At 46.6% G+C, this 144179-nt stretch overlaps 2 protein-coding genes across 6 annotated transcripts; both read left to right on the forward strand.

Annotated features, from left to right (window-relative positions):
• Positions 1–29201: 29201 nt before the first annotated feature.
• Positions 29202–106033, forward strand: LOC123377029 (exocyst complex component 1-like). 5 transcript variants are annotated; one of them, XM_045029401.1, is made up of 18 exons: positions 29202–29328; positions 44883–45012; positions 48733–48863; positions 55842–56001; positions 57902–58095; positions 63645–63872; positions 64949–65081; positions 66100–66209; positions 68092–68241; positions 70226–70319; positions 81551–81669; positions 89771–89881; positions 92257–92330; positions 95399–95639; positions 96816–96999; positions 98166–98365; positions 103573–103767; positions 104393–106033. In XM_045029401.1, exons 1-18 carry the CDS (start codon positions 29290–29292, stop codon positions 104546–104548), a joined length of 2649 nt encoding a protein of 882 aa, XP_044885336.1. In that variant the 5' UTR covers positions 29202–29289; the 3' UTR covers positions 104549–106033. The 5 variants fall into 5 exon arrangements, with proteins under 5 accessions (XP_044885336.1, XP_044885335.1, XP_044885338.1 ...); XM_045029400.1 differs by lacking the exon at positions 29202–29328 and adding an exon at positions 41932–42048; XM_045029402.1 differs by lacking the exon at positions 29202–29328 and adding an exon at positions 42053–42119.
• A 2043-nt stretch (positions 106034–108076) lies between these two features.
• Positions 108077–126926, forward strand: GLOD5 (glyoxalase domain containing 5). Its single transcript, XM_045031380.1, has 4 exons — positions 108077–108181; positions 119665–119829; positions 123975–124130; positions 126119–126926. The coding sequence occupies exons 2-4, from the start codon at positions 119686–119688 to the stop codon at positions 126266–126268; spliced, it is 450 nt and encodes a 149-aa protein (XP_044887315.1). The 5' UTR covers positions 108077–108181; positions 119665–119685; the 3' UTR covers positions 126269–126926.
• The last annotated feature ends 17253 nt before the right edge of the window (positions 126927–144179 follow it).

Below are 144179 nucleotides of genomic sequence, written 5' to 3' on the forward strand. Positions count from 1 at the left end.
ACCTTTTAGTTGAATTTTCAAGGTTTTTGTCAAAAGATGGGAAGGGGGGAGGGGAATCATGAGAAAGACATTAAAAATTTCCTGATTTAAAAAAAATCTTTTAAAATTTGAAAAATGCCAAACCAGCTCTCGTATTTGTGCTTCTCATTTTCCGTAAATACAGATCACATCAACCCAGCCACATAATAATAACTGGAGACAGAGCAGAGAGCCTAGCTTAGGCTTTTGGTTTGGCAAAGGCTTGTCCATCAGATTTTGAAACAGTTTGAAATCCAGTTTCTTCTTTCTCTAAAGCACCAGAGCTCTGAATTGGGCAGGTTAGTTCTCCAGTTCTGGTTTTGCCCATTTCCAGGCAGTAATTTTGGTCAGATGTGCAGTAAGTTTCTCCACCATATGCAATTTCCCCCTGGGAAGATACACTCCAGTGCCAGTAGCTGTGCTGTGTGCATGTGTCCAATGAATGAGCAATGCCATTAATGAGGTCTCTGGATGTTTCTAAGAAATCAGTCCATAGCAATATTAATAGTGTCAGCCTTGCCATCACAAACCAAAGGCTCTCAGAAGCAATGCATCTGGCCCTGAATAGCAAACACAATGTTGCTACGTGGGGAGAACCCACAGAACGAGACAGCATTAGCAGAAAATTGGCCGGCAGATTGGGGTTGCATTGGTCCATATCAGCATAGTTTGTTTCTTCACTTTTCATGGATTTTCAGGACCATGGGGATGTCCGTCAGCAGTGTTGTTTACAGCCCCAGATTAGTGGGAGCTGCCTGAATACACCAAGACTTGGCAGACTCAGTGTTCAAGTACAGTAATTTCTCAGCTTTACTGATCACATCTGCACAACATGGGTATTTACATAGCATGAACTAAACTCCCAAAGTTCTGCCCAGCATGGACTGGGCTTGATGTAAAGCCTGGGATGGATTCTTTGGAATATAGCTCAACATTTTCAAAAGCACCTTAGGCTCCTAAGTGCTTAAGCCACTTTTGAAAATAGGATTTCGGCTTGGTGCTGCTGTGACCCCTGCTGGAATCCTGTGTCCAGTGCAGGTGCTCATCATTTGAAGAGAATTTTGATAAAACTGGTTCAGAGAAGAACTACAAGAACCATTAGAGGATTAGAAAACATCCCTTATAGGGATAGACTCGAAGAGCTCGATCTGTTTAGTTTAACGAAGAGAAGGGTAAGGGATTACTGGATTACAGTCTATAAATATCTACTTGGGGAACATATTTAATAATGGGCTTTTCAATCCAGCAAAGGTCTAACATAATCCAATGGCTAGAAGTTGAAGCTAAACAAATTCAGACTGGAAATAGGGTGTAAATTTTTAAGTGTGAGAGTAATTAACCATTGGAACAATTTACTGAGGTTCATAGTAGAGTCTCCATCACAGACAATTTTTAAATCAAGACTGGGTATTTTTGTAAAAGATCTGCTCTGGGAATTATTTTGGGGAAGTTCTCTGGCCAGTGTTTTATAGGACATCAGAGTAGATTATCACAGTGGTTCCTTCTAGCCTCTATGAAAGACACTTAAGCCATTTTGAAAATTTTACCCATGATCTCTTTGACTGTTCCAAAGTGCTGGCCTCCCTAGTATCTCCTGCTTCATACTCATTCCCATTCGGATAACTGGATACTTCTCCTCACAACTGGTACATTTAAAACCACCCAGTTTCTGAATGTTCCCAACACATCCAACTCTCCTGTGATCCTTCTCATATCACTCCAGCCCCATGCTACACCTGACAGATGGCACAGGCCTGTATGACATCAACTGACTCCAATCCTCCTCACATCTAGGTCAAGGGTGCCGCTGCAAGGCATGTGGTAAGTCCTAGGACTTTGAAGGCAAAAGTGCTGGAGCATTAGAGTGCTGTCAAGAAATGGAATTCTCTCTTTCCTCAGATCCTAATGTAAACTGATTAGTATAAGTTGGCTATCAGACGGAGGCCAAATCCTGTTTGTATGGGACACAGCCTTCGGCACACAGCTGCCTAAAAGACAAAAGAGGGGAGCGGGGGGTGAGAAGCTGCTGGCTTCCTCAAGACCATGACTCTAAAGAGAACTACATTAAGCTCATTTTACTAAAGGGGAAGCTGAGCCATAGAGATGGGAAGTGACTTGTCTGAGGTCACACAAAGTTAATGCCCCGGGCTTCTAAATTCATAGACTGATAGATTTTTAAGTCCAGAAGGGACAACTGGGTGATCTAATGTGACCTCCTGCGTAACAGACCATAGAATTTCACCCAGTTACCCATCTATTAAGGCCAACAGTTCGCATTTGACTGACACAGATCTTCCAGAAAGTCCTCTGGCCTTGACTTGAAGATGCCAAGTGATAGAGAATCCACCTCTACTCCTGGCAGTTTGCTCCAGTAATTAATCACCCTCACTGTTAAAAATGTCTTATTTCTGATTTGACTTTGTCTGGCTTTAACTTCCAACCACTGGATCTTTTTCTGCCTTTCTCGGATAAATTAAAGAGGCCCTTACCACCTAGTATTTCCTCCCCATGAAGGTACTTGTACACTCATGATCTTCTTGTTGATAAACTAAACAAATCAAATGCCTTAAACATCTCACTGTAAGGCATTATCTACAGGTCCTGAATAGGTTTTGTGGCTTTTCTCTGCACCCTCTTCAATTTTGTTGGATCCAGGATCTTTTGAGCCAATAAACCAGGCTTCCCTTCTATAAATTATATTATGACAGAGCTGGTCAAAAAATAAGAAATTATACTTTTTGGTGAAAAAATCTGAGTTTTCAGAGAAGCAGGCCTGTATAGTTTTCCACAAATTATTCATTTAAATAAAAAAATAATAATCAAAGTTTGTATCGAAAACAGTATACAAGATATTATGGAAATGGCCATTGACTTTTTTTTAAATCCCCGAAAAGAGCACATTTTTCACACACACACATAAAAATCACGTTTTTGACAATTTTTTGCAAAATAATCCATTTTTTAAAAAGCCATTTTGCCTTGAAAGAGCTTTTCATTCAAAACTTTAAACCAGCTGTAGATTGGGACCTGGACTATATGCCGGTCCTAGGAGTAAGGGGTGGGACACCCCCCCCCCAGCCCCTGAGGGAGATACCAGGACTTTGGGAGTGGCTGCAGGTTCGTAACCACTACTGTACCTCGAAGAGTTGGGCAAGGGGGAGCAAAGACAGGGGAGAGCTTTGGCTCTGCTCCCGTGGCCAGCGTCACATTACAATCCCCTTGCCCAGCAAGGAGGAAGGATAGAGGGGATGTGCCTTGTGACTGAAGCACTATCTCTCCTAGAGCTACTCCTGGGGTGATGCTGCTTATGCATCTCCCCTTGCTCATGGCTTTGAGCTCAGCCAAGCTCCAGACCCAGACAGAAGTTAGGAGTCTAAGCACCTTTGAGGATCTGGGTCTAAGCTAGCAACTCAGCCCTTCCAATTGCCCTCCTTCCTGATTCATGTCTCCTCTGGCCTGGCATCAATACCTGCTCAGTCTCCCTCACCCTCCATCACACACCAGCAGAGATCTACTGAGCATATAGAGCAAGGCTCATTCATTAGGGATTCGTATATATGCCAAGGACATGGAGCTGTCAGTTCAAATCCCTCTGCTTCACATGGCCTGCATTCTCTCTCACCGCTCCCACCTCAGCAGCCACATATGGGGGGAACTTGTACAAGGAGTTGGGATTGCAGTGGGGCTCCATGCCAACCTGAGAGCAGTCTGAGGAGACTTATAGATAGTCAATTTCATGGTCATAGGATTTAAAAAATAGTAAATTTCATTATTTCAGCCATTTAAACCTGAAATGTCATAGTGTTCTAACTGTAGGGGTTCTGACCCAAAAAGGAGTTGGGGGGGGGTCACAAGGTTATTGTAGCGGGGCTTGCGGTACTGCTACCCTTACTTCTGTGCTGCTGCGGGCAGTGGTGCTGCCTTCAGAGCTGGGCAGCTGGAGAGTGGTGGCTGCTGGCCAGGAGCCCAGCTCTGAAGGCACAGCTGCCACCAGCAGTAGCATAGAAGTAAGGATGGCATGGTATGGTATTGCCCCCCTTCTGTGCTCCTGCCTGCAGAGTTGGGCCCTCAGTCAGCTGCCACCACTCTCCAGCCACCCAGCTCTGAAGGCAGCAGCGCAGAAGTAAGGGTGGCATGATATGGTATTGCCACCCTTACTTCTGCGCTGCTGCTGGTGGGGCGCTGCCTTCAGAGCTGGGCGCCCGGCCAACAGTCACCACTCTCTGGCCACTGAGTTCTGAAGGCAGCGCAAAAGTAAGGGTCTCAATACTGCGACCTCCCCTCTAAAAAACCTTGTGACCCCCTGCAACTCCCTTTTGGGCAGGACCCCCAATTTGAGAAACACTGATCTCTCCTGTGACATCTGTATAGTGTAGGATGAAAGCACACAAAAGACCAGATTTCACTGTCCATGACGTGTTTTTCATAGCCGCGAATTTGGTAGGGCCCTACTTATAGGGAGCCAGATAGCGGAGGTAGGATGAAGTTATGCTTTTGCATTAATGTCTCCATGATAAAATACAGACTGTGAATCTAGAAAGCTCCCTGGGTATAAAAATAAAGTTTACACCCATACGTAAAATGAATGCCATTAAAGAGGCCTGTTTCCTGTCACTGCCAGCTGGCAGGGGGTGCTCTTGGGCATCAGCCTCTACTGGTTCAATCTGATGGGAAGGACAGGCAAGTCTGCGGAGTGGGCTAGTTTGGAGTCTTGCAGATTCATCATCCACAAAACCACTAGTACTTCGATATAGGGGTGTGGATCAGAGGAACCTGGCTGCCATGGATTCCACTCCCATGGCTCACGGGACAAAACATGTATGCAAAAACCGGAAACTCAGGACTTGTTCCAGCTGCCCCTTGAGCCAACGGGAACTTTCCAGCAGGCATTGGGTGTGTGTGTGGGGGCAATATGTCCTTCCACACAGGCAGGGCCCATTCGAGGCACACCCAGGAATGTCTGCGTCTCTATAATGGAGAGTGAGCGTTGGGGAGAGTTTGGTAAGAGAGGGTGTGACGCTAGCAGACCAGGTGCCAGCTCTTGCCAAAGCTTTAGGCCTCAGCCGAGCACTGACAAATTCATTACTGGAAACCAGTCTGTGTCACCTGTGTGCTAGTGTCACTAAAATGGGTATTGGACTTATAACAACATGTTTAGCATTTAGACTTTATGAATTGCTTGTAAGATGCTGCCTGCATTAATCTCCCTTATCATTTCTTTACCCCCTGCTATAAGGTAATATTTAAGAGGCTACTTGCAAAAGTAGCTTGAATTCTCTAACAAGGAAATAGAAATAGCTGACGAGAAATGTTCTCATCTCTTTTGCTGTTTCGATTCTCACCGGGCCAGAGCTACGAAACAGAATCAGAGATCCCCAGAGTCAACCTGGCTTAGCCCTAAAGACATTCAGAGCTGGCAGATTACTACAACTCTGTCACTTTTTAAAACCATACATAGACTGTAACTCATTTGTGTATATATGTTTGCTTGCTTTAACCTTGTAATAACACTCTCATTTCTTTTTCCTAGTTAATAAATCCTTAGCTAGTTTACTGTAGGATTGACTACAAGTGTTTTCTTTGGTGTGAGATCTAAGGTACAAATTGATCTGGGGTAAGTGACTGGTCCCTTGGGACTGGGAGCAACCTGAATATTTTGTGATCTTTGGTATATAGCAACCAACTATCACTAAGTCCAGCTTGCCCGGATGGCAAAATAGACGGTCGTGTCCAAGGGGACGGTCTGGGAGTCCATGGTAAGGCTGTTATAGTGCTTTAGGAGTTCACATTGTTAGTGGGTTGGTAAAATCTAATTATAGAACATACAGGCATTTGGGGGTCTCTGCCCTGCTTTGTGACAGTCTGCCCTGAGGTTGGCACTCATGGGCGTGAGCTGCTCTAAGAGAGCATGACAAGGGTATTCTTCACTTCCCGTACAACATTTCTGTGCAGTGTTGCTGCGTTCCTCTCCTGAAGTGGCTGCATTTTAGAGATCGGCAAACTGATTCCTGTGTTCTGGGATCCTTCTGCTCAGAATGAATTTGGGGAAAGGCAGGATGCAGTCTGAGGAAAAAGAGCATCCCCTGCTGGCACAGGGGCATTTCCTCCTTAGGAAGGGGACTGTACTGCAGCTCTCTCTGCTGTGAAAAAAGTGCACAGCTGCTGGCATGGAGGAAGGGACTGAGTAAGTGGGGAAAAAATCCCATTTGACCATTTAAATCCACTGACAATCCATCACAGAAGTATCATCAGGCACAGCCCCACAATGTAATTATCCCATGCCAGTAGATAACCCCATGCAACCCTCATCCCACTCCCTCCCTAAATGCCTGAGGGGAAAAATAAAGTGAGCCTTGCCATGCATCTAGAAGGCTAACAAATCAGGGTTCTGGCAATCTAACAGGGAAAGTGCATTCCAGTGGCCAGGGGCCTTCCAGAGAGCAGCCTGTCAGCTGTGTGAAACCCACATCCTACACTGGAGATGCAGCATGGGGCACGGGGCACTTGCAGGTTTAAACTAGTGTAAAGGGTGTTTTCTTTGTAAATTGAAGTCTTTAAATCATTATTTGAGGACTTTGGTAACTCAGCCAGAGGTTATGGGCCTATTACAGGAGTGGGTGGGTGAGGTTCTGTGGCCTGCGATGCACAGGAGATCAGACTAGATGATCATGATGGTCCCTTCTGGTCTTAATGTCTGTGTGGTGCCTGAGCAGAGCTGTGAGGGAGGCTTAGGACTGGAAGAACAAGGGGTGCTGCCCATCAGAACTGGGATGCATTGGCAGAGCTGTGTGGGAAGCCCAGGAATAGCTGGGGTGCTGCAAGTGGGGATTGAGGTGCATCAGCAGAGCACTATGGGAGACCAAGACTGGAAGGGCAAGGGGTGCTATAGGACAGGACTGAGGTGCACTGGCAGAGTGGGTAGGGGTTGAGGACTGGAATAGCAGGGCAGTGAGGGAGGAAGGGGGCAGTCCTGCAGGTCAGGCCTGAGATGCATCAGCAGACCCGGGGGGAAGTTTTACTCTGCCCCAGCCTGCTCAAGCCAGTGTTATTCAAAAACTGACGCTCATTGTTGTTGCACCAAGCATGTCAACCTCTGTTGCCAGGCTGCTGTTGCATCTCTATCAGCTCATGAACGATAAAACCCAGCCCCCATCTCCCCGGACCAGGGCTAAAGATGAATAATAGAATTCACTTTCATTTCCCATCGGTTGTCAGCTGAATTAGCCTCATTCTGTCCCCAAGAGCCTGTCTGCCTTAATCTTACTGAAAGTTCTGCCCTTTAAAATTCTTAGGCCAAACTCTGCTCCCAACTACAGCGGTGTAAACACGGAGAAACTCTATTAGCTTTGGGTGCAAACGAGAGTACAATATGCCACTCTGACCCCAATCATAATCATCAGCATCGTTACTAAATCTTGAACTGGGGGAAATATGTCAATGACCCGCAGTGAAAACCTCCATCCCAGGACTGGGCTTTCTCCATGCAACAAAAATATAATCTCCTGGGAGGAGGAAAATGATGGCGACCTGTGAGAAAGGAAAAGGGATCTGGAGCCTCAGAAAAGGCAGCCCAGGAGATTTTACTAAGCGACTATAGAATAGCCCAAATAAGCCACTTCCAGAATTGTATGTACTAAGAACACAATTCCACCTGTGAGTTCTGATGACATCATCAGCCACAAACAGAGGGAGAGTCACCAGAGCCCCAAGAGAAGGACAGAATGGACCTAATTTGTGGGTGTTTTGGGGGCAATGGTTTAAAAACAAATCCACTCTGTTGTTCCATGAGAATGTGGTCTACTGGTTGGCTGCAAAGAATCAGCATAGCTTCTTGAATTCTATTTCCAACTCTGCCTTGGAACAAGTGTGACACTCTGAACCTCAGGGGAATACCCTGCACCCCCATGTTCATCCTTATAATATGAGTGTGTGGTATCCAATGCAAAGTTTGTCATGTTGGGTGTCTTCAGAAGGCTCATGATGCACTGAACATTGTTGTTTTAGTAATGTTATAGGTTGTAATTTCATGTATATAGGTATGAAGCTGAAAATGTGTCCTCATGGCTTAAAACAAGCCCAGGCAAAACTCTCCAGGAACAGAGGGGCAGTTCACACCTCATCAGGGCAGGTATGGGACAAACCCAACCCAGCCTCACATGAACAAAAGACACTGGCCTCGGCAACAACAAAGGATCTGTTGGACTCTTGAGTGAGTCACCCCACTTCCCTGGCCAGTCTGGGACTATGATGAGGCATTGTTCACCTGACCCTGAAGGGGGGGGACAAAGCCAAGAGGGAAGAAAGAACATGATAAAAGGGAGAGATGTTTGCCATGCTCCTCTCTCTTCCACCTCCACCTGCAGCATCACCACCAAGCGACTGAAGTGCTGATCAAAGGGGAGAGCCTGGCTGAAGGGCAACCAGCCAGCCTGTGGTGAGAAGCATCTAAGTTTGTAAGGGCACTGAAAGTGTTAAAATCAGCTTAGAAAGAGTTTTGCTTTTATTTCATTTGACCAAATCTGACTTCTTGTGCTTTGACTTATAATCACTTAAAATATATCTTTTGTGTTACTAAGTTTGTTTGTTTATTGTATCTGAAGCAGTGCATTTGGTTTGAAGCGTCTCAGAGACTCCCCTTGGGATAACAAGCCTGGTACATATAAATTTCTTTGTTAAATTGACAAACTCATATAAGCTTGCAGCATCCTGCAGGCATAACTGGACACTGCAAGACAGAGGTTCCTAGTGTTGTGTCTGGGACCGGAGATATTGGCTAGTGTCATTCGGTTGCACAATCCAAGAAGCTTAAATGCCAGAGGCTATGCATGAACAGCCCAGGAGTGGGGGTTCTCACAGCAGAGCAGGGTAAGGCTGGCTCCCAGAGTCAAGGATTGTAGTGATCTAGCAGATCACTGCTCCAGATAACACCAGGGGAACATCACAACAAGCCACTTAGCCTCTCTCTGCCTCCTTCTCCCCATCTGTAAAATGGGAATAACAATGCTGACCGGCCATGCGGAAGAAGAGATACTTAGCAGTAAATATGTATATTCTGGTAGCACACAATAGCCTCATGTATTCCTATTAGGATTTTCTGTAGTACCCATCACTGTGGTATCTGAGCACTGCAGATACCAGGCCCTTTGAGATCCTCAGGGAAGGTTAAAACTGTTCCACTCCTTTAAAAAAAATGGGGTTTTGAGTAAATGAAATATTTTCCACAGAAAGGGTCTATTTCCTCAAGTTTTCCTTAATTTCTCATTTGAAAACCTAAAACTATTTTTTCCCAGTTTTTCAGCTGATATATTTTTTTGGGGGGGTTGCTAAAAACTGGGAAAAAAATGTTTTTTGGCCAAAAAGTTTAAATTTTCAGTGGAATATTCTTTCCCAGCCTTTTCTATTAATGAAGCAATTCTAACTTGTATTTTGGTGCCCTACCCTCTCCTATGTAGTGGCATTCCTTGTATAGTAGATGATATGCTATGTCACCATGGCTCCCAACTGACAATACAATCCAGTCAGCTTGTTCAGGAACCTAATGCAAAGTGGTATTAAATCCTCCTTGATCAGTGGGTGATCATTACGACATTGTGACATATTGTGTTGCAATGACAGTCAAAGAGATAAATGTGACAACATTTTCTATCTGTAAGCTATCACAGAGGGTGAAGAGCCTGCTACAGCTGTGGCTAAAAGAATCGTATATTTTAACTCAGGCAGTCGAGCTGCATGCATTAAGATCCAGATGTTGAAAGTTCAAGCCCTGCTGCTGATTTCTGACCCTGGGGGCATTGACATTAAATAGACATAAGAAGTAGCAATGTGTTGTGTGGAATATTTATATAAGGAAGTAACTGATGGTCCAACCGTAGTCTAGACCAGAGTGTCAAACGCATTTCATGGTGAGGTTAAAATTCCATTTTTAATTATAATTCATGGGCTGGGTGTCAATATAGGACTCTACTCCCCCTTAATCTACAGTACAGTTGCAGTTGCTCACTGACAAGCTTTGGATGAAGATTGAAGATGGAATTTGGCCTTTACGTTGTAACCAAACATTTAGTTATTAGCATTATTTGTTGAGTATCTTATTGTATCCAGCATCACTCAAAGGGGAAATCTGCTCCCCTTTAGGACCTCTGTTTCTCTTCCTCCCTCTCCTCACTTCTGTTTCTCTCCCTCTTTTGTGTCTGCTTCTGTCCTCCTTTCTTGCCTTTGCATGTCTTTCCTTCCAGCATCTCCCAGTCAGCAGCTTTTCTCCCACTGTCCTCACTATGATTAGCAATGAAGTAGTTAATGTTGACATTTAAAGTCCCATCATTACATTTCAGAGTTAACGCTTCATTGAGATTACTGTGGGATGGGGGAGTTCTCACCTCTCAAAATTGCTGTTAGACAGCCTGCAGACTCTGGATGACGATACCATACTGAACGTATTGCACTTGGGGGTCAAAATCCATTGCTGTCAATGACAACGCCCTCCCCTCCCCACAACTGACTTCAATGAAGCCAGGCTTTCAATCTCATTCTTTGACGTTGCACCTCCCAATGTACCCAGATAGGTAATATCCTGTAGCCCCACCTGTTGCTGGGTAGTGTCACATGCACAGACATTGCAGATGTGGAGTTATATAAAAGAGAGAAGTGTGCGTATTCAATTTGTCTTTTGACCGGTAACATCTGCCTGCTCTTCTTCCATCCTTTTAAAGACCTACTGTGGTCAAATGAGCAGCGTGGAACATTCAGCTTTTGTAAAAATGTAATTAACCCCTGACAGCTTGGCTAGGAAGGTAGCTTTCCAGTCTACGGGAGCAGAAGGATGTTACCAGCCACATGCATTTGACCCAAGCCTGTGAGATCCCATTCTCTATCTTGCAAGCCTGGCACACTTTGTATAAATCTAGATGCTACCCAATGGCATGAAGCAATGGGTGTGCAGTTCAATTATTTATTTATATATTTAATTTTTCCCATTTTTAACACACCTGCCAGTTAGTCTGCCAGGTACTCAAACAGGTTAGAGCTATACAATCCTTACTACTACCCAAATATCCACTCTAGGGCCTGGGTGATTTTGGACATTGAATCAGAAAAGGCTGCATCTAGTATATCTTTTCCCAGCTTGTCACTCTGGGTACATCTTCACTACCCGCCATATCGGCGGGTAGCAATTGATTTCTCTGAGTTCGATATATCGCGTCTCATCTAGACGCAATATATCGAACTCCGAACACGCTCCCGTCGACTCCGGAACACCACCACCACGAACGGCGGTGGCGGAGTCGACGGGGGAGCCGCGGACGTCGATCCCACGCCGTGAGGACGGGTAAGTAATTCGAACTAAGGTACTTCGACTTCAGCTACGCTGTTCGCGTAGCTGAAGTTGCGTACCTTAGATCGAACCCCTCCCCCCCCCGCCTAGTGTAGACCAGGCCTCTGAAAGCTCAACTCTAACTCCAGCAAACTGTGTCTGGAAAACAGCAACAGGCCATAGCCACAAACTGAGATCCAGATTTCAAATTCCTCTCTTCTATGTGCCCAAAGTTGGGAGGTTCTCCAGGCTATAGATTTTGCGTCAGTATCATCGCTAGAGTATTCCTGAGAGTCTTGCTCATTTTGCATACATTCCAGCTTACTGAAACAGACATCATTAGTGACACCAGTGACTCTGGAAACCTTGCGTCAGAGACCGAACGTCAGTATCCATCGTGCTTCAATACTGGTTAACAGTAACAAGAACATATGCATCTGCTGATCTCATGTCACCAGATGGTGTCGGGAACTGGATGGCCACTTTCTAAGTATTCTTCCCCTCTGGCAACATTATTGTATGACTTGTCTCTGATGTTCTCTTGATGCTGTGTCATCCCACTAGAACCTTGTGATGTGGAAACACAATGCTACTGCACCATGACACCAAATGGCATCACAACACAACCTGAGGGTGCAGCCATGTGGTATCACACTTGGAGATATTTCAGGGTGTGTTTAGTGTTCTCAGTCTGGTACAGTGTTCAAGGGACAGCTGTGGCCTGGTCAAAATGGGAACAACTTGTGACAAACAACACAGTGGCAAGACAACACTAGCTTAAGCAGGTGGAATGCTACTGACGATTCATTCTCTTTCCTGTAGCAACTATGATCACCTTCGGTGAACAGCTGCACCTTACTGAAAACTCAAGCCCAAGTTTGGCCCATGGTAACACCTATGCAAAGCCCCAGACTTCAGAGCAAGTTGCATGGGTATAACTGTGGACAGACTTTAGTTCTCAGGTTGTAGCCATTGTCCCCTGCCTTACTGCAGTGTTCATCTCATGTTGGGAATCAATTGGCTCTGTAAAAACAAACATTCTGCCCAGGACATACTCCACAGTGAACTGGAAACAGACTGGGCCATAAAGTTACCTCTATTGCTTATATCTTCATACAGAGAGGATATATGTAGAAGATATAACACCACGCCCATAGTTACGGCACAGAACAGGAAGACAATATAAAAATCAAAGGCACTAAATATAAACACATGTCGAGAATAACCCTGGTTTTAATGAGAACCTCAATGAGCTGAAATCCAGATATACTCTGTCTCCTGGCACTGGGCCATCTGTTAAAGGCCATCTGGCTTGGCAAAACAGCCAGTTTGCAGAGTAACGGTTCCCATGCAAAGTGGGTTAGAATTGTCAAGCCCAATGCATGGCTTCTTTAAAGCTGACTGTTCTACAAAGCAGACTGGTACATTTTCCACCATGTTCCAGCTTTGGGGACTCTGGGTGGGGCATCTACACATGCCAGCCCCTCCATCATATGAGTCTTTACGAAAGGTTTGAGTGATCCCCCCCAAGGGACTATACAGTTCTTAATCTCTCTGACTTGAGATTCTCTACAGAAGCTCATGTGACATATCAAGAGAGTGAGGAGTGAGAAGGGTGGTGGAGTTCCCAGACAGAGACAGCTTCATACCGCAAGTAAAAGGCAACCAATCAAGGAGAGGAAATACCATGTGACTTAGGTGACCAATCACATGCCACAATAGCAAGACTTGATGCATCAATTAGGGAGAGGCATTCAGGGTTTCAACCAAAATTGGAGGGAAAAGTCCTAATCTCCGCCCGCCCCCCACCCCCCATCCCCCATGACAAAGAATCATTTCTCTGTTACAACCAACTCTACTAAACAGCAACGTTTATTCTCTGACAATTCACAAACAAACCAAGGAGCTGAATTCATGCAGGGCTTCAATTTCCAGTGCTCAACATCCACAAGCAAAGCCAGGTTTTCAAGAAACCTCAGTTCCATTTAGACACCTATACAAGAGCCTCATTTTCAAGACTTTCTAGTACAGAGCAGCTCCCATTGACTAATATCCAGAGGGGATGTCAGTATTCAGTGTGAACCCAACCTGCTGAACTCTAGGAGTTCTGACTACTTGTAGATAAGATGATCACAATGGTCCTTTCTAACATACTATGAGCCTAAGGGTTTGTCTGTACATAAGAGCTGTGTCAGTGTAGTTAAAGGTGTGCTGCCCGCTGCTGCAGATGCAATTGCACTGGGTATAGAGGAATGACTCACCAACCTGTACCCCTCATGGCTGGGCATGGCTTGCACTCTTCCCCTGGAGTCCCCTGCTGACAGATACTGTGATCCAGTGGTGGTCTCATGACCCATCCCCTCTGCTAACAGAGACTCTCACAGAACAATGGTCCAGTGACATTACAGCAGGTCTTCAGCCCAGCTCTGAGCTCAATGATCCTTACATTGCTCATCTCAGGGGATTTCACCCCACTTTCCTTCATGGCTTCAAGGGGAACCCAGACCTTCCCTCTTCTCTGGGTTCCAGCCCAGGGACCCTGAAGCCAACAGCTAAGATCTGCTCCCTCAGACTGTTAATTGCCTCCCTTGACTACCTCAGCCAGGCTCTAGGCCCTTTTCCCCTTTCCTGAGCTCACCTCTCTACAGGCTCTTCAACCCTTCCCAAGCCTTGCAGAGTTCTTTCCTGCTCTCATACCGATCAGTGCTTCCCAGAGCTTTCTCCCTAGAGGTCAAGCTCTTGTCTGTCTCTTCCAGACTCTGTCTCTGTGTCCATGTCTCTTTCCTACAGAAACCCAACCCCTGATCCTACCTCCCTGGGCCTTGCCCTTTCATGCTTCATCCTTCCTTTATTAGTCACCACCCGCTGCTCTTCACAGCTGGACTTATTCTTAATTCAGATACCCAGCTCCTCCCCAGCTGGGCCTCATCCTCGGTTGGAGCTGGGCCACCCCCCAGGTGCATTCAGGTGCACTAATTGCTCTCAGGCTCCAATTATCTCTGCATCTGCCTGTGTGAGGTACAGACCCCATCACGTTTAACAACAATAGCTAGCTCTCATACAGTACTTTTTATCCATAAAGCTAAAAGCACTTTACCAAGGGAGTCAGTATCATTACCTCTATTTGACATTTAGGGAAACTGAGGCACAGAGAAGTGAAGCAACTTGCCCATGGTCACCTGAGGCCAGTGTCATAGAACCCTGTTTCCCAGTCCAGTGCTCTAGCCACTAGGCAACACTGCTTTACAGCAATATATCTGAAGGGGAATAAACGATACCAGTATAAGGCACCATTGTCCCAGTTTGACTGCATCTACACTGGGGCTTGTACCACTATAACTATGTCAGTAAACAACAAATCACATCTCTAACAGGCATAGTTATAAGGGTAGAAAAACGGTGTGTGCTAAAAGCTCTGCTTCAGGTGCCACAGAAGGGATAGGGAATTACTGGATGGGGCTCTCTGGCCTGTGTTATGCAGGAAGTCAGACAAGATGAGCAAAATGGCCCCTTCTGACTGTGACCTCTATGACTTTAGGTGCCTAGGTAGGAACTGACCCCTTTGGAGAATCTGGCCCCCTTCTGAAAATTCCAGCCTTAATACATTGTTTGCCTCAACTCTAACCCAAGCACTCTGTCCATCTGTACCAGAGAGAGCAAAGTTCCACCCTCTAAACAATCTGATCACTGGGTATGAGTGCTCAGCAGCTTCCTACCCAGGGAATGTACCTTCAGAATCTTCTCCATGGGCCTGATCCTGCTACTCCTATTAAAGTCAATGGCAAAGCTCATTGACTTCAGTGGAGCAGGATCAAGTCCTGTGATTTGCTGCAGCTTACATTGTTAATTGCCAGCTGCAATGTATTACATTGCACTGTTTACATACACCTGGGCTCTGAAACCTTTGTGTGAATTCCAGCCCACCTCCTGGCATTAAGGAATCTCAGCCATGTAATTTATATAACTCGGGGGGAGGGGGAAGGGATATCTTACCTACTCAAAAATATTATCAAGTCCTTTCAGGTTCCTGTTGTTTTGTCAGATCTCACTCATGTGCAGGGAGACCCCTCACTGGGGATGCATATTAAGGGCTGTGTTTAAAGCCCTCCCCTTCTGATGAGGAAGGATTTCTGCAGTGTGTGCATTTCAGTCAGACATTTGCAATCTCCACCATACACATATTAATCTCACTTACTCCAGATGTCACAGGCAGAGCCCCTGTTGTGGTTTCCATGGGTCTCCCGGGCAATAGTTCACGATGGACTCATTCCGATTTCCATTCTGCCGCCATTGTCGCTTTACACCACGGCATGCAACGGTAGTGGGAATAGGTGAATATCCAGCACAACTCTCAAGTGAGGGACTCGCTCTCTTTCACTCTCACTCTAGTGATCTAATCTCTCTCAAATTAGTCCTCAAATCTGATTGTTTATCTATCTAGCTAACTGATAGATTGGAGGGATAGGACCGAATAACGAGCTGTATGTATTAGATTGATAGATGATGATTATGATTCATTATTTAGATTACAATAGTGTCTACAGGTCCAAGTCCCACCATTCTAGGCACTGTACAAAATACAGCAAAAAGACAATTCTTGCCTCAAAGAGTTTTCAGGCAAGATTAGAGCTATTTGTCTTTCTACCGGACAGGGCTCCAATCACCGTAAACTGTCGGTGTGAAACCCAAAATGAAACTAAACGTGCAATTATTTGAAGTGGAGTCTATTCTCCCTACCTAGGGGTTGGTCACTGTAGGATATAGGAATAGAGTAAAACCTGGTGAGCCTCTGCTAGTGCCCACTGTATTCTGTATCTACGGTCTGGCCTGCACCTAAAACTTCAGTCGATCTATGTTGTTCAGGGGTGTGAAAAATGTAGACATAGTTAAGCCAACCTAAGCCCTAGTTTAGACGCCACTAGATTGATGGAAGAATTCTCGGAGGGGGGGGGAGGGAGGGAGATGTGGATTCACTGCAGCAATGAAAAAACTCCTGTCACAGTAGCAAGCGTCTACACTATAGTAGCATAGCTGTAGCCCTTGCAGTGTAGATATAGCCTTAGAAGCAGGCAGAAACCATTCTGAGCAGCAGTGTGCATGTAGGTTGGCCTCACACATTTAATATGCAAAGCTATGACTCTTTGGGGATAAGTCTGTGTCAAGTTAGGAATTTCACATCGTTTTCTGAAAACCCCATTTATGATGTGACCTTTATTGTGGATTAGAGTAGCCATTCTAAGGCAGGGATGTTACACCTAATGTAAAGATTATGTCCAGGAAGCTGTGATAGAGCAATCGATGGCCATCAACATTGAATGCTTCTACTCTAGTGGAACAAGAGGTTTGCTGCTGGTAGGGGCCATTGATTTGAACAATTTTCTACTCAGAACCCTGGGGAGGGGCTGGCGCCTGGCAATTCCCCAGTGAAAGCACATAGGCAAGAAAGAGGACAAGAGACTTTTTTAAAAGGAGGCTGCCTCTCTAAGCAAGGGGCCAGCCCATCACTAGCAGCAAGATGGCCAGGCCAAGAAGGCCAGAAGGGCTGTCTGGCCGAAGGACTCAGGCCAAACTCAGAACTCATTGGGGTGGTGAGATCAGACCAGGGGATGCATTCAGGACTGTTCATTGTTTTCCATAGATCTCTATGTCTCTTGTGCTGTTTAAGAAATCCCTTTGCTCAGTCTGTGTTTCCTTGCTTTACTGTTGTGTTGTCCTGGAAAGGTATAACTAGAACCCAGAGCTCCCACAGCCAGGTGGTCTCAGGGAGGAATGTGTCTAAGGAGGGCTAAGGCATTGATTTCAGGATCTTGGTGGCAGGACTACAGGGTCCCACTGCCCAAGCGCGAAGTGAAACACAGGTCTGGAAGTGCACTTGAGAGACCCAACATTAGGAACAGTGACCAGGACCCACAGGGCTTAACAGCATATGGGATTCAGCAGCTGGATCCTATCACAACAGACATTGTAAAAGAGCTTGTAGCATTGAACCTGAAGTGCTGAAATCAAGCTTTGGAATTAAAAAAAAATCTATTGGACACAGATTTTAAACTGAATAAACATTGCCAACCCCAAACCCTGCAATTGTTTGGGCAGAAAATGAGATTTTCAACCTTATTTGAAATACATTTTTTTATTATTTTTTTGCCACCCCAAATTGAAAATGTTCAGCCCAAAACATCCAAAACCTACACTTTTATTGTTGTTTTTGTTATTGTTTGGTTTTGTTTTGTTTTCAGACAAAAACATTTTGGTTTAGGGGGTTTCTTTTCTCTGATAAAAAAACAAAACTCTTCAAGGAATGCAGGCACTTTCCACAAAAATGTTCATTTGGTCAAAAAACCTAATTTTTCATTGAAAAAGAAATTTTGATAGAAAATATTTGATCAGCCCTAGTGAGCCAGGGTTGGAAAGTGAAATTGATTAGAAAATGGCTAGCCTATTTCCTTTATGCAAGCTGAGAGAAATACAAGGAGCATGAAAGGCCAATAGTAAAATTAGGATTCATATTTTTATTACTGTGGAGTTTGCAGAGATGAGGGTATTTGTTAGTCACAAATATGATGATGAGACACATCCTCAGCCAGCGTAAATCAGCACGACTCCATCTGAAGTCAATTTATAGCAGCTGACAATCTGGATCCATATTTTTAATATACTTAACATTGTCTTTTTATGTGGCTCTCCCACGTCACAGAGCAAGTTAGAGTCAGGGCAGAAACAGGATCCCCAACTCCCACCTCCCACATTTTAGTTACTAGACGGTGTGCACTCGGGCAGTCTATTGTGTTCAGTTTCAGCATGGAAGATATAATCACACTTGTAGCACAGTAACAAATTCCTGTCACCCCCATAGCCTGCCACCATGGTAACCTATTTATAGAACATCATTAAGGTCAACCCAAAGGATAAACTTAATCCTACATTTAAAACATAAATCCATCATAGTACAATTATGCTAGTGCTGTGTGTATGAGGAGATAATGATATCAAGACCATGGCCAACCTCCAACAAGACTTGTTCCCAAAAGTGGTCTCAGATATGATCAGCTTTGCTCTGCTCACCTATGTGAGCCCAATCCCGTGAGGCACTATGTGGTCCAGGGGAACTGCTAAGAGCCCACCCACTGGGGTTCAGTGTGTGTATGGGAAAAGCGCTAGGCTGTCTTTGAGGCATTTTATTCATGCTTCTGTTTCTACCCTGTGAGGTGTGTTCCATTAAGAGACAAAGGCTATAGTCACTAATGTGCCCTTCCATCCTGGAAGCAAGCAGGGAAGAAAGCAAGGCTCCCAACCCCTTCCCGAGACTTCTCTTTGTATGGCACAACTGCGCACTGCCTCTTAACTAGGGCTAGGAGTTAAGTCTCCATTTAATCTTATGGTATGAATCCAGGATTCTCTTTTTCTACAAAACAAACCGTCTTGCAGCATTGCACAAAGGAGCCAATTTTTTCTGGCCGGGTCGTTGTTTTCATGCTTTCCCATCTAAATATTAACGAAAACAAGCAAACCCCAAATCTGTTTCTCAAAATGCCATTTTATAAGGCTTTCAAAGTTATAATGTTTTAATTAGGATTTAGAGAAAACAAAACAATCCTTTCCAAATGAGTATGAAAACATTTCTTCCCATGTTCCTAACAGCTAGTTCCTTGTGACTCTGTGTTACCATAGAGAGTGTAAAGTGGTGGTAATGCTACTGCCGAAATGGGTGACTCAGACTTTGCTCTCATATTACCCGCTTGAAATGTTCAGCTGTCAGTCCTGCCATGTGTTTAGTTTAGATTATTACCAGAAACGGTGGCACAGTAATGCTAGGCAACCAACACCCTAGCACTGACTGCTCTGAAAATCTGCCACTGATAATATTTAGCATTTTCTATCCAAAGATATCAAATCGCCTTTCCAAAAGTGGGTCAGGATCAACACAGAGGCAAAATGTCACCTACTGAGTCAGCAGTAGAGCTAGGTAGAGAACCCAGGAGTCTTGACTCCCAGTCTGGTGTCCTACCCACTGGGGCATGCAGCCTCTGAAGAGGCCACTCTGCTGCTGTAAGATAAGGAAACGCAGCTAATTTTATTAATAATTAATTCTTTTCTCCTTCCAGCTGAGTTTCTGACAGTGCTTTGCAAACTGTAATGAATTAAGCCTCATTATCAGAGCTGGTTGGGAATTTTTCAGTGAAAACTATCAAATCATCAAAACTGAATTTTTTCAAGGGAATGTATCCATTTTGATGCAACTTTCCTCAGGAAGGTTTCTTGGGTTCAGGATGGAATTTCTGGCCAGAGAGAGAAAGTTACATCCAGAATAGCCAGCAGGTTGGTGGGTAGGGTAATCAAGAATCTGGCTTTTCCACATCCCAGGTGAGTGCCCAGCCCACTCTTGGCTATTCTGAGGTGGGGCTCTATCCTTCTTTTGTTCTTCATGAAAAATTTCAACAGTTTTTTGTTTCAGCCCAATGCAAAACGAAGCCAAATGCCATAACTTTGAACTTTTTTGTAAAGCAGAATTCTTGTTTTGTAGCCAGCCACAACACTCCTGTGAGTTTGACAAGAAACACATAGACCTGCATCACTTGCTATGGAAATGCATCTGCTGCTGGGGCAGAACACAGCAGCCGTTAAAGCCCGCAACACCCCAGTTATGCCAGAAAGTGGAAAAGAGTGCTGTACTGAGATAAAATTGCAGAGGAAACTTAAGGTGAGCAATGTAATCACCCTTTGACACATTTGAACAAGACATCTGGATGTACACTCCTGTCCTTTTCTTATTTATCTGCCGTACCCTCACTTTTCCTCATTGTTTATATCCCAGTAGCCGTCAGAGGTTCCAGATTACATCAAGGCCCCATGGTACAAGGCTCTGCTCTCACAGAATTAATCCTTACTCTGAAGAGTTTACAAGCTAAAAAGACAAGTCATAATTCTTATTCCTATTTCACAACTAGGAAAGTGAGGTACAAGGAGACAAGGTCATACTGTGAGTCTGTAACAGAGACAGGAATTGAATCCAAAATGCCTGACTCTCACTCCAGTATTTCATCCACCAGACTATCCTTCCCCCAAATGCCTGGTCCCTTTATTACATCTTTTCTCACTGTTACCTTTCGCTGCCAATCAAGACCTGGCACAGAGTGGCACTGACAGCAGTGCTTACAACAGGTTGAAAAATCAAGGACAGAGCAGCCATCTTGCTGTAAAGTGGCAATTTATTACACCTTGGCCATGCTTGGGCCTAATATCAGCAACTGTGAACAGTTTCTGTCCAACTTTAATACCAGTTTAACGAGCGGAAGAAAAAGTTTATGGCTGAAATATTAAATATTTCATGTAAATGGTGAGCAATAAAGCAAATTTTTCTGTTGCACCGGTATTACGGCACATTTTCTCTTTTAGTGCTGCTGCCATGCTGTAGATATTGACGAAAACGCTGCTTAGATTGTAAGCTCTCTGATGCAGCTCTTTGTTCAGTGTTTGTACCACGCTTAGCACAATGGGGCGCTGGTCCATGATGCGGGCACCTGAGAGCTATCACATACAAGTAAATAATAACAACACCATTTCTAACAGGCAGCATGAATACGATGGAATCCCTGTGAAAGGGAATAATCAGGAGAGCCGAGGTGTTCACACTATGACCTGCCAGAGGTCCACCAGAGCCGCGGGACCAGCGAACCCTCCACAGACACGCCTGCGGGAGGTCCACCGGAGCCGCCTGCTGCCCTCCCGGCGACCGGCAGAGCACCCCCCGCGGCATGCCGCCCCAAGCACGCGCTTGGCGTGCTGCGGTCTGGAGCCGCCCCTGGCCCGGGGCCTGGGGCAAATTGCTCCACTTGCCACCCCCTCTGGGCGGCCCTGCAGTACTCAGGGCAGCCAGCTGGGATATAAGGGACCCATGTTTGAGACCTGCTCTAAATCAGCCGGAACAGGAACTTGAACCTGTGTGTCCCACAAATCCCCGGTGAGTGCTTGGTTTCATTCTGATCCAAAACTGGAAAAGAATTAAATCTCAAAAACTTTCATGGGACAGAAGAAGCATTTTATGCTCAGCTCTGCCCAAAACCTAGCACTTACCATAGCCATCCTGTAGGGGAGAAGGGTAGGCCCCTCTCTAGACCTCTCTGATGGGGGCTGCCAGGTAGCACAAACTGGGTAAGAGCTGATATGATGTAAACAATTTGCCGCTGGAAGCTGGACAGATCCCCATCCCCATTTCACACAGACCCTACAAGAATCCTCAGATAGTAATAGCTATTGGTCACTAGTGGCCTGGAGGTCTTTGGAAAACCTGCAACTGGCATTTCCCCCCAACAATGCTATCATCTCTGCTTTCATCAAACATCAGTTCCCACCTTCTCCTTGCTATGGGCCAGATTCTGCCATGTTTCCTAACACCAAGACAAACCCTGCTCTGTAATTGCATGCAACTGCTCATGGGAGTAAGGTACGAGTGAGTGCAAGCAACACTGGCAGAATCTGTCCCAGTGTTTCTAATGGAGTTGAAACTGACCTGACTCTTTCCACTTGCCTTTGTTGATCATCCATCAGCTTCCACCAAGCTTGGGGAAAGTGTTTCTTCTGCTGCAGAACAAGCACTGGGGACTCACACTTTGGGTTTTTATAGGGGTCCTGCAAACATGGGTAGATTTTGAGAATGTAGAAAAAATTGCTTAAGAGCCTACACATCCCCAAAATAGCCTCAGCCACTTAATATGGACCCCTCATCATTTTATACAGCAGTCTACTGGTGTCCACAAGGAGGGAGTAAACTTCTTGGTACTCACTGAGTTCCAGGCTGCAGTTTTGCTTGAGCAGACCTACTAAGTCAGGAGGTGCATGTACAGCCTATGGGTGGCTGTGAATCCAGTCCCTGACTCCCCATAACCTGGTTTATTATTCACAGTTGTTTGATAAAGCTTTTGTGGAGCCATAAAATATGAAGAGTGAGATTTGTTCTGCTGTCAGCAGCATTCCAGGGAAGAGATGCAGAGCTCCCTGCGATGGAGATAAATCAGGAGTGAATGGATGACAGAGAGGGCTTGGAAGGGATTGGAACCAAGGATTATTAAAGACATTGCAGATGGAGCCTGCTGGGATTTCCAAAGAAAGATGTCCAGCACCCTCTAGTGGAAGCAGAGGGCTCAGTAGTTGTGCTTAGCATCTCTGAAGCAGAATAACTATATAAGGCTAGATACTGCCCCCCTTATTCATGCTAATTAGTATCTTACTGTATGTGCCATCCCGCTGAAATCTGTATCAATTCACATTGTAAAGTACTGGCCCTTAAGCAATAAGAACCTGGCACAGTCAGATGAGTGCTAAGGTGCTGAGCAGCAGGGAAGCACAGCTCAATGGGCAGGCTGCTCGCTTGGGTCGTAAAAGAGCCAAGTCCAAGTCCTTGCTTTGCAACAGACTCCCCACGTGACCTCAAGCAAGTAATGTGGTTCCTGATTTGCAAAACAGGGATAACAGCCTCCTGGGGTGTTGTGATGGTGAATGCAGTAATGATTGTGAGATGCCTCAGGTATTACAGTAACAGCGCACTAGTTGCCTGAAGCAAAGCTGACCGCTTCTAACATCCACCTCCACTGCAGCAGCCAACCTAGATTGTTACCTTTCACGCTGTTGATAGCGAACTGTTTAATTAAGCCGTTAACACTGGGTGATGAAGAGCCAGAGAAGTGACATTCCAGCAGGTTATATTTTTTTCCCACCATCACTCACTTTAGATCCCATTTTTGCTCTGCTGGCAAGTCAAAAATGAGACTTTTCAAGCTTTGAGCTGCAGCCGGTAAGTGAGCCTCCAGCTGTGTGCTTGCTGCTTTGAAACATATATCATCCGCAACAACAAGGCACAGACCTGAGCCAGCACTAACATTCCGGGAGAGATAAAGGGAGTGCTCTGAGTGGCTGATGAGTGAACTGAGTGGTCTGTGGTGGAAGTCATCACAGTCACTCTAGGCCTGATCCTCAGCTGATGTAAAGGGGATGGGCTTCTGGCTGGAAGCTAATGAGCCTTATACCATGGACCTGCACTTGTGGGTGGTTAAAGGCTGTTGGTGTTTGAGCCTCACATTTCACAACACACCTGCAGCTGAGCAGGCATCCAGTATAACTGGGCCACATGCTTGTTGTTGGCATTTCCCACTGAAGCTTTAGCAACAAACAGGAGCACACATTGTCTCTTTCCTCAGCTTGTTTACTTTGTCTTGTCAGTACCCAGTGGCTCAATAAATTGAAAGAGTTTGGGGGGAGGGAGAGGAGAAGATAAGTGGTGCCCCAAAGAAGAGCAAATGTTTTCTGAAAGGTACCAGAGCAAAGACAGGATAAATTTCTGCTCCCCACAGAGGGTGGGTCTCAGCCTTAATAGTCTGCTCTTGTTCTATCTGTGGAGTGCCTCCATGCAGGGATAGCCAGATACCAGACTAAAGACCCACCTGGGGGAAAGGGTTATGTCCTCAGAGCAGATGCCTCAGAAAGAAGTAGGAGCTCACTGGAGACAGTAGGGTGGGCTGGCTGAGCTCTGGAAGGTACCAAACAGGAAATGGGCATAAGACAGCAAGTTTGAATCCAGATTTGAATTTTCCCCGGAGATCAGGGGTGCTTAGGTCCCAGATTTAGGTTCCAATCAGCATAGAGATAAGATCCAGCCATCACATTTGGATCTGAATCTCAACTTTCCCTAAGTTCGGGGGTGTTCAGGGCTGGAGGTTTTGTTCACTATACAAAATACTTCAAGAAACTTCCAAATCACATCAAGCAATTGCAGATCCCCATGCGTTTCTGCAGAAGTGCAGAGAATACGGTAGATAAGGTGTAAATACCAGAGGAACGTGAAGGACAGGTCCCAAAGACATCAAATGTGGCACTAACAATGCAATCTCTTTGTGCTTCAATGCCCCACCTGTAAAACTGGGATAGCAATATTGCCTTTCTCCAACCTTCTTTCTGTCTTGTCTATTTAGATTGCAAGCTCTTCGGAGCAGGGACTCTCTTTCACTAGGTGCATGTGCAGTGCCTAGCACAATGGGGCCCTGATCTCAGCTGGGGCCTCTAGATCCTACTATATTGCAAATACATCTATATCTATCATCTGCTTATATTGCCCCCTCCCGTAGTATGTAGAAACTCTGGGCTCAGACGCAAGGGATGGAGGGGTGACATATTACGGCCATTCCTGTCTGAAGATTCTGTAGTAAAAATTGTTTAGCTCAAGCAATTCTATAAAGTAAAATGTTATGAAGGGACTTGGACAAAAATACACAGCATAAGAATTTCCACTGCAGAACAGAGCACTGGTCCATTTAGCTTAGTTTCCCTTCTTCACCACTCTTTCCCAGAATGCCCATATTTTGCAAGGCTGGACCACTGTTTACACTGAAGAGGTACTGCAGAGTGGATGCTGTTCGTTAAGAGCCAGCCCCAGCTGTGAGGCGCTTACAGGCTAAGGCCCTGATCCTGCACCGAATGACTCACATGCTTAACTTCAGACACTGTGAGTAGTTCCACTGAGTTCAGTAAGTCCAGACACAGTGCATATAGCTAAAGACATGCATAAGTCTTTTCAGGATTGGGAAATGATTCCTTTACTGCTATATTATTCTTATAAATTCCTATATCTACTTTTGAAAGTTACTGAGCCATCTGTCCCAATAATACTCTTAGGCAATGAGTTCCACAGGATAATTATATGTTGCCTAAAACTAAGTTTTGTTTTCTGCCTTTTAAATATTTTGCCTGTTCATTTAATTGAGTGCCCTTTTGTTCTTGTACAGCAGTTATGAGCACCACTGAAATGCCTATAAAGAAATAAGTTATAGAGACTTTATGTGATATATAGCAGCCTGAATGGCCTCCTCTAAGCCATTCTTTGTTTCATAAATCTCTGTGATATCTCTACTGCCATTCCTCCTTTCCAGCTAAGTAAAAACTGCCCTAAATTCAACTGAACAGCTCTCCTCTTTTAACCTCTTCTCCTGTGGAATTATGCCACATGAAGAATCACAGTACGAAGGCATGGCACTTCTGCAGAGGTTCATAGCGAAGCAGAAGGGTCATCCTTGACAACAATCACAGCTAGTGGCTGCTTGGGGGTCTGCCATTTTGGGGAGCCTGCTGCCCATTCAAGCTCTGCTACCCACAGGCCAGCCCCATCTCCCTCTCCAGCAGTGGGACCAGAAGAGATGGAGGGAGAAATCTTCATGCTGATCAGCTCGCCACGCTGTCCAAACAGGAAATGAAATTCAAAAGTTCGCGGGCCTTTTCCTGTCTACCTGGCCAGTGCATCTGAGTTGAGAGTGCGGGGGAGGGATAGCTCAGTGGTTTGAGCATTGGCCTGCTAAACCCAGGGTTGTGAGTTCAATCCTTGAGGGGGCCATTTAGGGAACTGGGGTAAAAAATCTGTGTGGGGATTGGTCCTGCTTTGAGCAGGGGGTTGGACTAGATGACCTTCTGAGGTCCCTTCCAACCCTAATCTTCTATGATTCCAGAGCGGTCACAAATCACAATGGAGCACTCTGGGATAGCTCCCGGAGGCCAATACCATCGAATTGCATCCACACTACCCCAAATTCGACCTGGTCACCCCGCAAGGCCGATTTCAGCACTAATCCCCTCGTCGGAGGTGGAGTAAAGAAATCGATTGCACGAACACCCAGCCAGTGGATGTGGTGATAGTGAACTGCACCAGACCCCTGACACTAGGAGTTAGACTTTGGGGTGTGGTTGACCACAGTGACTGGGACGCAGAGACCCCCAGAAGGGAGTGAGACCGGAGCAGTGGACACCACCGAGCAGGAAGCAATGCAAGTCCAGACAACAACAAAGGAGCAGAAGACGGATGGGACACCACCAGCAGTGGGTGCCCCGCCAAGGACTGAGCTAATTCCCGGAGCAACCAGCAGGAGGCGCCATGGTGGTGAGTCCCAACCCCTCTACATGCTTGCTCAGCAGTTTAAGAATCAGGTAGGGAATATTTTGATTCCCTCAAATCCAATAGGAGTAACTCAGCTGTTCATCATCCCAAGATAGAACCATTGAGTAGCATGAAGTACTAGCGTGGGATCTTTCAGATTAAAGCTGAGTGAAAGACTAGAGCTGACTGAATAATTTATTTAATGACTTCCCCTTTTTTTTGTGTTTCACAGATTGGCCATAAACAGACCATAAAAATGTCCAACATATTCATCATTTGATATACATTTTTAATTTCTTCAGCAAATTCTCAGTCTTTGGCTTGATCATGAAATGTTTGCTGCAAGTATCCACAGCTCGCACTGTATTGGCTGGCTATATAAAACATGTTCCCTGATTGGATGTTTAAGCAATCAACAATGAGGAAAACTGTGAATATTCCCTGAGCACCATCCATCCCATGCCCTGTTTGAGGCCAGTAGACTGGGGCTAAAAATAGTATGTGATCATGTAATCAAAGACCTCATTAAAATGCATATGCACAAGGGGCTGAATTAAGGTTGCACAGACAACCTTAAATCTGGCATCTCCTGGCTTTTCAGTGCATGACTTAGCAACGTAAGTAAATTCTTCTAATTTAGTTTTGTTGTATGAAATAAAACTAATGAATGAAAGATTCCGTTGCACTTTTTGTCAAAGGAGGCCTTGCTTCAGGCTCCTTGGCCACAGTGATGTAGAAAGGCAGTAGGGTCTGGCCTGGGAGGCAGGAGAGCTGGATTCTGTTCCCAGTTTTGCCAGGGATTTTCTGCATGAACGTGGGCAAGTCACTTCATCTGTCAACGCCTCTACTTCCTCTCCCCTCCCTTTGTCTGCCTTGTCTACTTAGATTGTAAACTCTTGAGGGCAGGGATTGTGTCTGATTATGTGCACATACAGTACCTAACACACTAAAGAGGGCTGATTTCAGCTGCTGCCTCTAGGTGCTACTGTAATTCAAATAAAAATAGTCACTTAGATCCTCAAAGATATTTAGATGCCTAACTCCCACTGATAACTCCTGAGAGCTAGGAGCCTACATACCTTTAAGGATCTGGGCCAATATCCGTACTGTGTGCCACTTGGCTGCTGCCCTGTACCCCAGAGATGGCTGGTGGTGTGTTGAGTGAGTACCGTTCACTGTGTATGTCCATCCATCTCTTCCTGAGCTCTAGGATGGAAAGTGCTATTTAAAGGTAAAACATCACTATTAATAAAACAGAATGTCTTGGTTGTTTTCACCTCCCCTGCTCTCTCCTTACATTTTTGCTGGGCTGATGATTCTCTTACATGCCCTAGATAACGTATTGAATGTCCTCTTCCCTGCTCCTTCCTCTTTCCTGCTCTTTCATTTTTTATAAAGACTCCTTTTTGCTCTGCTAACATACTCTTAATCTCTCTGGTAAATCAGGGAGACATATGTCTTTAGCTCTATTTGCTTTCTCAAACAAAGACATAAATCTACTCCCTGTGCTGAGACAAGACCAATATATATATACTCCTGAATACTGCTACAACCCACCATAATGTGAGGCTTGGAATAAGTTGCATCTAAAGATCTATGAATATGCCATCTCCATTCTCTAGGACAAGACTGAATAAAGGAAGTAAAAGGCCAGGATGTGCTCCCCATCAGCTCCACATTCTCAGGCACTGGTGAGTAAACCATTGTGCTGAAAGCTCTTGGGTAAAATCTTGACCTAAGCCCATTGACACTGATCTATAGACACTGGAATCAACAGAAACACTCATATTGACTTCAGTAGGCAGTGGGCAATGGTTAGCATTGATGCTGGTATATTTCTGAGCTTAACATCTCATCCAAAGCCCACTGAATACTCTTTCCATTGACTTTAGTGGGCTTTGGATCAGGAGTTAACATCATAAATATACCATGTGACCATGCAGAGCTCATCAGCATGATGTGCACATTGCCGGGTCAATTTCTTGTTTTGATCCACTCCATCTATCTTTTACATCTTAGGCTGGCAGCAGACGGCACAGTACGACTGCTAGCCATCGTCATCTCCTGGGTGCCTGGCAGAAGAGGCTGCATTATGATTGCTAGCCATCATCATCTCCTGACTGCTCTCCTGAAGACGGTGCAGTACAGTTGCTAGCCATTGTCATCTCCTGGGTGCTCAGCAGAAGATGGGAATGACTTGGCTGAGTCACTCCCATGTCTGCCCAGGCCGAGGTCGGTTAAAAGAGCACCCAGGAGTATGACGACGATGGCTACCAATCGTAATGTACCGTCTGCTGCCAAAAGGCAATGAGCTGCTGCTGTGTAGCACTGCAGTCCCACGTCTGCCAGCACCCAGGAGATGTATGGTGACGGTGAGCTGAGCGGGCTCCATGCTTGCCGTAGTATGGCGTCTGCTCAGGTAACCCAGGAAAAAAGGTACGAAACAATTGTCTGCCGTTGCTTTCACGGAGGGAGGGAGGGAGAGGGGGGCCTGACGACATGTACCCAGAACCACCCATGACACTGTTTTTGCCCCATCAGGCATTGGGATCTCAACCCAGAATTCCAATGGGCGGCAGAGACTGCAGGAACTGTGGGATAGCTACCCAAAGCTACCCACAGTGCAACGCTCTGGAAGTCGACGCTAGCCTCGGCACTGTGGACACAGTCCGCTGACTTAATGCACTTAGAGCATTTTGTGTGGGGACACACACAATCGACTGTATAAAAATGATTTCTAAAAAACCGACTTCTATAAATTCGACCTAATTTCGTAGTGCAGACATACCCTTAGGCAGCGTTTATATAGGGCCTAGCCTAGCCCTGATTGGCTGGCTCTAACGTCGGCCCTGATTGGCTCTCAGTAAGCCTTTTTCTAATTGGCTGCTGGCCTGCACAACTGCTCTGGCCTACTCTAGCCCCCTCTCACATGGGGGTGGGGCAGTTGTCCCAGCACAAAGCAGTTAGGGAGAAAGCAAAGGGAGGCAGGTGGGGACTGAGAAGTCATGTTGCTGATGGACTATTGAAAACAGAACCATTAACTGAGGACATGAGACTAGCAGAGAAACTGAGTAAAGTTTTCTCAAAGGTATTTCCATGGGAACGAAGTGTTTGTGGCTACTGGTAACATAACTAAGACAACAGGTCAGATGTAGGAAGCTGGTGTAAACTGATTTCAGCAAGGGGGTGGACTTCAGTGGAGCTGTGGCAATTTACACCAGCTGAATATCTGGCCCAATCATTACTAGCTGTGGGTCTGATTCACCACTTGACTCCAGTTTTATGACATTGATTTCAGTGTTGTTACACCACCCCAAAGCTGGAGCAATTTGGTTGTGCATTGAACCCAAACTAACAATGTGTCTCTAGATAAATGTGGTCCAGGGATTAGAAGCTACATACTAGTTCAACAAAAGGTGTCATGTAAGGTCTCTACTGAAAGGTTTACTGATCATTATAATCCTTGTGAAATTTATGTATGATTACTATGTGAGAAGTTATGTATCTATACTGAAAATTATATTCCTAAAGTCTGTGAGTTGGGGCCATCACCAAAAGGTGATAAACAGGTTTCTTTCATGTAGGAGATGCTTATCTATCTGTCCGGCTATATGTAGATTGAGTATTGTATTCTTAAAATTATAGTAATGTAGGACTGAAAGGGACCTTGATAGGTCATCTAGTCCAGTCCTCTGCACTGACGCAGGACTAAATATTACCTAGACCATCCCTGAAAGGTGTTTGTGTAACCTGTTCCTAAATACAACCTCCCTAGGTAATTTGTTTCAGTGCTTAACTACTTTGACAAGTAGTTTTTCCTAATGTCTAATCTGAGTCTCCCTTGCTGCAACTTAAGCCCATTGCTTCTTGTCCCATCCTCAGTGATTAAGGAGAACAATTTATCACCCTCCTTTTTATAACAACCTTTTACATACTTGAAGACTGTTATCATGCCCCCCCACACACAAGTTTTTTCTTCTCCAGACTGAACAAATCCAATTTTTTCAATCTTTCCTCATAGGTCATGTTTTCTAGCCCCTTCATCCATTTTGTTGCTCTCCGCTGGACTTTCTCCAATTTGTCCACCTCTTTCCTGAATTGCATTGCTCAGAACTGGACACAATACTCAAGTTGAACTTCACAATGACATCTATTTACAGTCTGAGCAAAACAATAATCAAGTGATTGCAACATCTACAGGGAAGATTCTAGACTGAAAAACCAAGCAGTGGGGAGTTACCCTGTTTACAAGGGAAGACAATGCATGATTGGTACTATATCAAGGGGTGCAGAAGTACACCCAGTTATCCTGCACTGAGGGGACAAGTTGCCAGCTGGCTTATTTTATGAATGGAGGATCACAGCCGGTCTGGGTGTTTGATACTTGGAGAGAACCTTTTGGTGAGCTAACCTTTTTGAGACAAGGGAGTGGCGTGTCAGTTAAGTTTAGGCTCCAGAGAGTGCATTGTGATTTTATATGTAACCATGTGTTCTCATTCTTTCTACTTGCTTCTTCTCAAATCTCTGCTCTTTGTTAAGTAAACTTCTGTTTTTTTATTATATTGAAGTGCTGTGTGTTAAGCAGAACTGTGATGTAAAGTGTAACTGGTAAGCTGGGATGCACTGCTCTTTTGGGAGCAAAGGATCTGCCAATTCTGTGAAGGTCTGGTTGATCAGGGGCTGGACACTCCAGAGGGATGCTCAGAGGAAAGGGGATTGGCATGTGCCTGTTGCTAATCTATACAGAGATAGCTGGGCCTGTGGAGGTCTGGAAGACAGTGCTTGTGTTGCCAGGGCTGGTGGTTTCAAGGAGCTGATCCACAGCAGACACAGACAAGATTCCTTTGAGCTAAGGGCAGGTAGTAGAGAGGGGCTTAACAACCCTGTCACTGTGCCTGGACAATTCATGCCTAGAATTCCAAGGAAGCTGATGGAGCATTTTCTCAACACCTGCTGAACCCTCTCACCTCCCATAGACATCAGTTGGAGATGAGAGCACGAAGAACCTTACAGGATTGGGCCCTGACACTAGTGTCAGGTTTGTGTGTCCCTGACTTTATGAAGAGGAAAAGGTATGAGCCAGACACTATAAGCCAGCTGGACTAACTTCAGTGCCAGGTAATATACTGGAGCCTCTCAGGGATAGATTGATGGAGTGGGATGAAGAAACAGAGGTGTTAAGCGGGAGCTAGGACAGCTGTACCGAAAATAAATCAGGCCAATCCAGTCTATCCTAATCTCCTTTTGTGAATGAAGGGGTCAAGGAGGCAATTGACAAGGAAATCCTCATGAGCAATCTAGACACTAGATCTTAGCAAAGCCTTTGACAAGTCATCACATAACCACATGGGGCCAGACTCTGGCCCTGGCCACTTTTGCACTGCCCTCCACACCGCAGAGCTGCTGGAGAGCTGCACCGAAAGGCAAATGGGAATTCCTCCTGAGAGAGGGGCATCTTTGTGTGCAATGGAGCCAGCATAGCCAGCTATAAGCCACTGAGTGCCCCCATCTCCACTTAGGGGGCAGGGGAGGGCCAAGCCAGGTTCTGAGAACACAGTGTTCTCCTTATTCCTCAGGCTGTGCAGCAGGTCCTATGGGACCTCTACTGCTTGCATAATTCACAGCAGCCTTTAGGATGTTCTAAATTCTGCAGGGGGCCCTTTTTGGCCTCAACCCAACTCATGATCAGGAGAGTGGAAAGGTAAACTCAATGCAGCTGAGGACCTGGCCCTTGAGTACTAGACCAGCTGAGAGATTAGCTGCCAGGATACAGACGTGAGGCAGGTAGCAGGCACCGTGAGAGCAGAGGCGAGAAGAAAGGGGATGCAACTCCCCCCAAAGGTGGGGAGGTGATGATGGAGGACCGAGGGGTTTCCTGAGGAGAAACCTCCCAAAGGTGAAACACGGTTCAGAAAAGACCTTCAGCACAGAGCAGAGCCACTGCTTTACCCTTCCACAAGAGCAGTGATCCCTTCCTAAAAGTAAGCAGACAAAATCCTAAGGAGGAGGAAGCCGAGGTACCTCTCCCTGTGTGTGCCTTGCTTGTCATAACCTGTTGCTGTTACCCTTTCCTTGAGTCACTAGGAAAATCCAACTAAGCCATTTACCACTCCACACTGGGCAAAGACAAACTGCACATGTTATAGCTCCAGCCAGCGGTGGTGGTGGTCCAAAGTCTGACTGTGAGGCGACTGGACCTGATTCTTTACCACCACATGCTGTATGGGGAGTGCAGAGTAGGTGAGCAAAGCTATTGGTGGGGTGAGAGAGAAGGGAATTCTAAGCAGTTAGCATACTGCACTAGCTTTGCACAGCCAGGAAGACCACCACATGGTGCAAAGCAGAGGAGAACCAGGCCCCAGAGCCCCTCTTGGCTCACTCTGGCAGTTGTGAATCACTTCTTTTCAGGGACAAAAAGCAAAGTGCATCTGAAGCAGAAACATAGGGGTTTGATTGCCACTGATGCTCCCAGGTGGTTGTCCTGAGTGCTTCAGGGCCCTGAGTTCAAATCATGGTGCGGGGCCCAAATTTGATGATCTCATGCCAGTCGTCATTTGCCAACACCCCAACCCTCTCCCTCCTTGCCAAGCACACATTTCGGCACCATTGGCAGTCTCTGTGACTGGATCTGTGATGTCATAGGTCCTGAGGGGACTTTCCTAGAAAAATGCAAGGATTCATCTTTAACAAAGCCCAGCAACCAGGGCCTGGGGGGGTTCCAGTCTGGGTGAAGGACCTGCCAAGGCAAGTGAAGGATGAGAAGAAGGACAAAGGCTGGCTCAGGGCCAACAGACTGAGAATCCCATCTGGTGAGGGCAAGCGGAGGCAACCAGAATATCTCTGGCCCTCTCCTACTACATCTTCCTGAGAACTTTTAGTAAAAAAGGAAGAGGAACAGGATGACAGCCATGCATTCTCTTTCCAGCATAATACTCTTATGAAGAGAGGCAGGATGGCCCAATGGTTAAGATGCCAGCCTGGAAATTAGGAGACCAAGCTTCAATTCCTTCCTGTGCAAGAGACTTCCTGTGTGATTTCAGGCACGTCACTTTTGCTTTGCCTGATTCCCCTCCTGTAAAATGGGGATAGCATTGCCCCTACCTTACAGAGGTGATGTAATGATAAATGCATCGAGATTGAGATGCTGAGATACTAGCAGGGTGGGGACTCTGCAAGTGCCTAAAATAAGATTTGCCGCCAACTGTTGACTATGGATGCCTGCAGAAAAACACTACACAGTTTAAATTCTCTGCTGGGACTTGTAGCAAAAAGATCTCTACATGATCCCTTTTGGGAAGGAAGGGGCGGAAACAGCACTACAGAATACTAGTCTTGTGTTGGGTATCCAAAACCAGTAGACACTTTTGAGACTCTTGGCTTGAACATTTAGTTTGCAAAACTACTGCTGTATACAGTATCAATATGGACACAAATAAATAAATAAATAATAATAATTCAGGGTACTGTTAAGACCATGTCTATGTCTTCCCTTTGTTTATTTGGTCATTTGCACAAGGACATAGAGTGAATCAAGGGGCATCTGATAAAATATAGTCCACATTATAGGCATGAATGGCTCCACAACGCCTATGGCGTCCACAATTGATTTGAGAAAATCCACCAGATTTGCCATCGGGAATATACTAACCCTAAATGAGGTTGGGTACTAGGTTTCATTAGTCTGAAAAGATACAATGTTGCAGTTGCTGGGCCAATTGAAGTGAGACTTATGAAAAATGGTCAACATTTGGTGGAGCACACAATTCTACTATAATCTGGAGGAACCAGCCGTGTAAGCAGGATGGCACTCATCTTCCATCCACTCTTTAATAAATCACTCACACTATGGCACCCTATTTCTGATATGCCACGCTGATGCATCGCCATGGGCAGCTTTCCGACATTGTAGCCTACACCCCTACCAAGGAAGCTAGACACTAATAAAAATGAAGTCTATCAGCAGCTAGCAGTGATGCAATCTGTTCTGTCACAAGACAAACTTTATTATACTTGGAGATATGAACACAGCACCAGGTTGTTCCAGAAATGGCTTTGAGGCTGTTCTTTAGCCATTCTGCTCTGGAACAATAAATGACAACTCTGAAATTTCTCTCCTTTTGCGCTTCTCATAATATTACCATCAGTGGTAGTAGGTTCAGGCACTTTGATATTCATTGGAAACCTGGAAATTCAATGATGGCTGGATGAGGAAGGAACTGGATCATATATTGGTCTGGAATCGGAGTTTAGGAAGGTCACAACAGATCTGCAGAGGTGCAGATGACCCAACAAATACTGACTGTCATCTCCTCGTTGCTAAAATGACAATTAGGCCCCCCGATTTCAACAGAAGAGTGACCTGTTGTGACACATAAGGCATACTGCATCTGTGAAAATTCAGCACTTGCTAACACGTTCTCTGTCACAATGCATAAAAAAAATTGACATAGAATCAGCTTGGACAGCCATAAGCACAGTTATCTGAGAAGCTACAGATGCCATTCCTAAACTAAAATGTTGCAAGCAATGTCCGGGGTTATCTGATGAGACATTTCACATTCTGCAGTTGAAATCTGAGATTAGACTGTGCCATGATGGCACTGAATGTAAACATTTACAAGGTATTTTTTGGGCAAGAGCAAAAGTGGATCGTGACACTTATTTTGAGAACTTGGCAAAAGATGGAATAAGATCTAATAAATTACAAGCTGCGCTCAAAGCTATTCAATCACTTTGATGCAAAACTGGACTTTGCATGGGGTTTATGCTGAGAAACAAGGCTGATGGTAAAACATGTTCAGCCTAAGAAGTCATCCTGCAGAGATGGAAAGAATATTGTGAGACTGCACTTAACCACCCTGAAGTGACTCCATGCCCAGATCTGGACACGTTAGTTGTAGTAGATGCAGTCCCTGACCCCAAAACTAGTGTAGATATACCTATGTTGGAAGAGATTCAATTTGCCATAAAGAAACTGTGAAGCAGGCATGCTGCTGGACCCAACAGCATTGCACCTGAACTTCTCAGGGCTTAGATTGTTAGGAAGGTATGAATGGAGTGGAAGGAAAAGATCACCATCCTACTTTATAAGGGGAAAGGCCCATACACTGAGTGCAGCAGCTACAGGCCAATAACTCTGTTATCTGTTCCCAGAAAAGTTTTTACACTTGTCCTACTTACCTGGCTTCAGCCTCTTCTCGTGAAACGCTGTCATCCAGAGCTATCAGTTTTCACTGCTGGGCAATCTAGAATGGGCACTCTACTTGATCTTCATCTTTCATCTGAGATCCATTGCAAATTCAGTCGTCCCTTGAGAGCAGCATATGTAGACCTAAAGGCAGCCTTTGATTCTGTCGATAGAGCTGCACCTACAAGTCATTAGTGGTCCCAACATTCTCCTGAGAATAATAGGTCCGACATGTTTTACACAAGATACAGGGTGAAGCAGGGATGTGTCCTGGCCCCAGCCCCATTCTCCCACTCAGTGGATTGGCTCCTTGAACATATCTCCGCAAATACCCGTATAACTGTTGGTTCAACCTCTTGTACCAACCTGGATTATATGGATGTTCTTGGCCTCATCAGTCAAAATGCAAACGACCTTAAAGATGCACTAGAGAGCTTCCAGCATGTGGCAGCTGCCCTTGGGCTAAGGATTTCTTGGGGGCATAAACAAAAATCCAGATCTTTGCCACAAAAGTTGTGATACAAGACCTCTGTGCTGCCAAACAAACTGTGGAAGTAGTGGATGATTTCATCTATCTAGCCTGTAAATTGTCATCACATGGGCACAGCTAGCCAGACATCCTAAGGAGAATTGCTTTAGCAGCCTCAGCAATGAAGGATCTGCATAAGATCTGGAGCCAAAAGAAGGTGAAATGATATACAAAAGTATGGATTTTCTATAACTTGTGTGCTTCTGATCCTCTTATATGAATCTGAAACACAGATGTTGCTCAAACAAGACATCAGGAGGCTGGAGGTGTTTCATATGCATTACCAGCAGTGACTACTAGGCATAAGTTGGTTTGATGTTATCAGTAATAGGGATACATTATTGAGAACTGGCCTTGAGAGGACTGAAGTCATCATCCATCACCACCAGGTGGCACTTTTTGGTCCTACAGTCTGCCTTAGAGATAAAGTCTCCACACATTGTACCCTGAAGATCAGACTTGAGACCAGGAGGGGACATTGCCCAGCTATAGACTGGTGGTGGCCACATGGTCATCTGCAAATAACCTAGCTGCACCAGATTAGTAATAATCCTGTGGAACTTTTAAATGCTGGAATAAAACCGTATAACATGCCATGGGCATTAATTGTTACGGACCCTCACTGTCTAAGGTTGTTAAGATAAATTGGGTTGGTTTGTAACTCTCATACAGCTGTTTCCTTCTATCAGCAGATTCAGGCTGGGAAATGTGTATTGGTTATATTTGGCTGATTTTCTTCACAACAATAAGGGCTCAAATCTTACTCATATATAAAAGACAAGCTTTGATTCTACAGAATCTACATCTGTCATGAGACCCAGATAAGTAGTCGAGGGGGGCAGATCTAGCTTTGGGCTCATGTTTGATTGCTCAGTGCTAAACAGAAGCTAGCTTTTAGCTCCTACAGAGAATGCCTGAATTAACCATTGTTGTCCATGCTGGCTAATTCTTTCTTACATTGCTCAGATTACATGTATTTTCCTTTTAATACAGACAAGTTATAGGGCTTCAAAAAGTATCACCATCCCATTGGAGTCAGTGCTTGTGTTGTGAACTGCACCAGAATGAGTTATCCTACCTAACTGTGTTTATACTAGGGGGACCTATTCTCCCCTTTATGTGACTGTATATAACACTCATTCCTGTTAATGGAGTTGTAAGCAGGCAGGCAGGGAAAGCAGAATGCTCTCCCTGAGACAGAAGATGTTAAGAAGCCCTGATTTACAGAAAAAAATATTAAATCATGAATGGAAGGCCCACTGTAGTATCCTTGCAATCTACCAGTAAATTACAGCACGTTAATGGATTTTTGCATTGTGCAGCGCTAGCACGTTTTTTGCTAGTATGGGTTGCCCCATCCAATTACACACCTCTGTGCTTGTCATGTCCTTTGTGCTATGAACTAAGCAAGTTGTTTTTCCAAAGCACCAAGCACAGCAATAATGTGGATTCTGCTTTCTCCAATCACAGACTGTATATTACCCAACAGACACTACTCCAGTGGGTTAATGCCCTGAAGCCTTGCACTCATGATCACCAGCCCACCATTCAGTTCTGATCACAGCCTAACATGGATGTAGGTGGGAAGACATGGTCTCAGCTCTTGTGGCTTCTCAAGGGACCTGAGAACCTGATTCTGTTAGTATTTGGGAAATGAAATGGTTAACTAAACAGTCACCTCTTTCCAATGATCATTTCTTTTCTTCCTTCCAGTTTAGATTTCTTTTGACTGTGAACTCTCTTGTGCGCAGGGGAAGGGTTGCCACCAATATATTTAAATGATATTATAATGGATAGGCAGGGGCAGCTCTAGGCATTTTGCTGCCCCAAGCACGGCAGGCAGGCTGCCTTCGGCGGCTTGCCTGCGGAGGGTCCACTGGTCCCGTGACTTCGGCAGGACCAGCGGACCCTCCGCAGGCAAGCCGCTGAAGGCAGCCTGCCTGCCGCCCTCACGGCAACTGGCAGAGCGCCCCCAGTGACTTGCCGCCCCAAGCACGTGCTTGGCGTGCTGATGCCTGGAGCCGCCCCTGTGTATAGGCTTCTGCAGTGTATACAGAATTAGACCTGAAAGGCTTATCCGGACTGGAATTCAGTTTCCATCCTCAAAAGGCATCAGTGCATTTTCCTGTGACCTTCTGTGGGTCATCCATGGTGCAACTGCAACAGCCGGTCAGACCTTTCACAGATGAAAAAGTTACAGGCAGTAAATGTCCTGCTGCATCTATAGGCACCCTATTGCTGCTGGGCACTAGGAGCCTGCTCCTGCAGAGATCCACATGCACCTTTAACAGCTGTTGCCGTCAATGGGAATTGAGGGCGCTCAGCACATCTTTAGGAGGTAGCCAACACCAAAACTGTTCAAGGCCTTGCCACAGTCGCAGCCTGGGACAGGATCTGGTGTGAAGTCTCCAGAATCCTGTTGGACTCCTCATTAAGCCTGGATGACCAGGTAGCATCAATATCTAAAAACGCCTTCTTTCACCTCCAGCTCTCGGAAACTTCCTCCCTTCCTCATGGATAAGGACCTGGCTACAGTGATCTATGCATTTGGTCACTTCCAGGCTGGACTACTGTAATTTGCGGTCTCTGAAGCTGAATGTGCAGATGATTCATGGGCCCCATCTGGTACAGAACATGGCTGCCCACCTTCTCCATGGCTCGGGTTACCACAAGAACATCAGGCTTAAGTCCCTCAACTGGCTCCCTCTCAGCTCTTGATGCCAATTTAAGGCCTTGGTCCTAATCTCCAGAGAAATTAATGGCTCAAGCCCCAGCTACATCAAAGACCAAATTTCAATCTCTGAACCACTCTGACAGCTGCACTTCTCTGGGACAAAGCAGAGCCCAAAACACGTGAGAGCTGGAGCAAAGCATTCTCTGTTGAGGGGATCTTGCTGTGGAACAATCTTTTAGAAGAGATCAGGCCGATCCAGACTTTAGGAAATGCTGCAAAACCTTCCTCTTTGAAAAGGCCTTTCTGCCATGAGAATGACACTCACAAGACCTACACCCAAACTTCTCCAAAACATCTACCAACCCACTGACTTCAGTGGGAAAAACACATGCTTACAGATAAGCATCTGCTCGTGTGCTTTGCTGAAACAGGGTCTATCACAATCCCATCATTATTCTGTCTCATTCTAAAATCTATAGTACAACAGCTCTGAAATCACCCTTTTATAGGAGAAGAATTTGATGGCCATCTTTATGCAGTAAGGAGAAAAGCAATGTCCTGTTGGGAGCTGTTCGCACCATACTTCTCTTCCATTCAGAACCTCAAACCTTTTCAGACAAAGAGAAGACAAGCCAATTTCACACCATTTTGCCTCCTGCCAACAACTGATTTTATCTCTGGCTGCTTTGACACTTTGCTTATTCTAAGCCACACCTGTTTTGTGCTGCTCTCCGCTCTGGATGTTCGCATGAGCTATTTCCTGCCCCAACCTCAAGTCTGCTGCTTTCAGCACCATCACTCAGGTTCTTCAGACTTCCTGTTTTGTTCTTAAAGCTTTCATTTCACCAACATACCGTTTCCTGTTCTAAAGCTTCCTGCAACTGAAATCCCACAATTTGTCCTCAACAAGATACGGCTGGTAAAGTCTCAACGATCTTCCTCTTTCTAATGTTTATCTTGCTGTTTGTACCCTTTCTGGATTGGTGATCTGGATTTTTGTGCAAATCCCTGGGGCGGGTTTCAAGAGATCCTTAAATATTACAGATTCTTTCTAGAAAACAAGGGGTTAAAATAGCTTGGTTACAGATAGCTTTTTGGTTACATTCAGAGAAGATGTTGTGCTTTCTGTAATAAGTTAGAGAGGAGATGGTGGTCCCTCTATTAGCTTGATTTTCAATCATTTCCCTTAAGAGGAAATGCTTAGGTCCTATTATAGATGTATGAGTTCAAAATAGCAGGTGTATATGGTCTGGTCTCAAGGCTACCATCAGGTGTCTCTTTGTAGAAGAGATCATCATGAATATCATTAGCAAGGCCTGAAATGGAGAGGATTGAAAAGCCGTAGAGAATCGTGAGGCAAAGAAAACCTAGCTAGAGGATTGCATTCAAAGAGATGCCACAGCAGCAGAATGATTGTAAAGATAAATCTCTTTCTTGCAGTCTGTGTAAATAAGCAGTTAAGCTGAAAGGTTAATCACGGTCTAAGTAAGATGTACATGAAGGGTTTAATTTATTTGATTTAGCTGCACAATCCCTATTTATATTAAGAAATTGCTGATGTCTCGTGGGAAACTTTAAAAATCATTATTTTAAAATCAATGCTTTTCCTTCAAAATAGTTTTGTTTTTACACTTTTTCTTTTCTGGTTCTTAATTACTAACACATTTGTATCAAACACAAGCTTTGCTTCCTGGGTTCCTTGCAGTTTATTCCCAACTTGAAATTGATAGACTCTGTTTACAAAGTCACAATCGGCTGTCGCCGAAATGATGATAAAGTCACTAACTGGCATCCCCTCCCTTTTAATGTCAAACACTATTTATATTAGAAATACAGGACCAGGAACTTGCAGTTAGAGAGTACAGCTGGCTCAGGAATTTTCCAACAAAATATATTTTCGATAGAAAATGCAGTTTACCCATAAGTGCAATTTTCCATGAGAGAATTTCATTTTTTTTCTGAAATTTTTCAATGTTCCATCAGGGAAATCTAAACAAAATATTTCCTTTCAAGTTGGGTCAACTCACATCATAACATTCCAGTTTGTCAACCTGAATCAAAATGCTTGTTTCTGAATCAGTTTGATGTTAATCTGTGTCTGCCAGTGCTGCTGCCACGCCACTGTAGTCAGGTACCTCATGCACCCATCTTTCTCTGTGGGCTGGGCTATGGTGATCAGATAGCCAGTGTGAAAAATCAGGACAGGGGATGAGGGGTAATAGACACCTATAAAAGGAAAAGCCCAGAATATCGGGATTGTCCCTACTCCCTATAAAATTGGGACATCTAGTCACCCTAGGCTGGGCTAGCTGTCTGGACTACATCTGCCAGGACACACCACCTCCCGCATGATAGGAATTGTGATTTTCAACCACCTCAATATCCTCAGTTAATACTAGGCATTCAAGTTCAAGGGATAATGATCCTGACATCCTTTGTAAAATACTTTGAGATCTACTGATGAAAACAGCTATATAAGAGCTAGGTATTTTTTATTTTGAGACTTGATCACACATCATGTTCCACATTTAGGCCTTTGTGTGCTGAGAAGTATGTTCAGGTGCATAATCAACAGTAGCAGATGAAAAATTCAAATTTCTCTCTTTCAGCTAGACTGGTACAACTGAGGAAGTCAAAGGGGCATATAGCAATGTAATTGGGAGGAGAATTTAACCACCCCCACCCCCACCCTGTGTTCCTAATAACAAAGATCAAAGGAGGAGAAATACAGAAACAGGGAGGAATACCCATGATTCCATAGTTAAAGCTTCTACTTTTACTTGATTTTCTACTCCCTTGTTTTTACCCTTTCTAATTTCTGACTGGAGCAGCTGATTTGTTTGCACATTGGGATACTGAAAATAGTGTCAGAGAAGAGATTTCTCAGCGAGTTTGGAAAGTGCCCGGTTACAAGTGTTTATTTGCTAATCAATCAAAAATTGCATGCATGTTAAACTCTCCTACCAGTGTCCCATGATTTTCAGCCCACCCATACTCAGTGGCAGCCATTTTTCAGAGTCCCAGTGACCCACACAGGCTGGGTGCCTCACAGTTTCTGCACAGGGCATTTACTGTGTAAGATTCCCCCCAGGGGAGAGGGTCCTTCTGAACCCTGTCTCCAGTGGATTGGAGCCATGCAATGCTGGGAAGGAGACTAGAGAAGCCCATTTCACTCTCTTGGCAAGTGCCCTGCCTGTTCTCTATGAGTCTGGAAGACCTGAGATGTCCCCCAGGCTCAGATCATGAGGGAGAGGAACCCACTAATCCAGGGGTGGTGGTGATGAGGGGAACTGGAAGAGAGAAGCTGTGATGGTGGCTGAGACTCTGTCCCTTCCTGCTCCTGCCAGCCAATCCCCTTCACCCAAACACCGACCCAATGGAGCCTGTGGAGGGTGCCAAGGGGGAGAGCAGCCAGCAGGTGAGGGAAGGAGAAGTAATCACCGGCCCAGCAGCAACAGGAGCTGCTGAGCAAGGAGCACTGCCCAGCTTGTGTGCAAGGGGCCTGGAGGGGTTATGGGTGGGGCGTACGAACTGAGGGGAGGAGGGTTGGGAGGGCACTGGGGAGTGCTAGACTGCAGGGAGGGATAGCATTAATGGGGCAGAGCATTAGCACAGGGGAGAATGCGGCCTGTGGGGGAGACTGCTGTGTCTGCGGGACTGGGGGAGTATTTAACCGTGGGCACCTGCTCTGGGACTTCAAAATCGCTACATAATGCCAATTGGATGCAGCTCTTTAGAGGTGTTTTGCTAAGCCAGCGTAGGGTGGCTCTGGACAGAGCCAGTGTAGATAGGCCTAGGTGGGAGTGTTGGCTCCATTCCCCCACCCCTAAGGGCCTTGGAGGCCCAGTCAGTCCTCAAGAGCCTAGTTAGGCCCACTGAGGTAAAGCAGTCAGGTGGACAGCACAGGGGGGACCCCCAGAAGCCTGTAAAGCCTGGAGTAAGAGGAAAGCAGGACCCTTCAGCTGTCCAAGTAGCCCCCAGTGCCCAGTATGTGTTCCCTGTGCCCCTCTGTGCCTAATCAATGTCCAGCCTGGAGACTCACTTTTTAGCTCAAGCTGTAGAATCTCATGGTCTTAGCTCTGGTGGTCCCAGGGTCACTTCCTGGTAATGACCAAGATGACCAAGTCCTTGCATTGCCCCATTACTCCTCAGGGCTGCCCAGATGGGGGGGGGCAAGTGGGGCAATTTGCCCCAGGCCCGGGGCCCTACAGGGGCCCCACGAGCCACTCTGGGTTTTCGGCGGCACTTCGGCAGCAGGCCCTTCACTTGCTCCGGGTCTTCGGCAGCGGGTCCTTCAGTGCAGCACAAGACTCGGAGCGAGTGAAGGACCCGCCGCTGAAGTGCTGCCAAAGCCTCGAAGCGCCGCCTGGTGAGTACAAGCGCTGCTAGCGGCACACACACACACACAAAAAGCCGCGATCACCGGCACTTAGGCTGCTCTACTGCCGCCACTTCATTCTTTGGCTGCATTCAGCAGCGGGTCCTTCCCTCCGAGAGGGACCCACCGCTGAATTGCCGCTGAAGACCCGGCCCTGCCCCAGGCCCCCTGAATCCTCTGGGCAGCCCTGTTGCTCCTAAGGCCCCCCAATATCTAGGACAACCTAGAGGCATGCTACCAGTCTACATCTCCCCCTGTACTCAGCCTCTGCTCACCCTCAGTACTCTTCTTCTTTCATTATGCTGCCACACCCTTTCCTAAGCATTTATTTACTGCTTAAAAACATGTCCAGAGTATGCATGTGTGCAGATTCACAATGTGTTAAGGTTGGGTTTGGAAATTCTACAGTTAACCTTAGCTGGTGATGTCCACAGTTGTTAATGTTTAAATGATGTGTGTAATGGTAAAAGTTCTTTATTACACCATTCATAAAAACTAATATTTTGTATTATGGTCACATCTAAGAGTCCCAATCATGAACGAGGCTCGCTACAAAACAGACCAAATATTTTTGACTAAATATATATATTTTTAAATCAACATTTGGGCTTTTATTAAATTTTGGAAAATAATTTTTTACCAAGTCACTTTAATTTAAAAAACAAACAAAACAAACAAACAACCCTATCTTTTGGAAGGAAACTTTCCATGGGAAAAAAAAGTAGCCTGTTGGTTGTTCTGGGTCTTTGCATTTTGATTTTTCAGGGTTCCCTCCCCCAATACCGCTAGTTTTGATTGGTGAGCTTAGTCACATGGTGGGAATTTTCAAACTCAAAAAGTTTGTACCCTGAGTCCCCAAGCTTCTTGGTACTATGCCTGGGTTGGTGCAATTTATGCATCATCCCTTGCTTAGGGCTGTATTTAAGAACACTTTCTATTCCTATATGACTATATACACACTGGGGCTTGATTGTCATCACTGTTATGCAAGTTTTAAACTTGTGTAACTCCATTGACTTTGATGGATTTAATCCTGATTTATACCAGCATGAGGGGAGACATGCTCACAGTTGAAGCAGTTTGATATTCCTGGGAATTGAAATTCCTATATTAATGTGAGATAGTCATTACAATGTTGTGTTAGTGAATCTGTTACTCCTTGCTCTGCATTTGAAATATATTGAGAACTGGGAAATATTTAAGATTCTTCTCAAATACTAGGCCTGACTCTCCAGTGCTTTGAATTTTTGGGCGTTATTTACACCAGGTCACAGTGAGTATGATACATTAAGGGTTGCACTACACTGAAAACGTACATCAGCATCACTGCAGCTCTCAGGCATGTGATAAACCCCTGAGACTTGTAGCTATGCCAACCTAACCCCTGCTGCAGACATTGCTAGATCGGGGAGGTGGATTAACTATAGTGATGGGATAACCCTCCAATCGCTGGAGTGCATGTGTACACTGAACTACTACATCGCTGCAGCTCTGCCATTTAAGTGTAGCCACTCTGATCTGGACGTCTCTCAAAAAGACAATCGGGAGTTATGGGCTTGATACAGGAATCACTGTGTTGTGCAGGAGGTCTGACTACATGATCATAATTGTCCCTGTTGGCTCTAAAAAAATCTATGACAACCTACTTTGCACTCACTTTGAACACAAGGTACAAGGCACTGAAGACTCAGAACCATAGAATCACAGTGTCTGTGTAATAATACATATTTATCAAAGTGCATCAAACAGACAGGGCACTTCTCTATTTCCATACCCTGGGAGTGGAGGGCCAAGGGGACCGTCACCCAGGTTCTGATGACAGACAAGTGTAAGGGAAAGAGCACAATAATTGTTGCTTGCTATCTCTTGCACAGCTCACCATGGCCTCTCCCTGGATCTTACTGGAGAAGGATGTGTTTAACCCCCAGAATGAGAGACTGCTGGAAATCATTCATGTCTGGAAAACGGGAAAGAAGCGGAAGAACTCCATCCTCTGTGTAGTTGGTGAGTGCCCTGGTAGCACAGGGAGGATAGTTGGTTAGTGCCCTGGTAGCACAGAGAAAATGGCATGGAAAAGGCTGCTGTAATGTGGTAAGGTATTTTGGAAGCACTGTTGATTTCATCTCTGGTGGGTAATTTCCTGGCTTTGGAGAAGGTACTTGTCTTTTTTACATGATACTTTTAATATTAAAATCAAAAGGTACCTGGACCTTAGTGTGGGAAGTTGTGTTTATCACAAGATTTCACATCATAGCATGTTGAGAGCTAGAGATGAAGGAGGCAGGGGTTTGCTTTGGCTGCATAAAGATCTCCAACAGCCTATAGAAAGGCTAATAATTTACAGGGCTGCTTCCTACATTAGTAATTATTATTCCCATTAATGTCTCATTGTGACTCTTTGGGGTTCAGCCCAGACCAGTCAGGGATTGTGTCATCACCTGCCTTGCAACCCTGGAAGCCTTAAATGCTGGGCTACTGCCCTGACTATGCCTGCCAACATACAAGCATGCAGGCCACACCCTGGCTTCCACAGCCCAGTTACTCTTTTCAGGGTGACCCCAACTCTCTCCCAGTCCCAAATTTCCCCCAAACCATCTGCCAATATGACAATCAGCTGAGGTTCCCAGAATTGTGAGTTACTATATTACCCCTCTCAGCCTCAGCAAATGAGAATTTTGCTACTGCTAGGCTGTGTGACAACTCCCTGACACACCAACTTGTCTGCCATGCCAGCCAACTCTTCAGGATTCTGCCTGATCAAATCTTGCCTAGCAGGTAACAAACAGTGAATCCCAACGCGCGAGTTCCCCAGAGACATCTCCCTGCAGCAGCCAAACCCTCTCCTGGAATACTCTTAAAAGTTAAGTTCATTGCTCCTTTAAAGAGACAACAGCAGCTTTTAAATTTAACTGGGGTTTGACAAACTCTTACTTCAATCACCACACTGAACTGGTTCATAGTAAAAGACAGACAAGTTTATTAAACAACATCACAGGTTTAAGTGATACCAAGTATAAGGAGTAAAGACAGAAATGGTGACAAACAAAAGTAAGGATACTCTAATACTTAATTTCAACAAGTTACAATCTTTGCCTAAGCAGGTTCTCACCTATATTAAATTCCCAGAGACTTCAACCTTCTTGGCTGATGGATCCAACATTCTGAGATTTCAAGATTGATGGATACCCAGTGATGGATACCAAAACGGCTTTCTGTTTTGGCTTCCATTGGTTGGATTCCATAATGCTTAATTTACATTCAAGATGGATAGATTGTGGCCTTCCTGTAAGGCAGTGTTTCTCAAACTTGGGACATCGCTTGTGCAGGGAAAGCCCCTGGCGGGCGAGGCTGCTTTGTTTACCTGCCCCATCCGCAGGTCTGGCCAATCGCGGCTCCCACTGGCGGTGGTTTGCTGCTCCAGGCCAATGGGAGCTGCTGGAAGCAGCACGGGCCGAGAGATGTACTGGCCGCCACTTCCAGCAGCTCCCGTTGGCCTGGAGCAGTGAACTGCGGCCAGTGGGAGGCACAATCGGCTGAACCCGCAGACGTGGAAGGTAAACAAACCGGCCTGGCCCACTAGGGGCTTTCCATACACAAGCGGCATCCCAAGTTTGGGAAACACTGCTGTAAGGGAAAAAACCTGTTTCTGCCCATGCTTGGTCAGACTGTAAAGTATAATATCAGGGAGTATCCATAATTCCTCATGTAGTATTAATACAGATATTTCACAGTGATATTGATCACCAGTGTGCCACAGGCTTACATAGAAGACATTACCCAATACCCATTTATAATACAGTAACATTGTATACATTCGGTTACTTATCATTTGAGGTTCAGATCCTCTCTCCCCCCACTCATCAGGTTGCTAGCTTTATTTACCTTTTATGTAAATATACCTTCCTTGTCTCTGCCAGATGACCAGGAGGATCAGACAAGCAAATACACATTTCTATATCTAGGGTAGACTGGGCTTATGCATTGCTCGCCAAACATACGGTATATACTCGATCATAAGCCGGTTTGTTTATAAGCTGACCCCCGCAAGAAGGATAAGTAAAAATGGAAAATTTTTATGACCTGTTCATAAGCTGACCTTATAATTCAGGGGTCAGCAAATGTTGGTTCCCAAGCCATCAGGATAAGCTGCTGGTGGGCCGAGATGGTTTGTTTACCTCGAGCATCCGCAGGCACGGAGGTAAACCTAAGTAAACAAAGTGTCCTGGCGCATCAGCTGTTTATCCTGACGGGCTGGGACAGCAACTGGTGGGGAATTTTTTTGGGGAGGAGAAGCTGGGAGTTAGGGGAGTAACCCCTGTGACCACCCCCCCACATGACCCCACCCGTAGCCCGGGACCCCCGTACTCTCCCCAGCCATCGCTTCCCACCTTATCTGGGGAGGGTCGGGGAGGATGTCTCTGACCTGGCTGGAGCTGCTCCAGAGGGCTGGGCAGCGCGGCCGCAGCCTGCTCCGGTGCGCCAGACTGGGCAGCGCAGCCGCAGCATGTTCTAGCGGGCTGGGCCGGGTGGCATGGCTGTAGTGTGCTCCGGCAGGCCAGGCCGCGTGGCCACAGCCTGCTCTGGGGGGGTGGGGCCGAGCAGCACGGCTCCAGCCTGCCAGCCCTGGAGCTGCAGCTGCTTCAGAGGCTGGGGGGAGATCAGTGTGGCCAGAAGTGGAGAGACTCTGGCCCGACCTCTTCCCTTCTAGCTGTGCTGCCTCTGTTGCAGGGAGGGGCTGTGTCCCATCTCTCCCTCTCTATACCTGTTCATAAGCCGACCCCCTTCTTTCGTGCTTCCCTTTTTTACTAAAAAAATTCAGCTTATGAACGAGTATATACAGTACATAATTCTTGCACATATTTAACTCTTTGTACAGATCTTGTACATACATAACTCAATATTAATGACCAGTGAGTTGTTAGTTTTCCAGTGGTATTTTACATGCCATCTTTTTGGTAAAGATCATGACAATGTGTAACTTAATTTAAAGATCTGTCTGGAGCAAACAACTTATAACAGGTGCAATATCGAAGAACAACATAGTTCTGTCTCTCTATTACTTTGCAGAGAGTTTCAGCAGCATCTGATTGATTTAGGAACTTAAGTCAGATTGAATTTCCATAAGATTTGGTCTCCTGGGTGACTCATTTCTGACCATTTTAGGTTGGTCAGCAAACAAGAATTCCATTTTGTGAAAAACAGGCATAGAACACTATACCTTTTGAAAAATCAGTGTGAAGAAACATAAGAGAGAGACCCCACTCTCACACATCTCCCAGAATAGCCAATAGCCCAGTGGCTGGGGGACTGATATGGGAAATGCAAGTTCAAGTCCCTGATTTGGAGCAGGGACTTGAATCTGGGTTTCATACATCTGAGGAGAGTGCCCTAACTGCCAGTCTAGGGAGTCTCCATGGCCTAATTAATATTTAATTGTTTATACAAAAATTGAACAGCACCAACACATGTTGCAAGAACCTAACCGATTCAACAGCCTGATGGTTAGTCACTCACCTAGAATGGGGGAAACCTAGGTTCTGAATCAGGAAATTCATTCACGTAGTTCTAAGAGAGCAAATCCCATATGGTAGCATTCACTGAAAAGCAGTGTCAATGCAGTGTTTGTAACCCTACATATCAGCCAGTCAGATACGTACTTGTGCACTTTGAATGTGTGTCTCGGGCCAGCAGTAACGTCAGTTTTTTCCACCTCCTCCCATCCAGTGGCTGCTTGTAGGCCAATACAGTTGTTCCTAGAGAAGGTAAAGAAGGCAGATCGAGGTGATCAGTACAAGATGACTGACAGGTGGCCCTTAAAGGATCTGAAGCTGGTAGATGGGAAGAATGTCAATCAGGTACTGTTAACCCCTGCTTCCTATCAGGGTAAAGGGCATGAGAGAATATGTGATGGTGAACAGAGAGGGGGAATGGATGGGCAGAGGATGTGAAGCCAGAGGTACTTAGCCCTGGTTCTAGTTTTCAGTAAGAAGAAAGCATGTGTGTGTAGGCAGGGGATGGGGATGAGAGAATGGACCCAAATTGCTTTTAATCCACAATGAAACAAGGTGGAACAACCTTGAGCTCAATAAAATCTTGTGAGAAGAAAATCACTGCAGGAAACACGCCAGACTTTTCCTTTCCTTGGGCAGGTTTTGCCCTGGGTTTGCCCATTCCTGGACAATGCACCAACCCTACCGGAGTGCTTTGGACTTTTCTTTTCTCTTGTCTCTTTTGGGCTGGGGGTAGGGCTGTTTAGGAGGTGTGTGTGGGGGGGGGTAGTGAGCAGGGAAATGCTCCTCCTTCCTTGACACAAATTAGTAGTGGGACGAGAGTAGCACTGGCAGGTTGAATGGAACTCAGAACGGGTTGAGCAATGAGAGAATGTTGCATTGGCATAGCCTGGTCCAGCTCCCACCAGAGCCAACAGGAGCATCCACTGATTTAAATGGGAGTTGAATCAGGTTCTGTCAGTGCAACAGTCACTCATTATAGTCATACATAGCCTGCACCCTCCTGACAAATGAGACCTCCGAGCACTTTTTCTTGCGGTCCTCATACAGACTTTGGAGATGGACTTTGTCCTCAACTCTGTAAAGCTCTCCACTTGAGAGATCACCCACTGTTTGCAGAACCCATTGCAAGACCCGTTTGCCCACGTTGATATGGGTTATTTACAGGCATCTGTCTCAGCTATTTAATACATAAGCAGAGGGTATTTATTGAAAGGATCAGCAAAGAATCCTGTGGCACCTTATAGACTAACAGACGTTTTGCAGCATGAGCTTTCGTGGGTGAATACCCACTTCTTCGGATGCAAGTGGGTATTCACCCACGAAAGCTCATGCTGCAAAACGTCTGTTAGTCTATAAGGTGCCACAGGATTCTTTGCTGCTTCTACAGAACCAGACTAACACGGCTACCCCTCTGATATTGAAAGGATGTTTCTTGGAAAGTGGGGGTGGTGGGTTGCTGTCAGTTTGTGCTTCAACGGTGACATTATGGCAGTTGGCAGTGAGCTCTTGGAAAGAAGTATTTTATTTCTGCCGCCTGTTGCTGGCAGCACGTTAAATTTGTTATAATTAGTTTTTTATTAATGGGACTGTGCCAGGGGCCTTGGCAATGAGCCCATGTTTGTACAAACATAGAAATAAATGAAAGGAAGTCATCTAAATAGTTTTCCATTCTGTCTCAAAGACATGCCTGTAGGCACCAAAAAAGGTGAGAAACAGCCTGCTCATTAGGACTTGCTTAGAAAATAATACTTCCAACTTTGCAGGGAGGTTTTGATCAAAGGTTGCAAGCTGAACTGATATTTCATTTTGTTATGTTTTGCCGTGCACAGACAGCACACAGATACTTTCCACCAGCCTGATCTTTAATTTAGACGACAGCCCGGATTCTACTCCCCATTAAATCAGTGGGAGTCTTTCCAGGCCCAGTCAGGTCTTAAGAGAACAACAAAACAAGAATGAACAAAAGTAGAGGCTCCACAAGCACATAGTGTTTCTCCTTTGTAACAGTCTGCACTGACCTGGACAAAAAAGTGGCCGCCTATCTTGGCAGACAGCCCAGTGTTTGGAGATTTAAGAGGGACAGTACACAGAAAAGAAAGGCATAATAGTTTCATACCAGTAGCAAACTAGACCATACTTTTCTGTGATGAAGGTCTTAAGGAAAGAATCAAAATAGAAATTTAAAACGTTTTGCGCCATAGCAGCAGGCATTGTGGCAAATGGGCAACAAACTGAGCACCACATATTGCATCCCAGAAACGTAGACATCGCCTATCATTTGAATTTATTACGCAGGGTGTAATAATCTCACGAGAAGGCTGCACTGGTGTGCTGGGATATGTCTGCATCATGATGTTACCTCGGCTAGAGACAAACTTTCATCCTTACGAATGCAACACCACCTCGCTAACGTCACTGTACAAAGTCACACCACCACCACCAGGCTGCAGTTCCCATAGGTGCGCCCCCTCTTGGCTGGGTGATATAGTGGGCTCTCCTCACCTCACACCCTATGCCAACAGCTGCTTCAGCCCTGCTGATCTGCCTCTTCTCATTATTCATTGCCTCCAGCCAGGTCACTTTAAAGTCTCTCCCCTCAAGGGGTAATAAAGGCCAACAAATAGGAGTATGTATCCATCCATCTCGTCTTCAGCTCTCAACTCTAAGCCCAGAGACCCTATTTGCTCAAGGCTCTCAGTTGTCATCTTCTTCTCAGGGCACACCCATCATCTTCCCCGAGACACGCATCACCTTCCCCAGGCCCTTGTACCAGCAACCAAGGTCAGCTCTATCAGACTCCTCGCTGCTGCCCCCTGGACTTCTTCCTACTAAAGACTTTTTGCTGGTCTTCTCCTCATAGCCTCGCTAGGTTCACCCTTCTCTCAGGGCCAGAACTTACAAGGCTCTCCCCTGGAATCCCCACCCATAAAATTCTAAACCAACAGTACAAACTTAACCCAACTTCTGCCCTCCTGGACCTTGTTCTTTCATGTCTCTTACATTTCCCCTGCTCATCTGAACATCTCCCAGAGCTCTCTCCTTGGAAGTCCAGATCCTGCCCTACTGTACAAAGCCATCACCAGAGCCTGCTCCACATCTCTCCTGGCCTCTCACTAGACCTCACCACTCAGGAGAAATTCCCAGGACCAGCTTTCCCCCAGAGCCCCTTCCCTGACCATGTCAGTCTCTCTGTCCTTCAGTACCCACAGACAAACTGCAGAGTTCCTTCCCTTTCTCCCTGCAGCTTCCTTGTGCACCACACTTCCTCTCTTCATAGCACAAACCAGCTCCTCCCCAGCTGGGTTTCATCTATAACTAAGCTTGACCCACCCTCAACGTGCAACCAGGTGGGTTAATTGGCCTCTCACACCTACACTAACCCTTTCATCACCTCTGCAGGGTAGACACCCCATCATTAGTCCATTCTGGACACTTGAATTGTCCTGTGAGGGCAGCTTGTAGGATGCAGAGACAGGCTTGTGAGAATCAGAATGGATGGCCTCTCTGCTTATATGGGCTGGGTACTGCACCTTCAGCTATACCAGCCAAAGTTTTGTTATCGGGTCTGCTGATGGGCCAACCTTCCAGAAAGGAAATACTGCAAGTCCACCCCCTCATGCCCCTAGGAAGGACACTCTATTTCCCAGGAGGCTGCAATTCCACCCTTCCCTGGAGAAAAGCCCAAGTCCCCAGCAATGATCCCTCCATCACCTGTTGTGAATCAACCACTAGAAACACACAGACCATCCCCTCCACTTCAGAACAAACTCAGAGAGCCACCTCCCCCACTCCACCACCACCACCTACAAAAATTGGCAAGAGTCCAGCAGAGGGCAACAAAAATGATTAGGGGGCTGGAGCACAGGATTTATGAGGAGAGGCTGAGGGAACTGGGATTATTTAGTCTGCAGAAGAGAAGAATGAGGGGGAATTTGATAGCTGCTTTCAACTACCTGAAAGGGAGTTCCAAAGAGGATGGATCTAGACTGTTCTCAGTGGTACCAGATGACAAAACAAGGAGTAATGGTCTCAAGTTGCAGTGGGGGAGTTTTAGGTTGGATATTAGGAAAAACATTTTCACTAGGAGGGTGGCGAAACACTGGAATGGGTTACCTAGGGATGTGGTGGAATCTCCATTCTTAGAGGTTTTTAAGGTCAGGCTTGACAAAGCCCTGGCGGGGCTGATTTAGTTGGTTTTGGTCCTGATTTGAGCAGGGGATTGGACTAGATGACCTCCTGAGATCCCTTCCAACCGTGATATTCTATGATTCTATGATACATACACACAACTTGTGGAAACCACTGAGAATGAATTACTGAGCATGAGCAACACTGGGACATTTTAACTAATGCAACTCTGGGAAAACCTCCCTCTGCTTCAAAATGAAAGTGAATGGTCAAAACCAGGCAGGCTGCAAGGACTTTTCACAGCTTATGCTTCATCCAACGAGCCCCTGCATCTCACAGCCTGCTCCTGTATACCGAGCTTGTGTTTCATGAGGAACCTGCCCTCCCCTGGTGCTGTCAGAACCCTGACAATGCAGATTCTTCTGCGCTTTAAGTTATAGCTCCCTTGACCAAAACTGTATTAATATTTATGGAACGATTCCTGGATAGCCCCCTGCTTTAATAGCGCCTTATAAGGCGTGCTATAAACCAGGCTGGTTGTAAATTCCCTGCAGATGGCACTGCTACAAGCTGTTCCAGAGACTGCTAGTGAGCCTATAAAGTAGTGTGGAGGTGTGATGTATCACTTTCAGGTGTTTAGAAAGCACCCTGTAAAGTGTCATAAGACTAAATAAATCATCATAAAGTCTGAGCCTATTATTATTATTATTAGGATCAATAATAATAAATGCTGCCTCCAAACTTCCCAGAAGCTGGGACAGTGCAGTGCTAATGAGCTGGCTGAGGAAGATGCCGGGCTGAGTGGAATATTCCAAGCTGATCACTCTGTATCCCCTTACTCCATTATGCCCCAGAAGCAGTCAGCCTTGGGCCCTATAATGGAGCTGGCCAAGTCCAGGCCTGGGACTTCAGGAGACCCCAGATGGTGACAGTAGGCAGCACAGGCTGTGTTAGCCTGGGAGCTAGAAATAACCATAGGGTCTGTCAGTGTGCAACAGCGTCAGTGAAGCATCCCCTTTATGTTGATTACAGAGCAGTCCTGTTGCATCTATACCACAAGGAGGGCTTCAGTCACAGTCAGGGACAGGAGCCAGAGGTACCCCTGGTCTTGGCAGTTCCTCTGCTGGATGGATTTGCAGTTCCTCTGCTTTTCTTTTTAATTGTCATTGAAGGGCTAAAAAGGGGTATAACAGGGCTGGGCACCACCCAAGCACCCTCTTGTGGCCTCTGCTTTCCCCTTCTTCAAGGGTCCTCAAACACACTCAACAGGAAATTAAAACATTTCCGTATCTGGGGTCCACTTTAATGTCCTCAGATATATACTGGACTTCCAGGCTCCAACCGCAATTCAGTGCCTCTCTTCCATTAGTTTGGGGGTTTCTAGCCCTCCTTCAGTAATCAGGTTTGGCTAGCCCCAGGCCCTCCAGACATTAAGGGGCAAGCCACCCCATTACAAGGGGGAACTGACTTTTTTTTCTCTGGTACCCAGAGCTTCCCCTTTTCAGCTTGCTAACCAGTGAAGCTGGGGTAAACCGCAGGGTTTGTTTTTTAAAAACTGCCTTTAGAGCTTTCACCTGCTTTGGACTAGAGGAAGGGGGCAGTATATACAAGAATCAGAGCAAATAAAAATCATATTGCACTATTTGCTTCTCTTTCAGTACCACGGCACAAGTTCAAGCCAAATTAAATGCCCATAATGGAGATGCTGGCTTACTCCTCACCCTTTCAGGGAATGTCAGGAATGTTCCAGGATGCTCCACAGAATTGTACACGCTGCAGCATCATGGCAGAGAGAGTTAAGCACAGGCATGGGGCAAACCATTTTTTGAACTTCTCGCCAATGATCTGAACCGCTGGGGAAATAGAGGGTTCAGATTTCAGGCCGGGGTCAGGACCAATAAGGGTATTTCCTCAGTGGATAGGTACATTCTGTGTTTACTCTGAGGGCTTTGCCTCAAGCGTAGTTTTAAAATCACAACTCTCCAAAAATATCCCCGTATCTGCGCCACACTCACCCTCTGCACGTTGCTTATAATTATTCACAAAGCCTTGTGGCTCTGCCTGTTAGATCCCATCTGGTGCCCTCTGATGGGAAATTAAGTTCTATAAAAGGGGGAACTCTCCCAACAAAAGGGTTCCTCAAGGAAAAATTGCATCAGTGACTACCAGCCAGAAACTGTATGAACACATGACAAGAGCTGGCCCGAGTCTCTCAAGGAGCATGAAATATACCAGAGGGCTGATCTGCCAGCAAGGTAATAAGACTCTGGCTAACTTCGTCACACAGATATGCCTCTGCAGCTCCATCAATGCTCATAGAACATTGACAACACACCAAGTAGTGGGTAACAAACAGTAGGGGAGGTAGAAAGATGAATATGAAAATCTGGTTCATAATAATGCCTAGCTCTTCTCATCTGTAGCTCTTAAAACACTTTATGTTATCCCCATTTTACAGATGGGGAAAATTAGACACAAAGAACTGAATTGACTTGCCCACGATCACTCACTGTCTGGGGATTGGTCTTGCTTTGAGCAGGGGATTGGACTAGATGACATCCTGAGGTCCCTTCCAACCCTAATATTCTATGACTCAATACCCAAGCAGGGAACAGAATGCAGCTCCTTCAAGTCCTAGGCTACAGGACTATCCACTAGGCTGCACTACCACCCAAACAAACTATCAGAATCTTGGCTTCAATGGGCAGCACCTTCCCTACCTGCAAGCTGAATCACCAAGACCTACAGCAGCATCTGAATTTTCCTTAGAGAGCACTCCTCTATTTGCTAGCCATGCCCAACACATCTTGGATTATGAGAGCAGACACAATCAGTGCCCAAGGTGGCATGGATGCAGTCATGATTCATTGCTATTGAACTGTTAAAATCAAGTCACTCTCTGTATCAGTGAACTCAATTCAGATTAACTCCATGTCAGACTCTTCATTTGCAATATGACCTTGTGGTAGCATTAAAAATCCTAATCTCAGAGCTACAGCCCTCCAAAATTGCTCATCCCATGCTCCGTTAGCTTAGCAATCAGTTTGACACTGGAGCCTGCTGCATTAGCTACATAGGATGTCTTCTCTTTTACAGTGTTCAGCACATTTGTTAAATTGTATCACATAGCATACAATAAATGCCTTATAGCCAGCAATGGAATTAATTGCAGCTCTTGTAATTGGTGTCTAGGAATGTCTGGAGTTTGAGTTGCAGTTTGATAAGGTTTACAAGTGGACAGCTGTCAGTGCTGATGAGAAGAAAGCCTTTATCAGATGCTTGTGGAAGCTGAATCGCAGATACCTCTCAAGCAGCATTGCATTTGTTAGCATCCCCTCCTGCATGCTGGAAGGTAATTATGGCTTCTTGACACACTTGTGCAGAGTGGCTTTCTCTGCCTTGATCCCTGTAAGATTCAGTCCCTTATTCCTGTCATGCTTTGTGGGACCCTGGCATTTTTTGTGCCCCTCCTGACTGGAGTCAGTATTGGGGGTTGGGAGGGAAGGAGGGGATTTTTTAACCGATTGCCTCAACTATGCTCCTGAACAGGTACCATTTTTTCCCAGATTGTCAAAAGGCTGCCTTTCCTTGAAGGGCATACCCAATGACTTCACCTCAAAGCAATCTAAGGCCTGCATGGTGTAATGAAAAGAACAGAGGAAGTATAAGGGTTCAGAAAGGGCAGTCACAAGCAGCATCAAACCTGAGGCTTTGAGTAGCAGAGGAGTTTGTAGTCAATTTCCAGGCCAGGGTTGATGCCAAGGATCTGGATCAGCCTCCGAGTCACATTTTAGGCAAGGTCTGAATCAAGCCAAGGTCAAAGACAGGAGTTCAAGGGCAGGAATAGGAAAGGTAGCTACAGGAGAGTCACACTGCTGCCTGGATACTTCCTGGAATGCCCCATGGGTTTATACAGGGTAGGGAGGCAATCAGGAGCTATCAGGCTGCTGCCTGTCGGACCCCTTCAGTTGAGACTTCCCGAGGTCTGTGTTGGCAGCAGGTTGTGGGCAGTGGAGTGCAAGTTGGTTTCAGCTCCTGCTGGACAGTAGCAAAGCGGTGTTTGCTATCTACCAGCTCTGCAGTCCTGGGTTCACAAGCCGACAGGCCTTACCCAGAGAAATCAGATTCAGACCACAGAAACAGTCTGTGTAACAGAGCTAGTCTTGGCCAGCAAGAGTGAAGCTAAGCAGGACCTTTAGTTATAGTAATTTGTCCATGTGCTTTCTTCTTTCCTCCCCTCTGACTCTTGCACAGCAGCCCTGGCTGTCAGAGACACACATCTCCTTTATGGCTGTCTTTTAGTTCACGAGGGTTGTTGGTTGGTCAGAGGTCAGATAAATGTGCCTCTATTGGATATACTTTCGCTGCTAAGCCACCGCTTTGCAATTGTATAGGTGTGGATACTTGGTGGGATCTCCTTCTTCCCCTCGGTGTCACCTTGTTAGTTTGGTGGAAAGATCAGATTGGGACAAAGCTCATTTTATTCCCAGTGACAGCAGGGAAGAGGGGCCCTGTGCAGGGGGAAGGGAAGGGCAGGCTGAGGGCCTGCTGCATGAAATGTGAGAGACAGTCACAGACAGAGAGAGAAGGAATCACTCATCCAGGGAGTTCAGGCTTAAGAGAGTATTTATAGAGCAGGCTAATTTATTCCCATGACTGTTGCCACATGGAGAAAGTGCTGGGCTGGGATGAAAAATGGACAGTTTATCTTGCCTCTAATGGCTGTATCTGGGCTGGACAAGGTGTGACGGTTGGGGAACAGCATCAACTTAAAAAGAGGCAAACGCTACCAATCAGTGCATCTATTGAGATGCATAGGGGTGAATCTTTCTCCTGGATGTGTCTGTCAGTCTATCTGAGGATATTGGGGTGGTGGGGGCATCTCTGATCCTGCAGGTGCCCTCTAGATACCTCATCACCAGGTGGGCTTTCCCTTGCTTTGGGTGGGAGCAGGCAGGGGCACAACCAGACTCCAGTTTAGGCTTGCTCTGCCCACATGCCTTAGGCCTGACCTGCAACAGTGTCCTGCTAGCCCAGCCCTGGGCCTTTCCTCCCCACAGACAGATGGTAGTGGGACATGCCATGATTTTCTTCCAGTATAAATAAATATCACCTGGGAAGTAGGCTAAGACTGTTGTACCCATGTCACTTGTGAGTGATTGGAACTGATTCGACTCCGCAGAAAGGAAAGGTAGATACAAAGAAGTAACTAGAATGCTGTGGTCATCCATGCATCTCCCCCATGAACACAGGGAAACAGAGTCTACAAGAGGTTGGAAACGCCAGTGCAGAGACTGGGGACCAGGCTGAGCACAGTGCCTACCAGGAGATGACGCCAAAGGAAACGGCTGACATGCTGAAGCTAATGGAGGAGTATGAGCCAATAGTGAATAATTCCATGGCCTTTGCAGAGAAGTTGAGCAAAGACCTCCAGGTGCTGGATGAGGTGAGGGGCAAGATGGCTGAGGCTTTCTGATATTCATCTTGGGTATTTGCTTAAGCCCTGGGACAACTCCACCTCAGTCAAGGAAAAGAATCCCATTGACTTAACTGGAAATTGGATGAGGCCCATTGAGAGTTCTGGCTTTTTTATTTGAGCTAAGAAGCCAATTATTAAGATACACAGCAATTTAGGGCCAAAAGCTTGTCCCACTGAAGTCAGTGGGAATGTTGCCCCTGCCTTTAATTGAACAGTGCTTTGCACTGCACCGGGGCTCTCTTTCACTGGGTGGGAGAACAGGTAAATAGCCCCCATTGGAAGCTGCCCTCAAAGTAACAGAATATGTCTATACTGCAAAAAAAAAGTGTTCTCTTAACTCAGATCAGCTAACCTGCGCTAGCTAACTTGGGTTAAAATAGCAGTGAAGATAGGGCAACTCAGCTTTTAATGGGTTAGCACCTTGAGTTCACATATAGGCTTGAACTCAAGTGGCTAACCTGAGTTGAAAGCTGAGTTGCGATGTTTGCACTGCTACCCCAGCACAAGTTAACTAACCTGAATTAAGAACACCTTTTTTCTGCAGTGTTGACGCACCCTTAGTCTGCAGCAGAGATCAACTGTCAGAGGGTGTTGCTGCAGTAAATACCTCTCTCCTTCCTCTAAAGAGTTCAAAGACATTGATTCTCCAGCACATCACAGTGCTGCCAGGAGAATGGAGTGTATTTCCAGGTAACAGTTAAATGACTTGGGACAAGTTATAAAGGATTAATACATGGCAGGGATCAGCACTCACCAGCTTCTGTTACATTCATCACCATGATGTCTCATGAAAACCATCGGTATTTCCCAGGCCCATAAAGACAGCTCATGTATACAGGTCTTTGGTTTGTTTGGAGTACCTGGAAGAGAGACAACCAGACTTCCGCCAGTGGTGCTAGGGCCGCTCCTGAAAGCAAGGTCTCCCTGTCCATTGGGCTCCCAGTGCCGTGAGGGAGGAGAGCGAAGTGGAAGAGCTAGCATGGCTGCAGGTAGATGGCACAAGGAGGACAGAAAGACAAGGGACCCACTCCGCACACTCAAGGGCATCAGCAGCCCCTATGCGGGGGGGATGAGGCAAAGGAAGAGGAGGAAATATGCATTCAACAGCAGCAGCCCAGCAAGGGGAGAAGGGAGGAGAGAAACTATGAGAGTGGGGTTACAATGTCAGAGGAGGAGAGGAGAGGGGTAAAACTGAAGAGTGGAGCATAGGAGAGCTGGAGTTCTTTGGGACAAGAGAGGGAAGGAGGTGGGGACTCTAAGGGCTTATTTTCACTGCTCAGAAAGGTGTCTTTTACACCTTGGGGGTGCTAGCATGTGTGAACATTCCTGAGATAAGAACCCAGTGAGGACAAGGCCTGAGAGACATGGAGAGTGGGAAGGCTGGGAGGAGAGGACCAGGAAAGAATGGAATTGGGGGGAGGCGCAGGGATGAGGTAGCATGTGAAAGAGCAAGGGAATGATTGACAGGTGAGAGGCTCATATAACAGGAGACACTGCATGTGGAAAAGAAAAAGCTGGTGTGTTTTATTCCATTTATTTATGTTCCTGTATTTTATTACATTTCCCTGGAAGACATCCTATGTCTCTAAGTACTGGAGGGAACGTGATGAGATGCCTGTTTAGAGCACTTACACTACAGCAATATTTCTGGCTCCACTGGATTTTATAGTTAAATAACTTAAAAAAAACACAATAGAAGAAATAACGTAAAATTTATCAGAATCCACAAAATCCTAAATCCATTTTGCTTTGTGTTCCTTTATGTTTGCTCTATTCTGCACTTGTGTTTCTATGTCACTTCATACCAGCGTGTCTTCTTTGTGCTTTGGTATGTAGTCCTTAGGTCTGAGAAGCAGAACTCCTGAGGTCTGTTTCTAACAGCAACAAACATCTGTGTGCTCCTGGGCATGTCACATAACTGCTCTGTGCCTCAATTTCCCCATCAGTAAATTAGGGACAGCAATACTTATCTTCCAAGGATACATAATAAATATTGGTTAAGTTCTTGGAAATGAAAGGTGCTGCAGAGTGCATTATTTTAAAGGACCATTAATTGATAAATAAATTATTAACACGTATTCTTTTGATAAATATAAATGTGGCATTTATCTGTAATTATTAATATTATTGTGTACAACTGAGTCATGCATATGCTCATATACTTCCTACAGCATAACAACAATAAACACTTTGTTCTTCTAGAGCACCTTTCCTCTAGGGATCTCAAAGCACTTTGCAAACATTAACAAAATGTTGCTAAAATTTTGTGGCGAGTGAGATGGTGGCCATTGTATTTGTGAGGCCTGGAGCTCCAGTTCATACCTTGATACCCTAGTTCACTTGCTGATTTCCAGGGCATTCTTAAATCCACATGCGTTTCTGAAACTCTGAGACGTCTCATGCAGTAGAGTTATTATCATTACCTGAGCAATATTTCTCCAGAGAGCTGTCCCTTCTAGCAGTTCTCCTGCCAGTTTGATTGGTGCCGCTTTGCTAAAGGCAAAGCCCCAAGGCTCTGAAAAGCCCTAATAAGAAAATCAGAAGGGACAGCAGTGACAGGCTTGCTGGAGGTTTATGGCTATAATGTAGTAGCACTTAATAAAAAACAAAATGTCAGTTGGAACCTTGTGGAGCATAGCCTGGAGCCACTGCAGTGAAGCTGGAAATCTGAGACTCAAAGGCAGCTGAGCAGCAATGGGGAAATTACACTGGTTTGTTACCTGGCAGCTTCCAAGAAATTTCAGAGCGGGAGGAAAAGTTGCCTGCCTTAGTTTTTGTGGGTCTTTGAGATAAGAACCAGCATGGAGCCACACACAAAGCCCCAAATGCTACTCAGTTCCTCCCGAGTGTTGGAAGGTGAGGGGATGTTGAGCAAGCAGAAGCTCAGTGGTTTCTGTCATCACTCCCATCAGGTGCTTGTGGAAAAGCTTGCCCTCTTTTCTCCTCATACATGGCTTTATTAGAGTTCAAGGAGTGAGTGGCAGGCTATTTGCCCAGTTTTCAGGTCTTTGTTTTCTTTAGGGCTCCACTGAATCTTCCCTGCTCCATTGTGGGTCTTTTTGTCTATGGCTGAGGCCAAGCCCACCAGCTTCAAGCCATGCTTCTCCTTAAATGGCACCATGTGTGGGACAGACAGGTATGCCCGGTGCCTCAATGGAAGTGGTGGGCAACCTGCAGCCCATCAGGGTAATCTGAGGGCCACAAGACATTTTGCTGACATTGACCGTCTGCAGGCATGGCCCCCGGCAGGTCCCAGTGGCCATGATTCGCCATTCCTGGCCAATGGGAGCTGCAGGAAGTGGCGGCCTTGCTCCCTTCAGGGGAGCAGAAATGAGATCTGCCTTTAGTGAGGCTCTGTAGACTGACTTTCTTTGGGTCTAGGGCAGCTTGTGACAGAATTCCCTCACCAGAGTGGGACCTCCTGCCCACCATCACACAGATTAGCTTTCTCATTCAGCACGCCCTCTCCTGGTAATGCTGCTCCCAGCGCTTTCTCCTCCTACAGACTTGCCTCAGTCCAGGAACGGCAATGTCCTCTTCATGACTCAGCCCTCCAGCCATGTCACCATCCATGTTCCTGTGTGGGGGGAGTATCTCCCAGTTCTATTGTCCAGCTACTCACCCAGTGAAGAGGGGACCTGGGCCCACCCACTACTCCAGGCACAGCCCAGGGACCCTGGCTATAGAAGCTCATGCTGCCTCTCTTTAACTTTTCCAGCAGAGCTGCTTCAGTTCCCTTGTCCACTTCCCCACAGGCCCCAGAACCTTCTTTGTACTCTTCTCAGGGCCTCCAATCCACAGGTCCCAGCAGCCAGCCAGCAACTGCTCTGTCCAAGGTGCTACCTTCCTGCAGGCTGTTAGAAACACAGTTCTCTCTCCTTAGGCTCCCTACAGCAACTGACCTTGATCTGCCCAGCAGCTCCCGTTTTTGTGAGCCTGCTTGGCCCTGATTGGCTGCTCTGTGCAGCCACTCTCCGATTGGCTGCTCCCTGCACTGCCTCCCTAGGCTGCTTTTAATCCCTTCCTTTCCGGCTTGGGATGAATACCCCATCACACAGTCCCTTCTAACTTCTCTAGGAAGCCAGGCCTCTTGTTGATTTACAGAACCTCTGTCTCCTTTCCTTTGTGGTCTTCATGGTTGCAAAGCACTGCCTGTGTTTACTGTGGGGGCACAGATGCTTCTGTTGATGTTGCTTTTTATTTAATAAAAAACTCATCACCTAATTTTAATATTAACAAAGACAAACTCATTTAAAAGACAGAAAAACAACAGACCAGAAACTTCAATCCTCCCAGGCCTGTGTCTATCTATTATCTTATTTGATACCCAACATGGTGCTTCAACCAGTGGCTACGATTCAATTACCATTTCAAAACCAGTTAATCTCTAATAGATCTTATCAATGATGATTAACAAGCAATTATAGCTCCATGGCCAGTCAAAGCAAATGTCTAAGACCTCCTGAGGCTAATAGTGCCTCCCATTTTCTTATATATATGTACATGTCATGCATGATTTAACTGTTCATTAATTCCACCATCAAAACAGCTCAGCGGGGTAACACATAGGAATCCATGTGTGTGGTGGCTATTGGCTCAGAATTTGCGTGCCTCCTCATGATGGCCTGGGTCAGACACTTCTGTGGGAATGCAGAGAACTATGGCCATAGGGAGAGCTGGCTATAGGGTCACATAGCACCCCGGAGTCCACAATCACCCTTGGCAAGTGGAGGGGAGCAAGAGCTCCAGCAGAGCAATGAGCCAGTCATTGCTGCTGCCCCCAGTGTGTCCCCCCAGAAGGAGCAGGAAGTAGCAGTGCACCCAAGGCCCTGTAGGAAAACCAGGTGCCATCACCAGTCCTACAGCACCCTTCTTTCTTCTGCTTTTTGTGGAGTCTACTCCAGTAGTTAGCTGTGGCGGTTCCAGCTACTCTGCTGGAGTTGCTATTTCCTTTAGCGTCCTTGGGCCGGTATGGGGCTCTTACAGGGCCTCCTGCTTTCCACCATCTCTCTGGTGCAGCAGCCAGCTCAGGGGCTATGGGGCACTCTGCAGCATCTGCCTGGAATCTGAGGGCCCAGGGAGCTGCATTGAGGAGCAGAAGCGTGGAAGGCTGGAGAGGAAGCAGCATAGAGCCTTCCTTTGTGGGTTTTGGGGTGAGCGAGGCTGAGAGCACATGTGCGGGTGATGGACATGGCCTTAAACTGGATATACAGAAGCAGAACCTCTCCCCTGCCTGAGGAGGAAGGTCTGTTCACTTCCTCTCTCAATCCAATGGATCTCTCCAGTGCAAGACCTAGCTATCCAGTCATCTTAACAAACTGTTGCACATTGCCACCGAAGGAGTTCTGTTTTGGCCCAAGTGGCAGAGGCCTGGTGGCTTTCTTGCAGAAGTCCCTGCCTTTGATCCTAGCTAATGATCAAAGTGCCTGTGTGTATGTGAATATAAGCCAACTACAGCACCCATCACTGCACTAGCATAGTGCTGTACCAGAGCGCTCTGCTTCTCTTGTTCACAGGCCAATCTCCAGGCCATCATCTCTTCCGAGAAACAGGTGACATTGCTGATGGGCTCCATTGACAAGGCCCTGGCAGAAGTTGCCAAAGTGGAGGAGACTTTGCAAGTTTATGATGAGCTGCTGGGGAGCGTGAAGCAGCAGATGGATCACATCCAGCAGGGGAACTCCTTGCTGCACCAGATAGACTCCAACCATGAGAAGCTCATGAGCGAGATTGTCTTCCTCACGGTAGGTGAAGTCACAAAGGGAATGATGCATGGCCCATTGAAGTCAGGGGACAGACTCCGACCGGGCTTAGGGACCCTGAGCCAGACCTGCCTCCACAGGGCTCCCAGCCTGTCTGGCTTAGGACTGAGGGAGCCGGGCAGTTCTTTGAGGCCTAGATAATATGGTGATGGGCACACTGCTCAGATTTAAAATGAGGGGGTGTGGCCCAGGTGCAGCAGAGGTGTTATGACTGGAATCAGAGTCTCTTGGAACACAGAAAGCTTGATGTGTCATGCTGCTAGCTGACCAGGCAACAGAAAGGAGCACAGAATGGCCTATGAGTTCACAACAAAGACCAGTGCTTTATCAGCTATGACACAGATCTTCAGCATCACTCCTGGGCATAGCAACAGCTAAATCATTAACTCTTTAATTGCATTGCAGCACAGGATGCAGCTACTATCAACAAGGGTCATGTTTGTGGTGGGGGAAAGGAGAGAAATGTTTGATTTTTCTGGACCATGTTTACCTGAATTCTTCTTGTCTCCTCACCAGCCAATCAGCTTCCAGGATTGTGCTGCCTCTCCTGTTATAAGTATGTCACTATGTCTCGTTCCCATATAACTATGTCACATGGGAACGAGAACAGTGGCATGAGGTTTTCGCACTGCTGCTGAGGCAGCAATCTGATGCTAAAATAGTTGCCCCTGGCTGCATGGACTTCAATAATCCTCTCTAACTTGTAATCTCCTGGGGGCAGGGACTGTCTGTGTGTTATGCGTTTGTAAAGCTCCTAGCAGCCTGGAGCCCTGCTCTGTGATTTGGATCCCTAGGCTCTCCCTTGCCATGATCCCATTTGGGAGCTCTGCTGTTTCTATGGTGCACTATTATTTTGGAAGGGGAAATGGCAGCACGATGCATTTGACTGGGAATGCAGCCTGTCAGTTTAATGTAGCACGGTGCCACTTAAAACAGTGAGAGTGCCTATCCTTCATGTGTGCACACAGGGTATAGGACATCAAACTCGGATGCTGGTGAGGGGAGGAGGGATAGGGAGACAGCATGCATTAAATCAGTTCTCTTGGGATTTTAATTAGAGTAACCTGGACCTTAGCAAGAAGCACCGCCAGGTTCTGAGCCGGGGCGACCTCTCTAGCCCCAGCAAAGTGAAGGCCTGCATTGCAGCAGCAGAAGCTCTCTCCAGCTGCATGAATGTTCAGATACAGCCTGGTGAGTAGGAGTAGAAGCTAACTGCCGCCTTTTGTGCCTTATCAGCACCATTGGCTTACAGTCATGTGAGCTGCCTACAGAGCACAGCACTGTATTGTCCAACCTTCGTATAGGCTCATTGAGTCACGGGGCCGTGAGGTCCTCCTCTGAACCATGGCCTTCCGGATTTCCAGGGACTGCCCCAAACTCTTCACCTGCAGGTTGGCTGAGGCAAAGTTCCAAAACAGAAGGAAGCCCTGAATTCTAGCACTCAACTGTAGCAAAATCCTGGAAGCACACTCTGGTGTTGCCTGTCATCCTGGACTTGCTGTTTTCACAGCCAGGGAAAAGGTTGGGATTGCCAGGCCAGCCCCATCAGTGCATATTTGTGATGAAAGGAATCAGAAGGAAAGGGTTCTACTCCTCCAGGTTATAGAATTAGTCAGCCCACTCTCTGTCTATATATATGGGGTAGGGGAAAGCATTGCTAGAGCAAGCTTAAGTTAAGCTTTGGCACCCTTTCCCCTAAATACATTAGAGCAATGTGCAGTCAGGAGCCATCTATATGCTGACTGCTTATCTGGTCTTATATTTAGGAAAGGAGCTAACAGAAGCCTGTTTTTAACAGAGAACCAAAAGGCAGCCCAGTTGTACAGTATTTATATGAGTGTTGGGGAATTAGTTTTTCCTTTAGAATAATACATCGTGGGTCTGATTTCAAAACCCCATGGGTGCAGTGATATGCTTCATTTGTGCATGAAAGGGCAGTGATCGCATCATACAGAAACTGGATTTTTGCACATGAAGATGGACAGCTAGCGGTGTACTTTGCATGCATATTTTTTTAACTCAGGCGCTGCCCTTGTTATTTTAGTGCTGTAGTGAATATTTCACTCCTTTGGGGTTTGGATTAGAGTATTTCTTCAAAATTGCACGTCTCTGAGACCTGTCATATTTGTCACTTTCACGACTGATGTGTCTTTGGGCACAACGCTGCATGTGCAGTCTCTCGTTATGTCAGCCTTCTCCTTAACTCAAGGTTACCGGAAGCTGCAGGCCATAGCAGAACAGTTGATCATGTTTGAAACGCTGAAGCAGAACTTTGAAAACAGTTTCATCAGCCATATTACAAGCATCTTTGAACTGCAGGTAGGTTAACCCCAAGCTTGCCATGGCACGTGCTAAACACTGAAAGGAATTAATATTTTGGCAATGCAATGTTGGAGGTATAGAAAGTGCTACCCTAAAAACTGGCACAGAAAGGGTTAAAAGACACCCGTGCCTTCCCCAGCCCTTCTTTAGACACACCTAAACAAATCTTCCTTGGATCGAGTCTCTTACAGGGGGGCAGTGTTGCACATATTTACTGATCTGGAGAACTGTCCTCCCATGGCACTGTCTTGCCGCAGTCAAATTCAAAAAAGGCTTAGCCTGAACGACATTTTTTTTAAAGAAGTGATTTCCCCCCCGCCCCCGATTTCCTATATACATTAGAAACTTAGGTCCCAATTAGCTTGTAGGACTCTATGTTTACTGGAAACTAATGAAATGATAACATCACAAGAGGGAAGAGACTGAAAGTTGCTGCTGGGGTATGTGCAGGAATTTAAATTTGACCCCTTTTGGAGGGGCACATTCTGTGCCCACGCCCATCCCCCGCCCCTGAGGAGCTCGCTGGGGCCAGAGAAGTTCTGTGCCCCCGGCTGATTACTGAGGGCGGGGCATGTCTCTGCTTGCCCCTCCTTGTGCGTTCCCCTGGTTGCCGCAATTGAGAAAGCACTTCGCTAGTGCTTTTTATGTAGCCTGTTGTAAAACTAGGCAAACATCTAAATGAGTTGATGTACCCCCCAGAAGACCTCTGTGTACTCCCAGGGGTGCATGTACCCCTGTTTGAGAACCACTGCTCTACTGTGCTGTTGGAAATAGCTGTGTTAACTATGGCTCACTGCTAAATGGCCCATATCTAGTTTTCTAGATTCTGAGTGTGACTAATCACACACACAACGCAAGGATTTATGCTTGGAGTCAACACTAAGGGTTATTTTATTGAATGACATCTTGCTTTGCCAACACCCTACTTTCTCCGCTCCCTTTTAAACTTCCCTTTGGAAATGGTGAGGGCCAGAGGTTGTAATTGCCCCTCAACCTCTCCTCCCCCAACATGCCTCCCTAGCAGCCCGAGAGAATGCCTTGCAGTAGCCTGCACTATGCTATCCTGGGCCTGCAGTCAGGTCCACCTGTCCAGATCCTTGCACCTGCGCAGATCTGATTGCGCAATGTGGGTCCTCATAAGTAGAGGCTGAACTGAAGATGAACAGACTTTGCTGCTTCTCCTGCTAAGATCCAGCATCACAAATGGGGCTTCTCTGTTTAGTTTCCCACTGCAGCTGGACCAGGCATTACCAGCTTATCACTTTGTTCAGCCCTGTTTCCCTACAACTGGATGCAACATAGGTCACATCTGCACTACAGACTTCTATCAACATAGCTACGTCGGTCAGCGGCATAAAGAGGTGTGATCCCTCACCAACATAACTATGCCAGCAAAGGCCTCTAGTGTAGATGCAGCTATATTTGCTATACCAGAATAGCTTATTTCCTTGAGGGGTGGTGGTGATGGAATAAGCTATCCTAGTAATAGCCCAGCTTTGCACCAATAAGCTGCGTCCACTCTGCTGGCATAGTATTGCTATACTGGTGAAGCAGTAAGTATAGACACATGGTCATAGTGGTTTTTAACATTGCTCTCCCAAGTAACTTATGGCTTCTCAAATGTTTTCAGAACCAAAGGTGCTGGAAGTAGGGGCATCGGAGGTACTGATGCACCCCCTGGCTTGAAGCAGTTTCCATTATATTCAGGGTTTACAGCTTGGTTCAATGGCTCTCAGCACCCCCACTATACAAATTGTTCCAGCGTCCCTGTCCAGAACTGGAGCTTCCCATGCAATCCAGGAGAGATTCATTTAAATTTGCCAAGTGCTGCATATCAATGATTTTATTGAGCTAGGATTTGCTCTTTCTGTTGTTTCAGGGAAATGGTCAAGTTCCTGCTCGAATGCAGCAGGCTAGTGAGCTAATTTCATCCACCCATGGGCCCTACCATGACGACCTGCTACCTTACACTCCACTTATGGCCTGGCTGAAGAATGCCAACCCGATCCTGTTCCATGATCTCCCAAAGGTACGGCCTCGCACCTGAACTATCCACTACAACATCAGCCATGGTGGGGTAACAATAAATAATCCTACATTATTCCACTTAAATGTGATGTTTTTAATTGGGTTAGCATTCTACGCTGTGGTATTTTAATATAGACGTGTTCATATAAAGCTGAAATGACGAAATCACCATGGAAATATCACTTTTATTCACAACAGTATTGTATGTAAAGTTTTTTGGGCTTTGGCTTAAAGCTATGCCCTGTTTTCTGAATGAGGACACTACTCAAGAATAGTCATTGTTATCTGAATTTCCCCAGCTGAGATCAGAGCCCCATGATGCCAGGCCATGGGCACATTCATAGTAACAGACAATCTCTGCTTAGAGACGCTCACAACCTAATTAGACAAGACAGTCTAAGGTAGCGTTATCCCCATTTTACAGTGAGCTATTTGCATAGGCGTCTATGTTAGAGCCAGGGACTGAACCCAGATCGGAGTCCCAGCTCTGCAGCATAGCCACCATCAGAGTGGGATAAAAGAATGCCTGATGGGGTTTGATCCCTGAGAATATCAAACATACAATGGGCCCCTCAGTATTCAATGAAGGCCAATACCTACATCTGATCAGAAAGACAGAACCCCCTCGTACCATGCCGGGGCATTCCTCCATTGCTCAGACTAAGAGAACAGTAGCACCTGCTAAATCACTAGCACTGCTCCCTGCAGCTCCCCTTTAGAGCAGTGATCCTCAGACTGAGGCTCAGGAGCCCCAAGTGGCTCTTCAATGTGTCTCCTGCGGCTCTTTGCAGCACGGGGTATCAAAACACTGCGTAATTTCATTCTTAACCAATCAGGATGCTTTTACTGTGTTATTAACCAATTGTAGAATGCTTGGTCAGTCATTTTGCTGTGAGAACCATATATATAGGAATGAGTTTATTTTATTTATATTGAATGAAACAACGAATTCACACTACAGTGGCTCTTTTGGGTAATGTTGACAGGGCCGGCTCCAGAGCCCAGCGGGGCAAGCACCCGCCTGGGGCGGCCCTTTCCCGGGAGGGTGGCAGGCTGGGCCGGCGGACCTGCCGCAGGCATGACTGCGGAGGGGACGCTCGGCCGGTGGCTCCAGCGGACCTCCCGCAGGCATGACTGCAGACGGTTCGCTGGTCCCGCGGCTCGGCTAGACCTCCCGCAGTCATGCCTGCGGCAGCTCAACCGGAGCCGCCGGACCAGCGAACCGCCCGCAGCTGCGGGAGGTCCAGCCGAGCCGCGCGACCAGCGGACCCTTTGCAGTCATGCCCACGGGAGGTCCGCTGCTCCCGCGGCTCAGGGGCGCCTCCCGGGCATGACTGCTTGGGGCGGCCAAATTTGTAGAGCCGCCCCTGAATGTTGATCACTGATTTGGCTCCTAATTCACTGAGGTCTGAGTATCACTGCTTTCGAAGTACTGATCACCTCTGAGGCTACTTAGCTTGTGAAAGCCAAGTGTGCAGTCAGAAGGCAGATAGCCCTTCAGTGACAAGTGTGCTCCTTACTGTGGGGCTGCCCCGTTTGCTGAAAACAAGAGCTGGGTAGGATGCTGGAAGCTGTGTTTTCATGTTAAGAGTAAAGCTCACCCTCATGGAAGACAAAGTCCAAGCCAATGCTATTGTCCACGGCACAGTGTGCTTGCTGTGGCATAGTCTGGGTGCCAGAGTCTTCGCGGTTCAACAACCCTGCTCGCTGAAGCCAGCAAATGGCATGACTTTAGAACGGGCTTCAATGCTGAGCAGCTGGATTCTTCCCTTCCCAGGTTTTTATGATCAGTTCCACAGCTCTCCCAAAGGCCTGATCCAAAGCCCATCAGAGTCAACAGGAATGTTTCCACTGACTGCAGTAGGCTTTGTATCAGGAGCAGTAGAGAGACTGCTGAGAATGGCTCAGTGGTGGTTGAGATGGGGAGCTGCGGAGAGACAGGAGAGAGACCCACTGACATTTCCACCCATTCCTTCCCCTTCCAGGTCTATGCCTGGAATCTTAGCAGACTCTACGAGAGGGAAATCAAAGCTTTTTTCGAGCTGGCCAGAATGCTGCTGCTGGGAAGAACAAAGGAATGTAAGTGATTCAGTGCTGTGGGACAGGGATTGATTTGTAAGTGGGGTACACAGAGGAATTGTACCCCGACCCCCTTCCCCAAACTATCAGTTCCTTGGGTGGGGTTTCCCCTCTCATCTGTGGGCCAAGTCCTCAGCTGGTGCAAACTGGCAAAGCTCCATTGCCTGTAGAGGAGTTGTGCTGATTTACATCAGGTGGACATTGTATGACCATTTGCTGCAGGTTTTATTCAGTACTGCTTATTTGCTTTCGAGCTTTGGGGTCTTTGTGGCTTCCCCTCCAGGAATTCACAGATAAATCTCTGCTGTGGAGAGGCATAGGCATTTCTGCAGGCATCAGAGAGCCGGAGATGCGATGCTGTCTGTTTGTATGGTAGTGCATGTGAAGCCCAGAACCATTCTGTGATAAGAGTTTTTCCCTGAAGTGTGCTAACGTTTGCCAACCCTGCAAACACAAATGTATGCATAACTTTACTTAGGTGAACAGTGCATTGACTTTAATACACAGCTGATCAAAAAACCACAGCTTCCGTAAGGCATGGGAGAGCTCAGGCAGATGCAGAGATCAATATCAAAATGACCCCAAAACAAAGTGTTTCATTTACATTTTCCCAACAGAAAATAGAAAAAAAAAATAATCCAAGTCCACAATGTGCAGGGAGCAGTGGGGAGGAGCATTGGGTGAACCCAAGAGTGCTGTGTCATGAATTGCTCCCTGCATAGTGCTTCATATCGATCTGATGGTTTCAGTGACTGCTAAGCCATGCTGTTTCCCATTGCTGTCAGTGGCATGGATAGTAAGTAGTAATCTGCTGTGGTGGAGCTAAAGTGGAATGAAAGGCACTTCCCATGGCTGTCAGACCTGCTGGTCTACATTAATTTTACAACATGCATTGAGGCATTAGGAAACACATTGCTTCCACAGCATGGTCTGAGGGTGGAGGAATAATTCATACCCGAGGGGCTCATTCCCGAGCCCCACTCCAGGTCCTTTGCACTGTTCCCACAGTGATGGTCCAAAAAGCATCCCCTCTTGGGCTGGCAAAGAACCGGTGTGGCCCCTTCCCATTCTGCAGCCCCTGGTGTAAAGGTAATTCCCCCAGGGAAAAAGTAGGCCTGGTTGGAATGCACTGCATCCCAGCAATCCCTACAGACCATAGCCAGCTGGACTGGGAATGCTCTAAATTACACCAGGAGGTAAACTGACTTTAGGATCAGGTCACCGCAATAGTTTTAAACTCCTCAGCTGTTCCTAGGGTCCTCTCCACTAACATCACTGATACTGGCCGTGGCGGGGTGCTCGTCTTCCCAGTCATCATTTCCTCTCTATCCTGTGGTCTGCGATGGAGTCTGTAGGGGCCAAGCGGCAATAGTGACTGTCCGTTTATGTAATAGCGCGCTACTGAACATGTGAACCAGTGCTTTCTCCTTGATTTTCTCCAGCTCTTGCTGTAAAATATTCCACCTGTGTCCTTTTGCTCCTGATTGATCACTGTTGTATTCTTTGGATAGGATCATTAGTGTAGTCACGCTCTGGTTTGGCCATCATCACCCAGAGAGAAAGGGATAGAACAGTGGCTAAAAGTGACATTGGAACCACCAACACAATGGCTCTGCTAGTGGAATTCCCACGGGATCAGCCTGCTGGACGTCAGCCTACCCACGTATACCTTTGCTGCTCTCCTGTGGTGTGAGATCCCCACCCCCGGCTGTTTTGGGTGGGCAAATATCCCATCATCCCTTCTGAATGCAGGTGTGCTCCTGCTTTCCTCTCTATACATCCTTGGTTCCTGAGTCACGCTGGGGTTTTGGTTTTCTTCCCCAAAGCATCACTTTCAACTAACCCCCACTTCCCTTCTGCTGCAGTCATAGTCTCCTTTCCATATTTCCATTCCCTTTACACAGCATCCATTTGACACTGGACTCATTTGGGAAGACTTGGCAGAACTACATTGTTCTTGGCTTTATTATATCATTGCTACCTTCTTGATTCCCTGCCACTAGTCTCAGCTGCAGGCAGCAACCCTCTACCCTGTCTTCCAAATCTGTGTCCATGGTGCCTTTGGCCTACAAAACATAACTGCCTGCACCTTTGCCAGGTCTGTCTTGAATTGCAGGAATCTTTCCAGGCATTTCCCAGGCATTTCCCAGCAAGACCTGGCTTCAGTTATTTCACCTGCCATGGCTGCCTCAGATTATTTCCCCAAAGCTGAATGAACCCTTCCCATTTCCTGCTCAGCTGAGGAACTGTGTTTTGATCCCAAAGGCTTTGGTGAAGTGATTATGAAAAGCACTTGTGTGCACAAATGCAGACAAGGTGGCTCACTCATGCACACTGTGTCTCAGAGCCTCCTCTCTCCTTGTGGTTGCTGTTCTCTGTTAGCTCGCAAGCTCCTCAGTGGCTCTCCTCTCCCCATTGCTGGAGAGCTGTACTCCATATTCCACTGCACACCAGCGACTTGTCTCCACTGGGGAGATGGGTGGGAGGGATAGCTCAGTGGTTTGGGCATTGGCCTGCTAAACCCAGGGTTGTGAGTTTAATCCTTGAGGGGGGCCATTTGGGGATTGGTCCTGCTTTGAGCAGGTGGTTGGACTAGATGATCTCTTGAGGTTCCCTTCTAACCCTAATAATCTATGATCCTCACCCTGCTCCAGTCCCAGAGCAGTGCATGGTGCACCACAGCCCCATAACCAGCAGAGGGTGGATTCTGGCACAGGCATTGTGGAAGAGTGCCATAAGGCTGCTTTCCTAGGACAGTCCCACCATAGAGGGTGTGTCCAGGGTTGCAGCTGCATCGCACAGGAGATTCTGGGCAGCTTTGTGACCCATAGGGCACCCTAAGGGAGTTGCTGTAAATTAGCCCCCTGGGGCTATTTAAATTATTCCAGGATCCTGCAGCCCCTAGAGGAAACCAGGATTAGCAAAGCTCAAAGGTGGCTTTAAGCCACTTTAGCCCCCTTTCTCCCCAGGCTGCAAGTTCTGTGCTGTGCTTCCTTGAGGAGCAGCACAGCATCTCACCCCAGTTCCTCATAGTCTCTTAGCCTCCCCTCTCCCATGTAACACACAAGATGTGTACAAACTCTGCCAGATAATCTAACAAGGATTGGAGCTATTTCATGTGATCTGCAAAACTGGAAGGGGAAGTTGAGATTAGTTGAGAATTGGTCCTGCTTTGAGCAGGGGGTTGGACTAGATGACTTCCTGAGGTCCCTTCCAAAGCTGATATTCTATGATTATAGAGAGTTACTTGCTGAACTCAATATAGCTGTTTAAATTCATTTTCAGGGTTACATCAGTACAGCATGTTAGGCCTTATAGAATGATTTCTTTAACAATCTGACTAGAACTAATGTTTATAAACGGTCCAGTGTTGTTAGAGCACACTAGAGCACTGCCTTGCTGAATATACCCAGGTGAAACACTGCAGAAATAGCTAAGATACAGGAGCTGGGTGTAATGGGACCCCATGCAGATTTAAGGGGCCATACAGACAGGGATCTTTCTGTAGAATGGGGGTCTATGAAATCATGAAGTGTAGCATTGTAAATTTACACGTAGAGCTGCTTTGAAAAAAAGGTATGTTAAATGAAATATTTAGATATTTTGAAATTTTTTTTGATGAAAAAATTCAAAATTTTTATTGGTTTATTTTGTTATGATGAGGAAGACATCCTTCTTTCCTTATTTTTAATGTTTAACGAGGGGAAGTAAAAAAGGAAGCAGAAGTCCTTCTGTCCCTTCCTCTTGTCTTTCAGTTTTAATTCCCCCCCCCCTCATTTTTGGGAATGAACGAGTAAGAAAAGGGAGTGGGATTTCTAAATGAAATTTGTTCAGGTGTTTTGTTTCAGAATGGTGTGGGAAAGTGAAAACATTTTAATCACTGGGAAATGTTCCTGAGAAAAAACGTCATTGCCCTTGAAAAGCCATTTTTCAATGAAAAAGCTGTCAAAAAATGTCAACCAAGTCTATTACATGGAACGTTATGGGGAGGTGGGGGGAGATGCTCCCCAACAGGACCAAGAATTAATTAAATTAATGGAGATATCCTAGAACTGGAAGGGGACCTTAAAAGATCATTGGGTCCAGCTCTCTGCCTTCACTAGCAGGACTCAGTACTGATTTTGCCCCAGATTCCTAAGTGGCCCCCTCAAGGATTGAACTCATAACCCTGGGTTTAGTAGCCCAATGCACAAACCACTGAGCTATCACTCCCACTAACTGAGTGACACCTCACCACTACCTGCCATTAGCATGAAGGCATGTTTGCCGTGGATCAGCTCCCTGAAAACACCAGCCTATAGCAGCACAAGCACTGCCATCCAGGCCCCTGCAGACTTTGCTCTCTCTGTACAGGTTAGCGGTAAGCACACACCAACCCCAAGTACTCGGAGTGCACCATCCAGCACCTTAATCGCTGAACAAACAGACTTATCAGACTGGCTATTCCCAAAGGAACAGTACCAACTGGCTTGTAGGATTCAACTCAGGACCAGCTCTTTGCTTGACACCACAGCACTTAACTGTATTTATAGTGAAAACAAGAATGGATTTATCAAAGTAACAGAAAGTAAGAATATTGGAAACAAGTAGTTACATGTAAAACAAAATTATAAACACACTTTCCAGAGACTAAACTTAACTAGCAGGTTAACCTCCTGGCTAAAGAAGTTTTATCGCACCCAATGTTCTTGTTAGCATTTTTTTCAAGCAAATCTAGTTGAGACCCCACTTTCATGAATGCAAAGGTGCTGTCCCTTTTCTTCCTCAGTGAAGGAGGCCAGGCTGTCTTCTTTGTCTTCTAGAAATACCCACAGAGTTTGTTGTCTTTACCTATGAACAGGTTAACACCCCCTCCCTCCATGGCTTTTTTTGTTCCTGTATCTTCCTTTCCTGTTGATTTCACATCTGTTCCTCTACATGCGAAGTCAAATGTTAATGGGCATCCATTGTGTTAACTTACAGTGCTTAATTTACTTCCCAGACAGAGAGAGAAATGTTTCTTGCCTCCTGTTTGCAGGAACCGGTCTAAGGGTATGGCTACACTTGAGAGTTGCAGCGCTGGGAGTTACAGCGCTGGTCGTCCAGCTGTGCAGGGACAGCACTGGTGTGTGGCCACACTCACAGCTACCAGCGCTGCAGTGTGGCCACATTTGCAGCGCTGTTGGGAGTAATGCATTATGGGCAGCTATCCCAGCGTTCAAGTGGCAGCAACGTGCTTTTCAAAAGAGGGGGGTGGGGTGGAGTATAGTGTGACAGGGAGTGGGGGAGAGAGAGAGAGAGTGGATTTTTGGAGCCAACACTGTGTATCGGCTCCCTGACTTGCAAAATCAGAAACTTTTTCCGACCCCTTACTCTTTAACTGCAAAAGCCTGCAGACCAGATAAGCAGCTGCCGACTCCCTTTCTCGCTGCTGGTCAAGCAAAAAGCAAACACTCAACCCCTGTGAATCACGCAGGGAGGGGGATATCTCATTTGATTGTTCACAGATTGATCACAGCAAACAGGAGCTGTGTTTGTTTTAGATAAGCAGCTCCCGGAGCCCGGAGCCGCGTTCACAACAAAACAAAGAGAGGCTGCATAACAAAACAAAGGGAATAATTTAGTTAAAAGCATTCTGGGATATCTCCTAATACCCTGGAGGCCAATAACAGTGCTGGTGTGTGGCCACACTTTACGACCAGCGCTGCAGAACCAGCGCTGCAATGCTTATTCCCCAAGCAGACCCAGGTGTACGGCCAGCGCTGCAGCCAGGGAGTTGCAGCGCTGGATGTGCCCTGCAGGTGTGGACACTTACTAATTGCAGCGCTGGAAAGCCTCCACCAGCGCTGCAACTCTCAAGTGTAGCCATACCCTAAGGCATATCTGGTGACCTGCTTTTCGATTACATGCTTAAGAACATAATTTTCTGGAATAGATACGTAACTCCTTACATAGCACCTGTACATACTTTTCACAATGATATTGATGACTAGTGAGACACCGGCTTTCAATTGAGACCTCACATGACATTCTTTGGTGAGCCAGCATGTACAATCCAAAATCAGGAGATTCCTGTAACCTATCTGCATCCTCTTGTCAATTGGTATTAAGGGGTTCTTGGATCACAGGGGGTGAGCATGCTAGACAGCGAACAGAAACACCTGCCCACAACCGCTCACAGATATTTAATGAGAGACAGGATAGAGGTATATAAAATAACAAATGATATAGAGAAAGTCAGGTGCTTCTATTTACCTTCTCTCATAATACAAGAGCAAGGTGGCATTCAATACAATTGAAAGGCTACACATTTAGAAATCAGAACAGGAAGTCCATTTCAGACGATATGCAGTTATCTGTGGATCTCATTGCCTCAAGACATTATGGAGGCCAAGAAGTAATCAGGATTCAAGAAAGGCAGTGCTACTTATATGCAATATCTGTAGTTACACTAGGAAGGATAAAAATTCATAAGGGATTGTATCAGGGCTGCCCCTTCCTGGGGTGCCCTCCTACAGCCGGCTGCATCATGACTAGTGTGCCTGCCTCAGTTTCCCCTTCATTCACTCATTGAAAGGAATATAGTCTTTCAGTGTCCAGTGCAAAGACCCACCTCTAGGCATAATTTATTTATGTATAATAAACTGCAGAACCCTCATGATAAAACCATTCTCCCCAACCCCCAAAATACAACATGTACAATCACAGCAAACTTACATCCCCTCCCCCAGGGACATCGTTTCCAGACCACCCACCCAAGAGTCAGTTTCAAGTCTGTTCCCAGTTCTTTCACCCCTATTCCAGGCTCCCATTCTCCAGGCCATCCACCTGAGGGTTACCCAAGTTGCTTCTTTCCCGTGACTCTGCTCACCCAGGTCAGGTCTCCTGCAAGATAGCTCCCCACCATGTTCCACTCCCCCAAGCCACTCTGCCTGTGAGTCCTACCCCTGCCCAGGGAATATCCCCTCAGAGTCAACCCTCTTATTTCTGGGTGCAGCTTCCCACAGCCCTCCACTCAGGCCTGCAGCAAGGGAGCTTCCTAGCCTCTTCCCTCTTAAAGGGGGGTCAATGACAGGAATCTAAAGGGACTCACACCGTAATGTACCCAGGGGTGGGGAAAGTGTCCATCATGAAGGTTTCAGACCTTCCTCTGAAGCATTTGGTACTGACTACTATCAGAGATACACTGTTGGATTAGCTATACTGTTAGTTTGATCTGGTGTGATCATTCTCGTGTACCTTAGGGATCAGCATTGCTATGAGCTGGGTATCTGGAGGCACTTTTTGGTCAAAACAGACACTGATGTATAGGTGGTAGTGAGCTATAGAGTTTATTGACACAAGATTGGTATGAGCATATTACTGAGGATCAGTAGAGCAATCGATGAGGTGCACGAGTCTCTCTGGACAGGAACCACAATAATATAGCATAGCACTAGTTGGTTTCTGCTGCATTGGGGTGTGGATCGAAAGCTCTACCCAGTCTCCACCCACCTGCTCTGGGAATGGGTTGGGCAAACATAACACACCCACACAAAATAGAACCTGTATATTCCATACGCCTCTTACCTCCCCACTGGGCCGTCTGGGCTGCTGCAGAATGCTTTTGACTGTGAAGGGAAAAACCTCAGTGGATGTTATCCCAAGACAGTCAGCAAAGCCGCTGTGGCTTCCAGTGCAATCCCCCTTTTACAATTCCATGTGCTGTGTACGAGCCAGCCATTGGTATACTATTGTCATCCAAATGCCTGGAGTTACTATACATCCAAATTGACCTGTGCCACATTTGAAACCTTCATGATTTGTATTCCAGTAGCACCCACAGGCTCTCCCAAGTGAAATCAAGGCCCCATTGCACTAAGGTTATGCATACACATAGTAAGAGATGGTTCTTGCCCTACATAGGCAAGGAGGACAATGGGTATCGTATCAGAGTGGCCTCACCACTGGCATATGCCCTCGTGGCTGGCTGTCCTCATCTAACACCCCCTGCAGAGCATTGCTCCGGCCCTGTGGAGTCTCCTCTTCTTGTGTTTCAGCCCTCTAGTCATAGCCTCACCTCTTCCAGAGTATCAGCATCCCCAATCAACAGTGTTCAGCACAAACCTAGTCACTCATAGGATCCTTCCTCCCCCTGGGCTTCAATCCCACTCTCCTGAGAACCTGCTACCCTGAAAGGCTTGTCCTCAGCTCACCATGGGCGTAAGCTTTCAGTTTCTCTGGGTTCAGGCCAGCTCCCACTTCCTCTTTGGGAACACTGGCCCACAGCACTGCTTCCCCTAGAGCCTTGCCCCTGTTTGAGGGCCCACCACAGGACTAGCTCCCTCCGTAGCGTCCCCTGGTGTCCTTTTCCCAGCTAGGGTGACCAGATGTCCTAATTTTATAGGGATAGTCCTGATTTTTGGGTCTTTTTCTTATATAGCCTCCTAGTACTCCCCACCCCCATCCCAATTTTTCACATTTGCTGTCTGGTCACCCTATTCCCAGTGAAGAGGAACCCTAGGCCCCATCTCTTCTGTATCTCTTCCCTAAGCCTGGAGCCTCAATTCCAGTTTACCTCCATGGTCATTTGCCTGTGGGTTGGCCGTCTTTTAGGCTCCCTCCAGGGATTGCTTTTACCCCCTACTACCCCCTGCATCAGGGTGCAAACTTCCTCCTGAAGCAATCTGTTACCTAGGGCGCGCACTCAGCCTTTTGTGCAAACCCTCTTTCAGCTGGGTCCCATCATTACTCAAGGCCGCCTGATCCCAGATGCTGTGGTCAGATTCGGTTTCCTGAAGAAAAGCAAACACACTTATTTAAGTATCAGAGGGGTAGCCGTGTTAGTCTGGATCTGTAAAAGCAGCAAAGAGTCCTGTGACACCTTATAGACTAACAGATGTATTGGAGCATGAGCTTTCGTGGGTGAATACCTACTTCGTCGGATGACTCTTTGCTGCTTTTACACTTATTTAAATAAAAGGATTAGCAAAACCAGTACAGAGGCAAAGAGACCATTTCCATTCAGCATAGTAACTAATGGGTTCCAAGCAAGTGCTTTTAATGCTGTGGGGTAATAGAAAGCAAAGCTTGTCTTTGACAGCAGCACTGCGGCTATTAAAAATGGAGAAACTTGTTGGGTGGGGAGTTAGCTTTATTATTTGAGAAGCCCTTTATGAAAAGAGACTCATTAAAAATAATAAAGGATGCTATCGGTTATGAGTTCCAGCAGGGCTGTATAATCCTGGTTTTGTAATTTATATCAGTGATTTCCTTTTAGCGGTTCACTGATCTGTTTTCAATGGCTGTATACATGTAATAAACAGCTAGTAATTAAAGAAATGACAGGAAACAAAATCTCTGGGAAACCAATTGTGGTTACAGCAGGAGTCTTTGAGGGCTTTGTACCTGGCATGAGGCTGCGGGGAATCATCCACGAGTACATAGTTCATCTTGAGGCAAGATGACCTCATTGCTAAGGCACTGGCCTAAGAATCTGTGTTCCGTTCCAGCTCCGCTAGAGACCTTCATTGTGAACATGGGCAAGTCTATAGGCTGAAAGTGGCTGCTGATTGGGGTGCACAGTAGGATGCTCCAGTTGTTGTTGGAATAATTGCTGTAGCACATGAGTGTTGTTCAGTCTCTCCTGTCTCCAGGCATATATTGCTAAAGTCCTGGCTGCACTAGGGGACATTTTAAAAAAAAAATCTGCTCTCACTGGTGCAATGCTTAAAATGGCAGTGAGAACTGGCAGCCCATCTACTGCAGGGCTCTCAGCATTGCTGGAACTGAACTCATGTTAATGATGGTGGGAATTTTTAGGAAAAAAGGCTAACTTGGCTTCCAAGTCTTTGCCTGTTGTATCCATCTGCTTCTGAAGAGGACACATCTCGTACCCCACCCTCTGTTGCTCGCTACACAGATTTATCCAGGATATCTTGGAAACGCTGCAGGAGCAAAAAGGAAGAAAAAAAATGAGGGGGACTGTGTCTCATGCAAGCTCATGCTCCCATATCATTGCTTACAGCACTCAGAAATGACTCCCAGTATCTGCATCTCTACATTACTAACTTGTGCTTGGCTCAGAAAATCAGAAACATACTGCCTCAAATAGTGGCTGACAATAACGGATACCACAGGAGAAGTCAACCAACCTCATCACTAGAGCTAGTCAGAACAATACTGATGGAACTTTTTTTTTTTCTGGAATACGGTGAAATTGATCTGTTTTGCAGAGAGGGTTCGATTTTGACAAATTTCTGATGAAACCCAGGTAGCATTCCATTGGAAACCTGCCTGGCTTCCTGCCAGCTTGCCTGTCTGGCTCTTTGGCAGCCCATCTCATGGGTTAATGGGGAGCCGGAAGCCTGGAAGCCTTCGGAATCCCGACTCCAAGGCTTGTGGCTTCTCAGTAGCATGGGATCCCAGGTATTCATGCAGAAAGTTTCAGTGATAACAAAATTTTTTGGTTGGTTTTTTGTTGACATTTTCAGGAGAAAATTTTAATTTTTGTCCCCAAACTGCCAAAACAATGTAAATTTTGGGCCAAAAACTGAAAAGATGTTCAGTTTTCAGATGAATATTTTTGGTTTTACATCAATCAAAAAAAAAACTGAGGAAAGTGGTAACTTTCCATGAAAATTGTTGTTTGATCTAAACAAGGGGACAAGCGGCACTGGAAGGAGAGCAGTAGATGAGAAGGGGAGAGAGAAGAGAAGAGTGATAACAGGAGAGAGAGAGAGAAATGAGAACACCATAGGACGTCCATTGGAATCTGTGTCTCGTGTCAATCAGGCAGTAAGGGCTGGTTTCCATAAAGCCAACTGGGCCATATGGAAGCAGCAGGTGTAACAGGGAAGGGCTGAATCACCTGACCGTAATGACAGAGAACAAGTGAGGTCTATGAGAGCTGAGAGTTAAGCTTATGACCATAGGTGAAAGCCTTGTGCAGAATAGGTGGGAGATCCCTTCTTCGACGTTTTACTCCCTTCTTTACATCCCTTTCAAAGTTGCAGTAAGACTTACGCATTCTCACTCCTGGTCCCCCCCTGACTATTTTAATATGGCTGTCCCACTGCCTAGAGTACTCTGATTGAATTCAGCTAATACCCAGATCCTCCCATCATGTATGCCTGGTTGGCTGAGTGAGTGGATGATCATCTCTATCGTTGACATGTTGATTATCCATGGCTCCTGTGCCACAGCTTGGAGAGGGAGAGAAGCAAAGAGACACCGGTAAATACAAAAGCCTGCAGAAGTTATGTCTGTTCCAGGTTTTCCAGAAGGTCTAGACAAGCAGGTGGCCTGTGGGAGCAGACAGCACCCTCGGTTCTGTCTCGCTGACAGCAGAGAAGGGGAAGAGGATGAACCGGACAGAGGAAATGTTGTCAAAGTAAGGAACTGAGAGTTAATAGAAGAAGATGGAACTTATGTTTTAGAAAGGTGGCTATGGAATATGCAGAAATCCAATACTGGTTCCTCTCCTCCCTTCTGTCCATGAATTAATGGAGCAGAGTTGTTCTCTACCTGTAACAGGCACAGATTGCCTAAGCACATACTTCAGGCACTTGTCTCCTAGGCACTACATGGAGTCTACTTCAAGGGGACACAAATCAAATGTAGGGGGTTTTGTTGTTGTTGTTGTGTAGGGGTTGGTTTTTTTTAACTGAACAAAGAGAATGAGGCAACCTGCTTCTTTTCCGACCCTAGCTCGGTGTTTGTGAGAGAGCTCTCTGATTGTGACACCCACAAGTAGATTCCAGGCAGGGGTTTCCCCAACATAGGTGTGTGGAAGGATGGAGTCAGGGCTCTGAGCTGAACTCCTGCATGATGGCATACATGTCTAGGGGCAGCACAGAGGAGGATTAATCGAGAGCACATCCTAGTTACTATCAGAACATACAGTGGAGGAGGCATCTTAAAGAGGGACAAAGGCATGATCAGGTCACCTAACATAGAGTCACTTGAGAATAGAGCTGGGCAGAATTTTTCAGCCAAAAAGTGCAGATTTGATGGCACCAAAACATTTTGTCAATTTCATGCTAGTTTCACCCAATTGTTTGTCAGAAAGAAAAAAAAAGTCAGAATGAAACATTTCAATATTTTGGTTCAAAAGGACTTTTCGTTTCCAAGTTTCCTTCAATTTACTTTTTTTAATTAAAAAATCTTTAAAAATGGAAACATTTCATTCAACCCCATTTTTTCCAATTTACCAAAAATTCAGAAAAAAACCTGTTTTCAGTTCAACCTAAAACAATAAGAACATAAGAAAGGCCGTACCGGGTCAGACCAAAGGTCCATCTAGCCCAGTATCTGTCTACCGACAGTGGCCAATACCAGGTGCCCCAGAGGGAGTGAACCTAACAGGCAATGATCAAGTGATCTCTCTCCTGCCATCCATCTCCATCCTCTGACGAACAGAGGCTAGGGACACTATTCTTACCCATCCTGGCTAATAGCCATTTATGGACTTAGCCACCATGAATTTATCCAGTCCCCTTTTAAACATTGCTATAGTCCTAGCCTTCACAACCTCCTCAGGTAAGGAGTTCCACAAGTTGACTGTGCGCTGCGTGAAGAAGAACTTCCTTTTATTTGTTTTAAACCTGCTGCCTATTAATTTCATTTGGTGACCCCTAGTTCTTGTATTATGGGAATAAGTAAATAACTTTTCCTTATCCACTTTCTCAACATCACTCATGATTTTATATACCTCTATCATGTCCCCCCTTAGTCTTCTCTTTTCCAAGCTGAAGAGTCCTAGCCTCTTTAATCTTTCCTCGTATGGGACCCTCTCTAAACCCCTAATCATTTTAGTTGCTCTTTTCTGAACCTTTTCTAGTGCTAGAATATATTTTTGAGGTGAGGAGACCACATCTGTATACAGTATTCGAGATGTGTGCGTACCATGGATTTATATAAGGGCAATAATATATTCTCAGTCTTATTCTCTATCCCCTTTTTAATGATTCCTAACATCCTGTTTGCTTTTTTGACCGCCTCTGCACACTGCGTGGACATCTTCAGAGAACTATCCACGTTGACGCCAAGATCTTTTTCCTGACTCGTTGTAGCTAAATTAGCCCCCATCATGTTGTATGTATAGTTGGGGTTATTTTTTCCAATGTGCATTACTTTACATTTATCCACATTAAATTTAATTTGCCATTTTGTTGCCCAATCATTTAGTTTTGTGAGATCTTTTTGAAGTTCTTCACAATCTGCTTTGGTCTTAACTATATTGAGCAGTTTAGTATCATCTGTAAACTTTGCCACCTCACTGTTTACCCCTTTCTCCAGATCATTTATGAATAAATTGAATGGGATTGGTCCGAGGACTGACCCTTGGGGAACACCACTTGTTGTGTATTTGGTTGTCATGCTTTTTGTTCCTATGGCAACTGAGTTAGATTATTAGGGGATAGCTCAGCCAGCTTCGGCGGGCTGAGTGAGCTCTCTGTGTCTGTAAATAAAATGGTAGTTTTGTTAGCTATCTGCTCTCTGGCCTCAAGTGATTTCTTCCTAAACCGGCTGCCCCCAAGGATATAACAAGTGGCGATGATGGATGGGATTCTGGTGCTGCTCCAGTAACAGAAGGAAGTAGAAGTCAAGGTAAAGAACAAACAAAGAAAAATACTGCTTGTTTGCACTGACTGTGAAAGTGAAACTAAAAATCATGGCTACTCTGACCAGGCCACTGGAACCTTTTGATGAGAATATAGAGCAGTGGCATGTGTATACTGAGCGTTTTGAGCTTTTTGGTATTGCAAATGACATTACAGAAGCGAAGAAGGTGCCAATATTCTTAAGTGTTGTAGGGGCTAAAACCTACTCCCTGCTACGCAGCTTACTACACCCTGTTAAGCCTGAGACTAAATCTTACAGTGACATTGTGGAAATCCTGGGGTCCCATTTTTCCCCCAAACCACTGGTAATTGCTGAAAGATATAGGTTCCACAAAAGAGACCAAAAGGAAGATGAAACAGTTGTACAATTTGTAGCAATTTTAAAAAAGCTAGCAGAACACTGTGAATTTAAAGAGATGTTAAATGATGCCCTGCGTGACAGGTTAGTGTGTGGCCTCTACAGTGAAGCTATACGGAAGCGCCTACTGACAGAGGCTCAGCTTACCTTACAGAAGGCTGTTGATATTGCTGCCTCCATGGAACTGGCTACAAGGGAGGCGCAATACATCGGTGCATCCCCTAGGGTGCAAAAAATGTCACAAGGACCAACCCACAAAACGGTGCAGAGTCAAGAATGTTACCGCTGTGGTAAGCCGGGTCACCAGGCATCAGAATGCTGGTGTAAGGACCTGGTGTGTCGACACTGTGGCAAAAAGGGACACATTGAGTGTGCCTGTAAACAAAAGAAAAGGAGGCCTGTGGTCTGGCCGACAAAAAGAGGAACCTTGCATACCCTAGAGCAGACCCAGGATGATCAAGGTGACACCTCAGCGCAAGAGGAAGTCCCACTGCATGTTTTGTCTTTGGCAGTGGGCTCACATGAATACTGGGTAACCCTGTTATTGGATGGCAAACCTATACGCATGGAACTGGACACTGGTGCAGCCGTCTCGCTGGTCTCCGAGACTGTGTATAAAGAAAAGCTACAGCATCTTCCGCTTAAGGCAACAAAAACTGTTCTGAAGACGTATACAGGAGAAGCTGTGCCCCTGTTGGGCACTATTGATGTTAAGGTGGAGCTCAATGGACAGGCGGATAAATTGCCACTGTTTGTGGTGAGAGGTAACTACCCAGCCTTAATGGGTAGGTCTTGGCTTGGGAAGATTCAACTGAACTGGGCAGAAGTGCACCGGATGACTAAAGAAGAAACCAGTCTAACCCCTATACTAAGGAAACATGCTGCTGTTTTTGGAGATGATTTGGGAAGTATGAAGGGAATCACTGTGACACTGAACATTAAACCTGACAGTCCACCAAAATATCTAAAAGCCCGAACTGTGCCATATGCCATCAGGCCAAAAGTTGAAACAGACCTGGAGCGCCTGGTCACCAATGGAGTCCTAATACCAGTTACCCATAGCTCATGGGCCACTCCTATCGTTTCAATAGTGAAGAAAGATGGCTTCATGAGCTCCTTGGGCAGAACAAGGCCTGGAAGTGGACTGAAGCCTGTGATGTTGCATTTAACAAAGCTAAGGATGCATTGCTAAATTCTGAAGTATTCACGCACTTTGATCCATCCTTACCCCTACAATTGGCCTGCGATGCCTCCCCTTATGGAGTGGGAGCAGTTGTGTCACACATTATGCCCTCGGGAGAAGAGAGACCTATTGCTTTTGCTTCACGCACTCTAAGCAAAGCAGAAACTAACTACGCCCAAATCGAACGTGAGGCATTAGGAATTGTTTTTGGAATTTGGAAGTTTCATCAGTACCTGTTTGGGCGAAAGTTTACTCTTCTCACAGACCATCGACCTCTGACGTCAATTTTTGGATCCTACACAGGCATTCCCCCATTAGCTGCTAGTCATATGCAACGTTGGGCATTGTTACTTTCAGCACACACATATGAAATCAAATATCGGAAATCCACTCTGCACGGCAATGCAGATGGCCTCTCAAGGTTGCTTTTGCCGGTCAAACATCAAGATAGTGCCCAAAAGGAAATCTTTTACTTTGAACAGGTAGAGAATACACCCATCACTGCTGCTCAGATAAAGAAGGCAACCCGCGTTGACCCAGTATTGTCCCAAGTTATGGACCTGGTGATGCATGGAAAATCTCGACAAACCTCTCCGGTCTCATCCGACCTTGTTCCCTACATGTCCAGGAGGACGGAGTTATCGGTCCAATCTGGTTGTTTGTTGTGGGGGAGACGTGTCATTATTCCACCACCACTGAGATCACAGATGTTAGAACAGCTACATTTTGGTCACTGTGGAATAGTGCGCATGAAGGAAATTGCACAAAGCTATTTTTGGTGGCCTGGATTGGACAGCGCTATTGAAGAGAAGGCAAAAGCTTGTATGTCATGTCAGGGTGTGAGGAATGCACCCCAGTGGGCACCCCTACACCCATGGGACTGGCCTGAAAACCCGTGGCAATGTATTCACGTTGACTTTGCTGGCCCCCTTGAAGGAAGCATGTTCTTGGTGGCAATAGATGCCCATTCTAAATGGCCAGAAGTCTCTATAATGCAGTCCACTACTGCAGAGAGTACTATCCAAAAACTACGAGGACTCTTTAGTCGTTTTGGTCTGCCAGAACAACTTGTGAGCGACAATGGACCGCAGTTCGTCTCTCAGGAGTTTCAAAATTTTATGAAGGCAAATGGGATACACCACATCACGTCAGCACCATATCATCCGTCCACCAACGGATTAGCTGAAAGATTTGTGCAGACAATGAAAAACGCTTTGAAATCAGCAAGGGGACAACACTCCATTCAAAAGCGTCTGGATACCTTCTTACTTTCCTACAGAAACACACCTCATGCTACGACCCAGGCATCCCCAGCCTTTCTAATGATGGGACGACAGCTGCGCACTTGCTGTCTGCTGAAACCTTCTGAACCCCGACAAACTGTGCAACATCAGCAGCAATATCAAGTCATCAGACAGGCACCCAGAGCAAAAGATCGAACCTTTAGCCCAGGACAACCAGTTTTGGCTTGGAATTATACTTCCAGAGCTAAATGGGTCCTGGCCACAGTCATCACTCAAACAGGATCTGTTTCCTACACAGTCCGGACTGCAGAGAATCTTACCTGGCGGCGACATGTAGATCAGCTGTTGCCAGGTCATGCTAGTCCTCAGGACACATCTGCAGTTGACAGGTCTGACTTCACCTCTTCTGGTGAGACACCGAATCATGAATCACCTGTTCCTGACTGTTCTCCTCCATTACTGCCGGCGGCTGAGATGCCCCTTTGCCCAGCATGAGCTGATACCACCTCCTCACCCGTTCGTGCTGCGGACCCTGAGCCCATGGTACTTTCGGGTGCAACAACACCAGAAGTTCGCCGTAATCCACCTAGAGACAGAAGGCCTCCTCATCGGCTGGCTCTTTAGCTAGGGCGAACCCACGGTTATGGGACAAAATAATCCCCAGGGTTTAGCCGGGAATGGAGGCAGTCTACCCTCCTTCTCTAGTCTAGTGTGTGTTTTATTTAGGGGATGTTCTTATTAGGGGGGGAGGAATATGTTGTGTATTTGGTTGTCATGGTTTTTGTTCCTATGGCAACTGAGTTAGATTATTAGGGGATAGCTCAGCCAGCTTCGGCCGGCTGAGTGAGCTCTGTGTCTGTAAATAAAATGGTAGTTTTGTTAGCTATCTGCTCTCTGGCCTCAAGTGATTTCTTCTTAAACCAGCTGCCCCCAAGGATATAACACCACTAGTTACCCCTCTCCATTCTGAGAATTTACCATTAATTCCTACCCTTTGTTCCCTGTCCTTTAACCAGTTCTCAATCCATGAAAAGACCTTTCCTTTTATCCCATGACAGCTTAATTTACGTAAGAGCCTTTGGTGAGGGACCTTGTCAAAGGCTTTCTGGAAATCTAAGTACACTATGTCCACTGGATCCCCCTTGTCCACATGTTTGTTGACCCCTTCAAAGAACTCTAATAGATTAGTAAGACACGATTTCCCTTTACAGAAACCATTTTGACTATTGCTCAAGAGTTTATGTTTTTCTATGTGTCTGACAATTTTATTCTTTACTATTGTTTCAACTAATTTGCCCGGTACCAACGTTAGACTTACCGGTCTGTAATTGCCGGGATCACCCCTAGAGCCCTTTTTAAATATTGGCGTTACATTAGCTAACTTCCAGTCATTGGGTACCGAAGCCAATTTAAAGGACAGGTTACAAACCTTAGTTAATAGTTCCGCAACTTCACATTTGAGTTCTTTCAGAACTCTTGGGTGAATACCATCTGGTCCCGGTGACTTGTTAATGTTGAGTTTATCAATTAATTCCAAAACCTCCTCTAGTGACACTTCAATCTGTGACACTTCCTCAGATTTGTCACCTACAAAAGCCAGCGCAGGTTTGGGAATCTCCCTAACATCCTCAGCCGTGAAGACTGAAGCAAAGAATCCATTTAGTTTCTCCGCAATGACTTTATCGTCTTTAAGCGCTCCTTTTGTATCTCGATCATCCAGGGGCCCCACTGGTTGTTTAGCAGGCTTCCTGCTTCTGATGTACTTAAAAAACATTTTGTTATTACCTTTGGAGTTTTTGGCTAGCTGTTCTTCAAACTCCTCTTTGGCTTTTCTTATTACACTCTTGCACTTAAGTTGGCAGTGTTTGTGCTCCTTTCTATTTGCCTCACTAGGATTTGACTTCCACTTTTTAAAGGAAGTCTTTTTATCTCTCACTGCTTCTTTTACATGGTTGTTAAGCCACGGTGGCTCTTTTTTAGTTCTTGTACTGTTTTTCTTAATTTGGGGTATACATTGAAGTTGGGCCTCTATTATGGTGTCTTTAAAAAGGGCCCATGCAACTTGCAGGGATTTCACTTTAGTCACTGTACCTTTTAACTTTTGTCTAACTAACCCCCTCATTTTTGTATAGTTCCCCCTTTTGAAATTAAATGCCACAGTGTTGGGCAGTTGAGGTGTTCTTCCCACCACAGGGATGTTGAATGCTATAGTATTATGGTCACTATTTCCAAGCGGTCCTGCTATAGTTACCTCTTGGACCAGCTCCTGCGCTCCACTCAGGATTAAATCTAGAGTTGCCTCTCCCCTTGTGGGTTCCCATACCAGCTGCTCCATGAAGCAATCTTTTATAATTTTTCAGAATTACCAGCAAACCGAAAAAATCCATTATTCACCTACCTCTCTGTGAGAAGCATAGTTCCAGACTGGAGATGTGAAATGGGGGCAGGCCCTCAGTCACACAGACTCCCGAGAACTTGCTGCACTTTTAGCCTCCAAACCTTTGCCGGTGGTTTTTCCTGAATGCCCTCCTTGGCCTGCAGCAGGCCACAGTGCCATTTATTCCATGCTGCTGAGCAGGGGCGGCTCTAGGCATTTTGTTGCCCCAAGCACGGCAGGCAGGCTGCCTTCGGCGGCTTGCCTGCGGAGGGTCCTCTGGTCCAGTGCCTGCGGAAGGTCATCCGAAGCCACAGGACCAGTGGACCCTCCGCAGGCAAGCCACCAAAGACAGCCTGCCTGCCGCCCTCGCGGCATCGGCAGAGCACCCCCCGCGGCTTGCCGCCCCAAGCACGCACTTGGCGTGCGGGGGCCTGGAGCCGCCCCTGCTGCTGAGATCAAACTGGGTGCCACACTGGCCATGTTTACTGATCTAGCTGGGGTAAAATTTGGTCCAGATTAAAAGGCTTCATGTACAGCAGATCTGGGTTGGCAGTGTGGCAATTAGCACAGCAATACTCTAAATGCTCCTGCTGTTGCCTGGTAGTAGTGACCTTGAAGCTCTGGGGACAGGAAGAAAGACTGAGGCATGCAAGGTGGGAGACAGTATTTAACAGTGTGTGTAATGTGTCTGATTGTTTCTAAGCAGATGCTGGAGCAGGTGTTGAGAGAGCTGCAACCCCTGTGCATCGCGGAGCAGAGGTTTATTGAGCAATTCTTTATGCTGAGCCAGGATGCTGCAGCACAAGAGTGGCTGGGGGTAAGTCAGCTAAGTGACCCATTGATCCTACCATGAGAGAGTTAACCTTTGGGAGCAAGGAGCTGAAATTAACCTGATGCTTGAGCAATTTTGTATCTAACTTAGCATCTCTATGACTGTGTCCCTAAGCTTGGATATGGAGTTGTAGTGTGAGGCACTACTACTTCTGTTGAGTTGACACATAAAATTTATCTTCTACTCTCCAAGTGAGAGAATGGAAGTCTCTCAAAAGGAATGGTACTCTCCCTCCCTCAGTGAGAGATAAAAAGACTTCCTTTAAAAAATGGAAATCAAATCCTAGTGAGGCAAATAGAAAGGAGCACAAACACTGCCAACTTAAGTGCAAGAGTGTAATAAGAAAAGCCAAAGAGGAGTTTGAAGAACGGCTAGCCAAAAACTCCAAAGGTAATAACAAAATGTTTTTTAGTACATCAGAAGCAGGAAGCCTGCTAAACAACCAGTGGGGCCCCTTGACGATGAAAATACAAAAGGAACGCTTAAAGATGATAAAGTCATTGCGAAGAAACTAAATGGATTCTTTGCTTCAGTCTTCACGGCTGAGGATGTTAGGGAGATTCCCAAACCTGAGCTGGCTTTTGTAGGTGACAAATCTGAGGAACTGTCACAGATTGAAGTATCACTAGAGGAGGTTTTGGAATTAATTGATAAACTCAACATTAACAAGTCACCGGGACCAGATGGCATTCACCCAAGAGTTCTGAAAGAACTCAAATGTGAAGTTGCGGAACTATTAACTAAGGTTTGTAACCTGTCCTTTAAATCGGCTTCGGTACCCAATGACTGGAAGTTAGCTAATGTAACGCCAATATTTAAAAAGGGCTCTAGGGGTGATCCCGGCAATTACAGACTGGTAAGTCTAACGTCAGTACCGGGCAAATTAGTTGAAACAATAGTAAAGAATAAAATTGTCAGACACATAGAAAAACATAAACTCTTGAGCAATAGTCAACATGGTTTCTGTAAAGGGAAATCGTGTCTTACTAATCTATTAGAGTTCTTTGAAGGGGTCAACAAACATGTGGACAAGGGGGATCCGGTGGACATAGTGTACTTAGATTTCCAGAAAACCTTTGACAAGGTCCCTCACCAAAGGCTCTTACGTAAATTAAGCTGTCATGGGATAAAAGGAAAGGTCCTTCCATGGATTGAGAACTGGTTAAAGGACAGGGAACAAAGGGTAGGAATAAATGGTAAATTCTCAGAATGGAGAGGGGTAACTAGTGGTGTTCCCCAAGGGTCAGTCCTAGGACCAATCCTATTCAATTTATTCATAAATGATCTGGAGAAAGGGGTAAACAGTGAGGTGGCAAAGTTTGCAGATGATACTAAACTACTCAAGATAGTTAAGACCAAAGCAGATTGTGAAGAACTTCAAAAAGATCTCACAAAACTAAGTGATTGGGCAACAAAATGGCAAATGAAATTTAATGTGGATAAATGTAAAGTAATGCACATTGGAAAAAATAACCCCAACTATACATACAACATGATGGGGGCTAATTTAGCTACAACGAGTCAGGAAAAAGATCTTGGAGTTATCGTGGATAGTTCTCTGAAGATGTCCACGCAGTGTGCAGAGGCGGTTAAAAAAGCAAACAGGATGTTAGGAATCATTAAAAAGGGGATAGAGAATAAGACTGAGAATATATTATTGCCCTTATATAAATCCATGGTACGCCCACATCTCGAATACTGTGTACAGATGTGGTCTCCTCACCTCAAAAAAGATATTCTAGCACTAGAAAAGGTTCAGAAAAGAGCAACTAAAATGATTAGGGGTTTAGAGAGGGTCCCATACGAGGAAAGATTAAAGAGGCTAGGACTCTTCAGTTTGGAAAAGAGAAGACTAAGGGGGGACATGATAGAGGTATATAAAATCATGAGTGATGTTGAGAAAGTGGATAAGGAAAAGTTATTTACTTATTCCCATAATACAAGAACTAGGGGTCACCAAATGAAATTAATAGGCAGCAGGTTTAAAACAAATAAAAGGAAGTTCTTCTTCACGCAGCGCACAGTCAACTTGTGGAACTCCTTACCTGAGGAGGTTGTGAAGGCTAGGACTATAACAATGTTTAAAAGGGGACTGGATAAATTCATGGTGGCTAAGTCCATAAATGGCTATTAGCCAGGATGGGTAAGAATGGTGTCCCTAGCCTCTGTTCGTCAGAGGATGGAGATGGATGGCAGGAGAGAGATCACTTGATCATTGCCTGTTAGGTTCACTCCCTCAGGGTACCTGGCATTGGCCACTGTCGGTAGACAGATACTGGGCTAGATGGACCTTTGGTCTGACCCGGTACGGCCTTTCTTATGTTATGTTCTTATGTTCTCCCTCCCATTCTTTCTTTCAGCTACCTGCCACAAGCAAGGGAGGAAAGGATGTGGCGTTTCCTGAGAAGTCTCATTGGCCCAAGACTAAGACTGAGTACGTGGATGATAAGTGATCTGTCGTGCCTGGAATCCCTAGGAGTTTGTGTCTGAGGAATTGGCTGCACATGACAAGGGGGTTTTGTCTCATGACTGTGGTGATTTCATACCTCTCCACCCTTCATCAGGCATTTCAGGGGACACACCTCAACAGCACGCATTTGTGCAGCACCTAGAACAATAGTCTCCTGGTCCATGAAAAAATGTATGGAGGGGATGGTATGATGAGATTGCCTACAATAGCATATGGCCCATCCATGACTGCTATTAGCATATATCGCCAATGGCTGCTTATGGGACACTAGATGGTGTTCATTCCCAGGTGTCTGGCTGGTGGGTCTTGCCCGCATGCTCAGGATGTAACCAAGCACCATATTTGGATCAGGAAGGAATTTTCCCCCAGGTCAGAGTGACAGAGACCCTAGGGTTTTTCACCTTGCTCTGCAGCATGGGGCATGGGTCACTTGCAGGTGTGAACTAAAGTAAATGGTGGATTCTCTGTAACTTGAGGTCTTTAAGTCAAGATTTGAGGACTTTGGTAACTCAGCCAGAGGTTATTTGACTATTACAGCAAATGGTCAATGAGGTTTTGTGGTCTGTAATACGCAGGAGGTTAGACTAGAGAGATGGTCACGGTGGTCCTTTCTGGCCTTAAAGTCTGTGAGATTAGTGCTCCGAAGCACTACTGTAATACAAATAACAGACAGACAGCCTGCATCTTAGTGGAGTATTTGGACATGCAAAGTAGGTCTATCATTTTTGTCCCCTCTGTGGCAGTGACCTGGGAGCAGAGCTGGTTAGAAAATGGAATTTCCATTCCATGGGAAAGTGACACTTTGAAATTTGCTTTCATTCTGAATCGGAACAAAAGCTGAAATTTACCACACAAATTCCAAAAAAAATTGTATTTGGAATGATCAAATGTTTCATTCCAATGATGTCAAAACATTTTAAGAAAAGAAGAGCTCGGTGTAGCTCAAAAGCGTGTCTCTTTCACCAACGGAAGTTAGACCAATAAAAGATATCACCTTGTCTCTCTTGGATACAAATACACATAACATTAAATATAATCCAGTACACTCCCACTTATCCAAATGCCCTTTATCCAAAAATCCTAATTATCTGAATCCACAGTGTCTCCCATGTAGCCCTAGAGTTAATCATCCACTCATAACTTCTCAATTAGCCTCTTAGCACCTGTTAGTGCTAATCAACGACTTTGTATAGCAGCTACCTGCAGTTACTGAGATCTAATCCAGTTTCAGCAACAGCAGCAGCTTGGCAGGACAGTTATGACTAATCAGAATTAAATTACAACCACAGTGCTTTTAATACAATTTTGGTGTTATAATAAACTCAGTAAAGTTTGTAATTTATTAAAGAGTAAAAAAACCAAGGACAGTATTAAGCCTTTGTTTAAGCATTACTCCCTTTGTTCTACATATTTCCACATCAGTGATTCTGCAGCTCAACAGCACTTCCAGTTATCTAAAAGTTTTGGCTGTCTTCCAGGGCAGTCAGATAACTGGGTGTGGGCTGTATATCAGTGAAATATCAATAGTTCATATCATATAAGAGTCAAAATAAAATGAATCAAAACACTAAAGTGGAAACAAACTGTTTTATGGTATCAAAACAAAGGAAATTGATTTTCTCCCATCAACACAATCCCATGTTTTGACAAAACTGCATTTTCTAACCAGAGTCAGAAGATCTGCCTAGTGCAGTGTGGACACATCAGCATAGCTGCGAGACCCTGGTCCAGCAATTGTAGGGTTACTATGCAGTGTGGACTCTTAAGCGCAGATTTGAAAACATCAAGTCCATAAGCCCGGGTCCCACAGACCCGGCTAACCTTGCAGTATGGACACACCCACTGTGTCATTCAAAGGCATGTACTGTCCAGTGCCCGCCAAGAGAGGAAGGATGCTCTAATGGCAGGGCACTGGCTTGGAACTCAGGAGACATGGGCAAGGCAATGTTCTGCCACAGACTTGCTGTGTGACCTTGGGCAAGTCACTTAGCCTCTTTGTGCCTCAGTTCCTGGTTATAAAGTTGGGATAGTGGCACTGCCCTACTGCACAGGGGTGTATTCAAGATAACTACAGTAAAGATTGTGAAGTGCTCAGATGCTATGGTAACAGCAGACTTATAACTACGTAGGACAGATAAATAGGGGACTGTTGCTAACTAATATCACAAGAAGACAGCTGGGTAAGATTTGGCCCTCAGTCAATCCAGTACTTGAAGCCAGTTGGACAATGAATGAATGAAGTTAATGGGACAAAAAATGTTGGCTTATATTCAAATCACATTTACACTGGTGAAAATCAGGAGTCATGCCCATGGCTTGCATCCGCGTAAATGAGTGTGGAACAGGACAAAATTTGGGTCAAATTACCTGAAATGTCACATGGGTGCTTAGTCTGCCAGTGTCACAGGACTCAGGGCAGTGCTGGTTAGTACCAACTGTTTACTCAGCGGAGTGGTTGTGGAGAGGGTTCTTTATCACTGCTTCTAGTCTGCTCACACAGGGAAACAAAGCACAGAAATAGGAGCAAATACCGGTACATTATCAAGGTAACTGCAGGAATTCTGATAGTATTGTATCTTGGGACAGGATAGGACACTGGACTGGGGGTCAAAAGTGTGCCCACAGCTATTCATTTCACTGGGAACTGGGCATCCAAACCTTGACGGTTGCAGTGTTATTGTTATGTCACTGGTCATGGCAGGGCTATCACTTTAGACAAATCACTATTACCATGGTGTAGAGTAGTAGTACATGACTTGCCAATGGGCATTGGCCCAAATCATTAAAAGGTATTTAGGCTCCTAACTCCCTTTGGAATCAAGGGGAGTTAGACACCTCAGTACCTGTGAGATCTGGGCCTTTGTGTGTATCTGGTGTCTGCACTCTTAGCTCCTGGTTTGTGAGGCCGAAGAGGCTGTGTTTGAGCTTTACCTGCCTGTATCTTTCTGTCACCCTGTCCATACCTCTCTGGCTGGCCCACTGCCTGAGCAGCTCTGTCCCAACCCCCTTTCTGTTTGTGACACTTATTCTAGACTAGAAGAGCAGCCCACCCAGCTGCTGTCTGAGATCTTCAGTTCCCTGGAGCCAGAGCTGAGAGGATTTATAGATACCTGCAATAAAGTCCAACAGTTTAGCTGCCTGCAGGTCCTGGTCACCCTGAATGACTACATGTTTGAGATGCAGGGCTCTTCCGCAGCCACCTCCTCCTCCTTCCTCAACGTGGTCCTCAGCAACATCCTGCTCCTGGCCAAGAACAACTTCAACAAGTGCATTGTGAGTCTCCATCCATAAGCAGAGATGAGCCTCGGAGTGCTGGAGCCCCAAGCCAGCATTTACCCTTTGTGCGAATGAATGGAGCTTCTGGGCCTGATGCTTTGCTGGAGTAAACCGGCATGGCTCCATTGAAGTCAGCTCCCCTTCCCCACAGTGAAGCCAATGCCTGTGTGGATTTGGCTCTAAATTCTTGTGAGAATTAAAATCTCCCTGCATCATCAATTACTAGTGCATACACGAGGATGTCCCCACTTGTATGGGCACGCTGCGTAGGCCATACTTTCACACACGGCTGGGAGGCCAAGGGATTTCAAACAGCACATTCCTAAAAGCAGTGGCTGAAAATGCATCACTAGGAACTTTCCTGTCACGGTGCTTTTAGCAGTGGCTGAAAGCGAGCTGCAAGTTATTGCCAACTGGTCATTGTTCAGCCATCTGCGTGGAGCTGTAAACGGCTTTCACACTAGCTGCTAGTAGACAGGTGCTCATATCTAGGGTGACCAGACAGCAAGTGTGAAAAATGGGGAGGGGGGGTAATAGGAGCCTATATAAGAAAAAGACTCAAAAATCAGGACTGTCCCTGTAAAATTGGGACATCTGGTCACCCTGCTCATATCACAAAAGCACCACAGCTGGAACTCATGCCTGCCCTTTGTGGCTGCCTCAGCTCAGGCTGAGTGCTAGATAAACATTATTTTAGCGTTATCCCAGAGACCAAAGATTGAATCATCCCTGGAGACTGAACTCTCCTCGCTTCTTTAGAAGTGGTCCTTCAGTAGCACAGTGCTGGGGCATTGGAGGGGAAGCTTGCCCTGCCAATGCCCATGTTTGTACTAGTTCTGAGGTAAGCGGACTCAAGGGCTGTCATTCTGGGCTGGAGGAAGGCAATACTAGTGAAGTTTGCTGATATATACCACACAGCAGGTCAGACTAGATGATCCCCATGGTCCTGTCTGGCCTTAAAATCTGCCAGCGTATGAATGAGAGCATTGAAATTGACCATTTTATCATTCCTGATTCATTCCTGTCGGTTACGAGTACAGGGCTCAGCTGTCTCTGATGCTGGCATGCAGGCTCTAGTGGGGCTTGCTTGCTGACAGGCTTTTTGGCATGACCACCCCAGAGCCAGGGACTGGCCAAGTCTGAGAGTGTTCTGTTTTATTCTATTGCTCCCAGTGTGTCCTGTGCAAAGAAATCGAGGAAGCGAAGGTACCTAGCAAGGCTAAGGGCGGGATCCTGCCTTTCGTCAGCCGCTTTGAGGAGTTCGTGAATTTCTCGGAGGATGTGTTCAGATGGGCTCAGCAGAGAGGCGAGCTGGACAAAGCTCACACCAAACTAGTGGGCAGCGTCTTCAGCAGCAGTGAGTACAAAGAGCCATTGGTGGAGTAAGCTTAGACCTGAATCACAACAGTCAGATCTGGAGCAGTATTTCTAACCCTCTTTTTTAAAGCCCAGGGTGTTTGGATCTGGATTCTGGTTCTGTTAGTGGCACAGATTGGCCAGCATGAAATTTGGATCCTGATCCAAGTTGGAACACTGAAATCCCTCACATACACCCACACACATATATGCAGCCACCCACGTGTATGCACTATGCACAGAAAAACACACCCACGTGCAAGGGCTTGTTTGGGGTCCCAGAGGGATGGCATAGAATCACTCTTCCTTCCTTCCTGAGCTGCCCCAAATGAAAACCCAGTACAGCTGAGGGCTGAGAATGCATTTCCTGGCTATAGATACACCGAAGCAGAGAGAATACAAGAGCAATATTAAGAAGTCTCAGGAGGTGCAGAGTCATTGGAATAAGTGGTTAGAAAGAAGGTCTCCCCCCCAAAAAGCACTGCTGTACATTGGCCAAGAGAAAGAGAGGGAGGTTGGTAGTTTGCAGGTTGCACTCTGCGTTGCCATGCAAGAAATCCTAACGTGGGTCTCAAAACTGGTCTCTTGCTTCCGAGCCTGGCAGGGGCTCAGGGTGCTGTGGAAACGATGCCCCCTCCACACACCAGAAGGCTGAGCTGTAGATCACTCAGAGATGCCCAGACTTTGCAAGCTGGAAAGCTACATTAGCACCTTTCTGTGATGCAGAGGGTGGAGACTTCTTTGCATATTATCCTGGATGAGCTGCCTCACTAATGCAATCAGTACCAGGCCTGTCAGGGCACCAGCTGCATTTATTATAAAGCTTCTGAGATAGGAAATAAAAATAAATTACATAAATCGTTATTTACATTACGGTGTTATTCTCCCTCCGGTATTGGAACCAGCCAGCCATTCAGATGGGACAGGCTAAGAGCCATTAGCTCCAAAGCATAAGCTGAAGGCAAGACTCTAGGGCTAGGAAGGTTAAGTCAGTCTGTGGACTGGACTGATAGGACTTGCCTAGACTCTCTGGAAGACCCTTCTGGATTTGTGCATGGTGGGCTTAACTCATCCTGTCTTTTCACCTTGTATCTCCCCTCCATTCCTCCCCATCTTGATTATCAAAAGGTCCCTCTAGGCCTATGTGCTTTCTCCCGTTCTTTTTAGTCAACAGTCTGGCCTCAGCAAACCTGAAGGTCAATACGGACATGGTCATGATGGAAAACTTCCACCACATCCACTGCTTTCTGTACCAAAAGAAGATCCAGTGCTTGGAAAACAAGAGAAGGGAAGCCAAGCAAAGGTACCATGAGCACCTAGAGAGATATGTCACCAAGTACCTGGGACAGCCACTGGAGAAACTCAACGTAAGTACATTGCAAGCCACAACCTCCTCTGTCTATAGTATGTATATGTCACTCCTTACTTATCCTACCTGAGCACCTCATAGTCTTTAATGGATTTATCCTCACACCATGCCTAAGTCCTTTTTACAGATGGGGAACCAAGATGCAGAAAGGCTAAGTGACTTGCCTAAGGTGGAACCAGGTCTACCATGTGCTTGGCTAGTGCCCTAACCACTGGACCATTCTACCTCTCCACCAGGCACTACCCAGGAAATCCCCAGGCTAATCTAAAGCACCCTTTTGACCAGGCACCAGCAAAGGAAGCAGGTGCTTGGGGCAGCCAATGGAAAGGGGCGGCACGTCCGGGTCTTCGGCGGCGGGCCCCTCAGTCCCTCTTGGAGCGAAGGACCCACCGCCGAATTATGAAGAGGCGCGGTAGAGCTTTATCTTCCCCCGCTCCCCCCCGCTTCACCGCTTGGGGCGGCAAGAAAGCTGGAGCTGGCCCTACTTTTGACACTGCAAAAAGAAAAAAAAAGTGTTTTAACCAGCGCTAGTTCTCTCTGGTTAAAATAGCAGTAAAGACACAGCAACTCAGGTCAGCCACCTGAGTTCAGCCCCAGGCTGTCCTATAGGCTTGAACCTGAGTTGCCCTGTCTTCAACATGATCTTAATCTGAGTTAGCTAACCAGAGTTGAGAATGCAGCTTTTGTCGCTGTGTAGACAAGCCCTTATTTTGCTCTCACCTCCTTTATCCCCTACAATACTAGGCAGCCCTTGCTATCTAATATCCATTAGCACAAATCTCATGCTTTATATGTCAAAAGTGCTTTTCAAACATTGGCTGAATGAGGTCCTTTTTCCCTGTGGGGGATAATTCAATTTCTGCCCTAGAGCAGGAGAGCTTCTGACCTCTAGAAATGAATACAGCCCTTCCCCAAATGCTGAGGATACAAACTCTGCAACTAAACCCTCTACTGGATTCACACACCCCATCCAAGAGACAGTTGGAGGACAGGACAGGAAGGGGTTGCCCTGTTTGTGAGATCAAAGCCAGAATTACTCCAGTGAGACTAACACTCAACATGTCTGTGCACTGCTGCCCTCTCTAGCTGGCATCAGTGGGTAACACGGCCTCACTATTGTATGTGAGCGAGCAGAAATGCTTGTGCAGCTCACCTGAATTGGCTTTGAATTGAAGGGGCAGATTTCTATCACTGCTTTCTCTTTTGGCTGCATGTCTGTGGCTGGCTGATGCTGGTTCTTTCTGGATGGCTGCTAGTGCAGAGCCTCCTAACATAATTTCAGGGTTCCCAGGTGATTGATTTGTTAACTGAGCTAAAAGCATGGCTCCACTCAAGCGGACATTCAGCCCTTTCCCATAGTTCCTTGCCACTCCACTAACCCCTTGCTGTTCTGATTAATGCTCATCCACCTGCTCATTGGCCTATAACTCCTAATAAAAGCTAGGCCCAGCTGGACATAATTGAAATGCCTGTTGGTTTTGATTTGCTTCTGGACTTTGCTGTCAGACTCCTCCTGCCCCTGGAAGATATGCTCAGCTATGACACCAGCCAGAGCTTCAATCAACTCGCTGCCTGTGCTAATTGTTTTGTCTTCCATTGATGAGGGCTGAGTGGAATTTCATTGTTGGTGGCAAGGCAAAGTGACTATATTTCTGGTATCCATTAGCAGGGGTCTGCTCAGTGAGAGGAACCCTGAGCAGCGTCTTTGCTGCCCACAGCTGCTCCCCATGTGACTCTTCAGTTATGAGCTGCTTAATTTACTGACATGGGGTAAAATTTTCAAAAGTGACCAGCTGATTTAAGAACTTAAGTCCACTTTTCACTTAGGAGGTGTAAGGGCTTGTCTATGCAAGCGCTTTGTTCACAGCAAGCTGGGGTGCTGGGCACTAACTGTCCATTGGACCCTGCCGTACACTAACAGCTCCCTCGTGTACGGCCGCTTGGTGTGCTGCAGGCTAGTGCGGGTTAGATTTACACCCCAGCTTCCCACCAAGTAAGTGTTTGTGTGAACAAGCCCCAGGTGTCACTGAAAGTCTGGGAGACATAGGAGCTCACATCACTGTTGACAATGGGACAGCAAGGGAGTCATTCAGCGGCTGGTGCACCCCTCAGGACCGGGCATGGTGTACCAACCTCTTCTACTCTAGCACTCCCTCTCAATGGTCACTCCAGTCCTGGGGTGATTTGCCCCTTTTCATGGGTCTGCTCTCTGCCCAGCTTGCTTCTAGTCCCACCCCATCCAGGGGGAGAACAAGGCCAATCAAGCAGAAGCCTAATGACCCTGTCCCACACCTTCAACCCCACCATGGACTCAATAGTCCTTGTCCCCCTTTTTGTCAGGACTTTTGCCTCCCCTTCTTTGAGTGTTAGTAGGGGAACCCAAGCCCCCCATCTCCAGTCCAGGGACCTTGCATTAAGCAGCCAGGGTCTGCTCCCTGCTGTTTCCCTGGGCCACTTTCTTCAGGCTGATGCCGAGTCCCCTCAGGTTCTCTGGCAGCATGCAGCCACCCACAGACTGGGCCTCCTCCTTCTCCAGGCACCTGGGACATCTCTCCCTAAGTGCCTTCTTCTGGGAGCTCCATTCCTCCAGTCTCCCTCCCCAGAAGGCTTCTCTTTCTAGGAGAAGCCTTTTAACTCAGCTGTGGTTGGTCAACCACTTAATCACAGCTGGGGAAGTAACTGTGCTGCCTATTAACCCCCTGTGTGGCTGCTATGGGGGAAGGAGAGAGAAGGGTGGAGAAGTGTATGCACCCCATCATAGAGATGAACACCAGGAGCTAGTTTTTCCTACTGCCAGCACTGTGGAGCCAGTATCCTAGTGAGGCAAATAGAAAGGAGCATAAACACTGCCAAATTAAGTGCAAGAGTATAATAAGAAAAGCCAAAGAGGAGTTTGAAGAACGGCTAGCCAAAAACTCCAAAGGTAATAACAAAAAGTTTTTTAAGTACATCAGAAGCAGGAAGCCTGCTAAACAACCAGTGGGGCCCCTTGATGATCGAGATACAAAAGGAGCGCTTAAAGACGATAAAGTCATTGCAGAGAAACTAAAAGGATTCTTTGCTTCAGTCTTCACGGCTGAGGATGTTAGGGAGATTCCCAAACCTGCGCTGGCTTTTGTAGGTGACAAATCTGAGGAACTGTCACAGATTGAAGTGTCACTAGAGGAGGTTTTGGAATTAATTGATAAACTCAACATTAACAAGTCACCGGGACCAGATGACATTCACCCAAGAGTTCTGAAAGAACTCAAATGTGAAGTTGCAGAACTATTAACTAAGGTTTGTAACCTGTCCTTTAAATCGGCTTTGGTACCCAATGACTGGAAGTTAGCTAATGTAACGCCAATATTTAAAAAGGGCTCTAAAGGTGTTCCCGGCAATTACAGACCGGTAAGTCTAACATCAGTACCGGGCAAATTAGTCAGAACAATAGTTAAGAATAAAATTGTCAGACACATAGAAAAACATAAACTGTTGAGCAATAGTCAACATGGTTTCTGTAAAGGGAAATCGTGTCTTACTAATCTATTAGAGTTCTTTGAAGGGGTCAACAAACATGTGGACAAGGGGGATCCAGTGGACATAGTGTACTTAGATTTCCAGAAAGCCTTTGACAAGGTCCCTCACCAAAGGCTGTTACTTAAATTAAGCTGTCATGTGATAAAAGGGAAGGTCCTTTCATGGACTGAGAACTGGTTAAAAGACAGGGAACAAAGGGTAGGAATTAATGGTAAATTCTCAGAATGGAGAGGGGTAACTAGTGGTGTTCCCCAAGGGTCAGTCCTAGGACCAATTCTATTCAATTTATTCATAAATGATCTGGAGAAAGGGGTAAACAGTGAGGTGGCAAAGTTTGCAGATGATACTAAACTGCTCAAGATAGTTAAGACCAAAGCAGACTGTGAAGAACTTCAAAAAGATCTCAGAAAACTAAGTGATTGGGCAACAAAATGGCAAATGAAATTTAATGTGGATAAATGTAAAGTAATGCACATTGGAAAAAATAACCCCAACTATACATACAATATGATGGGGGCTAATTTAGCTACAACGAGTCAGGAAAAAGATCTTGGAGTTATCGTGGATAGTTCTCTGAAGATGTCCACGCAGTGTGCAGAGGCGGTCAAAAAAGCAAACAGGATGTTAGGAATCATTAAAAAGGGGATAGAGAATAAGACTGAGAATATATTATTGCCCTTATATAAATCCATGGTACGCCCACATCTCGAATACTGTGTACAGATGTGGTCTCCTCACCTCAAAAAAGATATACTGGCACTAGAAAAGGTTCAGGAAAGGGCAACTAAAATGATTAGGGGCTTGGAGTGGGTCCCATATGAGGAAAGATTAAAGAGGCTAGGACTCTTCAGCTTGGAAAAGAGGAGACTAAGGGGGGATATGATAGAGGTATATAAAATAATGAGTGATGTGGAGAAAGTGGATAAGGAAAAGTTATTTACTTATTCCCATAATACAAGAACTAGGGGTCACCAAATGAAATTAATAGGCAGCAGGTTTGAAACAAATAAAAGGAAGTTCTTCTTCACGCAGCGCACAGTCAACTTGTGGAACTCCTTACCTGAGGAGGTTGTGAAGGCTAGGACTATAACAGCGTTTATAAGAGAACTGGATAAATTCATGGTGGTTAAGTCCATAAATGGCTGTTAGCCAAGATGGGTAAGGAATGGTATCCCTAGCCTCTGTTTGTCAGAGGATGGAGATGGATGGCAGGAGAGAGATCACTTGATCATTACCTGTTAGGTTCACACCCTCTGGGGCAGCTGGCATTGGCCAGTGTCGGTAGACAGGATACTGAGCTTGATGGACCTTTGGTCTGACCCGGTACGGCCGTTCTTATGTTCTTATCCTGGATCAGCAGAAGAGAAACCTGTGTTCTGTTCTGTTTTATGCAGCCCGTATAAAACCACCAGCTATATTTGGATGCCAGAACCTTTATAGTTGATGAGGTATGTGGAGCAAAAAGAACCACAGGATGCTTTTCAAATATCAGGTAGCATCAGTGTTGTTAAAGGCATCCCCCTCTGCAGAACATAAAGACTCTGGCTCTGCACGAACGGTCAGATCTGTTCAGTCAAAGCCCAGCGAGTGGCCTGAGAAAAGGCTTCCGGAGTCAGCCGAAAAAGAGCTCAGTAGAACCACACTGTGGAACAGCTGGTGCATGATTTGTCTCCTTTGCCTCCCCAGCATTTCTTCGAGGGGGTGAAAGCCCGCGTGGCTCTGGGAGTGAAAGAAGAGGAAGTGAGTTTCCAGCTGGCGTACAGCAAGCAGGAGCTGCGGAAGGTGATAGAAAAGTACCCTGGCAAGGAGGTGAAGAGAGCTCTGGATACTCTCTACAGGAAGATTCACAAGTATCTCTCCCCTGAGGAAAACCTCCTGCCGGTAAATATGGCCTGGGCACCGCTCACAGGGTGCAGTGCAGTGGTGGCTTCATGTGTTTTGGGGGCCAAGCTTGCCAGGCAACAATAAATGGCAGAGGGAAGGGGACCTCCTAGCTTTGCCTCTCTGACCATCACTCCCACTGTGTTGATTCCCTCTTCGTACCCATTGTTTCATCTCCTCAAACCACCCTCTGTTATTTCTATCCTCCCTCTTCCCAGTGACTTGTCTCTGCTCCCTGCTTCTCTTAGTATCTTTAGTTACACATGAAGTCTGAAAATTAGTGGGAATTCCTCCATCTCTGCTCCCTTAGGGGGAACTCTTACTAGGCTAGTTTTGGGGCCTAGGGCCCAGATCCTCAAAGGTATTTAAACACCCAATCTCCATTAATTTCAATGGGAGTTGGGTTCCTAAGTGCCTTTGAGCATGTGGGCCTAGAAGCTCCGAGGTCAGCCCTCTGCATGTCCCTTCCTCTCGGGCTGGCAGTTGCACTCATGCAGCAGGCAGTGCAAAACATGTGTCTCTGTGGGTGAGGATGGTTATGTAGTGTTGCAGCAAACCCCGGAGGGAAGCAGGGTAGGATGCTCCCAGTAAGAGAGGTTATTGACTTCAAGTGTTTTACCTACAGGTGGTCTGGCGAGCCATGGAACAGGAGTTCATACGGCAGTATCAAGAGTTCGAGAACCTGATCCAGCGCTGCTACCCAGAGTCAGGGATCACAATGGACTTCACCGTGGAGGACTTGCTGAACTATTTTATCTCCGTCACTCAGTCCAGCATGTGAAAGCAATCCCTGCTGGCTAGGTGTGTGGTGAGAACAGCTCCCGCTGGTGCCAAAAGAGCTCCATCAGCAGCCAAGGAGCCGAAATGACCATGTGAAAATTTATTCTGGACTGACATTTGGCACAAGAGTTCTTAGCCTAGGTTTAACCCAATATGGGGATCTACTGAATTAAAGGAGAACTTTCACAGTCGTCAGCCTAAAAATTGACCTTCCCTGAGAGTGGAAGCTTTGAGATTCCTTTTCCCCCAGCAGATCCATGCACAGCCAATAATAAGCCCAAACTGCTGGGTTTCTGTGACTCTCCTACAGCATTGCTTTGTAACATCCTGTCAGAGTGTGTGGCCATAGAAACCTCATGTCGGAGCAACCCATGCTCATTAGACCCTTTCTGAGCACGCACATCAGCTTCTTTATGCCAAGTCGCACAGCACTGATCAGATGGGGGAAGGAGGCGAGATATATTTGCAACTCTGAACTTATTAATTTATAGGAGGGTCCAAGTGAGGATGTAATTTTTGGCCACTTTGACTATTTCCAGTTAATCTCTCTTCCGCGTTCAACATACCCAGTTAACAATTTGGATCTGGATTTCAAACGCCCTAAAATGCCAGGGAGTCCGGATCTAGGGGATTGGTCAGCCCATTGTAAAACTGAGGATCATTTGTAAAATCTGGATATGGCTTTGGATTTCCAACACCCTTAATGTTTATGGTTGTTTGGATTCGAGGTTTTGGTTTAGGTCTGTCTATACAAAGCACAAAGTTTGTTTCCTTTCCATAGCCCAGCATCTCCCACAATTCTGATATGAATGGGCTATTCTCCTCCTGTCTGCAATTTCCACAGGTGGTTCAAAGCTGCAGCAGAGCCTGTGCTAGTCATGTCCCTTTCTCCTGCTTGCTACCAGTTCTTCGGTTTCCACAGAAGCAGACAAATGGCGGTTTGCTTCTCTCCTGTCCCTTTCTTTTAGATGTATTTGTAGCCATTTTGGTGGCAGTTATAGTATTTGTGTTTATTTTCAAGTCTCCTCACCTCCTCCCAGTCAGGATCTAAGCAGCACCAGGGTCAGAGACACCCGGATCGGCCTCAGAGTCCAAAACCAGAGCAGCCCGTTCTCTCTTTGATATGGCTGAAATGAGCCATCTCTCTGCTTGCCAAGATCATTTCCACAGGCTTGCCCAATAGCAGCTGGACATGCCATAAGCAGTGGTTCTTGTTTCTTCCTTTGGCTGCATTGAAGCAAATGGATCCATGCTTATGAATGACACACTGCAACATAAAGGCCTTTCCATCACACATGTATGCATGCTGTTAGCCATCTCAAATGTTGCTTAATCTATCAATTCTGCTGTACAAAGAGTTTAAAAATGAGAATTATTTTACGTGATGTTGTTATGAATGTTTCATTTCCTAGGATGGGACAAAAACTCTTATGCAACCTGGAGCAATTTCCCAGGGATCTTCCCACTCTTATCTAATTTAGCTTGTCTGCCCATTGACAGTATCACAAGATAATAAAATCCTTTCAGTGTTGGCCTCATTGCTTTGACCTGCTCTTGTATCCCAATGTGGTCACCTCGTATTGTACGGGATGTCTACTCAGGCAGCCTTCCCTCATGGCACTGGGATGAATCTGAAGCTCTTGGCTCAATACAAAGTAAAATCTTTTTTAAAAACCCTACTAAATTTTGTATGAATTTGGTGATAGAAAAAGACCTGATCTTTCCCCATTAAAGGGCATGGGGGCTCTGCCATTGACTTCAGAGGGAGCAGGCCCAAAGATGGAAAAGGACAGCTGTAGAGCCTGGCATATCATGGGCAGGAGTTATGCTAGTTTCCTCCCAACAGCTATGCCAATACACCTCATCCAGGCATGTAGCACTCTCCTTTCTATTCCAGGCCTGAGCTTCTGCTAAGCTGAGGCTTCCTCTTGGGACAAACTGCGAGGTGGTGTTGTGAGAGGAACCAGTATCCACACAGCTCTAAAATGCTAACAACCATACACATGATCATCCTCCACCTTCAGCTAGATTTCAGCCCTGATCCAACAGAGTCCAGATTTCCTGAGCTTCAGGGCGCATTGCCAGGCCTAGCTGTTTTCCCAGACTGTCCTTGGGTTGTTGAGATACGAGTGTGTGGAAGGAGGGGTCTTTGTGGGAGGTAGGAAGTTCATCCTGGATAGTGGTGCATCTGAATGTTGTGCTTTTCAGAAGGTGCTTAGCTGTTTGGACAGGCACCTCCAAAGCATTTGGTTGTTATGCATGTGTGCTAGGCACTCTACAGTCAAAGGAAAAGGCAAGGTCTAGGCACTTCACCATTTCCCCCAGTTTAAAAGTTCTCTCTCCTAGTCATAAGAGTATCATCTAGGAGGTATTAATAAGCAAGTCCTAAATCATCTGCAGGGATGTAGCAGCTCATAACATCATTCTCTGTTGATTTTACAAAACATCTTTCACATGTAGCAGGGGCTGAAGAACCGAACTATCAAAGAAGATGACAAGTGCAGGACATGAGACCAGCAGTAACTGGGTAGAAGTGCAGGGCTTTAAGTCTCACCTTTAAAAGGCTAATAGAGTCAGTGGCATGAAGGTCAAATGGCAGCACGTTCCGCCAGCTTCGGGTGAGTGAGGGGTAGCCCAGAGAACTGATGGGCTGAGAAGCTGAGAACAGGACCTCGGGAATGGCACACAAGTTTGTCGCTCCAGTTTTAGGCAGGGATAGCTCCACTGACATCATTGGCATGGAGCTGGAGTTACACCATGATGAACCAAGAGCTCAGAGGACAGGTAGAGCAGCATGGATCAAATCACACAGATAAGGCAGAGCCAGAGAGTGGAGAATCTTGAACAAAGTGGAGGAAAGTCTACAGGTTCTCCTCAGGTTAATCGGTAGCCAGTGTGGCTGCTTGGAGAGGGATCCTGAGGTCCAGGGGACATGGATGCCACACCCAGAGACTCTAAACTCAGCAGTACTCACACAGGCCATGTAGAAGCCCTTTTAGCGCCACCACTAGGAGCAACATGGGGAGCTCTACAGTGGACAGGACATCAGCATGTACGACCATGAACCTGCTTGACTGTGCATAATTGCAGGGATGAGCAAATCCTTCCCACCTCACTGATGCTCTAGTGTCCCCCGGGGCACTGAGTGTGTGCACAACCTGATGGGGCAATATGGCCTTTGCCTGTCTCAGAGGCACAGAGCGCACCCTGGAGACAGGGAAGGAGTGGGATGCACCTGGTGATTCCCAGGCAGGCACATCCTGCACAGCTGGGGTAAGCCCAAGAACTACAGCCGTGTGCCCCAGTTTCTGTTTTCCAGGAGCGCCCTGTAGCCTGTGTTATTGCACAGGGAGCCCCTATTCTCTATTTTAGAAGCAACGAAGCTGGGGAAAATGCCTGAGATCTTTGGCCCCAACCTGGTCAGCTGCTTTGTACGAACAGAATCCAAGGTCTCCATGGAGGGGAGGGAGCAACTTTCAGGAGTCAGGCTGTTATTTATACTCGCGCTATCTCTTTTCCTTGGGAACTCTGCTCCCAGCACAGCTCAGCTCTGGGGACCAGGAAGTGGTTAGCTGAAGGGGACAGCGTTCTTTCAGGCTGTTTTGCTGAGCTTGCCTCTCTTCACTGCGTGCAGGTACTGGGCTTCTTTTTTTTTCCTACCAACATTTCACTCATGTTCATTCCCTGAGATCAGACAACACTTAAATATTAACTCTAGAGGTGCAGACAGTGACTCTACAAATGGTTCTGAGGCTGGGGGGGCGGGGGGAAGATTGCAAAGTGACAGGCTGTGTCTTCAGACAGCAAACATCCTGAGTGCTTGCTTGACTGAAAATCAGCTCTTGCAAACACCAGAAAGCAAAGCCAATGTATCAGGATTCTGGGTGCTACATACGCAGGCCCACAGGCATGCATGGGACTTTGCAGAGACTGCATGCAATCTAAAGGGTGTTTGGTTCAGCATTTTCAAATGCTAGCTCAAGAAAGTGCCGGTGAATTTTTAATGGCAGCGTCACACTGCTTTTCACTGTAATCGGTGCAAACAGCAGGAATGCCACAGATCTGGATAATTCTGAAGTCTTGCATATGTTATTTGTGAAATACTTTCTGCCTTTGTAACTCAGGTGGCCTCAGGATATCGCTTCCAGATCCCAGACTGTGACTTTGACATGAACAATGAGGAGACTTGCCCAGATTTGCCCTCTGGGAATCTGGGCCAAGTTTTACAGCGAGCTCATGCCAGGCTGGGCAGGACTTGGAAACCTTATCTATACTAGCATTTTTCTCAAACTCACTCACTGCTGGAGCTGCACCAGTGGGAGGGCTAACATAGATGGGCTACCCGGGCTTTTACTATGGTGCAGGCTAACCTTGAGAAATGCCAGTGTACTTATAATATAGGAGTTCAGTGAGTGTGTATAAAGAGTCACACACTGCAGAAACAATCAATATAGTTCATATGGCAATTACATCATCCCCTAGTGAGTCTCAATGCCTTAGAATCATAGACTCATAGACTTTAAGGTCAGAAGGGACCATTATAATCATCTAGTCTGACCTCCTGCACGGCGCAGGCCACCCACTCCTGTAACAAACCCCTAACCTATGTCTGAGTTATTGAAGTCCTCAAATCGTGGTTTAAAGACTTCAAGGAACAGAGAATCCTCCAGCAAGTGACCCGTGCTCCATGCTGCAGAGGAAGGCGAAAACTCCCCAGGGCCTCTGCCAATCTGCCTTGGAGCAAAATTCCTTCCTGACTCCAAATATAGCGATCAGCTAAACCCTGAGCACGTGGGCAAGACTCACCAGCTAGACACCCAGGAAAGAATTCTCTGCAGTAACTCAGATCCCACCCCATCTAACATCACATCACAGACCATTGGGGATACTTACCTGCTAATAATCAAAGATCAATTAATTGCCAAAATTAGGCTATCCCATCATACTATCCCCTCCATAAACTTATCAAGCTTAGTCTTGAAACCAGATATGTCTTTGCCCCCACTGCTCCCCTTGGAAGGCTGTTCCACAACTTCACTCCTCTGAAGTTTTTGGAAAGTGTAGGGGACAATTTCCTGGTGCAAGTGCTGGAGGAACTAACTAGGAGCAGAGCTCTTCTAGATCTGCTGCTCACAAACCGGGAAGAATTAGTAGGGGAAGCAAAAGTGGATGGGAACCTGGGAGGCAGTGACCATGAGATGGTCGAGTTCAGGATCCTGACACAAGGAAGAAAGGAGAGCAGCAGAATACAGACCCTGGACTTCAGAAAAGCAGACTTTGACTTGTTAGGCCTGAATGAAAATATAGCAGGCAAAACAGTTATGCCAACCTGACTGAAGTCAGGCTACTAGAGGTTTCTGGGTAATCCCAGAGTGGAAAAGTACTGAGAAGCAGCATTGTTTTACAGAGCCCTGGAAAACGTGAGATAAGCCTGAGATAAGCCAGGGATTGCATTCCTGGCATACCATTAGCTGTGCTAAGGACAGTGTTTGAAGAACTGATAAGAAACTCTAGCATCCCACGGTTCAGATTCTAACTTTTTGGTTGAGTTATAGGTTTGTTTAAAACTCCCCTGTATTTCTAACTTTTGGGTGTTGTTAAGATATAATTAATAATCTAAAGTTGTAGACATAAAGTCTAGGCATGTGTGTATATTAAAAGTGTCTAGTTTTAAGTTGTTAAACAAAGGGGGGTGGGTTTTGCTCAAGTGAGTGATGTATGACGTAATAAAACTGACTATATAGGCTAATACTAAGCTGTAAAGTGCCTGCTGGTTCTCACTGGAGACGAGCGGCCCTTTGTTGATGCGTGCACTTGTCAATAAAGGGCTTTTGATTGGACCTTGCTGGTGTTGCCTGTCTCTCTGTGAACAGACAACGAATTTCGCTGTCGGGGTTAGAGTCTCTGACAGACTCCCTCAGGGAGCTGATGGGCAGGATCCCCTGAGAGAATAACATGAGGGGGAAAGGAGTCCAGGAGAGCTGGCTGTATTTTAAATAATCCTTATTGAGGTTGCAGGAAAAAAACATCCCGATGTGTAGAAAGAATAGTAAATATGGCAGGCGACCAGCTTGGCTTAACAGTGAAATCCTTGCTGATCTTAAACGCAAAAAAGAAACTTACAAGAAATGGAAGATTGGACAAATGACCAGGGAGGAGTATAAAAATATTGCTCAGGCATGCAGGAGTGAAATCAGGAAGGCCAAATCACACTTGGAGTTGCAGCTAGCAAGAGATGTTAAGAGTAACAAGAAGGGTTTTTTCAGGTATGTTAGCAACAAGAAGAAAGTCAAGGAAAGTGTGGGCCCCTTACTGAATGAGGGAGGCAACCTAGTGACAGAGGATGTGGAAAAAGCTAACGTACTCAATGACTTTTTTGCCTCTGTCTTCACAAACAAGGTCAGCTCCCAGACTGCTGCACTGGGCAGCAGAGTATGGGGTGAAGGTGACCAGCCCTCTGTGGAGAAAGAAATGGTTCGGGACTATTTAGAAAAACTGGACGAGCACAAGTCCATGGGGCCGGATGCTCTGCATCTGAGGGTGCTAAAGGAGTTGGCGGATGTGATTGCAGAGCCATTGGCCATTATCTTTGAAAACTCATGGCGATCGGGGGAGGTCCCGGATGACTGGAAAAAGGCTAATGTAGTGCCCATCTTTAAAAAAAGGGAAGAAGGAGGATCCGGGGAACTACAGGCCAGTCAGCCTCACCTCTGTCCCCGGAAAAATCATGGAGCAGGTCCTCAAGGAATCAATTCTGAAGAACTTAGGGGAGAGGAAAGTGATCAGGAACAGTCAGCATGGATTCACCAAGGGCAAGTCATGCCTGATTAACCTAATTGCCTTTTATGAGGAGATAACTGGCTCTGTGGATGAGGGGAAAGCAGTGGATGTGTTATTCCTTGACTTTAGCAAAGCTTTTGATACGGTCTCCCACAGTATTCTTGCCAGCAAGTTAAAGAAGTATAGGCTGGATGAATGGATTATAAAGTGGATAGAAAGCTGGCTAGATCATCGGACTCAACGGGTAGTGATCAACGGCTCCATGTCTAGTTGGCAGCTGGTTTCAAGCAGAGTGCCCCAAGGGTCGGTCCTGGGGCAAGTTTTGTTCAATATCTTCATTAATGATCTGAAGGACGGCATGGACTGCACTCTCAGCAAGTTTGCAGATGACACTAAACTGGGAGGAGTGGTAGATACGCTGGAGGGTAGGGATAGGATACAGAGGGACCTAAACAAATTAGAGGACTGGGCCAAAAGAAACCTGATGAGGTTCAATAAGGACAAGTGCAGAGTCCTGCACTTAGGAAGGAAGAATCCCATTCGCTGTTACAGACTAGGGACCGAATAGCTAGGAAGCAGTTCTGCAGAAAAGGACCTAGGGGTTACAGTGGACGAGAAGCTGGATATGAGTCAACAGTGTGCCATTGTTGCCAAGAAGACTAACGGCATTTTAGGCTGTATAAGTAGGAGTATTGCCAGCAGATCGAGGGACGTGATCATTCCCCTCTATTCGACATTGGTGAGGCCTCATCTGGAGTACTGTGTACAGTTTTGGGTCCCACACTACAAGAAGGGTGTGGAAAAATTGGAAAGAGTCCAGCGGAGGGCAACAAAAATTATTAGGGGGCTGGAGCACATGATCTACGAGGAGAGGCTGAGGGAACTGGGATTGTTTAGTCTGCAGAAGAGAAGAATGAGGAGGGATTTGATAGCAGCTTTCAACTACCTGAAAGGGGGTTCCAAAGAGAATGGATCTAGACTGTTCTCAGTGGTAGCAGATGACAGAACAAGGAGTAATGGTATCAAATTGCAGTGGGGGTGGTTTAGGTTGGATATTAGGAAAAACTTTTTCACTAGGAGGGTGATGAAGCATTGGAGTGGGTTACCTAGGGAGGTGGTGGAATCTCCTTCCTTAGAGGTTTTTAAGGTCAGGCTTGACAAAGCCCTGGCTGGGATGATTTAGTTGAGGATTGGTCCTGCTTTGAGCAGGGGGTTGGACTAGATGACCTCCTGAGGTCCCTTCCAACCCTGATATTCTATGATGGTTAGAAACCTTTGTCTAATTTCAAGTCTAAACTTCCTGATAACCAGTTTATATCCATTTGTTCTTGTGTCCACATTGGTACTGAGCTTAAATAATGCCTCTCCCTCCCTGGTATTTATTCCTCTGATATATTTATAGAGAGCAATCATATCTCCCCTCAGTCTTCTTTTGGCTAGGCTAAACAAGCCAAGCTCTTTGAGTCTCCTTTCATAAGACAGGTTTTCCATTCCTCGGATCATCCTAGTAGCCTTTCTCTGTACCTGTTCCAATTTGAATTCATCCTTCTTAAACATGAGAGACCAGTACTGCACACAGTATTCCAGATGAGGTCTCACCAGTGCCTTGTATAATGGTACTAACACCTCCTTATCTCTACTGGAAAAACCTCACCTGATACATCCCAAGACCGCATTAGCTTTTTTCACTGCCATATCACATAGGCGGCTCATAGTCATCCTGTGATCAACCAATACTCCGAGGTCCTTCTCCTCCTCTGTTACTTCCAACTGATGCTTCCCCAGCTTATAATAAAAATTCTTGTTATTAATCCCTAAATGCATGACCTTGCATTTTTCACTAGCAATTTCATCCTATGACTATTACTCCAGTTTACAAGATCATCCAGATCTTCCTGTATGATATCCCAGTCCTTCTCTGTATTGGCAATACCTCCCAGCTTTGTGTCATCTGCAAACTTTATTAGAACATTCCCACTTTTTGTGCCAAGGTCAGTAATAAAAAGATTAAATAAGATTGGTCCCAAAACCGATCCCTGAGGAACTCCACTAGTAACCTCTCTCCGGCCTGACAGTTCACCTTTCAGTTGTAGTCTCCCCTTTAACCAGTCCCTTATCCACCTTTCAGTTTTCATATTGATCCCCATCTTTTCCAATTTAGCTAACAATTCCCCATGTGGAACTGTATCAAATGCCTTACTGAAATCGAGGTAAATTAGATCCACTGCATTTCCTTTGTCTAAAAAATCTGTTACCTTCTCAAAGAAGGAGATCAGGTTTGTTTGGCACGATCTACCTTTTGTAAAACCATGTTGACTTTTGTGTCAATTACCATTGACCTCAGTGTCCTTAAGTACTTTCTCCTTCAAATTTTTTTCCAAGATCTTGCATACTACAGATGTCAAACTAACAGATCTAGTTACCCAGATCACTTTTTTTCCTTTCTTAAAAATAGGAACTATTTTAGCAATTCTCCAGTCATATGAGACAACCCCTGAGTTTACAGATTCATTAAAAATTCTTGCTAATGGGCTTGCAATTACATGTGCCAGTTCCTTTAATATTCTTGGATGAAGATTATCTGAACCCCCCCGATTTAGTCCCATTAAGCTGTTCAAGTTTGGCTTCTACCTCGGATGTGGTAATATCTACCTCCATATCCTCACTCCCATTTGTCATCCATCCATTATCCCTAAGCTCCTCATTAGCCTCATTAAAGACTGAGGCAAAGTATTTGTTTAGATATTGGACCATGCCTAGATTATCCTTAACCTCCACTCCATCCTCAGTGTTTAGCAGTCCCACTTCTTCTTTCTTTGTTTTCTTCTTATTTATATGGCTATAGAACCTTTTACTATTGGTTTTAATTCCCTTTGCAAGCTCCAACTCTACATGGCTTTTGGCCTTTCTCACTTTATCCCTACATGTTCTGACCTCAATAAGGTAGCTTTCCTTGCTAATCTCTCCCATCTTCCACTACTTGTAGGCTTTCTGCTTTATCTAAATCATCTCTCTGAGATGCTTGCTCATCCAGCTTGGTCTACAACTCCTGCCTATGAATTTTTTCCCCTTTGTTGGAATGCAGGCTTCTGATAGTTTCTGCAACTTTGACTTGAAGTAATTCCAGGCCTCCTCCTCCTTTAGATCCACAAGTTCTTTAGTCCAATCCACTCCCCTAACTAATTTCCTTAATTTTTTAAAGTTAGCCCTTTTGAAGTAAAAAACCCTAGTCGCAGATCTATTTTTGTTTATCCTTCCATCTAGTTTGAACTGAATTAGCTCATGATCACTTGAACCAACGTTGTCCCCTACAACCATTTCTTCGATGAGGTCCTCACTACTCACCAAAACCAAATCTAAAATGGCATCCTCTCTTGTTGGTTCAGCAACTACTTGGTGAAGGAATCCATCAGCTATCGCATCTAGGAAAATCTGAGCCCTATTATTATCACTTGTCCTCCAGTCTATATCTGGGAAGTTAAAGTCTCCCATGATCACACAATTCCCATTAGTATTTACTTCATTAAAAACATTAAAGAGGTCTCTATCCATATCCAAATCAGATCCCGGCAGTTTGTAGTACACCCCAAGCACTATCCCAGGGGAGGCTCTAGTAGCTTTCTTCCCCAATGTGATTTTTGCCCAGACAGACTCTGTCTTATCCATTCCATCCCTTCTTATTTCTTTACAGTTAACCTCATTATTGTTATACAATGCTACTCCACCACCTTTGCCTTTATTTCTGTCTTTCCTAAACAGTACATACCCTTCAATACCTGTACTCCAGTCATGACTACTATTCCACCATGTTTCTGTTATCCCTATAATATCCACTTCCTGCACCAGTAACTCTAGTTCCTCCATTTTGTTACCTAGGCTCCTCGCATTGGTGTACAAACATCTTAATTTTTGCTGTTTGGCTTTGCTCACATTCTTTACCCAATTAGGCACAGACATTCTACTGCCAGTACCACCTATTAGACTGGTATCTACACTACCTATGGAGGTTTTTCGCCTTCCTCCGAAGCATGGGGCAGGGGTCGCTTGCTGGTGGATTATCTGCTACTTGAAGTCTTTAAATCATGATTTGGAGCATTCAACAGCAGAGTCAAGGGAGAGAATTAGTTCAGGAGTGGGTGGATCGGCTTATGTGACCTGCATCTTGCAGGAGGTCAGACTAGATGATCATAATGGTCCCTTCTGATCTTGAATTCTATGATTCTATGATTCTATGATACCTTTCCTCCTTATGTTCATTCTCCTACCCATGGCTGTATCCTTTCTTACTTCATTTTCTTCCCTCTTAATGTTAAATTCCAGCGTGGAGATTACCTGGACATCTCCCAACCATCTCCCCCCCAATACCTCATTTAAAGTTCTCTTAATCAGTTGTGCCAGCCTCCAACCTAGAAGTCTATTTCCCTCCCTACTCAGGTGAAGTCCATCCCAAGACAACAGTCCTCTTCCATGAATGCTTCCCAGTGGCCATACATCCCAAAGCCCTCCTTATAGCACCACTGCCTGAGCCATCTGTTGATTGCCATAATCTTGTCACACTTTTGTTGCCCTTCTCTAGGAACAGGCAGAATCCCACTGAAGATCCCCTGAGCCTTGATTTCCTTAAGCATCTTCCCCAGCTTGGCACTTTCTCCCTTGATACGTTCCAGTGAGAATCTAGCCGTATCATTCGTTCCCACATGAAGGACGATCAGTGGATTCTTTCCCGCTCCCATTAGGATCCTCTTCAGCCTCAGGTCCACATCCCGTATCTTAGCGCCTGGCAGACAGCACATCCTTCTGTTCTCTGGATCAGCTCTAGTTAAAGGCCTGTTTATTCTTCTCAGTAAGGAGTCCCCAATCACATAGACCTGCCTTTTCCTGGTGATGGTGCGATTCTCCAGTCTATCCCCTGTTCCCTCTGGCTGCAAATCCTCTCGATTCCTATTCTCCCTTGCAATCCTCCGCAACCCATCCTGTATCCTCCTGGGGCTCATATTTGGTGTTGTTATCTCCACTGACTCTTCCCCTCTTCCTATAGAACTAGCTGCTCTTCTCTTCTTTCTTGCCCTCTCACCTTCAGCGACCACCTCCTGTGCCCCTTCATTTTCCAACTCTAACCATTGATTTGTTTATTTCATGGCTGGCCCCAAATAAAAGGTTATGGGGTTGGTGGTGGTGTTTTTGTCACTCGATAATGGAAAGGACTGAGAGGGTTTACTTTCCCCTGTTGTTGTTGTCTTTAACCTTAGAAAAATCAGGAGCGTCAAGTCTACTGTGTGTTGGTTTTGCTGGGACACTAGTTGAGGGCCTCAGAGAAGAGGATTATGACTTATGTCAGAACTTAATTCAAGTGTTGGACCTTTAACAAAGAGAACTCTTTTCCCAATTGTTAATTGAGTGTTTGAGTTAAACAGATATAAACACAGACTTTAGCATTTTGAATTAAAACTATTTCCCTTTTTGATTAAAGAGATTTTGCTTACATGTTATTGATGATGGCATAATCTTCCTGGTTCTTCCATGGCACATAGTCTTCCATGCTAGACAAGACCTGAATATCTATTGTAAAATCAATCAGAAAAAGAAATGAAAACCTCTCAAATCTCAAAAAGTGCTATTTTCCCTCTGCAGGTTGATTCAAAAGCATCCCCAGTCACTGGAGAAACAAACATTTTGCATTACTGAGTCAAGTAACTTCAATCTGCTGGTAATCTGTGTTTCTCTAAGTGTAATAAGGAGCCCTGTGCTGTAGGGCAGTGATTCACAACCTTTTTGGGCTCAGACCCCATTTGTAAATGGCCTGTCTGTGGTGTGCTAGTGCGCCTTTGTCTCTGAGAAAATAGTTAGTGAGTGCTACCTAGAACTACAACATATTTCAGTAACAATCATATAGCAAATCTCATATTTTACATGCAGTGATTTTACACACATTTCAATGGGATGATAATATTCAGAAGATCATGAATTTGCAAATGATACTTCACAAGGCATACTTTGTACAAAATAAATCATAACCTTACAAAAGTGGTGAACATGGAATACAGGGGGTTATATGCGGTACAGAGTGTCACCAGGGGTTCCCAGTAGGAAGAGCAAGGTTTCAGTCCAGTTGGAAAAGCTGAGGTGGCAGAAGGACAGAAGAAGACTGATAGAGAGTCCAGGCATTGCTGAAGGTGATGAGGGCTGTTACCAGATTTGTCTGCTACTTTGGGGTACACTTATTTGTTAGGGTTACTCTTCTGGGGGTGGGGTCTGTAATTCTATCAATGTACTGCTTGTGTCACTTGTGTTCTCATACAGAGCTCTACTTCTCCTTTCTGCAAGTTCCCCCCCAATGGAGCTATCCTGCAGGACCTAGGTTCCCAGGGCTGGGTTCCTCCAGCCCCAGAATCAGACACACACACACACACACATTAACAGAGCATGTCTGAGCAGACTGGGTGAATCAGCACTCCCGAGCTGATCCCTTATATGTCCCTGGACTCAGCAGACTGGATCAAGGGGCACTTCCAAGCTGCCATGCCCATATGCCACAGGCACCGCACCAGAATAGAGCATGCCTGAGCAGCTGGGTCAAGAAGCACTTCCAAGCTGTCACCCTCATATGTCCCAGGTACAGCACGTCCCAATCCACGTTACAATTGTTCTGGTGGTAACCCACTGGATGAGCAAAACCCACAGGATATTTGGGCACTACAGGGATCTTTAGCTTAGGTAAGAGGAGAGTTGCTGCAGCGCGAATGAGGAAGCCAAAAACACAGAGAGAGGGAGAGAGAGGGAAGCAACCAGCCGAACCATAAAAGTTATTTATTGCCAGGTAATAACCATACAAGGAGAGGCAAACAAACAAAACAGTTACAATATTGAATCTAACTTAAATTTTATTACAAAAGTCAGGTTTAGAAAACTGTAACTGATCACACAAGTCAGGATTAGAAAGATATACCTAGAGTAGAAAAGAAAAAAGAGAGAGAGAGAGAGTTGGGTTCTCACCATTCCGTGAAGCTGGAACCAGTCAGGGGTCCCAGGTGGTGGTAGTAGCTGAGGGTCCGGAGTGCTGGAGACAGGCAGAGCCCCCCGCGTGTTCAGTCAGGAGAAGATGAAGTCCCAATGGAACTGATGCAGAGTTTGGATCCAGGCATCAGAACCCTTACTTGAGCATGGGTAGAGGTTTTTGTAGGGAAACAACAATGGTTCAAGGGAGGAGACTAGATTTGTTTACAGGCAAATTGATGGCTCAAGAGAGTATACCAAAGTTGTTTTGTTCAGGCTAGACCAGTGGTTTTTAAAGTTTGGGTCGCAACCCAGTACTGGGTTGTGGAATGCAAGGCACTGGGTCACCTTGCTCTGCACCCAAGGACCCTGGCGGCTGGCCAGTAAAAACTAGTAGTCCCTACCCAGAAGCGGCCAGCGGCAGGTCCAGCTCATAGGTGGTGGGCCATGGGGTTCCGTGCGCTGACCCTGCCCCGAGCACCAAATCCACACTCGCATTGGCTGGTTCCTGGCCAATGGGAGCTTGGGAGGAGGGTGCCTGCGGGCGAGAGATGTGCAGAGCTGCTTGCACATCTCTGCCTAGGAGCAGGACGTGCTGGTCACTTCTGGGGTGTAGCGCAGTTCACGGTGCCAGGACAGGTGGGAAGCCTGCCTCTGCACCCCAGCTGCACCGCTGACCAGGATCTGCCAGAGATAAGCCCCAAGAACACAGACCTAACAGGCAACAGGGGTGGTATGTGAGGCAAGGGAAGAGACATCTTGAACTTTCATGACTGCTTGCACTGAGGTGAGAAATGGACTATGTGGTTCGGATTTGTGTTATGTACAGCATTGCACAAAGGCTTTTATAACAAACTAACCCAAAGGTGAGTATTATGGTGTCAAGAGAGCCTGAAGTGAAGTTATTGGGTTAGCTGAGAGGGAAAACTGAGGTAGGCACAGTTGTAGTACCACAGCCTGCTTCAGGAGGGTGCTCCAGGCATGACTGCCTTATGACTGTTTCATACATTGATAGGGTAACAGTCAGCCATCCCATCTGCCCCTGCTTCTAGCCATCACTCATTGGCTGATTCTTCTAGGACCTGACACAAAGTCCATTGACGTCAATGGAAAGTCTCATTAATTTCAGTGGGCTTTGAATCGGGCATCACAAGACAGGTGAGTCTTGAGGAAGCATTTCATGGAGGAGAACATATTTTTCATGTGTCAACCACAGGCCGAAAAAGAAACAAACTTTGGCTTCTGCTTGCATTTAATAGCCCCATGTCTCCAGCCAGCCCAACTAGGAAATGACCTGGTAGCTTGTCCTTGCATCTCACTAACCTTATTTCTACTTGGTTTTAGTCTCTGGTTCCTGGCTTTCAAATGATGTCCTGGCAGGAGAAGCGTGAGGGCCCCCATCCATGTCTTATCCGTCGACTGGATCACCTGGTGCTGACTGTGAAGAGCATTGAGGACACCATAGGCTTTTATTCCAAAATCCTGGGTATGGAAGTGGTCACTTTCAAGGTAATCTGAGGGGCAAGAGAGAGCTGGGATATTCTGAGTTCTAGTCCTGCTTCTGCCATTGACTTATTGTGTCACTGTGAGCAAGGCATCTCTATTTTCCCTATCTGTAGAGTGAGGATTGTAGGAACTGTCAGCCCATGGCCCATCTGACTGAGTGTCCTGTCTGTGACATAAGTCAGCAGCAGCTTAGTCAGAGGCAGGTCCAGAAGACCCTACAGCAGGAAATAATGGAAGAACCTGCCTCTAGAGCAGAGGTTCTCAAACTTTTCATATTGCATACCCCCTTCCAGATCTACCAGCTGCCCGTGTACCTCTACCCTTCTCCTCACTGATACTTTGAGTGTTCTTCTTTAACACTACCTGTCTTTAGCCATCTCTCTATACTGGACTGTTACATACAGATATACTTATAGTGCAATGTACACAACTGAAAAAAAAAACCTCAGTTAGACTGGACAGTTGCTGGGCAACTGAACCCACACCGTACAGTGATTGGAGGTGAGGGCTCTGTACATCAGCGTCTCTGTGTATCTGTGTTCTAATTGGTACATCTTGAAGTAAATTAACTACCATATTTTACATAACAAATTCTTAGAGTTTTAAAGCTTGGTCTGAGTAGCCTATTATGAGAATGCAATAAATAAAATAATGAATAAATAAAATCCACCATTACACAATTTCTCCTGCGTATCCCCACACCCCCGAGATGTCTCACATGCCCCCACGGGGATGCATACCACAGTTTGGAAAGCCCTGTTCTAAAGGAAGTTTCCTTCTGACCCCCAATAGCCAGAGTTCAGGGCCTATGCCTTGAAGCAGGATAGCTTATACTCCAGAGGCCCCTAAGCCCTTTACTTCTTGAGTTGCTTGACATTTTTGGAATTTTTAGAGACACACGGGGGAACAAAAAAACTGACAATTTCCCCCTGCCTATTTCCCAGTTCTAGAGCAGCTTGCAGTGCTTTGAAGTTAGACATTTCAGCAAAGTTTCAAATTTGGACCAAAAAAATGAAATCCATTTTTGTTTGTTTGGTTAGTTAAATTCACTTTTTTTAAAAAACAGCGGGACCTCATAGAGCCACTGGGAGGCCTGGTTAGTTCCTGGGTGACATTTCCAAAGACATGTGTAGCAGCAGTTAGGCACCAAACTGTCATTTGGGTCTCTGAAATTTTCCCTCTCCTCCCATGTCTGTAAAGCTATAGCAGTGCTAAGACCTCACTCCTGTGTCCCTTGTTGTGCTATGGAACAGAAGTTCCACTTGCTTTCCACAAGGGGGTGACATTGAGTACAGAAATGGAACACCTGCTACTTGTCAAAAGAGACTTCTCCTGTTCTCTCAGAGCAGTATCCCTGGTGCTATGCTCTCCAGCCCAGGGTTTTCCTTGCAATCCTGGCATTCAGCACAAGGGGTCTCTGTTTGACAGTACATAAGAACATAAGAACGGCCATACCAGGTCAAACCAAAGGTCCATTTAGCCCAGTATCTGTCTACTGACAGTGGCCAATGCCAGGTGCCCCAGAGGGAGTGAACCTAACAGGCAATGATCAAGTGATCTCTCTCCTGCCATCCATCTCCATCCTCTGACGAACAGAGGCTAGGGACACCATTCTTACCCATCCTGGCTAATAGCCATTTATGGACTTAGCCACCATGAATTTATCCAGTTCCCTTTTAAACATTGTTATAGTCCTAGCCTTCACAACATCCTCAGGTAAGGAGTTTCACAAGTTGAACTGTGCACTGCGTGAAGAAGAACTTTCCTTTTATTTAAACCTGCTGCCTATTAATTTCATTTGGTGACCCCTAGTTCTTGTATTATGGGAATAAGTAAATAACTTTTCCTTATCCACTTTCTCAACATCACTCATGATTTTATATCTCTATCATATCCCCCCCTTAGTCTTCTCTTTTCCAAGCTGAAGAGTCCTAGCCTCTTTAATCTTTCCTTATATGGGACCCTCTCCAAACCCCTAATCATTTTAGTTGCCCTTTTCTGAACCTTTTCTAGTGCTAGAATATCTTTTTTGAGGTGAGGAGACCACATCTGTACACAGTATTCGAGATGTGGGCATACCATGGATTTATATAAGGGCAATAATATATTCTCAGTCTTATTCTCTATCCCCTTTTTAATGATTCCTAACATCCTGTTTGCTTTTTTGACCGCCTCTGCACACTGCGTGGACATCTTCAGAGAACTATCCACGATGACGCCAAGATCTTTTTCCTGACTCGTTGTAGCTAAATTAGCCCCCATCATTTTGTATGTATAGTTGGGGTTATTTTTTCCAATGTGCATTACTTTACATTTATCCACATTAAATTTCATTTGCCATTTTGTTGCCCAATCACTTAGTTTTCTGAGATCTTTTTGAAGTTCTTCACAATCTGCTTTGGTCTTAACTATCTTGAGTAGTTTAGTATCATCTGCAAACTTTTCCACCTCACTGTTTACCCCTTTCTCCAGATCATTTATGAATAAGTTGAATAGGATTGGTCCTAGGACTGACCCTTGGGGAACACCACTAGTTACCCCTCTCCATTCTGAGAATTTACCATTAATTCCTACCCTTTGTTCCCTGTCTTTTAACCAGTTCTCAGTCCATGAAAGGACCTTCCCTTTTATCAGATGATAGCTTAATTTACGTAACAGCCTTTGGTGAGGGACCTTGTCAAAGGCTTTCTGGAAATCTAAGTACACTATGTCCACCGGATCCCCCTTGTCCACATGTTTGTTGACCCCTTCAAAGAACTCTAATAGATTAGTAAGACACGATTTCCCTTTACAGAAACCATGTTGACTATCGCTCAACAGTTTATGTTTTCCTATGTGTGACAATTTTATTCTTAACTATTGTTTCAACTAATTTGTCCAGTACCGACATTAAACTTACCGGTCTGTAACTGCCGGGATCACCTCTAGAGCCCTTTTTAAATATTGGCGTTACATTAGCTAACTTCCAGTCATTGGGTACCGAAGCCAATTTAAAGGACAGGTTACAAACCTTTGTTAATAGTTTCGCAACTTCACATTTGAGTTCTTTCAGAACTCTTGGGTGAATGCCATCTGGTCCCAGTGACTTGTTAATGTTGAGTTTATCAATTAATTCCAAAACCTCCTCTAGTGACACTTCAATCTGTGACAGTTCCTCAGATTTGTCACCTACAAAAGCTAGCTCAGGTTTGGGAATCTTCCTAACATCCTCAGCCATGAAGACTGAAGCAAAAAATCCATTTAGTTTCTCCGCAATGACTTTATTGTCTTTAAGCGCTCCTTTTGTATTTTGATCGTCAAGGGGCCCCACTGGTTGTTTAGCTGGCTTCCTGCTTCTGATGTACTTAAAAAACATTTTGTTATTTGGAGTTTTTGGCTAGCCATTCTTCAAATTCCTCTTTGGCTTTTCTTATTACGCTCTTGCACTTAAGTTGGCAGTGTTTATGCTCCTTTCTATTTGCCTCACTAGGATTTGACTTCCACTTTTTAAAGGAAGTCTTTTTATCTCTCACTGCTTCTTTTACATGGTTGTTAAGCCATGGTGGCTCTTTTTTAGTTCTTGTACTGTTTTTCTTAATTTGGGGTATACATTGAAGTTGGGCCTCTATTATGGTGTCTTTAAAAAGGGCCCATGCAGCTTGCAGGGATTTCACTTTAGTCACTGTACCTTTTAACTTTTGTTTAACTAACCCCCTCATTTTTGTATAGTTCCCCCTTTTGAAATTAAATGCCACAGTGTTGGGCTGTTGAGATGTTCTTCCCACCACAGGGATGTTGAATGCTATTGTATTATGGTCACTATTTCCAAGCAGTCCTGCTATAGTTACCTCTTGGACCTGCTCCTGCGCGCCACTCAGGATTAAATCTAGAGTTGCCTCTCCCCTTGTGGGTTCCCATACCAGCTGCTCCATGAAGCAGTCATTTACAGTATCGAGAAATTTTATCTCTGCATTTCGTCCTGAAGTGAAATGTTCCCAGTCAATATGGGGATAATTGAAATCCCCCACTATTATTGGGTTCTTAATTTTGATAGCCTCTCTAATTTCCCTTAGCATTTCATCATTACTATCACTGTCCTGGTCAGGTGGTCGATAATAGATCCCTAATGTTATATTTTTACATTGATCCTTTCCTTTCCTTGGTGACAGGGCAACCGGAAAGCGCTACGTTTCGGGAACCAAAAGTTTAACCTCCATGAGGCTGGGAAGGAGTTTGAACCCAAGGCTCACAGACCAGTTCCTGGTTCCATAGATGTCTGCCTGATCACAGACACCTCGCTAGACCAGCTAGTGGGACACCTGAAGGTTGGGAAAACTGTGTTTCTCCCAAGTAGCCACATGTTTCATGGGATGCTACCATAGGCCTGATGTGAATGAATAAACCCAGGGGTGTGATAGAGTAACGGGGCTAGCAAACTTCCCTGTCATCTTGGAGACCTGGTGCCCAATTCAGCTTGTGCTTACAGCAGTGTAAATCAGGAGTAATTCCACTCAGGTCAATGGGATTGTAAGGAAGAGGAGAACCAGACACCTGGAGTTCAGTGTGTGAACATGAATCTCTTGGGTTTGTACTGCTCTATCACAAAACCTCATCCTTTGCGATACATTTGAAAATCTCTGTATAACAGGTTCAGTGCTCGAGTAGCAGAGAGTTTGGGGGCAGGACAGGGTCTATGGGGCTAGTTTGAGGGGCATCGTCATAACTGTGTGTGGGAACCCCAGGACTGGAATAGCAGATGGGGCTGTAGGTCAGCAGCAGAGACGTGCCTGGGGAACGTGGACTGGAATAGCTGGGGGAGCTGTAAGACAGGATTGAAGGGCATCTGCAGAGCTGTGGTGAAGGGAGACTGGAACAGTAGTGCATATTTCAGAGCAGGGATGAGGTAAGGTGGCAGAGGCATACAGAACCCCCAGTCTTGGGACAGCAGGGCCCAGTACCTGCCAAAATATTACTCTCCAGTGTTGTTTGTCTCTTGCCTTCAGAACACAAAACCCATCACCTACTAGTCTATGTAATTGGCCCCTTCCTTCTGTCCATACACAATATGTCCATCCCCATCCACCCACAATGCCTTGCAGTCCAACCTAGCTCAGTTATGTGTCTCTATCTTCTCTACTAGACAGCACAAGGAACTCTTAAGGAACAAGGAGCCACACCAGCAGTGCTGTGCTGTATGGATCACTGTCAGGGGCAATTGACAGCCTAGCTGGTTGCATAGGTCTGCAGAGCATTTGCTACTGAACTCAAGAGATTCTCTTCATTAAGTCCATGGAAGTCACTCAGAGCAGAGAGCACATCAGTGTTTAGTGAGATGAATTTAGATCAGGGGTCAGCAACCTTCCAGAAGTGCTGTGCCGAGTCTTCATTTATTCACTCTGATTTAAGGTTTCACTTGCCAGTAATACATTTTAACATTTTTAGAAGGTCTATAAGTCTGTAATATATAACTAAACTATTGTTGTATGTAAAGTAAATAAGGCTTTTAAAATGTTTAAAAGGCTTCATTTAAAATTAAATTAAAATGCAGAGCCCCCCAGACTGAACCCAGGACCCAGGCAGTGTAAGTGCCACTGAAAATCAGTTCACGTGCCGCCTTTGGCACTCGAGCCATAGGTTGCCCACCCCTGATTTAGACGGTCTCAAGGAAGACACCATATGGAACTGGAGATTGGGAGATTTCAGATTTTCTTACTATCCAGCATGAGATCTGTCACCCAGCCATCCTCCTGGGAAATCCAACTCTAAGCACTATGGGGCACATGGGGCTGGGCAGTTAGACCTGTGCCTTCTTGAAGGTCCATTTCATTACCTGGGTGACTCTCTGCTTCCTACACCCACACCCCCTGCCCATGGACAGATAAACCCAGGGATGTGGCAGATTAAGGGGTTAATGCAATAATAGCCTTAGCTCTGGAGACTTGTATTCAAAGCCTGGCTTAGCTCACCAGTGAACCTGAATCTATTGGTTATGTCCTGTTCCCCTTTCTTGAGCTGAATGCTGAACAGCTTTTCTGCCAGGATGTGCAGCCATCGAGTGCCACAGGCTGGGACCACAGGGTTTGAGAGCAGCTAGCACCCTGCTTGGCAACACCTAGTGCTTTTCTAGGTCCCCTTCACCATCTGCCCATCTCCTGGGGAAAGGCACAACAACACTGCTAAATCAGAACAGCCATTGCCAGAGAGCTGCTTGGACAATGGTTCTAACATCTGCCGGGGGGGGGTACGGGGGGCAAGCCCCTTAGAAAAACATTGTTAATGCTGAAAACCAAACATACCTTCCCTCTCCTTCCAGGCCTGTGGTGTGACTATTGAAGAAGGCCCAGTGCCCAGAACTGGTGCCATTGGTCCAATCACATCCATCTACTTCCGAGACCCTGATGAAAACCTGATTGAGGTTTCCAACTACAGCACTGATTTGACTGTTGACGGAGTGAAGCATTAGCCACAATCCTCTTTCCACCACCCCCCAACCTCCTCAACACTAGAGGCAAGCAAAGGAGGCCGTGATTTTGCTTTGTTCATTTGCAGTGCATTGTAGGATGGGGTTTGAGAACACATCAGTTTGTGTCCATGTCCATTCTGCCAGGCTCCTGATATAGCGGGACATATCAGGCCTCATCCCCAAAGGAAACCTGCACAACACATTCAAAAGATGAGCCAGGGCTGGGAGCTTAAATTCATAAGTCTTCTAGACACTAAAAATCAGGGACTGAACAGAGACACTGGATTTATGATTTATTACAACAAACAATCTGCTACCCACTAACTCCCCCTGCTTTTTGTCCTATGACTGCAGAGGTATTAACTCTACCGTGAAAGGTCCCGTGCAATATGTGCTAACTACTTATGCTAAACAATCTGTTCCACCGTTCATTTGCTGTGATGCTGGGAGCACCTTTCCCAGCCCTGAAGAAGAGCTCTGGGTGGCTCACAGCCTGGCTTTCCCACCAACAGAAGTTTTCCTAGATGGTAAATTCCCTGGGGCAGTGTAGACGGGTTGACTCACCCCTGCGGCGCCTCCTGCTGGTGACTCTGGGGAATTAGCTCTTTCCAGCATTCAGAGCGCCCTCTGCAGGCCGGTGATCCCCCTGTCTTCTCCTGGCCCCGTGCCCCTCCCAGGACCCCAGTGCCCCTTTAACCGGGTTTACCCTTCCCAGGGGAACCCCCACCCTACTGTCCCCACTTCGCCTCAGTAGTGGCTACTGCCCAGTCTCTATCTAGCCCCCATTCGCTGGGGCAGACTGCAGTAGCCAGCACTCATCATCGGCAAAGGGGTTTTGGACCTGCTGCCTTGGCCTACCCCTAGGTTGCCCCCTGCAACCCCCAGTACCTTTTGCCCTATGCTAGGCCACAGCCTGGGGTTTTCTAGGCTGGAGCTTCCCCAGCTCCTCAGCCTTTCCCCAGCCCTGCTTCACCCTAGGTACCTTGTCTCAGTTCCCTGCATCCAGGCCCATCTCCCTCTAGAAACAGAGAGAGACTGACTGGGCTCCTGGCTCACAGCCTTTTATAGGGGCCAGCTGTGGCCTGATTGGGGTGTGGCCCAGCTGCGGCTACTTCCCCAATCAGCCCAGCTTTGAGAGCAGCAGCTCTCAAGCCCTGCCAAGCTGCTTTTAAACCCCTTATAACCAGGAGCAGGGATCCACCCTGCTACAGGCAGGGACTGCCGGAAACCCAATAGATACAGGCAGGGACTGCCGGAAACCCAATAGATACAGGCAGGGACTATCTTTTTGTTCTGTGTTTGTACAGCACCTAGTGCAACGGGGTCCTGATCCATGAATGGTGCTTTGAGGCGCTAATGGAATGCAACTTCTAAAGCAATACTAATTAATAGTAAGTAGGGCCCTACCAAATTCACGGTCCATTTTGGTCAATTTCATGACCATATGATTTTAAAAATTGTAAATTTCATGATTTCAGCTATTTAAATCTGTAATTTCGTAGTGTTGTAACTGTAGGGCTCCTGACCCACAAAGGAGTTGTGGGGGGTCACAAGATTATTGTAGGGGGGAGGGTTGCGGTACTGCTACCCTTACTTCTTCACTGCTGCTGGAGGCAGCATTGCCTTCAGAGCTGGGCAGCTGGAGAGCGGTGGCTGCTGGCTGGGAGCCCAGCTCTGAAGGCAATGCTGCCACCAGCAGCACTGCAGAGGTAAGGATGGCATGGTATGGCATTGCCACCCGTACTTCTGCAGTATTGCCACCCCTACTTCTGCACAGCTGCTGGCAGGACACCACCTTCAGAGATGGGCACCCTGCCAACAGGCACCGCTCTCCAGCCACCCAGCTCTGAAGGCAGCACAGAAGTAAGGGTGGCAGTATCATGACCCCACCCCAAAATAACTTTGTGACTCCCCTGCAATTCCCTTTTGAGAAATGTTGGTCTCCCCTGTGAAATCTGTATAGTATAGGGTAAAAGCACACAAAGATCAGATTTCACAGTAGGAGATCGGATTTCATGGTCCGTGATAGTTTTCATGGCCATGAATTTAGTAGGGCTCTAATAATAAGGGCCAGTGTGTAGGAGAATCAAGTATGAATCAACCACTAGATGGCAGCATTGCTTAATGTGGTCTCTGAAAGTGACAGTAGCTGCTCAGCTAGCTGGAGACCAGAATCAGCCCATCAAAGGAAATTATATAGGGCCAGATCCTCTGTTGGTGTAATTTGGTGTAGCTCCAAAGCAGGATCTGGTCCATTAACTGGTCTGCAGGGCTCAGGATATGGGCTGGATGGGCCTGGGATATGGAGCTTTTCAGAGTGGTCACTTGTTCACTTCATCCCATTATTGAACGCTGCTTGGTCGTATATGTCAAACGCTTTAGTGGATCTCCGATCTGTTCCCTGCAGATGGGAGACACTGCACAGAAAGCGTCCCTGAGACCACAAACTCTTGCTTCCTGCTGCTCAAATCCCCGCAAGGCAAGAGAATCCCTGCCCGGAGGAGATTACAGTGGCACATGGCAGTACAGAGATTGCATGCCAGACAGCCCAGTTTCAAGGGCTAAGTAAGTGGCTGAGTCGGTTGATATGTAGAGGCATAAAGGAGAAGGGGGAGGGGAAGGGTAGGTGAAGCATGGAAAGGAGGGTGTTTGCTCCAAGCAGAGCAGGCTCTATTTAAAATAAAAAGGTGTGGCGTTGGTAGCAGAGAAAGGAAGACCTGAGGACTGGGAAGAGCATAGAGAATGAGAGCAGGTGTTGGGGGAGGAGGATATAAACAAGGCCTCAAAGGACTGGCCGTGCCTGGACTCTCTTGCTGCCTGGGAGTGAGACACTGGTAGAAAGTGTTCAGATCTCCCCGGTCGGATAAGAGCAGGGGCCTCGAACAAGTGAGTGCTTAGTGACAGCCACTGCCACATGCAAAATCTGAGCCCCCAAGGTGAGATTTCAGGTTCAGAGGGAATCATCAGCCCTGTCAGGCTGACCGGGAACTGCTAAAATTCTCATTTTAGCCCACCAAAAGCAGTTATGCCCAACTTGGCCTGTTCATTAGTCTCTGCTCGAGACAGGCTTAGTGCTGGGATAGCAACAAGTGCCCTAGAACAGGACTGAGGTGCATGGCAGTTTTGTGGGGGGCAGCACTTCAATGGTCAGGATGGAGGTGCACTGGCAGAGCTGTGTGGGTGGAGCCCAGGGCTGGCAGAGCAGAGGGTGCTGCAGATTACAGCTGTGTGGGAAGCTTGCATGTCTCCTCGCCAACCTCTACCTGACTCTAGCCAGCACTAATGGTCCTTGTGTATGAGCATTAACTTCAGAGATAAAATGAGCGAAGAAATACCTTTGATTGGACACTGCTTCTGTTGGTGAAAGACACAAGCTTTCGAACTCCACAGCACTCTTCTGCCTGCCTGGGAAAGATAATCAGAGGGCATGTCTACATTACAAAGTTAAGTCCATGTAAGGGAGCTCAGTGCATACACATTACAGTTTTCCTCCTGCCACTGTAACTTGCCCGCTACATCGACCTAGTAAAGCCACCTCAGCGAGAGACATAAGGCTTAGGTGGACATAACTCAGGTGATGCAGTGTCTGTAAAGACACTGTGTTCCTTGCATCACCTATTAGCTGTCAGGGTGGCTGACAGCGGGAGCTGTGAAATTGACAAGAATGTCAATTTCACCTCTGGTAGAGTCCCTGTTTTGAAAGGGGTGGGGAGGGCATTCCAGCTGGGAGCCCCAGCAGTGCGGACAGCTGGAACCTCACTGCCTCGCACTGATAACCCAGGCTGAGGGCTCCCCACAGGGCTCCCAGCGGGAGCCCAGCTGCTAAATACACAAATCTGTCACAGCTAAATACAACGTTAAGCATAAGGAGTTACCACATGTTGCAAGAGACCATTCAAAATGAAGCTAGCAGTTAGCACCTCTGCAGTCAAAGGACAAGGAGAGTTAGTGGGTCACCAGTTGTTGTAATGCGAGATATATGTCTCTATTGAGTCCGAGATATGTGTCTCTATTGAGTCCCTGCTTGGTGTCTAGGGGAGTTAAGAATTTGATGGTTATTATTCCACACTGCAAACATTAACGTCACACATATTCAAGAAATCGATCTAACATCATACATGTGCTGCTGTCGTACTGTAAGCCACCACTCACCTTTCATCCGGGTTGCTAAGCGAATGCACATGGATGTGTAATTCTAGCTTTTTATGCAAGCTGATGACAGTAGGCGTTGATGATGTAGCTTCTTATTTTCTGGAGTTTTGCATATGGGAGCAGTTCTTGAGATCGCCAGAAGAGGGCAACTTTGTCACCAACAAGGGCGCAAGTAAAAAGTACTTGGAGGTAGGAAAGACTTGGGAGATAGATGCACTTAAAAATCAGCTCTAAAACCCAAACAAAAAAGTAAAATGCTCAGATTGTTTGTTTTTCTTTCCTGCTGTTATTTATAATGTACGACAGTTGTGGAGAGATACCGTTTTAGTGAAACCCTTTAGTTTCAGCTCAACCAATGTCTGCTATTGATACAGAGTCATAGATTTTCAGTTCAGAAGGAACCATTATGATAAGCTGCTCCAACCTCCTGAATAGCACATGCCATAGAACCTCAGCCAGTAATTTCTGCATCCAGCCCATAACTCCTGTTTGAGTTAGAGAAGACGTCCAATCTTGATTTAAAGACTAAAGTGATGGAAAACTCACTATATCTCTAGGTCAGATGGTCCATAGAGTGATAGATATCACCCATAAAATCACCCTCACTGTTGAAAATTTTTACCTTTTTTCTAGTCTGAATTTGTCTAGCTTCAGCTTCCAGCCATTGGATATTGTTATGCCTTTGTCTGCTAACTTAAAGAGCCATCCAACAAATCTCTTCCCTGTGTAGGTATAATTTTATTATACACACACTTCTCTAGCTAACCCAGCACCCATCATTATATGTGAGATTCCTTTGTGGTTACAACCCAGGAGGGCAGGTGCCATCCATGTGCATAGGATAAACATCAAGATGAAGTTTTATATGAAAAGAACATTTTAAAAAAACAAACTATACTGATTGTAAACTGTCCTTGCAAAGACTCCCATTGTAAAACTCTTTGAGATCGACTGATAAAAGCACTCTATAAGAGCTGGTTATTATTATTCCACAGTGCAGATTTGCTGGTGTTTATCAACTTTTGTTTAAGCATCTCACTGGCAGACTGAAACACAGTCTATGAACTGCAAACATTCATGAAAACCAATTCAAGAGCTACCTTGCAAGACAAGGGACTGGGTTTCATTTTCAACCGGCGACCGGCGACCGCCAGAGCGCCCCCCGCGGCATGCCGCCCTGCTTGGGGCGGTGCAATTCCTAGAGCCGCCCCTGTGCTGTAGCTGTAATCATGGGACAAAGGAAGATGGATAGTGGGTCCTCCCTCCCCGTTCCCCCTGTGGAGATGGCAGGAGTGGGGAAGAATTTATTTGTGGGGTCTTCTCTTGGTAGAGATGGCCTCTCTTTGCACTTCCACCATGAGAAATCTACCCAAGCCCCATCTGGAATCCCTTTGTGAGGAGACCTCTTCTTCCCTGGGCTCCTGCCTGAGTGCTGGCTGTGTAAGGAATGGTCTGGGGGCTGGAAGTTCTGGTAGCTCCTTGACTACCCTGATCTCAGTTCATATTTTTAGGAAATAATGCACCATAGGCATTTGCTTAGCTGAACACTGTTTCAGATGAAGTGTGTAGATTGCCACGGACTCGCAGGAGCGAAAGAAAATGCAGGCCTGTTATTTACCAGGCTGCATGTGGCAACAGACTATATTGGTAAGGGATGCAAGGAGAGTGTGGGTCACGATGCAAACTGCAGACACACACACACACACACACACTAAACTTAATCAATTTAAAAGTTTTATTGGGGATAATTACAAGGGGTAAGGGAGCAGTGTATGATTAGCTAATAGAGTTAATGAAACTTAAAACACACAATGACTAAAATATCTACTAACTATATTTATAAACAAAGATGCAGCATTTAGTAATAACTGATACTTACAAATACAAACCAACGCATAACGACCGGCAAACATAGAAGCTCTGTTTGAAACACGTGAGCTGAGAGAGAGGCTTCGAGGTGATCAGGCTCGGTTACGGGTATACACAGAATACACGGGTATACACAGGATTCGTTTTTCTTTCTCCTCTCCCTGCCTGCACATGGCAGGCAGGCCATAAAGTACCCACTATGACATCATAGAAGTGTCATAGGGGACGGGGCCCAAAACCTGTTTGTGTTCGTTTCTGATTGGCACAAGCGAAGTTAACACCATGTAGGGGAGCAGGTGCCTTAAAGTCTGGCTTCGCCCCCAAAAGGTGAGGAAATGCATATTGGTTTAGAATGCGTTCAACACTGAATGACAAAAGAAGAGGCCAGGGCAATACCGGTATGGGCAAGTTTTTCAGGATGCAGACAGGAACTCATCTCAACAAAGTGTTCCTGAGAGTCTGTCTCTATAGCCTTGAGGCCTGCTCTGGAATGGAAAATGGGCATCAATGCACTGCAGTCAACTACTGGATCAGGGCCATGGCTTGAAACCTCTACCCCATTGAAATCCTTAACACACCTGTAGGCTCTTGACATTTCCAGACCAGATATCCAATGCCACTATCCAGCATTTGAAACTCACTCTGCTAAAGCCAGGAGACATGTTTGTAATGCACATGGTAACCAGCAAGGGACTACGGAGGCTGTGCTCAGGTCTAAACCTGGCTTGGGGTTACTCTAAGGTTTGGATTTGGGACAAAGGCTGGGGGTCACAAACAGAACTACACAGGAGATCAATCAATGTACCACAATCAGGAAGAAAGAGCAGAACTCACTCAGACCAGAAATATCAGGCTGCCTGATCCCCCAGTATTGATCTGTTGGGTGGAACAGCCTTCCATGGATGACTGGGGAGAAGGAGACAGAGGCAGCAGAAGAAATCAGGGCTGGGAATGGTAATCCAAATAGTGAGGTAATACCCTCCTGCCTCCCTTTCCTGGCATGTCCCATTGCCTGACACAGTGTTTGCTGGAAATCAAGAAAACAATAATCACAACATGTAACAAAGGAGAAAAGTCCACATGACATTATCCGTTAGGCATGGAGTTATCAAAAGATGGTTGGGCGTTGAATGGAGGAAGCAGTGATTTCGATACCCTGGCGTGACACGGATTTTTTTTTTTTAAAGGCTGTCGAAGGAAACTAGTTAGGATTAACCAAGGAGGGATTACTGGAATTTGGGTTGTACCCCTTTCAGCCTTATGTAAATGTTATTTTATGGCATTATGTAATGAAGCACAGGGTGTTAGAGCAGTGGATGGCTTTTATCTTTATAGTTTCAGTAAGCAAATTGCAATAATAGAAACTCAATTTCTGAAAGATCACTTCCTTGTTTGGAAAAGATGCAATTGATTTCTAGACACACTTGGGATGTGGCTGAGGGGAGTGAATCAAGTGCAAGTGACAGCCAGCTATTTCAGTCGCAGAGTTTAAAATTGGCCAGGATGTTGGAGAAGGACGCCCACCCCAGCCACCTATTACACTTTAATATCAGAGCTGTGTGACTCTGTCTGTCTGTGATGCGGATACTTTGCTGCATCACTACTTGGGGTTTGTTACAGACTTTCCAGCCTAGATCTTGAGAGCTGGCCAAGGAGCTCTCTGCCCAGCTCAGGACAGGGGGAGCACAAAACACTGATTTTTACACTCCTCCAATTCTGTGGCCACCCTGACCCTGGCAGAGTCCCATGGCACTATAATGGCAGTTGAGCATCAGCCAGACATCAGGTAGCCCTGGAGTTGCCTCTTTACCCCCTGTGCTAGCCAAAAGGAAGGGAGCGTACAGAGGCCACAACAGGTGGTTGGCTGCCTGGCTTTAGGGCAGCAATTTTGAGCCAGTGGAGTAGCACGAGGCTGCCCTAGTGCACCTGGGAATTGGGCCCTGTCTTGGCTGTGCAGTCCTGTGGGTATGCAGAGAGTATTTGCAGGGAGTTAGGTGTCCAGCTGCAGGTAGGAATCCACCTGCATGTTGGCGACAAAATAGATGCCCATAGAAAGCAGGCAGAAAATGTGGCCAGCTAAAGATAAGCAGCCTGGGGAGTTTGGAAGCTGGTTTGAGAGCCCTTTGAAAATGTTCATCCTTGGAATACAACCCCAAGAATGTGGCCAGCTGGACCAGGAATGTGGCTGCTGTTCGTGGTGATAAAGCCTGGCAGAGTTTTTTATTTGGATTTTGCACACACAGAGCATGTTCCTTGACTTCACTGCAGGGTGTTACCCCTGCTCCGTATCTTGCTTTTCCCCATCTATCTGATTATGGGTTGCAGACAATGGCTAGGCCAGTACATGTTACTAATACAGGACTGAACAGAGTGCTGTTTACCTTATAGGTGTGAGGTGGGGGCAGTGAGGAGTTGGTCAACAAAAAAAGTTAATGTTTCTAATGAAATATTTGTTTCATGTCTTTGTTTTCTCTCCCCCTGCCCCTTTGTCTAATGGGAAAAAATGAGAAAGCAAGAGAATGAAAGTGGGGGTTAGAAAAATGAAGTGAAACAAACATTTCCAATGAGAGTCAAAACAAAAAGTTTGGGTTCCAAATGAAACAAAATGAGAAATTTCTTTTCAAATCATTTTGGTGAGAAATCACATTTCCAAGAAAATGAAATTTTTGTCCAGTTTTTTTCATGCAAAACAATGTCACTGAAACATTTTGACTCACTCTCGTGTAGAGTCAGTGTTGTCCTTGGCCAGACACACCAGTACGCTAAGGCCTGGTCTACACTACGCGTTTAAACCGGTTTTAGGAGCGTTAAACCGATTCAATGCCACACCCGTCCACACTAAGAGGCCCTTTATATCGATATAAAGGGCTCTTTAAACCGGTTTCTGTACTCCTCCCCAACGAGAGGAGTAGCGCTAATATCGGTATTGCCATATCGGATTAGGGTTAGTGTGGCCGCAAATTGACGGTATTGGCCTCCGGGCGGTATCCCACAGTGCACCACTGACCGCTCTGGACAGCAATCTGAACTCGGATGCACTGGCCAGGTAGACAGGAAAAGCCCCACAAACTTTTGAATATCATTTCCTGTTTGCCCAGCGTGGAGCTCCGATCAGCATGGCTGGCGATGCAGTCCGAAAACAAAATCCAAAAAGAGCTCCAGCATGGACCGTACGGATGTGATCACTGTATGGGCAGGCAGATCTGTTCTATCAGAGCTCCGTTACAGAAGACGAAAGTCCAAAGTATTTTTAAAAAATCTCCAGACAGATGGCATAGCAGAGACTCAGCACGCTGCTGCGTGACAAGCGTAACGGAAAGCCAAAGAATCAAATGGACGCTCATGGAGGGAGGGAGGGGGGACTGAGGACGCAAGCTATCCCACAGTTCCTGCAGTCTCCGAAAAGCATTTGCATTCTTGGCTGAGCTCCCAATACCTGTAGGGTCAAACACATTGTCCGCGGTGGTTCAGGGCATAGCTCGTCAATGTACCCCCACCCCCAGAAGGAAAAGGGAAAAAAATCGTCTCTTGACTCTTTTAAATGTCACCCTATGTGTACTGAATGCTGCTGGTAGACGCGATGCTGCGGCATTGTACTGTAGCATCCTCGTCTCCCCTCCTTGGTGGCTGATGGTACAATATGGCTGATATCTGTCATCATCATCAGCAGCAGCCTTGTGGCAGATGGTGTAGTGCAATAGGACTGCTATCCATCCTCGTCATCAGCCCATGAGTGCTCCTGACTGGCCTCCCGGTCATTCCCAGTAGATGGTACAGAATGGCTGGTAACCGTCATAGCAACAGGGGGCTGAGCTCCATCAGCCCCTGCCCTTCATGTGTAAAGAAAAGATTCTGTACTGCCTGGACTATCATAGCAGCTGGAGGCTGCCTTCCCCTCATTTCATTTCACTAACAAGTCACTGTTTCTTATTCCTGCATTCTTTATTACTTCAGCACACAAATGGGGGGACACTGCAACGGTAGCCCAGGAAGGCTGGGGGAGGAGGGAAGCAACAGGTGGGGTTGTTGCAGGAGCACCCCCTGTAAATGCCATGCAGTTCATCATTCCTGCATAATCTGACATGGAGTGGCTGTGCTCTCTAGTTCTCTGATACACTGGATCTCTAGTACACTTGCCCCATATTCTAAGCAGGACTGATTCTATTTTTAGATACCATAAAGGAGGGATTGACTCGGGGAGTCATTCCCATTTTTGTCTTTTGCACCCCTGGCTGATCTCAGCCAGGGGCACCTATGACAGCAGCAGAAGGTATAGTGCAATAGGACTGGTAACCATCATCTCATTGCCAATTTACAATGGCATGGTAGACAGTACAGAACGGCTGCTAACCATCTCTGCTGTCATGCAAAAGCAAATGAATGCTGCTGTGTAGCGCTGCTGAATCACCTCTGTCCGCGGCATCTAGTACACATATGGTGACAGTGACAAAAGGCAAAACAGGCTCCATGGTTGCCACGCTATGGCGTCTGCCAGGGCAATCCAGGGAAAAAGGGCGCGAAATGATTGTCTGCCGTTGCTTTCCCGGAGGAAGGAATGACTGACAACATTTACCCAGAACCACCCGCGACAATGATTTTTGCCCCATCAGGCACTGGGATCTCAACCCAGAATTCCAAGGGGTGGGGGAGACTGTGGGAACTATGGGATAGCTACGGAATAGCTATCCACAGTGCAACGCTCCAGAAATCGACGCTAGCCTCGGACCGTGGACGCACACCACCGAATTAATGTGCTTAGTGTGGCTGCGTGCACTCGATTTTATACAATCTGTTTTACTAAACCGGTTTATGTAAATTTGGAATAATCCCGTAGTGTAGACGTACCCTAAGTGACACATCTGGCTTTGCACCAGTCACTTAACCTTTCAGGTAAGTGGGATAACAATACCCACCTGAGTGTGGGGTTGTGAGGTTCAGTGCATTAATATTTCCGTGTTGCTTTAAGAACTTGATCCTTCACTACTGAAGACAATAGGTGCTTTGCTGCTGACTTCAGTGGGCATAGAATTAAACCTTAAGATACACAGGCAAAGGCCTTAGAGAAGGGCAAAGTATCAGTGCAGTGGACGGCTGGTGGGAGGCATCCCAAGATGTGACCATCTCTATGATGCTGCAACAGTGACCCAGAATGTGGAAGACTCAGGAAGGGGTGGTGCAGGGGGCATGGCCTGAGAGGAAGGGGCGGCACTGGTGGCCTACCCCACTTTTAGGGAGCTTCTGCTGCTCCTGCCTTGGGCTGCTGTGTTAAGAACTCTTTATATTCCCATTTTAGGGCAGGGTACCTGGAGGCTCACTACTCAGAGAGGGACTGGACATGTCTATTGACAACAGGAATATCTAGTCCTGTAATGTAAAAGAAGATTTAAAGCCCAAGAACTTGGGAAGAGCTATAAACCTTCTGCTCTAGGGCATAAACCAACCTCCAATCTAAGGGGTTAAGGAAGGAATTTTCCCTGGGAGCAGGTTATGCCGTAGCTGCCTTCTGCAGGCATTCTTGCACCTTCCTATGAAGCAGTTCACACTGGCCACTGTCAGAGCCAGGATCCTGGATTTGATGTAGCCTGGATCTGATTTGGTCTCACAATCCCTGTTACACACTTCCTTCCTTCTCCTGCAACCTTTCCCTGACGTTAACACCACCTTCAATTAGTTCTTTACAGCCTCCATTCTGCCTATATAAAATTACACATGCACCCATTTCCATGCACTGTGCCAGCATGTAATTCCTGCAAAGTCTGCTTGCTTGCGCTTCATTCGGATGACGCTAACCCCTGTGCAGAGGGATATTGGGCTTCAGTGGTGGCTGGATCTCATGCAGGCTGGCTGCACAGGGTTAAACTTCACCCCAATTGCCTTCGTGGTTTTACACAGACAAAACTAGAGGTCCTGTTGAGCCTGTACTGAAAAATCCACCCCTGAAAATTGCTCTGCCTTATTCTAAACATGGGGTCAGTGCCTCAAAATGCTGTGATTTGGTGTATATTTGGCAATTTACACCTGCTAAGCATCTGGTTCAGTTGGATCCAGTTTTGTTTCTTAGAGGAAGGAGTGGCGTGACCTGTTAGAGATGCCCCGAACAAAGTCTACAACAAGAGATTCTGATCTCAATTCCCCCACAGTACGTGACATCAGAATCTCACCCAACATGTTTTCCTGTTTGCACACTGCAGGCAGACATGCCCGGGTGAAACTGGATGGGAGTAGAGACAGTGAAAGCAGCCCAGTCATTCTCACCGTTATGGCGATTCTTTATAGAAACAATGCACCGGTTGAAACCTTCCGAGCAAAGGCTGAAGGGCTGTTTCAGCTCCTTCTGGCTCCAGGCTTTGGCTACACTTGCATTTCAAAGCGCTGCCGTGGCAGCGCTTTGAAGCGCTAAGTGTAGTCAAAGCGCCAGCGCTGGGAGAAAACTCTCCCAGCGCTGTCCATACTCCACCTCCCTGTGGGGAATAACGGACAGCGCTGGGAGCCGCGCTCCCAGAGCTGGGGCTTTGACTACACTGGCGCTTTGTAGCGCCGCAATTTGCAGCGCTGCAGAGGGTGTGTTTTCACACCCTGCTGCAGCGCTGCAAATTTGTAAGTGTAGCCAAGCCCCCAGTATCCAGATACAGAGAGTGACTGGCAACATCTCAGGCCCCTATAGCAGCTGATCATTAGCGCAATGAAAAGGAACACTTAAGCAAAAGTAATTACAAATTCTCTCCTATTCAGTTCCTTAGACCGCCCTCATACCTATAGAAGCTGAGAGCATTAAGCAATGTGACTAGACATTGTCTTGTATGGTTCTCGCTTTCTCTCCCCCAAGGGAGAGCTGCAGGCTAGGGGTTAAGTGAAATCTACCACAAGCTCGCTGTGCTGTGCATTTTTCTTAGCAAAGGTGAGGTTTCAGAAGTGAGCCTCAAAGTAGAAGCTGGTGAGCTTTGTGGTGGTTTTTAGGGCCTGCAGGTATATGGGCCACAGTCTCAGACTGGCTCATGAGCAACCTATGTCTGCTGAACAGATGAGAACATATACTTTGTCCTTATGGTGAACAGCTCCATTGTACCTAAAGAGGCAAGTTGTTAACCCTGGTTCTCATGAGAGAGCTGCAAATGTGCAGGCCCAGGCCACTGAGCACCTGGGTGATAAGGATCACCACCCAAAACCAACATTGTTCACTATTTCTCATGACACGAGATCTTTGTTTAATTCTCTTTAAGAACATGACATAATTCTAATTTTTTAAAATATTTCTTATTGCAGGAAGCATGTACATGGGTGGCAAGTTATATACTCACGTGGTGCCTGGGCACCAGCAATATTCAGAGCCCAGGGGCCCAGCTCCACCAATGTTTGGGGCCGGGCCTCCCCCCTTGGCCCCACCTGTTGCCCCCCTGCGCCTCCCCCGAGTGTCCCCCGGCCTCCCCTTGCTGGCCCCGTGCACGTCCCTGGGCCCCGAAGGGAGCAGAGCATCCCTGCCTCTTCCGTGCAGCTCCATGCTGCCTCTAGTGCCCCCCAAATCGACTGCTAGGGCAGACTGACTCTGAGCCTGCCCTTCCTCCTCAGACCCTTCCCTTTTCCAGCGGGACCCTCCACCAGCACAGCCCCCACCCCACCCCCAGTCACCGCTCCTGCCCCATGCTGGGCAAGGAGGCAGCCCCATCCCCCACCCCCAGTGAGGCTACAGTCAGGGCCAACAGCAGTGGACGAGACGCACACACACCCCTGGCACCCATGGGGGAGGCGAGGGAGATTCCTGGACCTGAGAGGGGCCCTACGAGCACATGCAGTGACAGTGGTGGGGGTGAGTGTGCTGCTGGGGGGGCAGGAAGGGGGGGTCCTCCCCCAGAACTTGCTGCTGCTGGCAGGGAAAGGGCTGGGGGGAGTCCTCCTCTCTGGCCCCTATCCTAGAGCAGCCTGCCTGCACCTCAAACTCATCCCCAGCCCTGCCCCACCCCAGAGCCACTAGCCAGAGCTTGCACCCGACCCACACCCTAACCCTCTGCCCTAGCCCTGAGCCCCTCCAGCACCCCAAACCCCTCATCTCCAGCCCCAGACAGAGCCCTCACACCCCCCTGCACCCCAACCCTCTGCCCCAGCCCTGAGCCTCTCCAACACCCCAAACCCCTCATCCTCGTTCCAGACAGAGCCCTCATCCTCCCGCACCCTGTCTGCCCCAACCCTGAGCCCCCTCCTGCATCATAAACCCCTCATCACCGCCCCACCCTACAGCCCTCACCCCACCCCTCTGCCATAGCCCTGAGCCCCCTCTCACACCCCAAACCTCTCCTCAGCCTCACCCCTGCACCCCCTCTGTCCCCCAAACTCCCGCCCAGAGCCTGCACCCCCTCCCTCCACACCCCCTCCCATCCCCAAACTCCCTCCCAGTGCCTGCACCTTGCACCCCAGACCTCCTCCCAGAGCCTTGGGCAGGTGGGGGGCAGAGTTTTGGGGGGGTGGAGTTTGGGTGGGGGTGGGTTCTGGGCACCACCAAAATTTCTACAAACCTGCCGCCCATGAGCATGTACATGAAAACACTGAATTACTAAGGAGAATTCAATTGCATTAAGGTATACAATGGAAACACTGAATTACTAAGAAGCAGCAAAGAATCCTGTGGCACCTTATAGACTAACAGACGTTTTGCATCATGAGCTTTCGTGGGTGAATACCCACTTCTTCGGATGTCTTGCATCCGAAGAAGTGGGTATTCACCCACGAAAGCTCATGCTGCAAAACGTCTGTTAGTCTATAAGGTGCTACAGGATTCTTTGCTGCTTCTACAGAACCAGACTAATACGGCTACCCCTCTGATACTTGAATTACTAAGGTGAACAGTCTTTTAGACAGTCAGATGAGTAGATTTCTACCTCAGATATAAAGGTCTGGAAAATACTATTGACAGGAAAATGTGGGAAAAGCTAGAAAGGTTTACTGGTTTATGACAGCCTATGCACAAGCCTAAATTCAATGGGACTCTTCACATGAGTACAGTTTACTCAGCTGAAAGATGCAAGTTCTGGCTGGAAGAATGACCTGGAGGATAAGGCATTGATGTGAGACTCAGGTGACCTGGGATAAGGTTCTGTGCAATGCCTCCACGAGGTGCAAAACAGCACTCACAACCTGCAGGTGGGGAGGCTAACACAGCTTGACGCTAATTTTGTACCATCCCAATCCAGGGCTGTTTTGCTGCCCCAGTGTAATTTAGACAGCCCAGGCTGTCTCTGGGCACCCAGAATCGCCACTGCTCTGCATGATGCAGCCCTGGCCCCATCATGCCCCATCCCACTTATCCCCAACAGGGCCCCTACACCACATGTTTTATGGTGTCTTCCTCAGTTTCTGCACTGAAGGGATATCCCAGCCAGATCGGGAGCTTTTATAGCCACTTTAACCATCTCAACCCTTTTATCTGCTATGAAGGGGTGTAGTGAGGCGGCCTGGCTCCCAGCTGCACCTGAGAGGGCCGAGCCAGAACAGTCGCCTCTGTGGGCGGAGTCACCGCCGCCTGTCCCCGCCCCCCAGAAGTCAAGGGGCGGGACAGGAAATATAAAGGCCCGGCCCCAGCGCTCAGTTGCTGCCCGGCCACCGGAGAGAACAGATGCTGCTGCCCGAGCTCCTGTTGGACCGAGCCTTCCCCGAGCCTGGTACCCTGAGGAGGACTGGCCGAGCCTTCCCCGAGCCCGGTACCCCAAGGAGCTGCCTGAGAGTCCCCTCGCCCCATGTCCTGAGGAGCACCCCGACCTATCCAGCGCTCAGCAGCCCGAGGAGCCCATGGTGTGGGACACGGCGGAGGACGCTAGAGATGAGCAGGTACCAATGGAGGGGGAGACTGGAAGTAGCCCGGGGGTAGCCGACCCCAGTCTGGCTGCCGCAGACTTCGAGCCAATGTCGGTGTGTTGCGGTCAGGACCCCACTGACACAGCAGCAGACTAACTGCCGCTGTTAGGGCCCCGGGCTGGGGCACAGTGGAGTGGATGGGCCTGTGTCCCCCCTCCCACCCCACTCACGGGTGGCAGTCTCCCCCTCACCCCAGCGCTCAGACATAGAAGCCTGGACTTACCAGTTGTTGCTCATCCCCTGCCTGAGGGTATGAGCCCCTGAACTGCTGGGTGTTTGCTCAGCCCCTGCCTGAGGGTCTGAGCCCCTGAACTATTGTTTGCTGCCCCGCCCTGACCTAGGGCTTGGACTCTGGAGACTGAACTGTTTCCTTAGCCCCGTGTAGTGAGGCGGCCTGGCTCCCAGCCGCACCTGAGAGGGCCGAGCCCCCACACCGGACCCTTACACGTGGTGCCTTCTCTGAGGAGTTCCGCCCAGGATGTGGGCCCGAGCTCTTGACGCCGGTGAGAAGGGGGCCGGGGGAGAGAGACCTTCCGCCCGAGAGATGGATCTGTCCCAGCTCTTGGCCCTTGTGACGGAGCACCAGGAGCGACAGCAGGCAGCCCAGTCGCGGCAGCAACAGGAGCAGCAGGCCACCCAGCTCCAACAGCAGCAGCAGCTTGTAGAGCCGCTAGTGACCCAACAGCATCAGCTACTTCAAGACCTGGCTACCCAGCACCAGGACTTCCAGCGGCAATGTATCCAGCAGCTCGCGGTGGCGCTGGCCCGACCTGGGGAACCCCAGCCGGGAGGCCCAGCAGGGGCGCTGCGGCCCAGCCCCCCGATTCGGCTGACGAAGATGGGACCTGGCAACGACCCCGAAGCCTTTCTCGTCACGTTCGAGCGGGTGGCATTCGTCGCAGGATGGGCCCAGGACCAATGGGCTACCATCCTGGCCCCGTACTTGCCTGGGACTGCTCAGACGGTCTATTGAGGCCTGTCTGTGGAGGCAGCCCAGGATTACAGCCAGGTGAAAGCCGCCATTCTGGACGCCCTGGATGTGAGTCCAGAGACTTACCAACAGCGGTTTAGAAGCCTGACCTATCCCCCAGGGGCCCGGCCTCGGATGGTGGCCCAGGAGCTTCGAGAGACCTGCAAGCGGTGGTTGCAGACCGAATGCCGGATGTCGGAGGAGCTAATGGAGCAGGTGGTACTTGAGCAGTTCGCCCATGTTCTCCCACCACGAGGAAGAGCCTGGGTCCTCCGCCATAGGCCAGCAACAGTGGCCGCCGCCGTTACATTAATGGAGGACTTCCTCGCGGCTGAAGCCCCGCTGGGTCCGGCTGTCCGGACAGCCCCACCTGGGACGGAGCGCCCCAACCCCGAGAAGAAGGGGACGCCCACCCGGACGGACTTACGGGTTTCCTCCTGAGGGGCGGAGGCCCGGACCCATGCCGCGGCATCCTCCGGGAGACCCGCTCGGACCCCGGACCCCACAGCAAGAGGGGACTACCGGAGCCCTCCTGGAGGTAAACCCGGGACCCGGTCACGGACGGGACGGGCAGACCTGGGGCCCTATTTCTCCTGCGGGGAGCATGGCCATTTACAGCGGGACTGCCCAGGACTGGAGTGTACCTTTGGCCAGGTTTACTCAGGGGAAGGCCGTGCCCGGCGTTCGCAAGCGGCCAAGATCACCGTGCCCGTGGTTATTGAGGGGCACCCGACGGTGGCCCTCCTCGATTCAGGCTGTAGCCAGACGCTGGTCTGCCAAAACGTAGGTCCCCAGGCTGACGCCCGCCTGGGGAAGATTCAGCTGCAGTGCATACACGGGGACATACGGCCCTTCCCAAGCACCAGGGCCCAACTGACAATTGATGGGGTCACCCGGCCGATGGTAGTGGGACTCGCTCCGCGGCTGGCATACCCGGTGATCCTGGGTCAGGACTGGCCCGAGTTTCCCGCAGTCCTACACCGCCACGCCGATGGCAACCCGCGGGTCACGCCAGCCTTGGAAGGGGAGGCCCCAGAGACCGAGGAAGACAAGAGGGAAGCCCCCGACCCTACCAAC

Source organism: Mauremys mutica, chromosome 9 (assembly GCF_020497125.1).
Source record: "Mauremys mutica isolate MM-2020 ecotype Southern chromosome 9, ASM2049712v1, whole genome shotgun sequence".
NCBI lineage: Eukaryota > Metazoa > Chordata > Testudines > Geoemydidae > Mauremys > Mauremys mutica.

Excerpts from the sequence above, each read along its gene's own strand:
- GLOD5 (XM_045031380.1), top strand. The coding sequence starts at position 119,686 with ATGATGTCCTGGCAGGAGAAGCGTGAGGGCCCCCATCCATGTCTTATC. Across the intron at positions 119,830-123,974 it reads TGGAAGTGGTCACTTTCAAG|GGCAACCGGAAAGCGCTACG; the intron begins GTAATCTGAGGG and ends CCTTGGTGACAG. Across the intron at positions 124,131-126,118 it reads AGCTAGTGGGACACCTGAAG|GCCTGTGGTGTGACTATTGA; the intron begins GTTGGGAAAACT and ends CTCTCCTTCCAG.
- LOC123377029 (XM_045029400.1), top strand. The coding sequence starts at position 42,007 with ATGGAGCCTGTGGAGGGTGCCAAGGGGGAGAGCAGCCAGCAG. Across the intron at positions 56,002-57,901 it reads CCCCTCCTGCATGCTGGAAG|GGAAACAGAGTCTACAAGAG; the intron begins GTAATTATGGCT and ends CCATGAACACAG. Across the intron at positions 98,366-103,572 it reads AGCCACTGGAGAAACTCAAC|CATTTCTTCGAGGGGGTGAA; the intron begins GTAAGTACATTG and ends TTGCCTCCCCAG.